The sequence below is a fragment of the Mytilus edulis genome, chromosome 2 (genome assembly GCF_963676685.1).
Source record: "Mytilus edulis chromosome 2, xbMytEdul2.2, whole genome shotgun sequence".
Taxonomy (NCBI): domain Eukaryota; kingdom Metazoa; phylum Mollusca; class Bivalvia; order Mytilida; family Mytilidae; genus Mytilus; species Mytilus edulis.
In genome coordinates this window covers 49,744,944-49,889,122 of record NC_092345.1, presented here as the reverse complement: position 1 = coordinate 49,889,122, position 144,179 = coordinate 49,744,944, and the positions used below count along the sequence as shown (strand labels likewise).

The 144,179-nt window shown below is 32.1% G+C and overlaps 5 protein-coding genes across 12 annotated transcripts; 2 read left to right on the top strand and 3 right to left on the bottom strand.

Moving 5' to 3' along the window:
* Window positions 1-1,506: 1,506 nt before the first annotated feature.
* LOC139512376 (galactosylgalactosylxylosylprotein 3-beta-glucuronosyltransferase 2-like) lies at window positions 1,507-13,645 on the bottom strand. Its single transcript, XM_071299974.1, has 5 exons — window positions 13,411-13,645; window positions 4,442-4,986; window positions 3,262-3,348; window positions 2,579-2,782; window positions 1,507-2,054 (listed from the first exon to the last, which is right to left on the bottom strand). The coding sequence occupies exons 1-5, from the start codon at window positions 13,496-13,498 to the stop codon at window positions 1,899-1,901; spliced, it is 1,080 nt and encodes a 359-aa protein (XP_071156075.1). The 5' UTR covers window positions 13,499-13,645; the 3' UTR covers window positions 1,507-1,898.
* Window positions 13,646-15,841: 2,196 nt separating this feature from the next.
* LOC139510891 (uncharacterized) lies at window positions 15,842-18,065 on the top strand. Its single transcript, XM_071297436.1, has 2 exons — window positions 15,842-15,951; window positions 17,666-18,065. The coding sequence occupies exons 1-2, from the start codon at window positions 15,842-15,844 to the stop codon at window positions 18,063-18,065; spliced, it is 510 nt and encodes a 169-aa protein (XP_071153537.1).
* Window positions 18,066-43,210: 25,145 nt separating this feature from the next.
* Window positions 43,211-72,275, bottom strand: LOC139512375 (WD repeat-containing protein 5). The gene is made up of 14 exons (XM_071299973.1): window positions 72,124-72,275; window positions 58,323-58,469; window positions 55,960-56,056; window positions 55,115-55,188; window positions 53,829-53,918; window positions 52,534-52,623; window positions 51,750-51,833; window positions 51,125-51,180; window positions 50,521-50,567; window positions 49,854-49,929; window positions 49,502-49,535; window positions 48,489-48,563; window positions 45,032-45,119; window positions 43,211-43,745 (listed from the first exon to the last, which is right to left on the bottom strand). Exons 2-14 carry the CDS (start codon window positions 58,467-58,469, stop codon window positions 43,645-43,647), a joined length of 1,059 nt encoding a protein of 352 aa, XP_071156074.1. The 5' UTR covers window positions 72,124-72,275; the 3' UTR covers window positions 43,211-43,644.
* Window positions 72,276-72,446: 171 nt separating this feature from the next.
* Window positions 72,447-110,049, top strand: LOC139512373 (bromodomain-containing protein 3-like). 8 transcript variants are annotated; one of them, XM_071299970.1, is made up of 23 exons: window positions 72,447-73,212; window positions 74,813-74,863; window positions 76,646-76,775; window positions 78,677-78,779; window positions 79,555-79,749; window positions 80,377-80,523; window positions 81,024-81,401; window positions 83,338-83,532; window positions 83,875-83,970; window positions 84,219-84,320; window positions 86,750-87,461; window positions 88,851-89,021; window positions 89,883-90,002; window positions 90,608-90,736; window positions 95,167-95,258; window positions 96,627-96,882; window positions 97,500-97,604; window positions 99,074-99,313; window positions 99,782-99,942; window positions 104,662-104,799; window positions 105,105-105,196; window positions 105,383-105,518; window positions 106,004-110,049. In XM_071299970.1, the coding sequence occupies exons 3-23, from the start codon at window positions 76,756-76,758 to the stop codon at window positions 106,067-106,069; spliced, it is 3,654 nt and encodes a 1,217-aa protein (XP_071156071.1). In that variant the 5' UTR covers window positions 72,447-73,212; window positions 74,813-74,863; window positions 76,646-76,755; the 3' UTR covers window positions 106,070-110,049. The 8 variants fall into 8 exon arrangements, with proteins under 8 accessions (XP_071156071.1, XP_071156072.1, XP_071156070.1 ...); XM_071299968.1 differs by having other exon boundaries at window positions 72,702-72,854; XM_071299963.1 differs by having other exon boundaries at window positions 72,716-72,854; window positions 83,860-83,970.
* A 2,320-nt stretch (window positions 110,050-112,369) lies between these two features.
* On the bottom strand, window positions 112,370-143,470 carry LOC139512374 (aromatic-L-amino-acid decarboxylase-like). Its single transcript, XM_071299972.1, has 14 exons — window positions 143,341-143,470; window positions 131,321-131,431; window positions 130,198-130,407; window positions 128,410-128,523; window positions 127,094-127,213; window positions 125,976-126,110; window positions 125,093-125,236; window positions 124,427-124,493; window positions 123,719-123,813; window positions 121,750-121,817; window positions 120,552-120,642; window positions 119,555-119,653; window positions 118,680-118,781; window positions 112,370-115,253 (listed from the first exon to the last, which is right to left on the bottom strand). Exons 3-14 carry the CDS (start codon window positions 130,396-130,398, stop codon window positions 115,023-115,025), a joined length of 1,467 nt encoding a protein of 488 aa, XP_071156073.1. The 5' UTR covers window positions 130,399-130,407; window positions 131,321-131,431; window positions 143,341-143,470; the 3' UTR covers window positions 112,370-115,022.
* Between the last annotated feature and the right edge of the window lie 709 nt (window positions 143,471-144,179).

Sequence of the window (144,179 nt, the reverse complement as noted above, 5' to 3'; positions counted from 1 at the left end):
TATATTGACTGAGGACGAAGTCCGAGGTCGATATACTTCTTTGGGTCGATATATCCTGTATTGACCTCATACAAAGGCTATATTTGTTATATTATTAATTTCAGACCATTATGTATATTCGTATCAAAATCGTCATTTGATTTTGTTTGAATTTTATACATCATATTGTCTCCTTGACAATAACAACATATTAGTTGTTATTTAATTATTTTGTTTGTTTGTTTGACATCTTAGGTATTTGAAGACTTTTTTCGTCAAATAATCGATCACAGATATCATTTGATTCAAAACATTTAACGATATCATGAAATTCATTACATGACGTCACAAAGTAAATCGGTTTTTAGATATTCTAAAAATAACCGTGCAATATGCTCTGTGCAATATGCTTTTTGCTATCCGCCGTTTTCTCTGTACCTTCGAAAATATAGTTTAACATGTGACTATCCCTAAACGAATCAAATTTGTTAAAATATACGAATTAATAATATAATAAAGTATAGCTTGCATCAATTATTTCGATTCTGATTAGTACGATTAAGGTAATTTCAATGTCCGAATTGTATAAGTGTATAGAGTTTGTGCAGGCTCTTCCATGCACCCCTTTTTTGTTTGTTAACAAGCAAACGACTGGCAATCTGATTTTTCAGAGCGGGGAGTTTTTAACAGCCAGCATGAACCGATTGTCGTATCTAGGTAAAATATGTCAATTTCGAATTGCAACACATTACAGTCATGATAAGTAAATTAGTAACAACATGTGCATCATTTAAGAGTTTTTAAATGCATGTCAGTTTGATAAAATTCATTATTCTGCAGTTGTCAATATACGCGCAAGTGCAAACAAATTTTATTGGATTTAGAGCATGGGTTTATTCTAGTCTCATTGTTGGCTGTAAGAACGATAACTCTGGTGCATCATCGAGACAAGTGTTTATTCACAAAGCAAAAGAAGCGCGTCATATTAGAATGATCCATCTAGACCGAACCAGACTGCTTATTAGTTCACAAAAACAGTCGTGGACAACATGCATTGGTTTTACTGCCAAATGAAAAAAAATCAGGAATGACATTTTTCTTAATCCAAATCTATCTTGTAATGGCATTGTGTATTTCAAAGTATTATAATTATTCAACCCTGATGCACTTAATAATGAATTAAATACAGTAGATTTAATGTATGTAAAGTGTTTGTTAATACATTCTTCATCTTCCGTTAAAGGGAGAGGAGGCACAAAAGCCAGCCGTTTATACCTTTGTTAGAGCTACTCATATTGTTAAATGCATACACTATTTACACGTCCCACTAATAACGTTGTTTTGCCGTCCGCCTCATTTTTTCAAGGCCTGTATCCGAATCTGATCTTGCTAATACCTTAATAGTTTAAGAATACTAACAATTGAAGTTATAAGTATTATAATAAGGAGATGATGTATGAGGTAAACATTAGCTAAGTCTTTCGAACTTTATATTAATGTAATTCGAAGAGAAAGAAGAAACCCATTTCCATGTTTTAATATTGCAACAAATGGATATTCCATTATAATTAAACATAATCAAATTAAAGATAACAATGTACAAGAATATTCAATATATAATCGTAAATACAAAGAACAGGGGAAAATATTAAAAAAAAGTAACTATACACTTCTTCTTCGTCAAAATTATCATAAGTAAAGTAGCAATCTGTAAGAAATAAATCGAAAACAAGGCCAGTTACATAGCATATTTTTCAGACTAATTTCAAATTTCATTGTACCGGAATTTTGATATATAATCATTTACAACAATGCGCGAATAATCATATGCTCTCTCTCTCTCTCTCGCTTGATCGCGCGCCATCTCCTTCCATCTTTATTTTTGAACGTGCATCAAATAATTTGACCGTCTATTATTATCAACTACGTGATTTTTTCTCAGATTTTCTTATGGAAGGCACTCTTTCGTTTTCCTTTTCCAGTTCATATTTTTGGTTGTTCGATGCCTGTATTGTAATGTTGTAACTTGAGTGTTCAATAACTGGGTCTCTGGCTTTTGTGTGCCATACAAGAACCTACATAAAAAAAAAAATAGTCAAGTATTAATATCTAGTATTAGATCGGTTTTTTTTTATTTGTCTTGTAACTTATTTCCCCCCTAAATGGCATTATAATTTGTATTTTTAAACAGTAAAATTTCATAAACCAACCAATATTTAGTTGGATCAGACTTGGAGAATACCTTACTCTTTTCGTTTCAACAGTCATTTCACGTTACGCGTTCTTAGAAAAAAAATCATTCATTTTTCTTCCTGTGAATGCGTTAGTATTGTCATCTCCTATAGATGCTAATTTTGACATTTATACACATCAGATCAAATAAGTCACAGAAAACAAAAATATTCACCATTATGTTTAAATTTTACGCAAGGAATAGCGGCCTTTTTGTTGTTGTATTCGCACACATACATAAAATATATATAAATACCAATTGCACCAAACGAGCGAGAAGACTCATATATATTGTTAATTTGCCTATAGCACAGTGTGGAATCGGATTTTTACGTTCTAGATCTAATTTTATAAATTATTTGGTTACCTTCGTGCATCCATTTCCCTTTGGTTCTAAATCACGCAGTAAGCAGCATATTTCTAAAAACATTGTCTCTTGGTAACCAACACGAAACGTTTTCCAAAAATATAACTGGGGGTTAAAATAAAACATCTTAGTATTCAATGCGAATCCTGCCATATCTATTGGAAATTTTCTGTTTTCAGTATTCCATGCATTAAATTTTACCACCTGCAATAGAAAGGTATGTCTACATCAGTGGCGGATCCAGGGGGGGTTCCGGGGGTGCGCACCCCCCCTTTATTTTTGCCGATCAATGCATTTGTATCGGGACATGTTTTGCACCCCCCCCCCCTTTGCCCTGGGTTAGCACCCCCCCTTTCGAAAATTCCTGCATCCGCCCCTGTCTACATAAACTTAAGCATCTTAGCATTTGATACCTCTGTCAAAGAAACAAGTGGCGAATCACTTTTACTCTTATTTCTATTCGATTTAACCATTTTGTTTTGCTGTCAATTAATCTAAATTAACAACCACTATACTATCATAAACCAAGCTGTACAGGCTTAAAATGAAAAAAAGTCTTAATAAGAGTTGGATTTCCGAATGACGAAATGGCAATGGTATGTCTTGGTTACTAGGTGGCGGTACAAAACATTTAACTAGCTAGCTAATCAAAATGTGTATCATATGTAGAACCGATATTTTACCTTTCCATTTTTAAGAATTGGTGTTTGGTATTGTCTTCTGGATACAAATCCCACTGGCCATACTGATACTTTCTTGGTATATCTCATCTACAAAGAAAGTATGTATGATAAAATTAGAGAAAAGTTTGAATATAGACTAGAAAAATGTAAAATTATTGTGAAAACTACCTTTAAGTATCTTTTTTAATTGTTGGTAAAACCCAATTAATCGCCTAAGATACTTATCACAAGCTTTATTTTTTTATATTTATTTTATTCTGTTTTTTTAAGTTGTTGATCGATTGAGACCGACAGCAGCAACAACAACATATTGCACAGAAGCAACAGAAAGATTACCGCTAGTAAATTAAAACAAAAGTATAGTACATGGTATACATTGTATATCAAACGTGTTTGACGTACAATGAAGAAGAAGAAGAAAAATCGAAATCCAAACTTGTAATGCGCTGACCAATATAGCTAGTTAGAAAAAAAGTTAGCAGAAATAATCAAGAAAGAACGTAAAGAAGTAATCGGAAGAATATAAGAATCGGAAACAAGCGAAGTACATGCAAACGGACAGAGTAAGTGATAATACTGTGTTATCAAATACAAATAAATAAATTTGGTGTATTTACTGTCTTCTGATTGGTTAAAATTATTAGTCTTATTTTGAATGGTGTCAATTTTTATGGCGACACGCCCACTCTGACGTTGTATATTCATACGCCAACTTGTGTATACGTTGTTATTGTTAATATAAATAATATAAAAAGTTCTTTGAGCCTTATTTTTGATAGAAATTTATTTATAATGAATGGCAATAATTTATTTTGATTTTATTGAACCATAAAACTAATTTTTGACTCTTCACATTTTACATAATCCGCTTCGCGGATTATTCAATGTGAAGAGTCAATATTAGTTTTATGGTTCAATAAATTCAAAATAATTAATAGCCATTCATTAAATGTTTTCAAGTATACTACTGATAATATTACCAGAAACACCAACAAATTGGTTGATTGATTGTTGGTGTTTTAACGTCACTTTTAAGCGCCATTTTTGTGCTTTTTCGTGGAGGTCAGTTTTTATAGGTGGAGGAAGTCGGAATGCCCCCATCAAATTAAAAGATTTTGACAAATATAAATTACAACTCATCAGGAAAGCCAATAAGCAGTGACATGTATATCAGACATACCTCTTCAAAAAGTTCCAAATCATACGTATTGTCATCATCAGCAAAATAGACAACGCCATCTTTTGACAAATCAACATTTTTACGTAACCAAAATATTGCTTTATTTCTTTGGTGGATCCCTTTTAGGCTTGTGTTTAGATTTTTATATGGTCTTGCAGACAAATAGGTAAAATCAATTCCTGATTTTGTAAGAAGTTGTTTGACTTCCGGTAGAGTTTGGTTTCCTTCTTCCACAACTATCCAATGTAAAGCCTTTACATTTTTCAAAGTGTTTGCGACTCTTGTCATTTCCGGTATCTGATTCATGCGTTTATATGTTGGAGTTATTACATGAATGATTGGTAATTCTTGAAGTTCGTCTTCTTTTTCTTCTGCTGAATTTCTTTTAACTCTACTATGTGGGATCGACTGTTCATAATTCACTGCTTCTAACTCATTCATTCTTGCATTAAATGAAGATTCTGTTTTGACTGGTTCTCTATCATTTTCTATTGAATCAAAATACCTCGTCTCATGAGTCTTTAAGCTTGAGTCTCTTAGTCTACCTAATTGAAAGAAGTAAATTTATTCATTATTTGGATATTACATATAATATTGTTCCCCTTTGACGAAAAAAATGAATGTTCGATACAACCACATGGTCGATACCGCTGGTGTAAAATATATATTGTAATTAAACCGAATAGCAACAGAGATGCTATAAGGTTCAACATTTCAAATTTTGCAGAACTAAGTGTAAACCCTCGAAAAAACGTATGCCGCTAACCTTTACCGGCTTTAACTCGACTGACAGGGGTAACAATCTGCCTAATCATACTACATTACTCGAAAAAGTACATTTTTGTAGACTGTTTTATCCTGCAACCGACCAGCTATTAAACAAATAAAGTATCTTGTTATTTCGCTTCCACATTGAGCAAAATGGTAACGTAATTATTTCTGGGTGTGTAAAAGTTTTTTTCTGAAGGGTCCTCTTCGAGGTCCGCGTTTGAACTATCATGATGACGCTCTCTTTGGAGGTTGGCTTAGAGGACTTAAAGCTCTGACAAGGGTTGAGAGAAGGGGACTAGATCGTTACCCTTGGCTAGCATAGATGGAAACTATTTGGATTTAAAAGAACTACACCTTAAAGTATTTCGGAGGTAAATAAACTCATCATAGATACCAGGATTAAATTTTGCCGATATTTACGCCAGAAGCGCGTTTCGGCTACAAAAGACTCATTAGTGACGCTTGAATCCAAAATAGTTAAAAAGGCCAAATAAAGTACGAAGTCGAAGAGCATTGAGGACCAAAATCCCGTTGTAAAGTTTTGCCAAATACAACTAAGGCAATCTATTCCTGAGGTAGAAAAAGCCTTAGTATTTAAAAAATTCAAAATTTTTGTAAACAGTTAATTTATAAATATGACTATATCAATAATAATTCATGTCATTCTGTGCTGACTTCTGGGCTGGTGATACCCTCGGGGAATTAAAACTCCACCAGCAGTGGCATCGACCCAGTGGTTGTAAATAATCTCATCATAGATACCAGGATTAAATTTTGTATTTACGCCAGAAAGTGCACATATATAAACACAATATATTTAGTAACAAATAAATTCCATTTCCAGAAAACGTAATTTACGTTTACGGGAAATGGAATTTATTTGTACCGGTACTTGCTTTTCCGGTCCTGTTTCTTAAGCTCGTACAAATAAGTCACATATGTTCCGACAATGTACATTTGTGCAATTGTTCGCGCTCCGATTTGTTTACGATTTTGTTTTTATTTTTATTTTTATATTCTTTATGAATTTACAATATTTAAACATCGATAAATTACTGTAGCCCCTTAGTAATGCCGATGCAGCAGACAGGAATAAAGTCGATGTATTTGCCATCTCTCCTGTATAGTCACACTATAATATACTTTGAAAAAATTGAACCGGATTTTAAGTTGATTATGATTTAAATTCTCAACATTTTTATATCTCTTCCCAAAATAGAATAAGTTTATCTATTTGTACCAATACGTTTTGGATTTCGAAGCGTCTGCAAGAAATTTCGCCTTCACTTTTTAGAATACCACAAGTAAAAACTACCATTCTTTTGGGTTGAAAGATGTTAAAATACTAGGAATACACATTTATTTAACATATTAAATTCACAGTATCTTCTTACATACATTTATTACATTTTAATCTATTTAGAAATAAGCTTTAAATTAAAGATTAAGTATTAGTATATGAGTTTTGTCTTATTGAACAAATCTGAAATCAAAACATAAAATAAACAAATCTGACGTCAAAGTTGGGGGTGTTCAGCTTACGTCTTTAAAATGTACTTACGAAACGTATAATAATAATTTGCTTCGCCTCAGCTGATTTCTACTGGGGTTACAATCCGGGATGTGTTTTATTGCTTTCTATTGTACATATTGAACAATTTTTCCTGACGAAGGGTGAAAAAAGAGGATTTTGACTTCTTCTAGAGAATTAGCAATAAAACACAAATTCAATTTGGGGTAGAATATATCAGACTATATCGTTGTTTCTTTTTGTTATTGTCTATGCTCCTTGTGAGCCCATGCGTTGTATTTGGCAACACTTTTAGGAATTGTTGGTCCATAATGCTCTTCAATTTCTTACTGTATTTGGCCATCTCAACATTTTTTTATTCGAGTGTCACTCAGTGATGAGTCTTTTGTAGACGAAAAGCACGTCTTGCGCAAATACTCAATTCTGGTATCTATGATGAGTTTAATTAATGAAAATAGAACATCTTATTCAATAGCAGAATAGTATGTTTAGGATGGATTATTCAAAAATTCAGATACTAGTACATCAGCTCATTTCACAGACACTACTGTTATAGTGTGCGGGTGTTTTTGCATTAATGTAATTATATAATAAGGGTAAAACAAATAAAATAACTTTGAAGAAATCTCTGTGTTTGTGCCATTTTTATATGCTTTCCTAACTTAATTTAACTTAACAAATCCGACTTAAAGCTTCGATGATTTGATTTTCAGGAATAATCTTAACTTGTACAAAATTTTGTCAATGGTTTTTGATCGAAAAAGACATAACGCTTTCTAGAAGAAAAAAAAAAGTAACCAAACGAACAAAATCATTTTTGGATATAGTAGATATACACGACTTTCAAACTCTTGTCGACCTGAAAATGCATGAAATATTTGCCACTTGTCGTTTGGAAAATAAGCAACCAACAAACTATCAAATCAAAATTCTGTTAAATAAGGGAAACGGCCATTTGTTTTTTTAGGGGAGGACAGAAGAATTTGAATATGAAATTTTCGGCCTGGTGAGAGTTGTCTTGATCATTAACACGAATGGTCAATCCGCAGGATTTTATAAGGTTGTTAAAGTGTTAAGAAGGTTGTAAAAGTATTGATCGTTCGCCCATTTCTAGAATGAAACGCTTTCGCACTTCATACAAAATGTGCTTCGTTCAACACTTTTACACCCAAAAAAAAAAAAAAAAAACAACATTCAATTATCAGTAATACTGATGTAGCAGATAGAAATTATACTATTTATCGGGGTTTGTAATAACATGAGCAACACGACGGATGCCACATGTGAAGCAGGATCTGCCTATCCTTCCGGAGCACCTGAGATCATTCTCAGTTTTTGGTGGTGTTCGTGTTGCTTTGTCTTTAGTTTTCTTTTTTGTGTCTTGTGTACTACTATTTTTTGTCTGTTTGTCTTTAAATCTTTTTAGCCATGTTAGTTTATTTTCCATCTACGAGTTTGACAGTCACTCTGATATCTTTCGACCCTCTTTTGATGTATTTGCCATCTTTGAATTTCCTGTATAATTCACTGCAATACTTTGAAACACTTTATTCGGATTAAAAGTTTATTAAGATTTAAACTTTCAACGTTTATATTTCTACCTAAAAAGTGGACGGTTGCATCACTTAATTATTGATTTTGAGTCAAGACGCCTTAACTTCTAGTTAAAGTCTAACATTCTTTTAGGTTGAAATACTAGGGATATATCTTTACTTAACGAATCAGTAAATTCACACTATCTTCTCTCTGACAATTATTACATTTTATTTTATTTAAAAACAAGCTTTAAATCAACGGTTAAGTATTAGTATGTGATTTTTGTCTTATTATAACAAATTTGAAATCAAAACAAAAAATAAACAATATCACGTCAAAGTTGGGGGTGTACTTATGATATAATTTTTGTTCGCTTCGAAGCCTCGGCTGAAAATGATTTTCATAGGGTAATAATCGTATGTGTCTGTGTTTAATTGCTCTCTATTGCACATCTCCAGAAGATCTTCTAACGGAGAGTGAACAAAAAAAATCTGCATCCTTTGAACACAAATTAAATCAGTGTGCGCGAATTTAGCAGCATTTTATATAACTGAAGTTACGATTATTTGATTAAAAATATTTGTTACGTCAGCTCATTTGAAAAACACGACTATATTATCATAGTGTGCTCTGGTTTTATCTGAAGTTACTGTAAGTGTTTAATTGTAAAAACAAAGAAAACAACTAGGAATCAATCGCTGTGTACGTAACATTTTTTCTTATGGTTTTCTATCTTAACTTAGTCAAACAAGTCTTGTTCAAAGTTCCGACCATTTAATTTTCAGGAATAATCTGGAATTGTACAAGATCATCTCCATGTTTGTCTAGTATTTGATCGAATAAGAGATTATGCTTTCTATATAAAAAAATCAAGATAACCTACCTAGATCATTTTTGTATTTAAAAGATATACAACTTTTAAACTCTTGTCGTCCTGAACATGCATAAACTATTAACGACAGGTCGTTTCAAAATAAGCAAACAACAATCAATCAATATGAAATCGTGTTTAATAAGAGGAAGAACATTTGATTTTTTTTTTTGCGAGGGCAGGAGGATTTTAAATATGAATATGCTGACCTGGTAAAAACTGAGCCACAGATTAATATGGTCAATCCGCAAAAAATAGTGCAGCCCGTCCACTCCCCATCATATCAAATGTCCGTCCGTCCCCTAATTGTTACTGTCCGGCTATTTCTATTATATAAAACCTTCCATATCTCTTTTTTCCCCACTTTTCATCAGATATTTTCATTTTTTGTTTTATTGGAATCTCCGATGGAAATTGAAAAAAAATACAGTGATGTCCTACAGTGGCATGCAGCCATAACATAAAAACGTTTTTATCACACACCTCATATATTAATTTATTTGAATTCATGGATTTCTTAAGATCGGTCGACTATGGATGTTTTTAACGACCTTTACTGGCTATACAGACCTTGCACGGTCGGAATTAAGGTCGGTTGGATGTCTTCCTTCATCTTTAATACAATGCACACATTTTGAGAGTAGTATGTAATTTATGTGAAAAACTTTTCAAATTATGTGTTTTAACATATTTACGGCTGAATTTTCTGTAAAAAAAAATGGTTTTATTTGATTCATTATTTTTACTTTGCAACATAAGGGGAGATAACTCATATATAGAAAATTTTCTAATATAATGTTGTTTAATTACCTATTTTGAAATGTAGCAAGAAAACAAGTCCTGTGAACCCATCTTTTCTTTTTCTTATCTGCAAGCATGTTATAAGAGCTATCTACTCATATTTTATCTTAAATTTTATGGTGTATAGTTTTCTTTTTATCACACAAAATTTGATTTTCTATGAATGATCAATACAAATTTGACAATTTTGCACAACCTGTAGCGTGAAAAAAGTCCGATGACCCATACTTTTCATTATAATTTGGAAAAATAACATGATCAAAACTACTTTGTTACAATTTATTAAAATATTCTATGAATTTAAATTAAGACACCTCCATCCACCTTAATTTCATGATCATTCGAAAATTACACTTTATGCACAATAGACTGCCGGTGTCCTATAACCAGTCTTCCCCCATGCCAATTTTTTTCGGCGGGGGAACTTTATCGATCAAATTCCCCCCGGAAAAATTGGCATGGTCCCCTCAGTGGGATGGGGGAAAACCAGGATCATGCCAATTTCCCCCCTTATAGGTCGAGAAGCTAATTCCCCCTCCCCCTTGAATTATAACGTCAGCGACGTCAGTTTTTAAATATTTATCAAAAAAAAAAAAGTTTAGCGGTACCAAACCTTCATCGTATCAATATCCATTTGATATATTATATACATGTAGCACATTATGCAGTGATGATCACATCCATTCTCTTTCATGAACCCTTGGTCACGGCCGACACTCGGCTAACCGAGAGATTGGTCGGTTAATCTATATTGAGTATGCGGCTATATGGGAGATTGGTCTGTTAATCGGGTTGGTTATACGTCTGTTAAGAGTAAAACGCACAATTTAATGTTAAACTCTATTAAATATAAAGATTTTTGGCATATTATAAGAACCAAATCAAAAAAAGAAAACTGTCTGACAAAATGATATCTATCATAGAACATTTTCCACTTGTAAAAACATTTCATAGTCTACGCAGTTTTCAGTAAAATCAAAAGGCGTCGCGCAAGTATGTAGTATTTATGCTTATACGCATAGCATTTTTTTTAATAAAAGTCGGAACAAACAATTTTAGATATCATTTTAAGGACACAAAATAGTACTTTGGTTCTAAAACATAAATTTACATTGGTATATATTTCATAATTGTAATAAAAAGTGAATATTACCACGTTTTAGTGAAAATTAAGGGAATAAAGTCTGTTAATGGGTTGGACAATTGAAATTATGTCAGTTAAGAGTAATTTAGCCACAGTTATTTTTGCTACCTTTATATTTTCCTATAGAAAAAGTTAAGAATGAGATGTTCCTGAGTAAAAAAAAAATGATAATACGGTGCAACAGTATCCTACGGAAGCGAATTAGTGCAACACATTTGTTTTTAAATTTTTCGTCCTATATTTGCGTTACATCGCAAACCTTTTGGGTTATTATGCAAACCTTTGCGATAAAACGCATACCTTTGCGTTGTAACGCAAACCTTTGCGTTATAACGCATACCTTTGCGAAATAACGCAAAGCTCAAATATGTTGATTTCAATTGTTCATTAAGTTTTGTAAAAAATGTCCGTCTGTCATTTCAATTATCCTCCTAAAAAATAAGCTTATTGTAGTACTATATCCGCCATGTTTGATTTTACCGGAAGTAGGGTTTTTGAAGACATCTTATCTATATCATATATCCAAAAGTAGTACAAAACAAAGGTTTGCACCAAATATTATGATAGTAGCATGTTAATAACACCTTTTCACATACTAGCCTTCGATATAGGGCTGATTTAAGTATGATGTCCGCCATTTTGAATTTTACCGGAAGTGAGGCATTTTTTTCAAATGCCTCCCTATCTGAAATGAAAGAGAAATGGTTGAGGAAGGTCTATGCCAAATTTCATGCTTGTAACAGGATTTGCACAATTTTTCACAAAGCCGCCGTACTAAATCTGTTACTGTTTCAACACCCAGGGATGTTTCTTAAACAATTATTATTTTTTTTTAGCAAAGCATCACTCTCTACTGTCCTTATTTATTATTCTATATTCTGCTACTCCATCCAGATTATCGTGTATACCATGAGGGTTCGGATTTGGGGGGGGGGGGTATTTCTGTATTCTTTTGTTATGTCACGTTTCCTTCGTGAATTTCTTCCTTTTACCTTTTATTTATCTTACTCATTATTTTTTCTCTATTCTTTATATTTTAGCATCCCAATATATTTTACTTACTGATATTTAGTTACATTACGATGTTTATCTCTGATCTGTATACTGGTTACCAATGTAGATGACAAATTGGTGTCATTCATGACAATTAAACACAATCCACATGACGTATGCGACCATTCTTAGATGAAATTAACATTACTTTAATATTACACTTTTTAAAACCGTTTACATCAATTTTCAATTTCCATTGTTTAAATTGTTCATTGTTCATGTGTTGTTTCCGTATATTTTATGTTTCATTGCTCATGTGTTGTTTCCGTATGTTTTAGCCGCTCGTCTTGAGCCTACCCATTTGATCCGATAACACCCCATATAGCAATAAAATTATACTTTTATTGCCATTCATAACTCTTAACAGACCAATTAACAGACTGGGTTTTATACATCCGACCCATTAACAGACCAGGTTTTAAATAAAGATTGATTTATGTCACCAAAATACAGATTTTCGTGAAGATTTTTCACACAATGATTTCATTATGGTGAACAAACATAATGCCTGTCTTTTCTCGATGTTCAAAATATTGCATGCACGTAAATTCAACCAACGTGTCATTTTGTGTACAGTTTGTGTGTGTAAAATGTGTATAAATGTATTGATGAGTAACCCGCCTTTTCATTTAATAGATCGTACATTGAAGATAGAAAAATAATAATTACACCACTGGATTCAGTACATTGAATTGTTTTGTTAGACATGAATATTTTTTATGATAAAAATATATTTAAAAAGTTATACAATGAAACATGCTGAGCTTTCAATGATTTTCTCGATAACACCTGATTAACAGACTTTAGCCAACCCGATTAACAGACCAACCGCCGATATAGCCGCATACTCAATATAGATTAACCGACCAATCTCTCGGTTAGCCGAGTGTCGGCCGTGTTGGTATCAGTTAACTAAACGAATACGAGTGGACATAGACATGCTGATGATCATGTCGACATTGATAAAAAATATTTGTCAGCATAAAAATCTAGCTAATTCTAACTCTGTCGGGGTTTAATTCTCAGACTGACATAAATATAGTGAAATCTATTCTATGGTGGTAAGATAGTGACCATATGTATACGTATTGTCAAATTTCCGCGGGTAAAGAATGACAATGATCCAAAATTTCCCATGGGGAAAAACTGCCGTGGGGAAGAATGGTTATATAACACCGGTAGTGATCCGATTGGTGTTATGCTATTTCCTTTTTTTTTATAGTCTTATTATTTATATTCTTAATATCTACTTTAAGTCTTACCTGAATGTTGAAGTACACTAAACAAAGAAACGTAAACAATAAGTAATACTGATGTAGCAGACAGGAATATAGTCGATTTATTTGCCATCTTGGAGTGTCCTGTATAGTTGCACTTTAATCGTTCGAAACACTTTATTCGGATTTAAAACTGATTATGATTTAAACTCTCAATTTTTAAAATGTCTTCTAAAAAAATGCGTTTATCTATTGGCAACACTAAATTATAGATTTCGAGTCTCTTGCAAGAAATTTCACCTGAACTTTGAAGAAGACTACCGATTAAAGACTAGAATTCTTTTGGCTTGAAAGTTGTTAAAATACTAGAGATACACGTTTATTTAACGTATTAAATTCACCAAATCTTCTTATTGACAATTATAACATTCTATTCTATTTAAAAACAAGCTTTTAATCAAAGGATAAGTGTTAATATCTGATTTATATCTTATTGAACAAATCTGAAATCAAAACAGAAAATAATCAAATCTGACGTCAAAGTTGGGGGTGTTTTGCCTACGTTTTAATGTACTTACAAAACGTCATATAATTGTTTTCTCTTTCGATGCGGGCCGTTCAATACATGATTTCTTTATATTTAAAGGTCATGATTTGAAATCGTGGTTCAAATTAGAAATAAAAATATTGAATTTTCAAATAAAATACTTTATAAATTCCCCCCCCCCCCCCGGAAAAATTGGCATGATCCCCTTAGTGGGATGGGGGAAAACCAGGATCATGCCAATTTCCCCCCTTATAGGTCGAGAAGCTAATTTCCCCCTCCCCCTTGAATTATAACGTCAGCGACGTCAGTTTTAAAATATTTATCAAAAACAAAACTTTAGCGGTACCAACCCTTCATCGTATCAATATCCATTTGATATATTATATACATGTAGCACATTAGGGAGCTACCATTTGATTTTTATGGGAGGGGGGGGTGCTAGGATGAAATTTGAAAAAAATAGGCAGGACAGGAGTTTTGAGTAAAAAAAAGGCAGGATGAGACTCTTTGCAACAACAAAAAAAGGCAGGATGACAATTTAGGTAAAAAAAAGTCAGGATAAACTAATAAAAAAAAGGCAGGACCGAATAGAGTGAAAAATAAAAAAGGCAGGACAGAGATTATGTGAGCCAAAATTTGTTCCTGTGAAAAAAGTTCCAGTGGAACTAATTTCACAGGAAATATGTTCTGGGAGAACTTTTTTCACAGACAATTTCTATATAATTTGTTCCATCTCTATGAAAAAAGTTCCACACTTTACTTGGTGAAATAAGTTCTGGGTTGGTGAAATTTGTTCCTTACCTAGTGAAATAAGTTCCATGTTTGTGAGATTTATTCCTTACCTGGTGAAATAAGTTCTGGATTTGTGAAATTTGTTCCTCACCTGGTGAAATAAGTTCCTTGTCTGTGAAATATGTTCCACTGGTTAAACAAGTTATCTTATATACTGAGCACTTGTCATCAGTGAGTTTAAAGTCATTATAAAAAACATGTATCATATTGATAATGTAATAAATAAAAAGTGTAAACATCCAATTGGATCATGTGGAGTAAAGCAAAATTTAATAACATGCTCAATCAATAATACTAAAAATGGCACTTACAAAATGTATGAGCCAGGAAAGAGTAGAATAAGAAATAATAATAAAAGTCAGTCCGAAAAAAAGTATTATAGTTAAAGATGAACATTTGTACTTTTTTGAAAAGGACACAGTGACTGATCAATGATATTAAAAGACATAAAGAAACCAAAGACACACTCTTTTTAAAATGTGCAATGACCATAGCTAAGTACATGTATGATTAGAACACCCATGACAGATCATTAGGGAACCAGGAGGTTGAATACCACATAAACGTTAAAACACAGATACATTATCATCGCATCATTTTCTTATCTTCATCCTACAGTCATTCCTTCAATTGCAAATGTACCCTATGCAAGCACAGAACTTATTTTCTGTGAAATAGGTTTCTAGCAGAACATTTTTCATTGATTTCTATAAAATACCTTCGTTTAAAACTAATATCACAAGAACTTATTTCACTTTTTTTTTTTAATTTTAATATTGGAACAAAACTCATGGTGCTGTGATTTTTGTTCCGGAACTTATTTCACACTTGGTTAAAAAATTAGTTCCGGAACAAATTTTATAGTGCTGGAACATATTTTCTGTGACATAAGTTCCGGTGGAACATATTTCCTATGAAATTTGTTCCGGTGGAACAAATGTCACGCCGGAACAAACTTTTTGTTACAATTACAACTAAAAAATAATGAAGGACACAATTTTTCATCCTAGCCCCCCCCCCCCCTAAAAATCAAACGGTAGCTCCCTTATGCAGTGATGATCACATCCGTTCTCTTTCATGAACCCTTGGTATCAGTTAACTAAACGAATACGAGTGGACATAGACATGCTGATGACCATGTCGACATTGATAAAAAATATTTGTCAGCATAAAAATCTAGCTAATTCTAACTCTGTTGGGTTTAATTCTCAGACTGATATAAATATAGTGAAATCTATTCTATGGGGGTAAGATTGGCATTGGTGAAAAGTGACAATATGTATACGTATTGTCAAATTTCCGCGGGTAAAGAATGACAATGATCCAAAATTTCCATGGGGAAAAACTGCTATGGGGAAGAATGGTTATATAACACCGGTAGTGATCCGATTGGTGTCATGCTATTTCCTTTTTTTTTATAGTCTTATTATGTATATTCTTAATATCTACTTTAAGTCTTACCTGAATGTTGAAGTACACTAAACAAAGAAACGTAAACAATAAGTAATACTGATGTAGCAGACAGGAATATAGTCGATTTATTTGCCATCTTTGAATGTCCTGTATAGTTGCACTTTAATCGTTCGAAACACTTTATTCGGATTTAAAACTGATTATGATTTAAACTCTCAATTTTTAAAATGTCTTCTAAAAAAATGCGTTTATCTATTGGCAACACTAAATTATAGATTTCGAGTCAGTCTCCTGCAAGAAATTTCGCCTGAACTTTGAAGAAGACTACCGATTAAAGACTAGAATTCTTTTGGCTTGAAAGTTGTTAAAATACTAGAGATACACGTTTACTTAACGTATTAAATTCACAAAATCTTCTTATTGACAATTATAACATTTTATTCTATTTAAAAACAGGCTTTTAATCAAAAGATAAGTGTTAATATCTGATTTATATCTTATTGAACAAATCTGAAATCAAAACAGAAAATAATCAAATCTGACGTCAAAGATGGGGTATTTTGCCTACGTTTTAATGTACTTATGTAACGTCATATAATTGTTTTCTCTTTCGATGCGGGCCGTTCAATACATAGTGGCAAGGTTTCTTTATATTTAAAGGTCGTGATTTGAAATCGTGGTTCAAATTAGAAATGAAAATATTGAATTTTCAAATAAAATACTTTATAAATTAAATTAAGAATAATCTGACTGTTAAACAATTACGTGATGGGCTATCCGATCCGATTTTAGGACATGCACTGTTTTTTAACTTCTAGACAAAACGTCATAGTTTAGACATACTTAATTATTATGTGTTACTGTATCTTACGATCCTTTTCGATCTGCAATCAATTCGATCTTCATGCTTTTCATTTCATGTACTGTGTTACAACTCTAAATTGTACTGACGAGGAAAGGTAACACAAGGCCACCGAAAGCTGAATTTTTATTTCACTCTAGGTGCCCGAGTGGTCTAGAGTGCTGGACACAGAGCAGCCGGTGTTGTCTCGATATCCCAATAGCATGAGTTCGAATCCCGACGAGGGGCAAAGGGCCGAAGATTAAAAATTTTCTTCCGCAAAATTGCTGATTTAAGATCATTTAACATTGTAGTGCTGATGGGTGGATCTGTCGTAGAGTTGTGACTTGTTTAGACGTTATTTTTTCTGTGACTATATCTTACGATCCTTTACGATGATATTTAGCTAATCCAAAATCATTGGTGCGACGTCAGAACGCAGTCCATATAGAGTTCAAACAAAATACAGACTTAGACTTGGAATGGCATGTTTCTTTCTCGAAATCGTAAAAGATCTATTTCGAGAATATAATCATCAAATATTCAACTTGTATTCACGTACCATAACTGCACAAACGAAAGCTTGTCAACCTTTGAACAATTTGAAAAATGATACAAACATGGGATACGAAAAAAGCTCATGCCCTTGCCGTGCATGCACATTTTTATTTTTATTGTGTTTGACTGTTTGCTTTGTTGGCACATAGTTGTTATTATCTACAGTCTGCTGTGATTATCATTCTAACTTATGCTAAGTTTTCAAAACAAGAACATATGCAGGAAAAGACAGATCGACTCAGCCATTTTGCAAGCCAAATTGGACTAGAATTAAACGCAAAAAAGACCCAAGAAATGCGACTTCACACAACATCCAACTTGAGACTAAAAGCTGAGGGCACAGAAATCCAACAAGTAGATAAATTTACTTATCTAGGAACTGTGGTTAGTACAGAAGATCCGACACAAAAAGATATTAAAAGTAGGCTAGCCAAGGCAAGATCTGCATTTCAAAGACTACGACCCATTAGGAAGTCCAAACAATACAACAGGAAAACAAAGATCAGGATATATAACAATATAACAGTAATGTTAAATCTGTCCTTCTGAATGGAAGTGAATGCTGGAGAGTAACATAAACAGATATGAGATCGCTCTCAAGTTTTCACCACAATTGTCTGAGTCGAATCTGCAAAATCTTCTGGCGATTTCAAATGAACATCGTTATGAGTTACAATTTATGACAAAAATAAGCAAAGACCCATCGAAACAACATCTGATAAACAAATTTAATAATACTTTTAGATATTTGGATGATATTTTGGCTCTCAATAATGACGACTTCAGTATGTATATTAATGAAATTTATCCTGTTGAACTTACTTTAAATAAAGCTAACACTAACAATGACCACTGTCCTTTTCTCGATCTTGATATCTATATCACTAATGGAAAGCTGAATACTAAAATTTATGATAAAAGGGATGATTTTTCATTTCCTATCGTTAATTATCCGTTTTTAGATGGTGGCGTTCCCTTGGCACCATCTTACGGTGTTTATATATCTCAACTTGTACGATTCGCTCGTGTATGTAACAATGTTTTAGATTTTAACGAGAGAAATTTATGTATTACTGAAAAATTATTACACCAGGGTTTTCGATATCTTATACGTTCAGGTATTTCACATCCAATTTTTTATGGAAATATTCTTTATAAAGCACAAAGGTGTCAGTATTCAACTCAGAAACTTACAAAACCTTTGAATAGACTTATTAAGAAGGGATATAATTACGATACTGTTGTCAAGTCATTAAAGATTGCATATTTTGTCGTGAATATTGAGTCACTGATAAGGTCTTTGCATCGGAACTAAACACATTTATTCTAAAAACAGTTGTTGGCATGACACGGGTTATGTTCTTCTCATATATGTTATGATGGTATGATACTAAACCCCTAACGGGAAGGATTGTGCCTGATGTTCATATGATGAAATCATAATCTTTCAGTCAGTTTAATTGAAGTCTGGAGCTGGCATGTCAGTTAACTGCTAGTAGTCTGTTGTTATTTATGTATTATTGTCATTTTGTTTATTTTCTTTGGTTACATCTTCTGACATCAGACTCGGACTTCTCTTGAACTGAATTTTAATGTGCGTATTGTTATGCGTTTACTTTTCTACATTGGTTAGAGGTATAGGGAGAGGGTTGAGATCTCACAAACATGTTTAACCCCGCCGCATTTTTGCGCCTGTCCCAAGTCAGGAGCCTCTGTCCTTTGTTAGTCTTGTATTATTTTAATTTTAGTTTCTTGTGTACAATTTGGAAATTAGTATGGCGTTCATTGTCACTGGACTAGTATGGCGTTCATTATCACTGGACTAGTATATATTTGTTTTGGGGCCAGCTGAAGGACGCCTCCGGGTGCGGGAATTTCTCGCTACATTGAAGACCTGTTGGTGACCCTCTGCTGTTGTTTTTTATTTGGTCGGGTTGTTGTCTCTTTGACACATTCCCCATTTCCATTCTCAATTTTATCTCCTTGAAATGACCAAATCCATGTGTATCCTGAAAGAAATTCGACAGAGGCGCTTCAGATGGCTGGGGCATGTTCTCAGGATGCCTATATCCAATATCTCCAGGACAGCTCTTAGATGGACACCCCAGAGGAAGAGACCAAGAGGAAGACCCAAAACCACCTGGCGTCGAACGATTGAAGCCGAACTTAAGGAGCTTGATATGACCTGGGGAGAAGCAGAGACAGAACTGGATGGCGAAATCTTGTGGCGACTTTATGCTCCGCCAAGAGCGAAGAGGATAGGTGGGTAGGTTATGCTATGTTTTAACATGTTCGTTTACTATGCTTTTACCTTTTATATGTCATCTATGGTATGTTACAATGCATTGTTTAAAATTGTGCTGTTTTCGCGACTTTTGCATGCATGAATTTATTTTGTTATTTGAAAAGTTCAATAGGGCTTGTGTGTATGTAGTTTATTGAATATCGACTTCAAATAAAACCTTGAATTGGATTGAACTGAATTGAATTGAAATGTGAATTGAATTGAAATGTGAATTGAATTGAATTGTGAATTGAATTGAATTGAATAGAATTTAAATTGAATATTGGATTGAATTGAATATTGAATTGTATTGAATTGAATGGAATGTGGATTGGATATTGAATTGAATTGAATTGAATTGAATTGAATTGAATTGAATTGAATTGAATTGAATTGAATTGAATTGAATTGAATTGAATTGAATTGAATTGAATTGAATGATGACAAGATTTACAAATAAGTTTTACATTGTCGAAATCTTCAGCCGAATCCTTGTGTAAGAGTTATTGTCGTTTGATGATGATTTTTATCATTTTTTTAGGTTTTTGTCTTATATCTTATAAATTGTAATAGATAGATAGAAACATTAATAAGCAAAAGTTATCAGCAAGATAAGATTCACAATACGACAATACAGAGGACATCGCCAACCTCTCTTTGGAGTTTATGTCCTTTAATGACAATTGTTATCATTATTTTGGAGTTTGGGGGGATTGCTTAACAAGATAAAAAGTATACTAGATGAATAGACACTTAAAACCACAAACATGTCAGCAAGCCAAGGCAAGATCTACCAACAAGTCACATTTCGTTCTTATAGGTAGTAGGCTGTCACTCTTTACAGTAATGATTGCCCAGTCCTCAATTAAGGATTTTTTTATTCTCTTTTGTGTTTGTAATATAAACTAAAGATTATATAGATTAGACCGTTGGTTTTCCCGTTTGAATGGTATGACACTAGTAATTTTGGGGCACTTTATAGCTTGTTGTTCGATGTGAGCCAAGGCTCCGTGTAGAAGGCCGCACGTTGACCTATAATGCTTTACTTTTATAAATTGTTATTTGGATGGAGACTCAGAGTTGTCTCATTGGCACTCATACGACATCTTCCTATATCTAGATAGAAACTAAACAGACTAAATGATGACAGTGTCCTTTGTTCGATATGCACATAGACCAAAGGTGAGCGACACAGGCTCTTTCAAGCCTTTGGTTAAAAACGTCACTTTGAACGGTTTGTCACATTGAGTTATATGGTTATAAAGCAATCCATTTATCATGTTTATATACTGATAACATTTCGGGCACTCAGCCTCGACAGGAAAAGCATTCAAAATCGTTTCCTTTTTTTTGTACAATACATTTTGGTTGAAACTATAGATATAAAAAAAAAATGATTGCCAATGAGACAACTCATCATAAGATACCGAATGACACAGAATTAACAACTATAGGTCACCGTATGGCACAGATCTGAGAGTGCTTGTTCCTGAAAGCTAGTTCAAAGCCAAAAATAACTATACTAAATAAAATATAAAAAAAACCATGCAATCCAGGTATAAAGTATGTTTTTTTTTATAGATGTGGAAACATTTGTCGAGAACACATACATTGACATACTTGCTCTCGCATGGATAGAAACAAGTGCCAGTGTCCCCCCTTTTTTAGTTGTATGTTTGACGCTGGGTATTTTGATTTAGCAGGTGCTATTTTTATGACAATATAAATTTTATATATAGCAGTGTGTAATGGTTGGGAGTATTATACTTATATTATGTCCCAGGTAGTGGTTAGACTATACATGTATAGTCAATAAAATGGTTTAAATACCTGTGATCGATTCAAATTTCTTAAGCCAAACCGGTATATTGTGTGTATATTAGTCAGAATGGAAATACGATGAAACGGTTTAGCAAAGTGGTTATTCTGATGTTTTCTCTATTTTTCGGAGGTTTATTATACAATTTCTTCCGATACTGGTTATGGGAATATGAATACAACCCATGGATTAAGGCTTTGTCTTACACAGTCCATCACAGATCACAAATTCACAAGTATTGAAGAACTTCCGGGAAAAGAAGATAAAGAAGATAAAGAAGGTAAACAATGAGAGTATGTGTATATGTTTATATTACATCAAGGATTTGAAAAACCTTACTATACAAATCCTTGATAGCATGCACACATATTTTGTTGTTGTTGTTGTTTTTATTTAGTAAAGATTCATGTTGTTTAATGTCCCTTTTAACCGATAATCGAGCCGATCATATTCTTCTACATAATCAACTGTATAGATGTAATACCAGTATAGTATTGATGTAATACCCATTACATCTATACACCATTTATAATCACGTGTTTATAAATAATAAAATGTGTAAATTCAGATGCGGATCCAGGATTTTGAAAGAGGAAAAAAACTACACAACGTTAGGAGTAAAACATGAAACATATGCATTAACTAATATACATATAGCTCTTTCCCCCTCTTAAGTCCGCCTCTGGAACTATAGCATCTTACTAGTATCGCAAATAAATCTGACCTATCAGAACAAAATCTTAGCTTTCCAGACACTGTGGCCACTATATAGTTCGGACACACTCAGGGGCGGATCCAGGGGGGGGGGGGGGGGGGGGTTCCGGGGGTAGGACCTCCCTTTTTTTGACCAATCAATGCATTTGAATGGGAGCATATAGTTGGAACCCCCCCCCCCCCTTAACTCTGGGTTGGGAACCCCCTTTTTAAAATGGCTGGATCCGCGCCTGACACTATACCACTATCACATAGACATTTACAGCGCATTTCATCAAGTGTGTAGCCAATGTTATATCTTTGGTTAGTTTACTTGTTAGCTGAACCGTGAAGTCATTGTTAGATCAGGTATACCACCCTCCTTTTGAAGTAGCATAGTCCAACAGACAGATAGATTGGTTTTCTGTCGGACTAGTCTATTCTTAAAGTGGGGGTAGTTTACCTAACCTTAACCATGACTTCACGGTTCAGCTAACAAGCAAGCTAACCAAAGATATTACCTTTGGCTACACACTCAATGAAATGCGATGTGATAAATGCTACTTAAAATTTTAAATGAACAAATTCATTGCTAAATTAAAATGATGTTGTTTGTTTAACGTCCAGTGGCAAATAGTTCATGCTTATTCAGAACGAAAATTAACTCAATAGGTAGGTCCTGTAATAGGGACCGTCTGTGATAAAGGTCAGGAAGATGATTTTCATGCGAGCTTCATTTATAAGCTCGTTTGAGGTGAATTTCACGTAAAATTTATGTGATATTCTCATGAGCAAAATTTGCATGTGTATACAAACTTTACATAATTGCTTTTTTTTAATCTGATATTTTTGTTTTGATAAAGTACGTTCTTTTCTAATTAAAATTTGTAGTTAAAATGAAAGGGTAAAGCAGTCGAACAACCTTTTTTGGTAATGTTTTAATATTTAATTGGGTGTTTTTATTTTTTTCAGGTTGACAGTAGGACTTTGCCATGCATTCAAATGTTTAGACACAGAAAGAGATAAAAATGTGTTCAGACATATTATACCTTCCTGGCAAATATATGGAATTGTAAAAACTTATAACCGAGTTTGTCATATTAACATTGACTATGTTTTACATGTACTGCCATATATTTTCTGATAAAAATAGAAAACTTACCATTTTTGTATATGTTACAGTAAATAGGTGAAATTAGGAATTACACGTAATTACTAAACATTTCAGTAAATACCTGTAATTACTAGCCAATTTAGTAATTACATGTAATTACTAGTTGTTTCAGTGAATACTGGTAATCACTGATTTTTTTGGGTAATTTTTACAGCTATTTACTAACTTGATGTTTTTGTTTTAAAACTAAAAACATAATTCAAGATACCAAATAAGAAAGTAATGGGTAGGGATTTTAAGGGAGCTTACTTCAAGATGTAGGAATATAAGGCACATCAAAAGTGCATTGAATGTTTTTATTATGATTTGATCAAAACGATTACTCGAAAATGGTTAAGATTGGACTTGTTTTTAGCATGTTTAATAACCTCCATTTACAGTTATTTCATTTATTGATTTATTTACATTTTAAATGATAAATAAACGAAAACCATATCAATTTTCTCATTCGACCATAGTCAAATATTTATTTTTTATATACAGTTAGAAAAATTTGAACAAATAGATTTAAAACTTTTGAGGCACAACTGTTGTATACTGTTATTGTATCATAATAAGTCAGATTATTGATTGTTATATGTGTAAATAATTCAAATTGGTAGATGTTTTATGACAATCAGTGAATCTTTAATAAATTTATTATTATTGTTCGTTATATACAATACAATAATTTATTATTATTGTTCGTTTTATACAATACAATACAATGCAATACAATACAATACAAATACTCACCATAAAAAATCTTTATTTGTATTACATAAACTGTTTCAAAAATTAAATCGGAGTTTCTTTTTGTCATGCGATTTTTTTTTTTAACTTATTATGATTAATTGGATAACATTATTTGGTGTATAGGCCCCTTGCCGCGTCTACATCATCATGTCTGTCAGACAGTGTTTATCTGACCTCGACCTCATTTCATGGATTAGTGATGTTGGTGTTAGGTCCGTTTTTCAAATACTTTAAGCAGGTCAGCCAGGGACGTAGCTAGAAAGAAACGATCTGCAAGCAACTACCGCCGAGCGAAGCGAGGCGAAAAAGATTTGGGACCCTTTTATGCAGAATTTTTTTTTTTCGGTTTTTGGTCATTTGACGGTTAAAAGAGGAGCTACACGTTGTGATGTACATATGACTTATAAACAATTCATGAATGCAAAACTATTTAGAAATCTTGACTTCTGAATAGAGTAAATAAAATTGAGAAAGGAAATGGTGAATATGTCAAAGCGACAACCACCCGACCATAGAGCAAACAACAGCCGAAAGAGTAAAGCATGATTAATTGAATATGTAGGCAACACATTTTTGTGATACAGAATTTACTCAAAATTGTCCAAAATCTGCTCTTCGGAAACATCTCTATTACTTTGTCAATATTCACACTAAAATCCCGATGAATATAATGCAGTAATGCTAGCGATAATAACCTAGCTGTATTTGTTCATGGTTAATCATACATATGTTTTCAACGGATGTAGTACACTGAACGATCTCTTCGCGGTAGCACTCGTGTCCGCCATCGAGCGACCTCCCGATTGAATTTGACAAATTATATGCCAGGCCAGTTTCGTATGTCTCAAACAATGCAGAGATTTGTTCGTTTGATGTATTACCGACAACACGAGGAAGCAGATAATGCGCATAGAAGCGATTTCCTGATGATATCAGACGTGACGACTCCACAGTTCCATTATCAATTCATGTGGTCTATGAACGCAAAATATAATGAGACTTTCCAATACTGTTTTAGCGTGTTTGCTGGGGGGATTGGCTCTGGTAGTCTGTCGAACACATCGCCTCGGCATACTTTCAACGATATCGAAGGGTACTGATAAATCTAATGTCAATTGGTACATCGCAGTCCAAACAATTAAACCGTACTCTGTAAAATGTGCCCCGAAACTACTAAAGTATAGCAAATTCAAATCTTGTAATAGATGCAAGTTACTGTTAGTATTTTCATCTCCAATAAAACTTTAATTTTGAAACCAAATGCCGCTATTTAATGACATTACATCATTTAAAAAAGCGATTACATATATGTGACCAGCCACGACATATCCAGGCTTATGGAGATAGAACCTCATTGTGAGAAAAACGCCGTTAACTATATGTGACTAGCCACTTCCAGGCTTCGGAGGATACATTGTCTAAAATTTGCCCTTTTGTATATTTACCTAGAACATTCCGAAACAAAACTCTCTGTCATGTTATAATGACATATTTATTGTAATAGCAATGAAACGAGTTATTTCGAATACCGGTATGAAAATGAGACTGTTCTATGACGAATTTTTTTTTATTGAAGGCACTAATTTATAAAACACAAAATTATTGTATTTTATTGGCTCTTAGTGATGTTCAATAGCGTATTTGAATAAAATTTCAAAGATTTAAATTTACTACAATACTAACAATTCTTAGCTCTATTTTAGAACATGTAATTTAAACTTGTTGAAATGAAATTAGTTTAAAATTTGTCAAAGTAAGCTTTAAGAATTCCTTTTTTTAATTTAGATTTATTATGCATGTCTCTTCTCTAAACATAGTATGCGACGCGTAACAGTTTATAAGTAGGTGTTCTCATATATGCATTTGATACGGTGCATTTATTATGGATAAATTTCAGACTTCATTTATGAAAGAAAATCTTTAGAGCAGAGCATTGTTTTTTGTAGCTCTATTTTAGAACAGTCATGTAATTTAAACTTGTTAAAATGAAGTTAGTTTAAAATTTGTCAAAGTAAGCTTGAAGAATTCCTTTTTTTAATTTAGATTTATTATGCATGTCTCTATACATAGTATGCGACGCGTAACAGTTTATAAGTAGGTGTTCTCTTATATATTGTGAGCTTTTTAATTTAGTCTTAGATACTGGTATTATTCCAGAAAGCTGGACCAAAGGAATTATAAAACCTGTTTTTAAAAACAAAGGTAACCCGTCCGACCCTGATAATTTCAGGGCAATCACACTCATCAGTTGCCTATGGAAATTATTTACGTCTGTTATAAATTCTAGATTAAATATTTTTGCTAACGAATTGAGTCTCATTTCCGAAAACCAAGCTGGTTTCAGGAGAGGATATTCAACAGTTGACAACATTTTTGTATTGCATACTCTAATTGAGTTATATTTTTCGTTTGGCAAGAAGCTTTATTGTACTTTCGTCGACTTTCGGAAGGCGTTCGACACCGTCTGGCGATCAGGGGTATGGACAAAATTACAAAATTGTGAGATTAAAGGTAAATGTTTTAAGGTTATCTTTAACATGTACCATGATATTAAATCTTGCGTTCAGTATAATGGTGACCAGTCTGAATTTTTCCCTTGTCTTACTGGTGTAAGGCAGGGGGGAAATTTATCCCCGTTTCTTTTTTCTATATTTCTAAATGATCTAGAAAGTTATTTCAGCCAGTTAGACGGTGCACCTCTTAATACTATCAAAGAGAAGCTCGAAAGTGAGTTGCACATTTTTTATAAATTATTTGTTATTGTATATGCAGATGACACTGTCATTCTGTCTGAAAGTATGGAAGGCATGCAAAGAGCTCTAGACATTTTTCAATCATATTGGGATATGTGGAAATTACAGGTTAATGTTAATAAAACTAAAGTAATGATTTTTTGTAAAAGAAAAACGAGACAGAATTTTACTTTTACTTTGCAAGATTGTAACCTTGAAATTGTTGATACATATTCATACCTAGGTGTTATATTCAAATATAATGGAACGTTTATTAACACAAGGAAAAAAACTTGTTGAGCAAGCACAAAAGGCGTTATATTGCATTTACAAATTATTTCGTAATGAATCAATACCTATAGATCTACAATTAAAAATGTTTGATTCTATGATTGAACCAATTTTATTGTACGGTTCAGAAGTGTGGGGTTTTGAAAACCTAAAAGTTATTAAACAAATCCACTTGAAATTCTGTAAGAGAATTTTGAAAGTTCGAATTTCAACTGCATCATTTATGGTTTATGGAGAACTTGGGAGGTTTCCACTCGAAATTTGGGTCAAATTGAGGATGATTTCTTTTTGGAGTAAATTAGTATTAAATGAAAATAAACTTAGCAGAACTCTATACAAGTTGATCATGCTATGTTTAAAAAGCAATCGTGGAATGAATTTCAAGTGGATAAACCACATAGAATCTATATTTAATGAGTTAGGCATGAGCTTTATTTTTTTAAACCAGTATGCTGTATACGAAAAGGTTTTAGTAAAACAAATTTTGTGTGACCAGTTCATACAAAAATGGTACAGTGATTTACACGGATTTACACACCACATCGCGTGGACAATTTTATTCACTATTCAAAAAGAGTTTTGAAATAGAAAGATATCTTATTAATTTACCAGTCATTTAGAATTTGGATTTCAAAATTAAGAACTGCAAACTTACGATTGCCTATAGAAACTGGTAGATGGTACAATATACCAAAATCAGAAAGAAAATGTAATTCATGCAAAGAAGATATTGGTGATGAATATCATGTATTATTTATTTGTAAAAATGCAGAGAAAGTAGATTTGAGAAACAGATATTTACCACAATATTATAGATCTAAATAATCCAAACTTTGTAAAAATGGAAGGTCTTTTGTCACTTTGCAATATTGAATTATATAAGAAATTGTCAATGTTTATCAGAAAACTGTCTTCTCTTCTTTAAATTTTGTCTGTAATATTAACTTGTTTATCACTTGTTCATTTCTGTCATATTTAATGTATACTAGAACACATCCGTGATATCGCGGGTCCGTGACTGAATTAAAGTATATAACTATGCGCAAGCCTTATTTTAGTATTAGTATTGTCATCTGATAAAGTCATACCGATTATAAGATACACAGTTTTCTCTGCTTTCAAATCTTTCTGTTTGAACCCGTCGAACTGGAACTTATCAATTATTGGTAATATTAATTATTTGGAAAACAAAAGGTCCTGGAATGGAGTATTTTTTAATCAACAGCATTGTCCTATATTAGTTATAAATAAAGTTGAATTCTTTGATTCACTGTTTTACGTCATGCCCGCTAACAAATTGAAAACTGTACCTATACGCCTTATTTTAGTCCAGATTTTTAGTATTCGTATTGTTATCTGAGAAAGTCTAACTGATTAAAATACTACAATAGGTAACAATTTGACAATTAAGTAGTGTCAACCCTGTGATTATGACCCGTGTAATACTATATAACATATTAATCCTGAATACACTGTTTGGTGGTGCGCCTGTCAGATGCGGAACGTACAGATAAGGTAATAGGTAACAGGTGAATATACTATTGGTATCGGTATCGGACTCGACCCGGAACTTCTTAATTATTGGCAATATTAATTACGTGGAAAACAAAAGGGTCTGGAGTGGTGTAATTTTTAATCTACACCTTTGTACTATATTAGTTATATATAAAGTTGAATTCTTGGATTCGTCGTTTTTACGTGATGACGGCTGTATAAAGTTGAATTCTTGGATTCGTCGTTTTTACGTGATGACGGCTGACAAATTGGACCTCTTAATTTTAGTATTATAGATATGTTATCAATAATGACCTCTTGTAACACATTGTAAATGTGTCCGAGTGTTTTCCTAATAAATCTTGAAATCTTGAATCTCTTATATGCATTTGATACGGTGCATGTATTATGGATATATTTCAGACTTCATTTATGAAAGGAAATCTATAGAGCAGAAATTTGATTTTTTTGGTATCAATTTAAAATGTAGATTCAAATGTTTTTCACTTCAAACGATAAAGTAAAACTTCTTCAAAACTTATATATGATGTATAGTTCGGCGTCCGCAAAAAAGAAGCCAAGGAAAGTGTTTATCTCTTCTTCACAAATACGTATTTCATTTAATCTCGATATTTATCATGTTTATTATTTTTCTAACAATGACGTTCTACCTCCATAAGCCTGCAAATGTCATGGCGGGTCACATATGTTTTTCCTTTAAACATTTAATTTATAATTTTTTATTTTGCCATTTATTTTTTTGGCATGCCAAATTGATGTGCACGCAACTGCGCGTTGGCGTAAAGGGATCTACGCGCCTGTCAGCTATACGGTATGGCATGACTGTAATGAGCGAATTTCATAATTCATTGATTAATGTTAAAAGTTTTTGAGTTTTGGTCTGTTGTTCCAAGTAAATATCAGCAACAGGTCAACGGTCCGTGTAACACTTATCAATTCAAAGTTTTAAAAAGTTTTGAAATTTTAGATTTTTGGAATTTTGATCAAAGTTTTAAAATATCAAAATTTCAAATTGTGTAAAAGTTTTGAAATTTTGAAATTTTAACCAAATAATTAAAATATTAAAATTCTAAATATCGTTTTTAAATTTGATAGTTTAGAAATTTGATCAAACTTTTAAAATACTAAACCTAACGTGCAATTTTGATTTTTTCACTTTTTGAATGTTTGGTTTTTTAAACTTTTGATTAAAATATCAAAAATAGAAAAGGGGCAAAAAGAGGGGTACCTGTAAACTGGGAAACGAAATAAAAGTGAAACGAAACGAAACAGAATGAAATGAAAACATGCTGATACATAAAAGTTAATGTATAGAATAAAACCACAGGTACGGACAGTTCTATGAGGTGAAAAATAGGATGACAAAATAAATATTTCTCAAAAGAAGAGAAATCATTTTGAACCAAGATACACGGCTCTGATAATGACCATTTTACATGATGATTTACCCAGCACCCATATTTTAGGAGTAACAGTAAAAACTGATTAACTCGCAGTAGGTCAAATAGTATGGTTAGAGTAAGACTGAGTATATATGTGTTTTCTGCTGGACTTTAAGCAATAAAATGGTTCAATACACGTTGTATTATCTTATTTGATTTCAACTTTTTCTTTTTTTCTCTACTATTTCTTACTTTCTGCAATCATGTCGGTAGATGAATAAATCTTTAATGATCATCTTTAACGTTTTAATCAGCAACAATTTCCTTTCTTTATTAATTATAAAAAAGAAGATGTGGTATGATTGCCAATGAGACAACTATCCACAAAAGGCCAACATGACACAGACATTAACAACTATAGGTCACCGTACGGCCTTCAACAATGAACAAATCCCATACCGCGTAGTCAGCTATAAATTGTTGGCCTTAGATATTCAGCTTTGAGCGTTCCTGATCCAGAAAAGCGCTTCGGTCGTACTGACTTTTAACGTTTTGTTTTCATTTTTTTATCGTTTGCATGACGATCGTATATTGCCTTGTATCAATAATTTCAGTTCTAAGTATTTGTACGGTAGGAAATCTGAATTCATGGTGTCCCAATGAACGTTGTGGTATCTGGAATGTGGGAGGTTTTCGCTATCTTATTACGCCGAAATTAAGAGTAAAATCAATTATCGGTAGCCTGGAGTCAGAAAATTTTTATAAGGTTTCTACATAAACTCTTCATAGATAGTTGCCCGGGTGTAAATGTTTTATTTGCGCCTGACGCACGTTTCTTCTACAAAAGACTAATCAAAGACACTCGAATCAAATTAAGTTTAAAAAAAGCCAATAAAACCAAATTAAATTAAAAAGGTAAAAATTTAAAAAAAAAATAAGAAACGTTAACATACAACTTATCGTTCTGGTTTTGTAAAAGCTGAACACATTCATCATATTTATCATAAACGTATACCATACACATTATTTCCAGGCTTCATCATATTAATGTTAAAGTTGCCGCTGTACATTATGCCCCCATCTATCCACTTGTAGGCGTCGGCATTTTGAAAATTAAAAAAATATTTTGAATATTTTATATTAGCGATAAATGGTAATCTTATTTGGGAATCTGATATATAAATATTGTCACTAAGGTGACACTTTTTTTTTTTATTTTATTTTACTTGGATACATTCACGAGGGGCTTCAATAATGGTACATAAAAATATTTTGAACCCCAGTTTGATAGGGGAAAAATCTGTGCAAGCAGAGGACAAAACAAATATCATCTGAATCCAGATTCCCCCCATACCTTAAAGTGTTAAATAATTTGATCAATAGCGATAAAAAAAACTTCATAAATTAAATTTTAAGAGCTTAGCGCGATTTTTTTACTTCAATAAAACAACTTTTGGAGTTAAATGAGCGCTCCCTTAGATAACGTTTGGACTGATGCTTGTAAAAAGTATATGCATTTATCATATACGTAGCTCCATTGGGGGCTCTAAATCAACCTCTGTTTATAAATAGCACATAAAAGAAAAAGAGTTTTTTTTTTTGGTATCAAGAGATATCATTTTTCCGTATTTGTTATTTATGCATTTTTAAGTTATCGAACGATAATCAACTTTAATCAAAGTAAAAGAACACAGGTACGTCCAATCAGAATGGGACGTGTAAAGAGAGTGCCACGCTGTCAGCTGCATGATGGATTTTTCCATTTTTGGCCATACACCAATGTTGCTCTCGAAAAACCAGTACATTGTAAAATGCTGAATTTCAAGTAAAGCATTCACCTACAGAACACCGAAAACTGAATATTTGAAAGTGAAGTATATATAAGAACCGAATCAATTGAAGAGGTGTTTCGCCAAAATGAAGTAAATCTGATGTACAGTGGTTGTCGTCTGTTGATGTAGTTCATACGTGTTTCTCGTTTTGATATAGATAAGACCGTTGGTTTTCCCGTTTGAATGATTAACACTAGTAATTTTTGGGGCACTTTATAGCTTGCTGTTCGGTGTGAGCCAACGCTCCGTGTTGAAGGCCTTACCTTAACCTATAATGGTTTACTTAAATAAATTGTTATTTGGATGTCGAGTGTCTCATTGGCACGCATACCACATCTTCCTTTATCTATTAAACATACCAAAATACATCTATAAGGGCTACTTTGCCCGAGCCAGCTGAATCCTGAGTTTCTTTGAAATTTGTATGTAAAGAACCTATTTTGAATTATCGATTTTTGGTTGTCAGTGACAAATATTTCATGAATGATAGCAATAAATATACCAGGGAGGATTTGTGTTTGTTATTCATTTGATGAAGACATTATCTTTCAATTAGTTTAATTGAGGTCTGGAGCTGGCTTTATATATATATGGCAGTCCTTTGTTAATTTATTAACATTGTCATTTTGATTACTTTCTTATGTTTCCTATTCTGACATAGGACTTGGATTTCTTTTAAAGTGTGTTTAATTAACTGTGTGAATGTTAGTTCATTCTACATTTTCTAGAGGTAGAGGGGGTTGTGATCTCACGAAACATGTGCATTTGTGGGCCTGCATCTGTCCCAATTCAGGAGCCTCTGGCCTTTTTGATGCCGGTTTAAATAGGTGCCGTGTGTATATGTTTCCCTCTTTTCGCCCCTTTTCTATTTTTGATATTTTAATCAAAAATTTAAAATATCAAACTTTCAAAAAGTGAAATAATCAAAATTGCACGTTAGGTTTAGTATTTTAAAAGTTTGATCAAATTTTTAAACTATCAAATTTAAAAACGATATTTAGAATTTTGATATTTTAATTATTTGGTTAAACTTTCTAAATTTCAAAACTTTTACGCAATTTGAAATTTTGATATTTTAAAACTTTGATCAAAATTCCAAAATTCTAAAATTTCAAAACGTTTTAAAACTTTGAATTGATAAGTGTTACACGGACCGTCAACTCATATTTGCTGTATAGAATAATTGCAAGGTGTGCAGGTCCGTGTAACACTTATCAATTCAAAGTTTTAAAAAGTTTTGAAATTTTAGATTTTTGAAATTTTGATTAAAGTTTTAAAATATCAAATTTCCAAATTGTGTAAAAGTTTTGAAATTTTGAAATTTTAACCAAATATTTAAAATATTAAAATTCTTAATATCGTTTTTAAATCTGATGGTTTAGAAATTTGATCAAAATTTAAAAATACTAAACCTAACGTGCAATTTTGATTATTTTACTTTTTGAAAGTTTGATTTTAAAATTTTTTGATTAAAATATCAAAAATAGAAAAGGGGCGAAAGAGGGGTACCTGTAATCTGCGAAACGAAACAAAATGAAATGAAATGAAAACATACTGATACTTAATGTAAAATAAAACCACAGACAGACAGTTGTAAGCGGTGAAAAATTGGATGACAAAATAAATATTTCTCAAAAGAAGAGAATTCATTTTAAAACAAAACGAACGGCTCTGATAATGACCATTTTACTTGCTGGTTTTTCCCAGCACCAATATTTTAGGAGTAACAGTAAAAACTGATCAACTCGCAGTAGGTCAAATAGTATGGTTAGGTTGAGTATCTTTTTATACATTTTCTACTGAACTTTAAGCAATAAAATGGTTCAATACACTTTGTATTATATCATTTGATTTCATTTTTTTCTGTTTTTCTCTACGACTTCTTACTTTCTACAATCACGTCGGCAGATGAATATATCCTTCCATGTGCATTTTGAACGATCTCATCTTTAACGTTTTTGATCAACTATTTATGTTCTATATAAATTGTTGGCCCTAAATATTCAGCTTTGAGCGTTCCTGAAGAAGGTAGATCCAGAACAGCGCTTCGGTCGTAACTTTTAACGTTTTTTTTCATTTTTTATCGATTGCATGACGATCATATATATATATATATTGTCTTGTATCAATGATTTCAGTTTTAAGTATTGGTACGGTAGGAACACTGAATTCATGGTGTTGCAATGAACGTTGTTCTAGTCTGGAATGTGGGAAGTTTTTAATATCTTTTTTACACTGAAATTAAGAGTAAGATCAAATTTTAGTAGCTTGGAGCCAGGATACTGTTATAAGGTATCCACCTAAACTAATCAACTTTCAATGTTCCCATGGGAAATTCTAATATTCCCATGGGAATTATCAAACTTCCCATGGGAAATGTACTTTTAATCAGCTGCAGTGACAACAGTGACAAGTTTGGACATATGGCATTTAAAATTTTTTCTAATAATCTATCGCTGGGCAAAATTATTTTTTGCTTTCTTGTAAACCGACAAAGTCAGATTTGCCGATATCGGAATGGCGTCCCGCACAGTGTTGATAGATAACAGGATGTAAATTTTGAATTTGCGCCAGACGCACGTCTCGTCTACAAAAGACTTATGTAATAGTTGCCGCTGTACATTAAGCGCCCATCTACCAATTTGTAGGTGTCGGCATTTTGAAAGTTATTTTAAAAGTTTTTATCTACGATAAATGGTAATCTTTTGGGGAATCTGATAAATAAATGTTGTCACTAAGGTGACACTTTTTTTTACTTGGATACTTCCACGAGGGGCTTCAATAATGGTACATAAAAATATTCTGCTCCCAATTTGAGGACAAAAAATATTCTGCGCAAGCAGAGGACAAAAAAATTATTCTGAATCCAGATTTTCCCTATGCCTTATAGTGTTAAATTTTGAACTAAATCATTAGATTAATAGCGATGAAAAACTTAATAAAATTGTTAGCGCTCAGCGCGAAATTCTTTTTTTCTCCACTGAGTATTCGACATAACAACCATATCCCAATTTTTGAAGTTAAATGGTTGCTCCTTTAGACAACGTTTGGACTGATGCTTGTAAAAATTATATTATGTATTTATCATATACGTAGCTCCATTTGGGGCCCTAAATCGACCACTGAATAGCAAATACAAGGAAAAGGGATTTTTTTTTTGTATTAAGGGATATCATTGTTCCGTAATGTTACTTGTGCATTTTTAAGTTATCGTACGGCAATCAACTTTGAGCAAAGTGAAAGAACACAGGTACTTCCAGTCAGAATGGGGCGTGTACAAAGAGTGCCACGCTGTCAGCTGCATGATGGATTTTTCCGTTTTTTGCCATACACCAATGTTGCTCTCGAGAAACCTGTACAATGTAAAACGCGTTAGTAAAGCATTCACCTTTGGAACGCTGAAAACTGGATATTTAAAACTCAAGTAAATATAAGAACCGAAACAATTGAAGAGGTGTTTGGCCAAAGTGAAGTTAAACACATCAAAATCCATCTATAAGGGCTACTTTGCCCGAGGGAGTTGAATCCTAAGTTTCTTTGTGATTTGTATGTAAACAACCTATTTCAAATTATCGGTTTTTGGTTGCCAGTGACAAATATTTCATGAATGTTCAGGAACAAATTAGCATTAAATACAACAGGGAGGGATTGTGCTTGTTATTCATATAATGAAAACGTAATCTTTCAATTAGTTTAATTGAGGTATGGAACTGGCATATGTCAGTCACTACTAGCTTTATATGGTCCGGAATTCCCAAAAATGCACGAATTTGTCATCTCTGTGGAAATGGAATAGGAGATGAATTTCATTATCTTTTTAAATGTCAAAAACAAGAAATAAAACTGCTTAGAAATAAATATATACCACAATATTATACTGCAAATCCAACGGAGTACAAATTGAAACAGCTTTTAACATTTTGTCATGTAGAACTTTACAAAAACTTAGCAATATTTTTAAAAATTCTTACACGATACTTGTGATTTATGTTAGTCTGTTTTGAGTTGAATGTTATGGCAGTTTGTAAATTGACATTTTGCTATATTTTACCATGTATGTAGCATTATTATGTTTAGTGTGAATGTATAAACATGTGTATACTTGTATATATGATGTCCTCTTGTACACCTATGTGTCTGAGGTTTATTAATAAAGTATTGTCTATTGTCTATATAAAGTGGTCCTTTGTTGATTTATTATTATTGTCATTTTGATTAGTTTCTTCTGTTTCCTATTCTGACATAGGACTTGGATTTCTTTTAAAGTGCGTATTGCTGTGTGTTTGTTTATTCTACATTTGCTAAAGGTAGAGGGGTAGGGTTGTGATATAAACAAACATGTTTAGCCCCGACGCATTTGTGCGCCTGTCCCAATTCAGGAGCCTCTGGCCTTTTTTTGTCTTGTATGATTTTAATTTTAGATTATTGTTATATTTCGGAGTTTAGTAGGACGTCTATAGACGTATTTACACTTGTATGCAAATTTGTCCGCCATTACATAACATCACACAGGTTCCCGTAAACTTTGACTTCATAATTCAAAATATTTGACGTCACAACTAAAAAGTGATTGTTGCTTGACGTCAAAAGGTTATTCGGAGGTGATATAAGGTCATTCGGAGGCAAAATACAGCTAAATACCAATAGTGTAAATACGTTTATTATCACTGAACCAGTACACTTATTTGTCTAGGGACGAGCTGAAGCACGCATAGCACAACGTTCATTGCGACACAATAAATTTAGTCTTCCTTCCGTATCATTGCTTGGAACTGAAATCAATCATAAAAGGCAATGCAACTGATAAAAAACAAAACAAAACGTTTAAAGTTGCATGCGACCGAAACGCATTTTCTGGATCTACGGGAATACGATACAGTAGCAGGGGCAGATAATAATGTTTTCAAAACTTTTCGTGTTGTTTTCGCGACGTTGGTAACCAGAACGTTGTAATTTCGCGGTGTTTCTAATAAGAACGTCAACATTTCGCGACGTCGCTTTAAATGAAGTCATATTTTCGCGGAATATTCACTGACGTCATAATCAGGTTGCTCGAATTTCAAAAAAAAGTACCTGCTAAAAAAGCGGCTTTGTCGTTTTTAAAAGACGGCGAAATCCGCCGAAGAGCAGCGAGAACAAAGGAAATACTGGAGATGAACAAAAATAAACAAAATACAACTTTGCATGACGAATTGAAGAAAAGGTAAAAGACACAGAACCTTGACCTATAATGGTTTACTTTTATAAATTGTTACCTGGATTGAGAGTTGTCTCGTTGCCACTCATACCACATCTTCCTATATCTATTAATAGCTGCTTGACGTTCAGCGGCAAATATTAAATTGAACATTTATGATATTAACATGTCATTTTTATGAAACTAAAAGAAATGAGAAAACGTATGAACCCGTGATTAATAAGAACATTTTAACAAAATGTATGGCGCGTAGAGTGGCCGAATCGGGTCTAGTGTTGGAAGATTTGAAATCCATACACAAAAGTCATTACTACGACGTGGGGTACAGCTGTGCAAAATTTTTCATGACGAGAACATTTATTTTCATTCATTGATAATGAAGTCAATAATACTATCTTGAATTGAAAGATAATCAGAATCAAAATAGTTTGTGTCTTTATTTTTTCTTCTTCTTGTATAGCATTGGACAGACTGCAAATTGAAGGGTGAATTGTTATTGTACGGTCTAAATTAACAATCAATAAAATAACAAAACCGACTGCATATGCGAGACCCTCATGGGTGGACAAGGTCGTACAACACCCCTATTCGTAAATAAAATTGTAAATAAAGAAGTCTCTCATCCTGTTCTGGACTTGCCTTGGTACATAAAAAAAAATTGCAGAGTTTAATTGATTTTTTAAAATTATATGATATTATATATGTACATGTGTATGTAGAAAAGGTGTCAATAAAAGTCCGTTAAAAAGATTTAAAAAAAATACATTGGTGTCGTTTTTGTTTTGAATTTAAGCAAAATATTGCCAATAGATGAAGAATTGTCACACGTTAGTTTGTTTAATTGGTTTATTTTTTTGTATATCAATCTGGATGTTATAGACCAAAACAAGAATTCAATGGTGTCGTTTGTTATTGTATATCATATTTGTATTTCGTTCATTGTTTTGTACTTAACTCAGGCCGTAAGTTTCGTGTTTGAGTTGTTTTGCATTTGTTATGTAGGGTCTTTTCATAACTGACTATGCGGTGTGGGTCTTAATCATTGTTAATTGAAGGCCGTCCGATGTTTTATAGTCGTTTATGTCTTTGTCATTTGGTCTCTGGTTGAGATTCGCCTCATTGGTAATCATACCACGTCTTCTTATGTGTATAAGCATCTCCCTTTTGTACTTCAATGTATTGAGAGATATAATTTGAAGTATCGACAAATGTACACTAATTGCAGACAGACAGACAGATCAGAAAGTGTACACACGTTAAAACTCGTCGCTGTCAAGCTGATGAGCAAATATGAAGTCATGCAGTAGCGTTGTTTCTGATAAAAGTAACACAATTATAGTTAGACGATCGGACAGAAGAACAAATAAAGTGTTTTCAATATAGCTCTAATTCTAGACAAACAAGTACGCCAATATTCATACAGTTACGCCGTATGAAAGGTAATGCAACTTATCTATTGATAAGACATCCTTGAATATTATTCTCTAATACTAGCTGCTGTACTTCCTATGAAATGTTATACTACAACTTCATTTTCAGTCGACTGAGGCAATTAGGACATGAAATTGCACAAAGCAGCTCAAACTATAGAACAAGAAGTACTCTTTATAATCTAAATTTGAAAGATGATCTTTTGAATGTAAAAAGAAACAAATCCAAGTACGTCGGGGCCTTTTAAAGCTGACAGGTTTTGTCATTGTTGAAGGTTTTACGGTTGTTAATTAATTGTATCACCTCACTTAATTTATAGTTGGTTCACATTTTGCCATGTTAGGGTCTTTGCAATAATGTTGGCTATCCTCTTTTGGTACATGAAGCAATTTAAAACTAATGTCGGACGGAGCTGCACCTTTATACTTCTATAAGATTTTTCTGTTTTGGCGTACATCTAATCTGCTGGGATCCTTTTTTATATCCTTTTTTTATTATGAAAAGGTTCCTGTCCAAATTACGTTTCGTAAATGTTTAGCCTCAAATGTTTAGCGATTTTACGAATAACCATCTTATGAATTTTTATAATAAGTATCAACGCTTTGGAAAACACCTTCATATACTTGACAGCATAGTCGTGTACGGCGGGAATGATTACACGACGTTGGTGCGATTAAAACTTTATATAACGTAATTTAGCGCCATACTGGCAGACGTCGTAAAAAATGAAGGTATATGGCTTTTATTGAAAAAACAAGCACATGGACCCATATTTTTTTCTTTTGCAATCAATCAAGTACTGTTTCAAGAACACTCCGCCAAATTTTCAAGAAAAAATCAACGATCAATTTTTTTCTGCACTTCCGAAAAGACGCAAAAATATGGTCAATTTCTTTATTTCGCATATATCAATCTAAATCCGGAAAATAATAATTTGGTTTAACCTTAAATTTGTTTCAGCATGTAGATGCCATGGATCAAGGGAACGTTTTACAAAAAACCCGGTTAAGTTATGACTTTTTGTTCAAAAGTATTGTTACTTTCTTTAAAAGTCATTATTTATGAATTTTCGGGAATTTTCTTGGCCTTCTGCGAGTTGGTCAGTTTTCACTGTACTTCTAAATGATTGGCACTGGGGACACCAAATAGCTCTGAATTATTCATCTCAAACTCTTACCTTATATTAGAGATTTAAATCAACTTTTTTGATGCCGGTTTAGATATTTTTTTAATAGATGCACAACCTTAATATTTTTGGACACTGTTATGCCATGTGATGTCTAATATGTTTTATAAAAAACGCCATCTTCTTTTAATTATTTATTTTGTAATTAAAAATGATTTCATGCTATTTATTCCCAACTAAGATTGATTATAATCAGAGCCGTGTTTACAGGTACCCCTGTTTTCGCCCCTTTTCTATTTTTGATATTTTAATCAAAAATTTAAAAAATCAAACTTTCAAAAAGCAAAATAATCAAAATTGCACGGGTTTAATATGTTTAAAGTTTGATCAAATTTTTAAACTATCAAATTTAAAAACGATATTTAGAATTTTAATATTTTAATTATTTGTTTAAAATTTCAAAATTTCAAAACTTTTACACAATTTTAGAATTTTGATATTTTAAAACTTTGATCAAATTTCCAAAAATCTAAAATTTGAAAACTTTTTAAAACTTTAAATTGATAAGTGTTACATGTCCGTCTTGCAGTCAATGTTAAGTTTTTGTGTTTCGGTCTAATAAGTACTACAAGCAGGAATATATATTTATATTCGATATATTTGGTGTATGTAATGGGTACTTGGAATTGTCAGCCGAGTCTGACAGGTCTCAACTGACAGTGACCTCATTTTTACGGTTCATGGTCAATGTTAAATTTTTGTTTTGAGTCTGTTTTTCCAAGTTTTTTAAGCAATAGGTCAACTACTGTTTTTGGTGTATAAAAATAATTGCAAGGTGTATGTGTCTGTCTGACAGAATTTATCTGACCTGGGTTTTGTGATTTTTTTATTTAAACCTTTATCTACAAGACTTTCAAGATAAAATCAATGGTCAGTAAAGCAGGCAGGACATTTCACTGTGAGCACTCTTGTTGAGATATATGGCAAAAAGTGGTTTAGCCCAATGTTCCATTTCACTTGCATCAGCCATGTTTGTTAATGGATAAATTACCCCAGATGCAATTTTTAAATTGGAATTTGAAAGAATATTTAGGTAAAGTTTGGTAACATCTGGTCCAGTAGTTTCTGAGAAAACTTTTATGAGTTCCAACACTATGAGAATCAAGTGATGATTTAAATCATGTTGACTTATTGGAGATCTTGTTCTCACCTTTTTTTAGTTCTATATTAAAATCAATGGTAAGGGAACTACCATTTGATTTTAATGGGGGGGCTAGGATGAAAAATTTTGTCCTGCATTTTTTTTTAGCTGTAATCTCTGTCCTGCCTTTTTATTTTTTACTCTGTTCGGTCCTGCCTTTTTTTTTTTAGTTTATCCTGACTTTTTCTTACCTAAATTGTCTTCCTGACTTTTTTTTTTTGCAAGTGTCTCATCCTGACTTTTTTTTTTACTCAAAACTCCTGTCCTGCCTATTTTTTTCAAATTTCATCCTAGCCCCCCCCCCCCCCCATAAAAATCAAATGGTAGCTCCCTAACTGGGAAGTAGAAGTCTAAAATATCTGTAAAGAGTTTACACTGTGAAGTGCTGAGGATGTGAATAACAAAATGTTCAATCATCAAAAATGCTTTTAATTTGATGGTTAAAATATTATAATTCTGAAAAATCAGAAAATTTAAAGGAAAGGGAGCATAATTTCATCAAACATTCGTTTAAAATAAATGAAAAAAAACCAAGCATATTTCAGTTGTGTTAACACATGTGATAGTAAAGATCCAGAACTCTGGAGTGCAAATCATATCCCCACCCCCCCATATAAACAAGTATCTTACTAACTCATCCGAACAACTACCAGTAAACTGATGTGAGTTTAATTTAATTAAGGTGCAACATGTAAAAATTTAAGTTAAGTTTGAAGGTAAAGAACATTAACTCTGGTAATGAAAAACTAAGAAATTTATAATATTAAATGTCAACATATCAATCCATAAATGGTGGAGTTGTTGCCAAATATGTGAAAGTTTCCCTTAATTCTGGATACTCTAAAATTGCAACAGAGTTTCATCAAATTTGCTCAACCATTCCTTTGCTCTTGCATAATGCACAGTTTATAAAATATATACTACAGACATATCATATGGCAGGAGAAATATTCAAATTCAGGTATCTGTACACACCATATGGATTATCTTGCTCTCTAGATTCTATAACGTATAAAGCTATTTACTAAAAGTTAGCAGCTGCACCACTACTGGATACACATCTATTGTCTTACATTCTGTGATATTTGTCAGAGACAGGCGAAAATATAAAACAAGTCTTCTGCTTGGAATAGATGATAATGACAGATGTAACTTAATAACTAACAAGAAAGTGTCCAAAGTACACAGATGCCCCACTCGCACTATCATTTTCTATGTTTAGTGGAGTGTGAAATTGGGGTCAAAACTCAAATTTGGGATTAAAATTAGAAAGATCATATTATAGGGAACATATTTACAAAGTTTCAAGTTGATTGGACTTTAACCTCGTCATAAACTACCTTGATCAAAAACTTAAACCTGAAGCAGGACAGAGACGAATGGATGCAAAGACCAAAAACATGTACCTAGGTAGTGCATAAAAAGGTCTCTCACAGAATGGATCATGTTCACAAATGGTTTATAATTGTCCTGAATATTCAAACAGAAAATACTAACATATTCCAGAATAATACAAACATGATTTATTTCAATACAGTTTGAATGTATGACATTGTTTGAATTATGAGGTCCAAATAAAAAGTTGTATTTCATATTTCATATATTGGGTAATGTTTTAAAAAGAACTTCGTTTTCTATTCAAACCAATACAACTTTTGTGATAATGTTTATGCTGCTTTTCTACATATTTTGATCAACTTGACAAGTATACAATTGCAAGGTGTTTCTCAAAAGGATTGCATATAAACGACTTTTCGTTAAAATCTTGAAAATAATAATTGAAGAGATAAGACAACTGTGAGACATACTTGAATTTTCGATGCAAGACAATTGCCTTCATGAATCTACTACAATGGTAGTCCTATGTGAAGGGATAGGATGAAATGATACCTACTGTTGAAACCACTGCCCCTTTCAAAATAATACTCCTCAGGCGCGGATCCAGCCATTTTAAAAAGGGGGGTTTCCAACCCAGAGTAAAGGGGGGTTCCAACAGGCCCGTAGCCAGGATTTTCCAAAGGGGGGTTCGTTTGACTCACAAACTCAACTTTAACAGTCACAATTCGAACAGAACATCGACTTTAACAGTGCTTATTAGTTTTCAAGGGGGGGTTCGTCCGAACCCCTCGAACCCCCCCTGGCTACGGGTATGTCCAACTATATGCTCCCATTCAAATGCATTGATCGGCTAAATAAAAGGGGGGGGGTTCCAACCCCCGGAACCCCCCCCTTTGGATCCGCCACTGCTCCTGTATACAAATATCACTTAATCATAAGTCAACTTCTATAATGAGCATTTATTACACCATTTACATTTCTTACACATGTCTACGAATATTTCTGTCTGTTTTAACCTGAGAAACATACTGTTACAAGTTAAAGATACTCTAGTGTATAAAATCTATGTTACTAACATTTTATTGTTAACAGGTACAACAATATTACCACGAGGAAATTTAGCTGCGTTTCAGTTGAAATACAAAATCAATGTTTACATCAGACATTATCCTATTGAGTGTTCCTAGAATGGCAGGCCAAGTGTAGAATTGAGTTAATTCTCGTCCTTCAATTAATTCATCATATACAACCGACATTCAATCAAAGAACAAACAACATTATGACTACCGGTAAAGATCTCATGATTGCATTTCGTGTATAAAAACATTGCCTTGACAAAGACATATAAAATAATAAATAATAATCTGCCAGATCTTTGCTACACATCACTTTTCCACAGTTTAATTGTTTTGTCATTTTCTAAAGCTGCTGATGCAATAATATTCTCTGTGGGATGACAGGCACAACACAATACCACATCTGAAAGTACAAGACAGTAGATTAACATTCAAAATGAAACTACTTATTCAAAATTTATAAACAAATTCAAAAACAAGAAACAAATATTCTAAAAATGAATAGTGCAATTTTAACTTTTACGGCTTGTTATTTTGTAGCAGGGTTGACAAAGTATAACCCTGGCCCAGGTTTTAACAGGCCAGGCAATACTCCTAGAAACAGTTATAAAGAGCAATACTGGGTTATTTGATTTTTCAAGCTTATTTTTACACAAAATAGTAAAAACTTGTTGTAGTTTAATAGTTTTATAGCTAAATAAATACATTTATAGAGATAACCAATGAGTCATTCATGAAGATTGAGAATTCAATTTCTTCCCCATCTCCACTAATTCTATGTAGGCAGAATACTTTTACAACATTTCAGAACCACATTATACCAATTGTTCCAGTGATGATCACTGAGGATATTTTCCCTGACAGTGAATACAAACTTTACTTTATAATGTATGGTAAATAAAACTTTGAATATTGTTAAAATGGAAAGAACTGATGATGACAGAGCCAGAGATGCAAACAGTTTTTTTTTCCCTGTCAGACAATGGGAATGGGGCCTACAGGGTACCAAGTTTTGCCAGACCCATATTTTCACTCAAAAATCAAATGAAATTATGCTATTGAACAAACGTTAATTTTGATTTTGTTGATATTATTATTATTTTAAAATAACCTGTGATTCATAACAATTGTAGGTTATTGAATAATACATTACATAATATTGATCTGATTAAAAGTCTTTTACCGGGTTTCGACCCACTTACAAATTTTATCGGCCATGACATATTTCCTGAACTTATCAACTATGCTTAATAGACCTCCTTCCTAGAGAGCGAATTTCTAAAACAAAAAACATGACGGAAATACGGAGAATTGTTCGGGGCGAGATGGACAAGGTACGAAAGACTATTACTGGGCGGAAATACTGGTTCCCGGAGTTAGAAAATGCGGGGGAACAGGACGTTTACTTTTATTAAAGATGATCGCAATTTTATAAACAAAATACTCTGCCGGGGCCGACGGGGATTTCAGTTTTGGCGGACCCAAGCGGACTTAAATATTGCCGGCCATCAGGTCCTGCACAGCTACGAGTTTTGCCGGATCTGCATAAATTCAGCCCCTTAGGTCCGACGGGTCCGATGATTAGTTGCATCTCTGCAGAGCTTGAAATACAATACAGTTATCTGATAATTATACTGTGCATTCTAAGAGTTGCAATCAAATCAGCTGTCATAATCTTAAAAATAGTACCTGTGTGACCCTGTAATTTCTGTACAATTTCTTTCGTCTGTAAATTCCATATAAATACTGTATTGTCTTCTGAACCAGATACTATCCACTAAAATAGTTTTTAAAAAAAACATGAGAATAAAAAAAGAAGGATTTTCCCTCAGGTTTAAACATATAAGCCTTAAACTTCCTTTTTATATGCAACATGAGTTTAAAACATGCTCTGTTATTTATACCTCATTGTTAAAAATATTAACATAACTCAATAAAAGTATGAGTCATTAAATCCATTGAAAATAAAGCAAATATTAATTAATATTGTATTAAAGGGAGTCAACTCTTGAAATTTCAGACATCTAAGGTTACTCTGGTGTAGTTAGTATTTGTGTCATAGGCTTGCTGTCTCATTAACATATACCAGATCATATTTTTTACTTATATTTAGCAAGATAAAATCTGCTTTAAAGTTCCTTGATAAAGCATAAAATAATATTGACAATATCAGAAATGTTTTTAGTGATATTTTGCTATTTCCTTTAACTCAAAAATCATGTCTGACAGTCTTATTTTCAAAAGAATAGGGTCTTGATAGTTTTTGTATGAAAATATCTTGTTTTGTACATTTTGAAGTTTCTGCATATGTGTTCTTGTTAATTTAACAATATATTTCTTTAAAAAAATATAGGACTGAGAATGATATTAGATATCAAATCAAATATATGCAGTTGCCACTCAATCCAGATAATCTCTGATTTAAGACCGTCTGGGTAGAGGAGATTTGCTTATATTAAGTTACTAAAATATTACAGACGTTGGTCAAATGTTGCTAAATTAGAGAGGGCTGTTTCAAAAATAAACATATGTGGGGAAGGAGGCACTTTTTATTTGACCCCAACATGCATACATTTTATATTGGATAATTAAATGTTCAAGCAATCTTTCTTATATAACCACCACCTATCAAATTTTAATAAAAGTGCCATCCTCTCTCCCCCTTCATACAATTAATTCTGGAAAAGCGCTGATGTTAAGGGAAAGTGATTAAATTCAAAATTTACAGAGTAAGAGTATACAAGACACTAATTGTGGGTTCTATTTATAAAATGACAGTTGAAGAACACACCAGGTATGTTCACAGTAGAAAGGAGTAGGTCCAGTAAGGACCGATTTTGGCCTCAAATTTCAGGTTTATCTGACGAAAGATGTTGACCACTTTTTAATCACTTAAGTGTCTATTTAATTTGATTCAATTAATTTATGTGAAAGATTTTAACTAATTTAGTCATTAAAATCGCTCCCATTCAAGCTCAAATATGAAAAATCTACCAAATATGCTGAAAAATGTCACTTTTAAGATTGTTTTTGTCAAAAATGAGAGTGGCCGCATCCATGTCCATCCTCAACCTTTATATTATGTTATGTATTATCATCAAATACAACTTACATTTAAATATTTTGGATGAACACGAATGCGGCCACTTTCGTTTTACACGGAAATTAGACGGAAACCGTCTAAAAATTAACCAAAATGCTAAAATTTTGAAGATTTCAGTAATTTATCATGACTTAATGATGCTAGAACGCGATTTTTGTGCATTGCATGTGGAAAAAACAGCTCATATTTATGTAGCAGAAGCATTTTACTTTCCAAAATATAGCTTAAAGATTACATTTTCACAATTTTCTAAAACTGCTATATTTTGGGGCCAAAAAGGGGTCTTACTGAACCTACTCCTTTACAGGTCTCAGGAAATAAAGTATGAAATATGGTTTGGCAATGAACAGTTAAACAGTGTTACTTCAAACTGGGGACATACAATTTTGTAGCTAGTCTTTGGTCAATTAAAAGGATGAAAACAAACAAATTTTAATATATTTGACCTGAATGTTTTTAATTTCATCCGATGTAAATAGAGCTTTTTTTGGCAGTTAATGAGCAATACTTTTTTAATTGATCATGTAATAAAACTTTACTTCTAGATTATGATAATTAAGTACGAGTAGAGTAACATCTATTACGCTTTAAAAAGGGTTATTTATTCTTAAAACAAGAGTGCACACGCTGAAATGTCTCGCCTTCTATACTAATCATTGATATTATGTTGATAGTCCTAAGTATAAAGCTAAGCTTTAATACAACTGTCACATAAACTTAACATTAACCAAGATAACTAAACAAAGACCAATGAACCTTGAAAATGAGGTCAAGGTCAGATGAACCATTCCAGGCAGACATGTACAGCTAACAATGCTTCTATACAACATATATAGTTGACCTATTACTTATAGTTTAAGAAGAATAGACCAAAACACAAAAACTTAACACTGTGCAATGAACCGTGAAAATGAGGTCACGGTCAAATAAAACCTGTGCGACTGACATAAAGATCATAAAATATTTCCATACACCAAAACCGACCGTGCGAGGGCTGTATAGCCAGTCAAGGTCGTTAAACACCACCATATATATATATATATATACACCAAATATAGATGACCTATGGCATATAGTATTAGATAAAAAGACCAAAACTCAAAAACTTATCTTTGACCACTGAACCATGAAAATGAGGTCAAGGTCACATGACATCTGCCTGCTAGATAGGTACACCTTACAATCATTTCATACAACAAATATAGTAGACCTATTGCATATAGTATGAGAAAAACAGACCAAAACACAAAAATTTAACTATAACCACTGAACCATGAAAATGAGGTCAAGGTCAGATGACACCTGCCAGTTGGACATGTACACCTTACAGTCCTTCCATACACCGAATATACTAGCCCTATTGCTTGTAGTATCTGAGATATGGACTTGACCACCAAAACTTAACCTTGTTCACTGATCCATGAAATGATGTCGAGGTCAAGTGAAAACTGTCTGACAGACATGAGGACCTTTCAAGGTACGCACATATCAAATATAGTTATCCTATTACTTATAATAAGAGAGAATTCAACATTACAAAAAATCTGAATTTTTTTTTCAAGTGGTCACTGAACCATGAAAATGAGGTCAAGGACATTGGACATGTGACTGACGGAAACTTCGTAACATGAGGCATCTATATACAAAGTATGAAGCATCCAGGGTTTCCACCTTCTAAAATATAAAGCTTTTAAGAAGTTAGCTAACACCGCCGCCGGATCACTATCCCTATGTCGAGCTTTCTGCAACAAAAGTTGCAGGCTCGACAAAAACTATAAACTTTTTAAAGAAATTAATCTTTAGATACAGTTGATTTGTGAATAATAATCAAGAATTTAGTGCTACATGATGGGGCTCTTGAATCTTAATTATAATAAGTATGACTCATTAGAAAAGAGGATATATATCCTTTTATGCCTTCAAAGCTATGCTAACAACACACAAATAATTTGATAGGTGAGTGTGACACATCTTACATAAAAAAAACTTGGTTACATGATATATAATGGGGTATTTTATAAGCTGAAACCAGAAAAAACATACCTTTCCTCCTGTTACAGAAAAGTTTGCAAATATACAGTATTTCTCATTTTTATGACCGCTATATGTTTTCAAACACTGAAAAGAGATAACAAATACATTTGAATAACATACACTCAGTAAATCACTTTTGTATAACAGTCTCTAATATTCTAACAAATACATTGTTTTATGAGGTTTAATTAATCCATCATAAGCTATACATAAATGTTCACGACTTTTAGGTGTTTTTACTAGAAAGTTTTTTATGAAAAGAAGGCAGCCTCTTTTTTTTTATTTTCTCAATGTGAAATATGAAGAACGATTCAGCCAATTGTTGTGAAACTTGGTTGGATATTTACTCAACGTCTACATTTTACAGAAATTATCCCTTTTTTTCTTATACTTTTATATGGCCAAATAAAAATATATGTGTGGTTTCAGTAATCCTACTGTTCCTACTTTTTCGCCTTAAAAATAGCCTACCCTAAAGATTTATTGTCATTTTTCATTAAGCACTGTTAAAGTCAGAATGTTGCTCCCATAGACTCAATGTAAAAAAACATAAAATAAAAAAATAAATCCCTTCCTACCTACCCTAACTTTTTTTCAGATGTAACTGGAACCACACATACTTTTTTATTTGGCCTCAGTAATACTGTTTTGAATTTTCTACACCTCCTCAATTTCTGAACTTGTGAGAACATTGAAAATGCAAACTTACAAAAAGGTGAATTCATTGTTTTTTCAGATTATTAAAATGTTAATTTCACTGTTTACCAAACATTTTTATTTTATCAAAATAATCAAACTATGCAAAATTTTCCAGTAGTGAACCATCACTTGGGGTTGTAGCCAAATGATCCTCATGAAAATGAGGTGTACAAATGGCTTATCACACTTTAAGCCGATTTCTCAAATCTTGTTTCAGCAATTTCATCCACAAAGGTCAGTCTTCAAACAAAAATGTGTTCCCTTAATAAACTTTAAAATAATGTGGTCTCAATTTTCATCTAAAAGCTAATGAAACAACTTACCTTTCCTTTGCTGTAGTCCCATAATTTTAATGTGCTGAAAAAATAATAAGTTATATCAGTGAACAATGTTATCTTCATGAAAACTTTAAATTGGCATATGAAAAGCTCTAGAAATCATAAAAATCAAAAAACAAAGAGACCATATCAACATATACTGTATTCAAATAAATATATCTGCAACTGTGTACACTTTATTTAATTTAAAATAACTATTATACACATTTTATTTGATAAAAAATTAACAATCATGTTAATGACCTTCCCTTAATATTTTCATACAATAAAAAAATAACAAAATTTTACTTATATGTTAGGAAAGTTGTGAGTGATTTCTATAATTTGTTTTACTTACTTGTCTAATGTTGCTGCTAAAATGTACTTTCCATTGGGTGAAAATTTGACAAATGATACAGGTGGATTATCATCATCTTGCAATGAAAAACAATGCGAACATAAATACCTCAAATTTGAGGATCACAACTTTTCCTGTCAGTAGAAAATAAGCCAAAAAATCATGTTTCAATTGAGAAACATCATCAAAGGTGAAATCAGTGTTTACTTACTGAATACATTATATTGAAAATGAGAGGCATTACAAATATCTTGAATGTTAAACTTTATCCTATTATTGAATTTTGAAAACCAGATGTCTATACAGTCAATATAAGAAATTATTTTAATATGAATTTCCAAAGCTTGTAGATAAAATCTAAATCTGAGATGTCCTGTTGTGAATTTGCTTTTACATCATAGTCTTTTAATTGAAGAAGATTCTTTAATGTTTCAACTGGTCTTGGTCTCCTTGAATAAAACAATCTATCCCTAATTTTGGACTATTGAATATTTTACACAAGATAAAAGGAATAATCATCAGAATAAGATCTTACAGAAAAACAACATCACCAGAGTATTAGTTTGAGTATAAAATTAGTTTTAACTTATCACCTAAAATTTATAATTTTCATTGTCAACCAAGCATTTTTTTTTTTTTAATTATGCAACAATAAAATCTAACTTACCTATCAATGTTTTTAAACACTGGCCTGATGCTGTGTCCCATATTCGACTGAAAATAGTTTTTAATATCATATTTTAACAATACATAATCATCAATGATCTAAAGGTCATTTAAACTATGTGTAAACAATATAGATTATTTAAAATCAAAACAAAAAACAGCACATTTATTTTTATCTATCATATATAAAAATACCTCTACAAATATTCTATTTTTCAAATGTTTACAAGGATATCTGTTACTTTGTGTTTGCCTCCCATAATATAAATATATAGTGTTGCATTCTTTAGTGTCACTGCACTCAATTCATATGAAAATAAAACATATTGCAGAAAAACATTATCCTTCCTCGACACTGAAACAACATTTTTCTGTACAAGGATTTATACAATTACTAGTTTTTGTCATTTCATATTTTTTACTAACTGTAAATTATTTGTTTAGTAGATAGTAGTCTATAATTCACTGCATTCAGAAGCCTCAAATGGAAGAAACAAATTTAATTGCACACTTTGAAACTTTCCCTAACATGATTACTGGACAACTTGAAATCTCCTTCACTTTGATCAAGAGTATGGTAGAATATTTATAAATGCAAAACTTACCACAAACCATCATAACTACTTGAAACTATTAATGAACCATCTCTATTAAAATGTACCTACAAGTATATAAACTAAGTTAAGATACAACTATATAGACAAGTGCTATATATAGATACAGGGATCTATGTTGGACAAGTGCTATATATATAGATACAGGAATCTAGGTCGGACAAGTGCTATATATAGATACAGGAATCTAGGTCGCACAAGTGTTATATATAGATACAGGGATCTAGGTCATAAAATTTTACTCAGTGATCACAGATTTTGTATATCTTAAATTTATGGTAGATTGGTTGAAGTTTTTAAAAAACTCAAAATGTTAAAATCAAATACTCATGATCACAAGAGACAGGACAAATGTTTTAGTAAAATATATCTGTTAAGACTACCATTGATTGTTTTACTATAAATTCTACTTCTTTATTAGTGTTCCTTTCAATAACAAAATTTAAAATGATCAATTTTGTCCTTATTTCATCAAGAAAATGTACAATTGATACAATTGATCAAATTTAAGAGTTAAACATTTCATGCTCTTTCCAAAGAAAACAAAAGGTGTCGAAATTAAATTCTTTTTAATTCCATCTTAATTTCTATTGGCTATGTAATCTAATCAACTTACAGCAGTAACAGGATCTGAGTGAGCCGGCAGTGTCTTCAAGCATTTTCCAGTTTTTACATCCCATATCCTTACACTTTCATCAAACTGTGAAAAACAATTAACAAATTGATTATGTACAGATCTCAAATTGTAATTATTGTAATAATTGTAAGTTTTCAAAAATACATGAATTTGAAAGTGCAACTAGCATTCTAAAACACAAATTTTTATGAACAATCTAACAATTAAAATCAACATATCTTTCAGAACACAACATTGTATTTCTGTTTCCAATTTTGTTATGATATAATTCAAATTTCTTTATTATCTAATCATAGAAAAAACTCCTGAAAATTTGTTTTCTGGACGCCCCCTGTCAATACTTCAAGCATATACAAGATGGACAAGCAAACATTTTTTCATTGTAGCAAGTTCTACAAGCACAGTGACAAGTGGTTTAAAATGGTATTGCTAAAAAAGAATGTTTTTTTTGTTTTTGAGTCAGAAATTTTGCCTTAAATCAAGACATGGCAATTATACAATGATTATAAGGACAATTGTCTGAGTCGTCCAAATGATGTGTTTTAAAGAGAGGTAATTCAAAGTAGCCAGTTTTGGTCAATAAGCTAAATCAGTAATGACTTACGAAACTAACAAAAAGGTAGAAGTGGTGAAATATGTTAAAATCGGAGAATGCAAAATTAATTTTCCATATTTTTAAACAATCTAAGGAAAGGGAATTTCTGTAACTCCAACTAAAATCTATAGAATAAATAACAATAAATTACAAATCATCTTTACTTACTGAACCAGATACAATAAGATTTGACTGTGGATTGAAATTGCAACAAAATACGTAATTACTGTGCCCTTTCAGTGTCTTCATACATTTCCCCTACAATATACAATAAAATTATAAATTAATTCATTAAATAATTGATATATCTACATCAAGCAAGTACAATATTGGGACAAGTTATAAATCATGGACATTTGCCTGAAGGCAAAAAATTATCAAATTATTATAATTTGTTTTTAGTTTGTGCAGTAAATTCAATTCAAAGTATGTTACAGATAAAATAATTTATAATGATAATAGTTTCTCCCTTTAACACAGACTTCACAATAAACGAATCCACAAGCTTGAATCTCAATTTTTTGAATTTTTTTGTTGGACTCTGTTGGCTTGTAGAGAAGAATTTTACTAGCTGTAAAACAATTACATTATGCATTGGCTGTAGGAATGTGTTGAGCATGAAGACTGTTAACACTTACAATGTATGTCCCCCACAATGGTTAAGTGAACAGTAGTAGTCTATTTACAGTGTTCAGTAAGCCGCATTGTAATAAAGATTGCATTCTTCGTCATACTGGTGCCTTGTATTTCAATCTTCAGAATGTCATTGATCAAGTTACTTTTAACAAAAGAGATTCAGAAGAGAATTTGGAAAAATCATTATTCTAATAAAACCATAACATTTCAATGATATTCTAATAAAACCATAACATTTCAATGATATTCTAATAAAACCATAACATTTCAATGATATTCTAATAAAACCATAACATTTTAATGATATGTTTATGTTATCATTTTCACAATAAAATTTTGTTTCGACTAGCATTTTACTCTGGATTTACATTGCAACAAAGTACATCATTATGGTACTGCTTCAGTGTCTTCATAAAGTAAGGCCAAATAAAATAGTATGTGTGGTTCCAGTTACATCTGAAAAAAAGTTAGGGTAGGTAGGTAGGGATTTTTTTTTATTTTATGTTTTTTCTTTACATTGAGTCTATGGAAGCATCATTCTGACTTTAACAGTGCTTAATGAAAAATGACAATAAAATCTTTAGGGTAGGCTAACTTCAAGACGAAAAAGTAGGGAAGGTAGGGTCACTGGAACCACACATATATTTTTATTTGGCCTAAGTAAGGAAAATGCAGTTTGAAGAATTATGTTGTGAAAACAGCCCAGTTGTTTTTTTTCAAATACATTAAAACAAATTTAATAGAAATAGTCTGTAAATTGGACTTGAAAGAGTTTGTAAATACACTCAAGCAGACACTACTCTATAACTAATATTTATTTAACTTACAGTAGCAAAATCCCAAATTTTTAATGTTTTATCGTCAGATGCACTAACAAGTATTCTGCTATCATTCGACCAAGCAACATCTGAAATACCCTACAAATAAAATAAATAATTAGGCAGAATAAAATTGCATTAAACTTAAACATGAGTAAATTCAATACCCCCTCCCTCCCCAAGCATACATAATTCAGAATGCAAAACTTTAAATCTGTATTTAATCAGTGTTTAGTATTGAAATTATCGACTTATGTGGTTTGGCTTAAAAAAATATACTGCACTGTCCAATCGTCAGCAAGAAATGTAGGGTTTGGGGAAAATATTTAGATTTTTACCTTTATGCATTACACACTAACAAAAACAATGCATCAACTGATGTCTATTGTTTTATATGATGATATTCTGATATATATATTTGATTCTGTACCAAGGGAGACGATCTGGACCATGTGTTTTGTTTTATATGATGATATTCTGATATATATATTTGATTCTTTACGAGGGAGACGATCTGGACCATGTGTTTTGTTTTATATGATGATATTCTGATATATATATATTTGATTCTGTACCGAGGGAGACGATCTGGACCATGTGTTTTGTTTTATATGATGATATTCTGATATATATATTTGATTCTGTACCAAGGGAGACGATCTGGACCATGTGTTTTGTTTTATATGATGATATTCTGATATATATATTTGATTCTGTACCAAGGGAGACGATCTGGACCATGTGTTTTGTTTTATATGATGATATTCTGATATATATATTTGATTCTGTACCGAGGGAGACGATCTGGACCATGTGTTTTGTTTTATATGATGATATTCTGATAAATATATTTGATTCTGTACTGAGGGAGACGATCTGGACCATGTGTTTTGTTTTATATGATGATATTCTGATATATATATTTGATTCTGTACCGAGGGAGAGGATCTGGACCATGTGTTTTGCATGTTGTCTATTTTCTTAGAGAAGTTGGTGTTGGCAGTCTGATGTAGAAATATTTGGGGTAATTCCTGTTCCATGTATTACTTATGTTAAAAAAATAATATAATCAAAGACAAATAAGTTCAAAAGGGGCACAACTCTAGAACTGTATATGACTCACAACACAATTTCAAACTCTGTCTGTGTTTTATGATTCATAGCATTGTGGAAGTTTTATCAAATTTGATGAGACAAACTTCAGTAAGACTGTGTTATATTTTTTTTAAAGGGCATTTTCAAACAATTCTTTGTTTTTGTTTTCTGTTGAAAAAATATTTCATATAAATACTTACTAATTTATGGCCACTTATAGTCTTTTCAAATTTCCCGTCATAAGCTCCCCATATCTTTATAAGTTTGTCAGCAGCTAAGGTAATAGCAAATATCTTTCAATTAATTCATTAGCTAAGAATAGAAAAATGCTTTAAATATATGTTTAAACAATTTTGCCTTTCTTACAGAACTTTCAAAATTGAGTCACTATATTCATACAGATATTTGATCATCAGCTTTGAAAGATAATTAATATCGAAATGTTTGCTTAAATAAAAATTAAAATATTCACATAAATTTTAATTATGACAAGTCGATGTGAAAGCTTTGCTAGTTGATTCTCTGTGAAAGTATTCGTAAAACTTAAGGTTGAGGCGGTATGGACAAGTAAACATATCACACAGTATAACACGATTACCGTACATGAAGCTGAATAACTAATTACATGAATCTTAAATCAATAGTTTTTTTTAGGGAAAACGTGACACAAATTTAATATACATTTGTACAGCCATTGTCTAGGAATATATAAGTATTCAGTAGACAGAAAGTTGATTGGCAATGAATGTGATAACGCATCACACAGTTTCATATGGCCACATGGAGCTAAATTTTAAATTTCAAAAAGATTGAGGATTCTGTCAGAGGAAAATAATACAAAATTTAATGGGACTGGAGAATGAAAAGACTGAGAGGTAAACCACTATTTCTACTACTACTGAATAGGGGTATAATTACATCGGTAATTCATGATTAATAGAGACCATGCATGCATGTTTTAAAAAATTCTTTCATTGAAAAGTGATCTTAATTTCTACAATGATGACAAAGATTCACAAAATGCAACAATAAAGACAATACTTACAGGAACTGGCTAGCCATTCTCCACTTGGACTGAATTTTACTGATGAAACTGCTTTTGTATGGCCTGCCATGGTGAATTTTAATGTGTAATTAGGTTTCTGTAAATACAAAAATATAAATTACTGATTAAAATTTTATTCTGGGAAAACATGGTTCATTAAATAGTTGCAATTTGATTTTAAACTTTGTCAGTAATCATGATTTTTTTTTAAAATAAAGATAGGTACTCTTCGTCTTTCTGCTGAAACTTGTTTTTGTGCTTAGTTGCAATCTAAAGAGTCACGAAACCATTCTTTGTGTTATAAAACCACTGTCCTAAGTAAGAAGACTGTTGAAGGCTTGCATATACATGTATGTGCCGTTCCAAACAAGATTTCTAAAATCCCATAGTTGTCACTGGTTTCTGTTTCCATAATTGAGTTCCTTCATTTTTATAGCAAAAATAATGTTGGTTTTCATTTTGAACTGGTTCTTTTAAATAATCAAAAAGTCTAAAAGGTTTATATGGTAGAGAAAACAGTCTATTTAAGAATACACATACGTTGAGTGTAAATATCAACAACAATAAGTACATATTGAAACTAAATAAATGTGCCATATTCATTTAAACTACACATATTTGACCATAAATTTTGTATTTTAGATGTAACTAGTAACTGACTTCAATATCCAGGGTTCTCATTAAGATGATTTCTAATAATAACTTTTAAAATTCAATATGCTCCATGAATAGAGGGGGGGCGAGACCATTTTCGGGACGCCGGGATTGGCCGATTTTAGCAACGGGAAATTGGGATTGCCTTGTTTAAAGATCAGGAATTCGGGATAGAAAAACATCGGGATACGGGAAACCCACGATTTTAGCCATGGGAAATCGGGATTTTTATGTTGAAATTTAACGGGATTGACAAAAAAGGTACCTTGGACAGATAAAAGTGACATTTTCATTATACTTCTATCGGAATCGCATCTAGAAACAGAGTAGGTCCAGATCTTATTGTTATTTTCTGCTCGTTTTTTTTTTTTTAAAGTAAACGTAGCCAGTGCCATATTTAATATCCACTGTACGCGAATGAAATGCTAACCAAAATTCATGATAAATGTCTAAGCTCCTTGGTATTAGTGTCGCTCTGATTTAGAGGATCAGTATACCCAAAGAGGGTGGTAAAGGTTTTTTTTTTCGTGCAACATGTTTTGCCATTTTTAATTTCAACCTTCCGTGAACTTGAAAAGTTCGTGCTTCACTGTGAAATTGGTAAAAACGGCAACGTGCAAGCAAATTTTAATTTTTCGTTCATCGTGAAATTGGAATTTTATTTCGCGTTTGTCGGTGAAAAATTACATAACGCCTCTTTACAACCCTTCCCAAAAGTTAGACTTGATTTGAATATTTTCAATAAGAGTAAGATTATGTAAGACCTAAAAGAAAACACAAGTGTTTCCGATACCCCTATATATATCTACCCTAATTTTAAGTACCTATAATCTAACTCTACTCTTTAAAGATTTTTGGATGTTATGTGGACAAGCACTTATAAAGTCAGAATTTTTCTCCCGCATGTGAACCAGTCAAAAACGTTTGAAAAAAAAAAACTATTTTGCTTTCCTACCGATCCTATTTTTTTAGGGGATGTTACCTGAAACACATGTATTTTTTCTTGGCCTTACTACACAGATAATTTCACAGACACAGTCTTCTCTATAATCGAATATCATATAAAAATATTTATGACATTCTGCAATTTTGAAGAAAACAAATACCCCAACTTGACGTGTTTAAAATGTACGTACTGAATATATTGGTCAAAATGCACAAATTAAAAGCAAATAATTAAGACCAACATTACTCAGAGGGTTTAATTTTCAAAGTTTACCATGACGGCCTCCTTTAAAAGTTGTGTCAGACGTGTCTATTCGTTACCTAAAATAGTGGAGGACCTCTTTAATAAATAAATGGTGATTTCTTGTTTATAGGGATCGGGATTTTTAACAAAATATGTCCGGGATTTCGGGATTTTCTGATATTAACACCGGGAAATTGGGATGAGACCCCATCTAGCCCCCCCCTGAATACACATGAAAATGTGAATCTTTTTTTTTTACAATTAATACCTTCAGCTATATATCATGTATATAATCATTTAAATCTTCTGTGTCAGTATCCTTATCTTCAAGACAAGCAACTGGTGTTTTGGCAGTGTCATGGAGTTGGTGACAAAATGTGAATTTTCTTTTTAATTGCCTTTGTTGGTCTGTTGATTTTTTTTTATTTTCAACATCAAAAGAATTCATACATACAACCTTTAAACAAGCAGAAAAGAGTCAGACAGCATACATTTTTTCTTTCATGACCTATCAACCTACCAATGACTGTGATGATGGTGTTTTGGGTGTTGTGACTGAGGATGATGTCAATGTACTTGATGGAGTAGAGGATACAGGATTTGTTGTGGTACATGGTGGTTTTACATCTCCTGGTGTCTGGGGAGTCTTATTTTCTTCTGTAGACATCTGAAATCAATACAAAGGAATATTTTAATACTGATGCTGCCAGAGATGTAGATTTTATAACAAATGTACACCTGAGGGTTAAACATTTTCTGCCAAACCAAAGACTAGTATGCTATACTAATATGAGGCAGGCATTACCTGTGAAAGGGGATGAATTTAGTATGAATTAAAAATTCAAATATATTCTAACTTCAAAATCTGTTTAAAAAAAAAATGGAAATACCGCAACTGTTCCATTTTGGTTCTGTTGTTAGGGATTTTAGTTATGATGTTATTTAAGTTATGAAGTCATATTCAATGTAAACAAATAAATGCCATCATCAGGTAAAGTTTTTTCATATCAAAGAATTATCAAAAATGAAATTGGTATCATGTTCCTTCTTATATTCTTCTAGTTTGATGAATATATATTTACTCAAAGTCTCATGACAAAGAGACTGGAAAACAGTGATGTCACTAAGTTTTGAAGAAGCAGGCTGAATTTCTAAAATAGGCGGCAAGTACATGCGGACGGCGAAGCCGTTCGCGTCGACGAGCAAGCTCGTCGCTACTACGGCGGGGGGTCTGGGGCCCGCTCAAGGGCCCCAGGATTTTTTTTTAAAATGGTGCAAAATCCTGCATTCTGGGGGTGTCCTAGACCCTTATTCAGACCTCTGAAAACATCATTTTTTACTGAAGATAATGTAAATGATTAACTAAAATTAGCAACATGATGGGTAAATTTTCTGTAAATGTGATCATATCATCGATCATCTTGATGGACCAATATACATTTTTGTGCATTTTCCTGCAGGTTGACTGCTAGTAAATATTTTTGAACTGAAAGAATCCAAAAATCTTAGTTTGAATAGAAACATATTGTCTCTGGTTTGAATTATCACTTGAATAATTTAGTTTTAAATGAAAATTGTAATTGTGACATTGAGAACATTATGTTTTAATTTTATATTAAAAAAGTGTTGGTTTTGTTTTTACAAAATTAAAAACAATATAATATTCACTGACTAGTAGTCAGCTGGAGCTTCGATTTCAAAGTTAAAACTGTTACAGAGGTGCTATATTTTATAAAATCGTATGCTATCCCAAGGACGTATAACTAACATAATATACGTCCTTGGCTATCCCCAAAAAGATTTGAAAATTTAGACTAAAATTCCTGCATTCTGAGCATACCTGAGAGTGATTTAGATGCTTGGGAAAATGTTAATTTTGTCTTATTTTTGTTGTTGACTTCAATCACATTGATTTTTTTTTTAAATGAGAATCCGTAGTCCTGGCAAGGCTAATCTATATTATATTTTTTTCTGGGAAGGTGTCTTTTGTAAGACAACTAAGGAAGTCTGTTCTTGAATATATGTAAATAATACACAGGCAAGTGCCTGTGAAATTATAGGTGAAATATTATAATTTTATTTAAAAAATAATCGAATTTATTAAATATCTTGATCGATTTGCGTACGTACTTAGTGACAAATGACCCCCTTTTTTCTCATATAAGACTTGTACACGTATTTCAAACATGTTGTCAAGCTATGTCGTTTTATTTTCTCTTATTTGTTAATATAACTGTTCAGTAAATCAGTAAACTAAAATCCTTTTGAACTATAAAAGATATTTTTAAAAATTATTTGTGGTCGACAATATTCTACTTTCGTTATTGACCTTCATTCTCTGGACACCACGTGGTCGTGGGCTTTGAAATGTGAACTACAAAAGGTGCTGTTTTCCAGATTCTTGACAACATTATATATATTATACTTTCTTTTATTTGACTGATATATTAATTTCCATAACATGCTATTGTCATCTTTGGCTTATTCCTTCTCTTGAAGCAAAAACCAAACAGGGTCATAATGTCCATCGGAACGTCTCTCTTTTTATCCTTGCAAACATTACAATACTTACCGACTTTAAATAGACGACCAATCAGCGGACTGCATTTACGTGAACTATATTTAGTCAAAGGTAGTCTTGAGGATTTTAACCGTGAGTGATATTACACCGATTCTAGGATTGGTGGTTCTCCTGACATAGGAGGGAGTTGCAGTACAGGTAAACAGGTAAACGGGTAAACACTGATTTACATCCTTGTTTATCGCGACTTTAATCGTGGAAGCTGATGCATTGAACAATTATTTTTTAATATTAACCTGATTATCTTTTTTATCTTATTAATTTTTTTTACTCATGCAAAAATAGCCGGCGGGAAAAGGACAATAACCGGCGAAAATCGCCGGCTGCCGGCTTCTAACGACATCACTGGAAAAAGGAAGTAGATTTTTGCATAAATGCAGGAAAATAAAGTCTGAAAAAAAAAGTTAAAGATTTTGAGTTCATTAGTAGAATTATTTTTATTTTTTTACGGGAAATTTTATGAACGGGTGGATTTATAAAAACAAATGTTATTTTTTTAAGGGAAATTTTATAAATGGATGAAACTATAAAACCAAATGTTAGCGATAATGTCTTGTAAAAATTGTTGCAGATTCTAAAAAGAAAATATGTCTTCTTTTTCAGCTTTTATTTGCCTCAGGGTAAATCGAATACTAATGTTTATGAAAGACACACTAGTTGGATGTGTGTGACAGATGGTAAGTACAAAATCCTGAAATGGGAAAAGTATCAATTCAAGAGAGGGTCATATTAAATGGCAGTACCTTCTTGTAAATAACGGTAAAGATTCTTGCCAAATGACATTAAGGTTTATCATAACCTTTTTGCTAATATGGCCATATGTACACCACAAATTTTATTCGGAGTACAGACAAACCTTTGCACCTGGTGAAGTTTTAAGGCATGGCAGGACCTAGATAATGAAATTTGAAATGTATTTATGTTTCAGAAAATTATAAACTTTTCAGGGTTTTGCTATTAATTTTTGTTCATTCCTGCAGAAGGTGCAAAAATAAACTAACTTGGGGAACATTTTGAGAAGCTACCCTCATATAATCAATGTTGTGAGTAGTATTGATTTCAACAGACAATAGACATCTCAACACAAATTATAGGTGATTAAAATTGTGTAACTGAGTGGACTGTGATGTATCAAATGAAACTTGTGTGTTTGCTATCTTCTGCAGACTTGAAAAAAATGCACATCAAAATCTGTGCAAGTTCTTAATTTTCCGAAACATAGACTACATATAAATTTAATATAACTAGGTCCTGCTATGCCTTAAATAGTTCCTTGATGCATCAGTTTGTCTGTACTCATAGTAGATTTTATGCAATTACGGTATCATTTTTAAGTTATAAAATACATCGATAATATATATTATTATTTAAGGTTTATGTACCCTTCTGTAGCCATTTTTGTACTAATTTTTTAAACATCAATTGTATCAAAACTACAGATATAGTGAATAAAAGAGACAGGCCATTTTGAACATATACTAGGGGGAAACTTGATGCAAAGCATTATTATTAGGTCTTTCCACCTTTCCGTGGAAAGACCTATTGGATTTCTTCTGATTATTATTATTAGGTCTTTCCACTTTTCCGTGGAAAGACCTATAGGTTTTGTTCTGATTATTATTATTTTTCTTCTTCCGCCTAAATTTTTTTCTTGCGTAGTTTTGTTGTTTCAAAAGATGTCGCTTAGATATTTGGAATATGATATCGTATTGTTTATACGCTTTTAAAAATGACAACCGCGTAACAAAATACTTAACCTTGTAAGAGTTATCTCCCCAAACACTGTTTTTCTTGTGGCCACTACTCCTTTGCAAACGTAAAAGATTACGACAAATTTATTTTACCAAATTGCTCGTTACATCTTAAGGATTAGGATATTCATTTGGATCGAGCTTTATGGAGACTCCATATGAGAGTTATTCCCCATTTTCATTTGAATTAAGTGATATGCATTTCTAAATGGTAAACCATAAGTGATAGAGACCAAGGGTCTTTGTATTTGAGGTCCTTGGTCCAAAAAAATGAAAATGAGGTCAAGGTCAAAGGTCAAGGTCATATTCTAAATTTTGATTTTGGCTAATTTTCCCTTATTTTCAAAAACCTTAAAAGATATCGACAAATTATTTCTACTAAATTGTTAGTTGCGACATGTTGTAACTTATAAATTTTGGTTGGAAGGTTGCGTGAACAATAAATGAGAGTTTTCGCCCATCTTATATCTAAAATCATGCCTAAAGTGATATAACTCATTAACCATACATATTACAGACCTAGGGTCTTTTTATTAGAGGTCCTTGGTTGGTGACCTTGAAATTGAGGTCAAGGTCAAAAGTTAATAGGATGTTCTAGATTTTGACCTTTGCTTTAAATTCATATCTATACATTATAAAGTCATAGGAACTGACATTTTAGATTGATTTTTAATATTTTGATAATAAAATAGATCTTTACTTGTGGAAAGACCTTCAATTGTTCTTTGAACAATTGGTTTTTAATTATTATTTTTTTTTTTATTCTTCCGCCTAATTCTTTTCTTGCGTAGTATTGATATTTCAAAAGATGTCGCTTAGATATTTGGAATATGATATCGTAAAGCGTATGCACTTTTAAAACTGACCACTGCGTAACCAAATACTTTACGTTGTAAGAGTTATCTCCCCAAACACTGTTTTTCTTGTGGCCACTACTCCTTCGCAACCATAAAAGATTACGACAAATTTATTTTACCAAATTGCTCGTTACATCCTCAGGATGTTCTGTTTTATTTTGACCGAAGCCGTATAGAGACTCCATATGAGAGTTAGTTCCCCTTTTGTATTTGAAATTTTGAAATGTATTTCAAACTGGAAAACCATAAGTGATAGAGACCTAGGGTCTTTTGTTTTGAGATCATTGGTCCAAAAAAATGAAAATTAGGTAAAGGTCAAGGTCATATTCTAAATTTTGATTTTGGCCTATTTTCACTAATTTTCATTAACCTTATAAGATACCGACAAATTATTTTTACTAAATTGTTAGTTGCGACATGTCGTAACTTATATATTTTGGTTAAAGGGAAACTTCGCAAAAAAATCAAAAATTGATATTATGTTCATTCTGTATAAAAATGCTCAAATTCATAGATATTAAAGTTTTATTCCGCTAGATAAGCGATCACCATCGATTTTAAATTTAGAGTATCAATTCTCTGCGATCCGCCATTTTGTCTTCTTTCCCGATTAATAAAAACGATATGTCTATAAACCACAAAGAAACAAAACTACAGTAACCGATGTAGTCGTAATTGCGTGTCGATATCTTGTCAATCGTACGGTTGTTTTATCCGACTAACTAACTTGATACGAAAAATATTCTTACTTTTTTTAAATTACCATGGTCTGTTGTTTTTAAACTGTTGATATTGGAATTAGGTGAAAAGTCAAAGTTGAAATCATAAATAAGTGTTCCGTGAAAATTGTTTTCGAAAATCTAATTTGTTCATAATTCTTTAAAGTAATAAACAAATATATTTTGATCTTTCCTCATCTGATCACCAGCATGGCTAAAGGTATTACTTCCAAAGGTATTGTGAGGGGTGTGAGGGGACACGTCCAGGTATTCAAGCGATTTCCTGTCGGGCTTGCAAGTTCATGCATCGTTTCACTTCTGCAGGTATTGATCAGTGTACACGGCTGATAACTTATAACTTATAACTTTCCATTTTGAACTATCAGATGAATAATATACAACTCTGTCTTACTTGTCATTACTAAACTCATACGCTTGTTTATAAATAACATTTCTGATGTAAAGAATATAATTCATAAACATATAAATAATGGCCGAAACGTCTGAACAATTGGTTTATTTATACAATTATATAAATAATACCCAAAAAATAAGATTTGATGAAATTAAAATCTATTTAAATATTTTTTCCAAGGGTGAATTTGGGAAAATGTAATATATAGTCATTGTCAATAGTGAAGGACAGATTGGAACAGACCAGAAATATTGATTTAAAACTAGAGGCTCTAAAGAGCCTGTGTCGCTCACCTTGGTCTATGTGCATATTAAACAAAGGACACAAATGGATTCATGACAAAATTGTATTTTGGTGATGGTGATGTGTTTGAAGTTCTTACTTTACTGAACGATTTTGCTTCTTACAATTATATCTATAATGAACTTTGCCCATTAGTAACAGAAGACTATATTTGGTAAAAATTTACATAAATTTACCAAATTAATGAAAATTGTTAAAAATTGACTATAAAGGGCAATAACTCCTTAAGGGGTCAATTGACCATTTAGGTCATGTTGACTTATTTGTAGATCTTACTTTGCTGAACATTATTGCTGTTTACAGTTTATCGCTATCTATAATAGTATTCAAGATAACCAAAAACGGCAAAACTTCTTTAAAAATTTCCAATTGGAGGGCAGCAACCCAACAACCAGTTGTCCAATTCATCTGAAAAATTCAGGGCAGATAGATATTGACTTGATTAACAATTTAACTTCTTGTCAGATTTGCTCTAGATGCTTTGGTTTCATAGTTATAAGCCAAAAACTGCATTTTACCCCTATGTTCTATTTTTAGCCGTGGCGGCCATCTTGGTTGAATGGCCAGGTCATCGGACACATTTTTCAAACTAGATACCCCAAAGATGATTGTGGCCTAGTAGTTTCAGTGGAGATTTTGTAAAAGATTACTTAGATTTATGAAAAATGGTTAAAGATTGACTATAAAGGGCAATAACTCCTAAAGGGGTCAACTGACCATTTTGGTCATGTTGACTTATTTGTAGATCTTACTTTGCTGAACATTATTGCTGTTTACAATTTATCTCTATCTATAATAATATTCAAGATAATAACCAAAAACAGCAAAATTTCCTCAAAATTACCAATTCAGGGGCAGCAACCCAACAACCGATTGACCGATTCATCTGAAAATTTCAGGGCAGATAGATCTTGACCTGATAAACATTTTTATCCCTTGTCAGATTTCCTCAAAATGCTTTGGTTTTTGAGTTATAAGCCAAAAACTGCATTTTACCCCTATGTTCTATTTTTAGCGGTGGCGGCCATCTTGGTTGGTTGACCAGGTCACGCCACACATTTTTTAAACTAGATACCCCAAAGATGATTGTGGCCAAGTTTGAATTAATTTGGCCCAGTAGTTTCAGAGGAGAAGATTTTTGTAAAAGATTACTTTAATTTACGAAAAATGGTTAAAAATTGACTATAAAGGGCAATAACTCCTAAACAGGTCAACTGACCATTTTGGTCATGTTGACTTATTTGTAAATCTTACTTTGCTGAACATTATTGCTGTTTACAGTTTATCTCTATCTATAATAATATTCAAGATAATAACCAAAAACAGCAAAATTTCCTCAAAATTACCAATTCAGGGGCAGCAACCCAACAACCGATTGACCGATTCATCTGAAAATTTCAGGGCAGATAGATCTTGACCTGATAAACATTTTTACCCCATGTCAGATTTGCTCTAAATGCTTTGGTTTCTGAGTTATAAGCCAAAAACTGCATTTTACCCCTATGTTCTATTTTTAGCCGTGGCGGCCATCTTGGTTGGTTGACCGGGTCACCCCACACATTTTTTAAACTAGATACCCCAATGATGATTGTGGCCAAGTTTGGTTTGATTTGGCCCAGTAGTTTCAGAGGAGAAGATTTTTGTAAAAGTTAACGACGAACGACGACGCCGGACGCCGGACGCAAAGTGATGGGAATAGCTCACTTGGCCCTTCGGGCCAGGTGAGCTAAAAATGTACGCACTTGCCGACGATTCGTTTATACGACTGGATAGAAAGTTACGGAACTATAGCGCAATTTAAAATATATACATGTATACATTGAACATAAGAAAAAAACATATATTTTGAATAAATAGGGGTAAAAGTGTTGTAAATAGACTAGTCCACGTATGCCAACAGTATGTCATCATCGAATGTCGATAGACTATTGTATACCAGAAGAAGAAGAGAACCAATTTGATTTAAATACAGGTCGATGTATAACTTTTGCTTTGGTTCATTGAAGCTGTGGACCTAGTAAAATCACAGATTTATATTTCAATAAGATTGTTATCGAACAAAGGAAGTAATTCGTCATCACAATTGTTATATATGCCACTGGACGAACACTAATTATCCCCAGGGAATGTGAATATTTTGCTGGGAAACTTTTGAGTATCAAAGTTTCAAATTAATTTCGGGATTTATTTTCTTTCTTGGTATTCAATAACAGAAAAAAGAATAAATTACTTGTTCGCTAAATAGGGGTATTCTTGTCAGATAAAAGACTTTTAGTTATATTTAAAAAATAGGGAAATATGACATTAAATTGGTTCTGTCTTTTTTTTTAAACATCGTTAAAAAGATGTGTGTCTAAGGTGAACGCCACAAGAACCCTGTAATACTAGTACGAAAGTATAGCATGTAAACATTCCTTCTCAATAATATGGTTGTATTGGAAATCTTTTCATACAGATTGACAACTCATTGTCCGATATGCATGTAATATTTGCCACATGACGCCCATAGTTCTTTCTACCATCATCATCTTATTCTGTGATATTGCTGTAAACATCGATGGTTCACACCCAAACAAAATGGGAGTAATGGACCTTCAGAGCTTCTCCGTGTTATACACTTGTGAAATATATAGACGAAATTACTGTATTGAAATGAATCTACATCTCACAAACAGGATTTTTAAATAAGGATTGTGAGTAATCACCTTACAAACCAATATAAACGTATGGCAAGATATAACCATGAAGGAATTTAGTTTTTGTCAGACGCAAGAACTCATCACTATATATATCATAAACGTATACGTATATATATGCATACAGTTTCAAATATTAAGAACAAGCGGTCGATGTCGATAGTCTGTTTTCTAACTGTTCAGAGTTAGACATGTCACTTGTTCATTCTTGGAAGCCTTCATATTCCCCGTCTAACGATGGGAACTCTTTCTGATTGTGTTGACTATAAATGCTTGTATGGTAATTATGTCGTTTATCTGTACAAGTGGTTGCATTTCCTCTCCTTTCCCAACAAACAAACTAACGAAACACTACTAGTCTGCTTTCTCTGGAGCTCATCCTCAATGGCGCTTATACGTCAGGAAACTTACATGTATACTAATAATGCCGATTGTTTCAAGAACAACGATGTATGGATGAACTATTATAAATTCGTCAATATCAGTTATGCATGACTAAAATATAACTTTTATTACAACTACTGTATTACTTATTTGGATTAATGACGGCTATCATGTTCAACATTGCACAAATATTATCATAGAATTTAAAATAAAATCCTCAAAATTCCTCAAAAGAAATAATGCCTTAGCTTAGATAATTGATATTATTTTCACAAAAAGTTTGTGTAAATGATTGTCAAATGAATTTAATTATGTAAGAATAAAATGTTAAAAAGAAACTAAAAAAAAAATCATGCATGTTGTATGTTGTATTTTTTTGTCAATTAAAAACTTTAAAATTGCGATAGTTTTATTAGCATTTAAACACAGCCAGATTTGAATACAAGTTAAGAAATTCCGGTAAAGTCAATGATATCAAACAGATGTACAATGGTATATCAAATTGGGTAATATTGCATTTAGTTTTTATAAAAGATTAAAACTACTATTTTTTGCTTCATATTTGAATCTTTACGCCAATTGCCGCTAAGAAAGTAATCAAAAATTGTTTCCTTTTATTTTTATACACTTTCGGAATTACGAATCTGAATTTTATTTTCAATTAATTTACACAATTTAATTATTGTATCTTTATTCTCATCGTGTATTAAATCTTAGTGTATTAACATCGTGACAGCATACTCTTTCTAATCCTTTCTGTTTATCCTTTCCAAATAACAACATTTATACCTGTGTACGCTTGAACTCACACCTGCGGCTAAATAGCTACAAGGTAAACGAATTGACCTCAAGGCGAGAAATATACAGTGACCTTTACAAAATAATATACACACTCTGCTCACACATTAGTTGCATTGAAATGCTTATCAAAACAATAACGGTAAATAGAACTGAAATATTTTCAGTTCAATATCAGTAAAAATGTTTTATGAAAAAAATCTCAACAATAATTAATGAAATTTATTCGAAAACATTTACTAGAAATAATTCTATAGGAGTTTAATTCAATCAATACAAAACGGTATATGCATATTCATTTTCGTTCATTCTTATATTGTGGTTAATAACTTCGACCATTCGTCAGCTGTGCGCTTTTACTTACGTATATTGTCGATAAGCTATAAGAGTTAAACAGATTTTATTTTTTCCCAGAATTCAATAAATCGGGCTAATACGTCACGACCCACTCGAGAATTCAACCAAAAAAGTTACAAATACTTGATTTTCTCCGTTATTAGAAGGAATATAAATTTAAAACTTTGCAAATGTGTTTTTTTTTATGTTAAGATGAACATAATTAGATGATAAGTAAAAAATCGCGGAATTTCCCTTTAAAAGGGTGTGTAGACATAAAATGGGAGTTTTTGCCCCTCCTATATTAAGAATTAAACGTAAAGTGATATAACTCATTAACTATACATATTACAGACCTAGGGTCTTTTTATTTGGGGTCCCTGGTTTATGACCTTGAAATATAGGTCAAGGTCATCAGTAAACGTTCTAGATTTTGACCATTGCTCAAAATTCATATTTTTACATCATTAAGCCATAGGAACTGACATTTTCAACTGAATTTTAATATTTTCATCTCAAAATAGATCCTTATTGGTGGAAAGACCTTCATTTGTTCTCTGAACAATTGGTTTTTAATTTACTGTTGCTTTGCATTTAATAGAAAAGGAGTACTTTGTGGCAAATAAACCAAGTTTTTTATAGAAAATCCACAGCCTTTAATACAGAGATTTTTGTTATAAAATTTGAAACATATATTACTCACTTGCTTTTCTATGATGTGCTAGTGTTTGTTTTTTACAAAAAGTTCTAACCAACCTGTAAATTCCAAAATACCTCGTGCAGAGTAACTAAATTCGAGCGCACCCTAAAAGGTGTACTTGATTTGGTCCATATTTTTACTTGTTCTAACCAATAACTACATTAATAAACTTGTTTTAAGGAAATCAATGCTAGCACTGCATGTAATATTCCTATATCTATCGGTCATCAAATTGCCAAATATGATAGAACAAGGATAATGGCTGTGGATTTTCTATAATATTTCCATATGTTTAGCATACACCTTATCGCTATTTATTCCATTCCGGATAAGTTCTAAAATTACACAACTTTTTCATCCAGTTGAAGCTAGCTGGGACCCTGTTTAAACAATTCACCATGCATGATACTTTTTAATGAGACCTGTTTAAACTACCGTAAATACTTCAAACAAAATATTTTTTTACTTCAATTTTTATTTCGAAAAAGGTGGATCATACAATATCAAAGTTTCTTGATGATCACTTTCTAAAGTTTTTTCTTCCTCAGCTCACTACTGATGACCTCCATTTTTCGGCCGTTGACCTCAAACAGGAAGTTGTATAAATAAAATTGAGAAAGGAAATGGTGAATATGTCAAAGCGACAACCACCCGACCATAGAGCAAACAACAGCCGAAATCAACCAATGGGTCTTCAATGTAGCGAGAATTCCCGCACCCGTAGGTGTCCTTCAGCTGGCCCCTAAAATATGCATAATAGTACAGTGATAATGGACGTCATACTAAACTCCGAATTATACACAAGAAACTAAAAATTAAAATCATACAAGACTAACAAAGGCCAGAGGCTCCTGACTTGGGACAGGCGCAAAATTGCGGCGGGGTTAAACATGTTTATGAGATCTCAACCCTCCCCCTATACCTCTAGCCAATGTAGAAAAGTAAAAGAATAACAATACGCACATTAAAATTCAGTTCAAGAGAAGTCCGAGTCTGATGTCAAAAGATGTAACAAAAGAAAATAAATAAAATGACAATAATACATAAATAACAACAGACTACTAGCAGTTAACTGACATGCCAGCTCCAGACCTCAATTAAACTGATTGAAAGATTATGTCTTCATCATATGAATATCAGGTACAATCCCTCCCGTTAGGGGTTTAGTATCATACTATCATAAAATATATGAGAAGAACATAACCCGTGTCATGCCAACAACTGTTTTTTTAGAAATAAATGTGTTTAGTTCCGATGCAAAGACCCTATCAGTGAATCAATGTTAAAGCCAAAATATGCAATCTTTAATGACCTGACAACAGTATCGTAACTATATCCCCTTTTAATAAGTCTATTTAAAGGTTTTGTTAGTTTCTGAGGAGAATACTGACATTTTTGTGCTTTATAAAGAATATTTCCATAAAATTTTGGATGTGAAATACCTGAACGTATAAGATGTCTGCATGTTGAGTTATATTTACGAATTATTTCCTTATACCGGTGATAAAATTTAGTAAATGTTTTGACCAGTTTGTGATATCGAAAACCCTGGTGTAATAATTTTTCAGTAATACATAAATTTCTCTCGCTAAAATCTAATACATTGTTACATACACGAGCGAATCGTACAAGTTGAGATATATAAACACCATAAGATGGTGACAAGGGAACGTCACCATCTAAAAATGGATAATTAACAATAGGAAATGAAAAATCATCTCTTTTATCATAAATTTTTGTATTAAGCTTCCCGTTTATGATATAGATATCAAGATCGAGGAAAGGGCAGTGGTCATTGTTATCATTTGCTTTATTTAAAGTAAGTTCTACAGGATAAATTTCTTTAGTATACATACTGAAGTCGTCATTATTTAGAGCCAATATATCATCCAAATATCTAAAAGTATTGTTAAATTTTTGTATCAAATGTTGTTTTGATGGGTCTTTGCTAATTTTAGTCATAAATTGTAACTCATAACAATACAAAAATAGGTCCGCAATAAGTGGTGCACAGTTAGTCCCCATTGGAATTCCAATAACTTGACGATATACGGAATCTCCAAAGCGAACAAAAATGTTATCAAGTAAAAATTCAAGTGCATAAATAGTATCAAAGCATGTCCAATTGACATAGTTCTTTTGTTAATGACTGTTTTTCCCGGAATGGACTAAATAGCGATAAGGTGTATTGAAGCAACACAAGGGTACATAATCCTTAATGATCAATGTTTAAAAGTCACAAATATGTGCTAATATTAAAATTTCAAGTGTTATTCGGTCATTACAAGTGTTATTCGGATAACAACAGTGTTATTCGGTCATTCGTGTTACCCGCTAATACACCTTATCGCTAATCCCGGCTGACGCAGCCGCTTGAACTTTTGACGTCAACAACAATCCCTTTTCCATTGTGGCGTCAGATATTTTGTTTTATGACAACAAAATTTTACGGGAACCTGTGCGATTTCCAGTAATGGCGGACAAATAGCGATAAGGTGTATGATAGGGGAGTTAATTTCCAGTACTATACAGATACAGAGAAAGTAACCATTTGACGCCTGATGGTAAAGGGCATTACTATCCTCATAATAGCTATAAATGAAAGGGAACTTGACATGTCGTATGTTCTGTAATAGACACATCTGTATGAATATATGACTTATTTTTGGCTGTTTGACTTTTGGTTTCGTTGTGGCTTGTGCTTATGTTTACAAACTTTGCATAAATTTGGTAAAATAAGGTATTTTTTAAGCTGTGAGCAATCAGTAAGGAAGATCTTACGTTTACGTTTAGCTCTTTGTTTGTGCTGTTCTGGTTTTATTGGAATTGATCTATTGAAACTTCTACTATTCTGTCCCTTTCATCTTCCCGCTGTACAATGTTATGACCATCAGCACATGGGTACTGTAATACGCATGCCCAGTAGCAGAATCTCGTTTGTTTGCGTAGTCGATTTTCATAAACTTTTTATTTTATATAAGTGAAAAAATTAATATCTTAGATTTCAGTCAGCATTGCTAAAATGTGAAAAATCTTTATTCGTTTTATTTATTGTCTTTCATGCTTTGCAATGTTGACATTTTTTTCTTTGACACGTGACATGTATGGCCAATCATTTCACTTCGGTCGATACGTGAAGACGTACTGATCATTTGTGTTCGAAAGATCAGTCGAGTTTGATGCATTCTACCTCCGTACAGAAATTTCTTTTAAAACATATTGTTTCATAACATAGCGGAGAAAGAGTTAATGATATTTTGGACATTATTTTAAAACAAATTTAACTGGATTTTCACTAATTTTAAAAGTTGTTCATGTCAGGTGACAGCTTTTATCCAATCAAAACCTCTGTTTTTTGTCTGGTCGTATAAATACCATTTCTAACCGGGATGGTCGTTTATGTTGATGACTGATACGCTGTGGGTCCTGTTGAATCATGTGGATTGAATGGACATGACGAGCCATCCGACACTACAAAGGTTTCAGCAGAACACCCCAGTAACCAGTGCAGGGTACTTTTATTAAATTTTTTGTTTTAAACAATTTTAAAAGTGCAAAAAACTTAAAAAATGTCAGTCAACATCACAAACGACGCATAAACCGCCATCTTTTCATGGCTGTGTTCACATCGTCTAAAGAAAAATAGCGTTATATTTCATCTATCTGGACACATTTTGAGATTTTTTTGCATCTTTTTTGGAGTTTGTTAGTCGAGATCAAACAATTTTGATCTTCAACTTCTTCATAATGTAGAACTTGCGAAATATACACGGTAGTGAATGCATTGATGAATTTTCCGCTGATTATGCACTTATCAAAGACATATGTACCAAAAGGAAACAAACATACGCGACAGAACGCGAAAATTATGTAAATAGATGTTGTATTTATTTAATATGATAGTTTGTGTTTAATTATTATTGAAGTAATAGCCCTTGCATGGTCTTCTTTCGTTTTGTGAACGAGTATTTTTCCACGTGAAAATGGCGTCTTCTCACAAGAAAATGACTCATTCATTGTTCTAGTTGGTAGTAGGAAGTCCTTTGTTAATATATATATGTCGTTTAAGGGATACTTTTTGATCCCATCATATACATACCCTATTATACAATTTGATAAACAACGTTTCATTGTTGACATGATCATAATTTGTATGATTTGCAAGTGCTTCTCAATCTCGCCTCAAATGACCACTACTATAGCCATATGGATTATAATTTGGAATAAAACCAAATGAGATTTATATTAACTATCCATTACGGGACTTCATCAGATATGTATTTATTTTTATTGATCAAATATAGACAATTTTCAATGTTTTCAGAAGCTAAGTTACTTCATTATTTGCTATATAATATTTATACACCTTATCACTATTTATCCACCAATACTGGACATCACAAAGGTTCTCGTAAAATTTTCACGTCATATATTATATATCTGTTGCCACAATGTAGAAAACAGATTGTTGTATGACGTCAAAAGTTCAAATGGAGCAAATAACTACAAAGCTATATTTGTATGGCAATTTAAATGAATTACTTTTAAGTTATTTATATGAACAAGAAATGCTTGTTGACTCGAGGTCATTGACACTTGTAATGGTTCAGAAAATTAACTTTTGCATTGTAGTGTGACATTTTCTTATGTAACATCTTAATTTTTGGGGTAAATGTCTGATCAGTCTTAACTCAGTCATAAATAATTGATGTAAGAAGATGTGGTACTAGTGCCAATGAGACCATCCAAAGTACGGTGTTCAACACAGGGCCTTGGCTCACACAGAACAGCAAGCTTAGCTATGAAGGACCCCAAAAATGGCTAGTGTAAAACCATTCAAACGGGAAAACCAATGGTCTCAGCTATATGAAAAATAAGACGCACTTTAATATGAACCACATCAGTAAATGGCAAGTACTGATCATGAACATCAGATTCCTGACTAAAGTCAGGTGCAAACAAACGCAACGTGGTTCAAATGTTTTAAAATATTAGGCCTATGCTATTTTGTAATCATTTCTTAAATTTGAATTTCAATGAAATATTATTGCTCAGCTGTCGTAAATTAAATTTTTTAAATTCAATACATAAACATCGCATGACATTGTCTTATAATTTCTCTGTCTAATAATTTCCAAAAAGAGGGGCCGTGTCTACGGATAATAGATGAAATTAAATCGTCATTTTACAAACAAGATAAAACAAATCGGCATAGCTCTTTATCAATTTCACGAAACTTGGTTTATACTGATCTTCAAGCACGAAAACTGATTGGAAACACTTCGTTCGGAAATAAGTTTCAACATTCGTGTCAAAAACGTAATAGACTCGTACACTGGAAAAACGGAACAATGAAAAATACGAGAAACAAACTTATTCTGTAATTGTTTTCAAGCACAGGTTTCATTTTGCAAAAATATTTGTGCAAACAACATTTCAAGGTCAGTTATGATTGATTTGTCTATTTTAGATACATACACATCCAGATTATTTTTTCACAACACAAGGTGTTATCAATTCTGTAAGTGTTTAAATCATTTCATTTTAAAAAAAAATATTTTATTCATTTTTCAAGGATAATATATTTGTAAGGGTCGGCAGGAATAAAAAGCATTAAATTTCGATTTTATTTTTACTCTTTTAATCTGAAAAATAAAGTCGGCGGATCTGTAAACCAACAAATTAAAAAACCCTGGCCTTATGTCAAATTCAGCTTTCAACTGATCTGAAGTTGCATGTTTCTTATGTAGCTTTCTTAATTTTAAATAACCTTTCAAATACATGTATCAAATACGATTATATTTTGAAAGATATGTTGATGTTTGGCATAAATGAAAACGAAAGAAAACTTACTAGTTTGGGGTGAAATCCATAGCACCCCATTAAAGTAAATGGTCTGTACTGAAATGTTTTGACTGCATAAAAAAAATTGACAGCATAGCTCCTAAGAACATGTTTTAATTCAATTCACACAGGCCACAAAGTTTGGGTATATTTAATATTGTAAGAAAGAGAATAATTGCAAATGGCCCCCTTATCCTAAAGGAGCATACTCATTGCAATCGAAGAGAGACTTAATATAGAGAGAGTATATTTATTTTTCAAGCTAACCATTCATTTTCTCTACATGATCATCTTTGTTAAGTTTGGGTTGCTTCTAATTGATTTGGCATGGTCTCTATCCATTTACATTTCAAATGAGCTCTTTCTGGAATTTCTCCGTACAGGCATGTTTACAGGTATCCATAAATTCACAGAGGAGTGGTTTCATATTTGTCTACTTTACAACGATTTATAGAAAATATGACCTACTTCAAACTGCTGTCAAATTGTTTAACCACTGAAATTGGTTCGATAAAGTCTTGCTCAAAAGATTCTGTACCCGATTTGTTTGAGACAAAAAGTTGAAAAAGATGAGTTATCATGTCAGTTGTGAATATCCGCTGCATCATCCTCGATGAAATCATTAAAGACATCATTCCATGTGCCTGAATTTGTATAAACAGTTTACTATTGAACTTTTTGTTTGTAATTTGTCTTAAAATTGACAGAAGTCGACATCGTAAAGTACTCCTTCATAACTTCATGGATACCTGTAAACAATTTCCATGTGCTTTATCAGAAAACGGTCATATGAACGCTTGACGGGAAAGAAAGAAAAACTTAACTTAAATGTGTAATTGACCTAGACTTAAATCAATTCTGGAAAGGACATGAATTTCCAGATCTCATTAATAGAAGTATTAAAAATAAGATCTTCACATTTAAAGCAACAAAATTATCACAGTTGGGGGGGGGGGGGGGGGGAGGTTTCAAAGTCAGTCGGTAAACTGCAAACATACCATATTTTGATTTAAGCCTTATCAAAACCTATCGATCAATAAAATGTGAAAAACAACTGCCATATTCCTAACATGGTTCAAGCATTTTCATTAGAAACTGGTGGGTTAAATCTGGATTATATGTAGCCAGGTGAACCTACCACTTTTATGACAGTTTATAGTTTCTTATTATTGACAATTTGGTAAGCAACACAAACAGACATTAAGTTTAATTTTGAGATACCTATAATTTCAATCCAGCAGTCAAAACTGGTTACATATATCACAGACTGCAAGACAACACAAACAAGTTAAGTCAGTGGAGAGTGAATTTTATTTTTGCTGATCAATTTCAATGAACAAATATATATATTATTATACATAAACAGATATAAAACTGTTGTCTATTGAAAATTACTGGTTCTTAATTTATGAAATCAGATGATGATTTGGATTAGCATGTTTTTACTTTATATTTACAGATACATGAAGATGTCCATTTAAATGTGTTGTGGACATGTACTGGGGATATAAACACCCTGTAGGACATACTTGTTCTTTTGTAAAAGCCTTATGATTTAAGGGATATAAAATGATGGCAGATATGACGAGGTATGAAAACATCCAAGTTAAAAAAAAAAATTATATGACTAAAATTTTGTGTCACAAACCAGCAAAGGAGTAGTAAGACCCCTTTTTGGCCCCAAAATATAACAGTTTTACAAAATTGTTAAAATGTAAACCTTTAGTTATTTATTGGACTGCAGAATGCTTCTGCTACATAAATATGGGCTGTTTTTGACAATACAATGCTCATATATCCGGTACTAGCACCATTAAGTCATGCTAAATTACTGAAATCCTCATAATTCTAGCATTTTAGTTAAATTTTAGACGGTTTTCGTGTAAAACGAAAGTGGCCGCATTCGTGTTCATCCTTAATATGGAAATGTTAGTTGTATTTTATGATAATACATAACATATATAAAAGTTGAGGATGAACACGGATGCGGCCACTTTCATTTTTACCAAAAACCATCTGAAAAGTGACATTTTCCGGCATATTAGGTAGATTTTTAATATTTGAGCTTGAATCGGATCGCTTTTAATGACTAAATCTGTTAAAATCTTTCACATAAACTAATTAATTCAAATAAAATGCACACTTAAGTGTTTAAAAAGTGGTCAAAATCTTTCGTCAGATGAACCTGAAATTTGAGGCCAAAATCGGTCCTTACTGGACCTACTCCTTTCATAACTTGTTCCAAGAAATAAATACTTAGAGGTTACAACAGCTTTGCTTGATTGAGACCATATAACAATAAAAATAACTTTGCTGTTCAGATATACACAATAAAACCACTTATTAATTACCTTTTGAAGATTTTTTTGTTATCCAAACATCTGTTTTATGCTATAGAAATTACTAAAAGGCTAGTCATAATTCTGTTGACTGTTTTTGGTGAACCAATATGTCTTTACTTTTTTTTCTTCTTTTTATACAACTGCAAAAATTAAAAAAATTTTGGTCGTATATTGGTATCACGTTGGCGTAGTCTGAAGACATTTGGTTTTTGCACTCTAACTTAAGTAAAAGTAAATAGAAATCTATGAAATTTAAACACAAGGTTTATGACCATAAAAGGAAGGTTGGGACTAATTTTGGTCCCAACAGTTCAGGAATTGTGGGCCATAAAGGGCCCAAATAAACTTTTTTTTCTTGTTTTTTGCACAATTACTTGAGTGTAAGTTAACAGAAATCTATGAAATTTTAACATAAGGTTTTTGACCTCAAAAGGATGGTTGAGATTGATTTTGGGAGTTTTAGTCCCAACAGTTTAGGAAGTAGGAGCCAAAAATAGGTCCAAGATGAGCATTTTTCTTGGTTTTTGCACAATAACTTTAGTATGAGTTAATAGAAATCTATGAAACTTTAACACAAGGTTCATGACCACAAAAGGAAGGTTTAGATTGATTTTGGGAGTTTGGTCCCAACGAATTGGGGGCCAAAAGGGTTCAAAATTAAACTTTGTTTGATTTCATCAAAAAATGAATTATTGGGGTTCTTTGATATGCCAAATCTTACCGTGTATTCAGATTCTTAATTTTTGGTCCTGTTTTCAAATTGGTCTTCATGAAGGTTCAAAGGGTCCAAAATTAAACTTAGCTTGATTTTAACAAAAATTGAATTCTTGGGGTTCTATGATATGCTAAATCTAACCATGTATTTAGATTTTGTATATTGGACCATAATAGGTAAATGTCCAATTTAAAATGTTTTAAGTTTAAACTATTTAATCACAATATAAATTCAGAGTTGTATCAAGCTTAAATGTTGTGTCCATACTTGCCCCAACTGTTCAGGGTTCGACCTCTGCGGTTGTATAAAGCTGAGCCCTGCGGAGCATCTGTTTTTTTGTCTTGGCAATGTTAGAATAACAATAAAATAGCTAACTTGTGCATAGTACATGGTAGAACTGTAAAAAATCCAGAAATATTTTGTTGTATTTCAGGATTGGTGGCGACTCCTCTCTAAGCCCATTGAGACACAACTCTGCCAGTGAATATAACTTCACAAGTGATTCTGAGAAGTCTGATGTCAAAGTAGAGAATGCTGTAAGTATTCCAGCTATCTGACCAAATAATCTTGCTAAATGACTACGGTATTTATCATTCATCATTCATTTATTTTCATTACTTTCTTTTTTGATTCAAACTTCTGTTATCCCCTTTACAAAATTTGAAAATGATTTTAACTAAGGAAAATATCTCCCTTGATCGAAGTTCTGTTTCCTTGCCTGCTTTGGCTACACTTTTTGTCTTATCAGAAATCAGAAGACGGTGCGAACCAATTTTTTTGATTTGTCTTTTTGTTTTTTCAGCTCTTTGATATTTGTATTAGTTTTAGAATTTCAAATATTTTGGTTTTGAGTACACTTTGATAAGGGCTATTCCAGAAAAAAATCTATGGGGGGTTGGAAGGCAGTTTTTGTCAGCACCCGCCACCCAGACAATTGTAATTGAGAATTATAGTGCATTATAGAGTAAAAATTTGCTCTGATACCCATCCCCCATGTATTATTAATATTATGTGCCTTCCAACCCCCCCATACATTTTTTCCTGGAATAGCCCTAAGAGACATCAATTTTCAAATGCCCATCTGGTGCAGTAAGCGGTACCTTTTATGTTGTAACAATTGGCAATTAGTAAATAATAAGTAACACTGGAAATGATGAGACATAATTATATTCTAACTGTTGCATGGAAAGAGACAAGTTTGATACATGAATTTGCTCACACCATTTTTGCTGTGTGTTTACAATTCATATAGCTAGACATTTGATCAACTCCTGAAAAAAAATGTTGAAAATGTATTTATCTTATTTGTAGAATGACTCTGATTTCAATGATCCAGCATCACCCCTGTCTTCTACTCAAGATCATGTTTCATCAACAGAGAAAAAGAAGGGTCGAAACACAAACCAGCTACAGTATCTTTTAAAGAATGTGATGAAGATGGTGTGGAAACATCAGTATTCATGGCCTTTCCAAAAGCCTGTTGATCCATCTCTATTAAACCTTCCTGTAAGTTTTTTTATGCATCTACATAAAATGTTGTCAAATGTTCTTTAGTACATCACAATAGAGTTCAGACAATGTTGAATATTCTTTACTTATTTAGTGCTCTATAATCACCTGAAGCGTAATTGTTTACATTCTTGTTTTTTGTTGGATAATTGTGTCGTACCACATTATTTGATATATTTAATGGAATTTATACTTAGAAATTCATTTTTGCTTATATTGTTTCAAGACAGCTGTCATAGACTCCATTGCGAAATTTTGAACTTAAAACTGCTTTAATTGACTAGGCATTAAAATGTATGTGGGAGAATAGGAAGGGACTTTCAAAATATCCCTACAACTAAGAACCTTATTTTAGATAATTTTTCATTTATACATATATAGATAATGGTAATAGATGCATACTGAAAAAGACCCATGACCCACATTCAATAATTAAACTTCCCTTCCAACCCTCCCACATACATTTTAATGGAATAGCCCTTAATATTCATCTGCCGTATTTTGACAGTAACAAATTAAATAAAATCATATAGTAGTAAAAACCTATCCAAAACATTTCTTGAACTTCAGTTCAGTAGCAAAATTGTATTATATTTATTAATTGTAATAACTTTTTATCAACAGGATTACTTCAAAATAATCAAACATCCAATGGATCTAGGATCTATCAAGAAAAAACTAGAAACACACAAGTATTTCTCAGCTTCAGAATGTATTCAGGACTTCAATCAGATGTTTACCAATTGCTACATTTACAATAAACCAGGAGAGGTAATAAATTATATTAAATGGCATTGAATGTTATATTTTACTATATCTAACTCTGTTATTTGTCTATTTTCACACAAGCACAATCAAATGGACATGCATAAAGCTTTTCAAAAAAAGGAGAGCTGCTCACATAAAATTAAGAATTTATGTATTTTAAACAACAGGAACTAATCATAGGATATCAATTAACAGTGTTCTCTGCTGACTTGCATTTATTCTAATAGTAATAGTTTGTTGTTGAAAAGAAACATTTCTGGGGATCACTAGTTTTGCTGGTGTTAAGTTGACAATAATTTGATCAACAGATATTGGTATAGTTTTCAATAACAAGGAAGACTTGCTGATAAAAAAAAATAACAAAAGATACCTTAATTTTAAAGATTTGAGACAAAAAAAATGGAACAGCTTTTGATGTGCACAGTTATATTCTTTGAAACTTTTGCTAATGTGCTCTGCTTTATAATTATACATATTTGAAATATATCATGCTTGTTTTTCAGGATATTGTGCTGATGGCCCAGGTGCTGGAAAAACTTTTTCTTCAAAAGGTAGCTCAAATGCCTGCTGAAGAACAGGAGGTGGCTGCCTCAAGCAAAAAGACTCCTAAAAACAAATTTAGAACTTTATCTTCAACACCCAAGAATTCTATAATAAAACCATTAGCTACTCCCACCCCTGTTAATTCTCAACCTTCCGCCCAGTCATCACAGCTATCAACTACTTCATTAGCACCAGCATCTACAACTGTTGTTACAGTAGCACCACCTAGTCAGACAATGCCTTCAGCGCCTGTTACAACAGCGGCAGAAACAACAGGGACTTACACTAATCATAGTATATCAGAGTCTGCTGTCATTCCTCCTCAAGCACCAACTAAGGTAAGTGATTGTATAAAATAGTTATCAAAAGAACCGATAATAAGGTGAGGTGTATTTCAGTGACAATAATAGCAAACATAAAAACAATAACAAAATAATTGATATCATCAAAAATTATACAAGATAAGTTTGAAAGTTGGGGGAAAAACATGGAAAATTTGCAGAAGTTCATCTAAAAATATGAATTTACATTTGTTGCATTATTCAAAGTACACAAAAAAATCAAAACATGCAAGTAGAAAACCAATCTACCTTCACACCTGGGCAAAGGTTGCTTTTAATTAAGTTAATCTTAATCTGTGAAGGTGACACAAAAATCCATGTTTTAGTTACAATCTTATCCTAATTGATTTGATTGTTTCATGACATGGAAACACAAACTATAATAGGCAAATTATATTTCATTGATGCTAGATTTAAAAAAATATGATAATATTAGTAAGGGCTATTCCAGAAAAAAATGTATGGGGGGGTTGGAAGGCAGTTTTTGTCAGCACCCACCACCCAGACAATTGTATTTGAGAATTATAGTGCATTAAAGTGTGAAAAGTTGCTCTGATACCCATCACCCATGTATTATTAATATAATGTGCCTTCCAACCCCCCCCCATACATTTTTTTCTGGAATAGCCCTAACCCAAAGTAGAGTTTGAAAATGTCAGGTATGTATCATCGAATAAAATACCCAATATACTAATACAAACCATAACCAAAAATAAGAGGACAACATCAAAAATTATTATGGAAGATGATTTTGAAAGGTAGGGGAAAACCCAGAAAAATATGCTAAAGTTTATTTTGAAATATAAATTTCATGCATCATTCAAAGTACACAAAAAAATCAAAACATGCAAGTAGAAAACCAATCTACCTTCACACCTGGGCAAAGGTTGCTTTTAATTAAGTTAATCTTAATCTGTGAAGGTGACACAAAAATCCATGTTTTAGTTTCAATCTTATCCTAATTGATTTGATTGTTTCATGACATGGAAACAAACTATAATAGACACATTATATTTCATTGCTGCAATATTTTACAAATTGTGATAGAAAATAGTAACTCAAAACAAGAATTTGAAAATGTGAGGTATGTATCGCTGAATAAAATACAAAACATACAAATTATTACCAAAAAATAAAGGACGTCACATTAAATATTATTATACAAGATGAGTTTGAAAGGTAGGGAAAAACACAGAAAAATATGCTGAAGTTAATCTTGGGATATGAATATAAATTTTGTTTCAACATTGACCTTCAAAGTACATAAAAAAAAAATCAAAACATGCCAGTTGAAAACCAATCTACCTTCACACCTGGGCAAAGGTTGCTTTTAATTAAGTTAATCTTAATCTGTGAAGGTGACACAAAAATCCATGTTTTAGTTACAATCTTATCCTAATTGATTTGATTGTTTCATGACATGGAAACACAAACTATAATAGGAAAATTATATTTCATGAATGATAGATTAATATGAAGTTGGCCTGTTTATTAGGAAAACCAAGAAATATGTATTGGGTATTGAAACTAATATGGCATTAAAACATTTATTTGTAAGGCACTTGCACAAGTTAAGCCATACAATTATAAGATATACTTAACTTCTTTGTAAGGTCAGTCATTTCCTAATTTTTATCACCAGACGCCTGAACATAAAAAGTATTTTACAATTTTTTACCTTCACTCCTGGGCAAAGTTTGCTTGAAATTAAGTAATTCTTAATCAGTGAAGGTGATATAAAATTCCATGTTTAATTTCAGGATATCTTCATAGATATGACTGTTTCATGCCATGGAAACACTAAAACATGTCAATAGTGTAATCTTTTTGACATACTTTAACTAAATTTAGTAAGGAAAAAATTATTAGCTTTGGTTCTGTTACCTGTGTAAAATTAAATTGGTGTTATACTTTTTTTTTTTTTTTTTTTTAGACAAAAAGAGGTGTAAAAAGAAAAGCTGATACCACCACACCCATTGTTGCAACCATGCCTAAGGATCCATCAATTGAACCAACTCCTGTAAAAGTAGAAAAGGCTCCAGCTAAAATTCCTCCCACTCGAAGAGAAAGCAATCGTCCGATCAAAAAGCCAAAGAGAGATTTACTAGAAGAAGATTCTCCCGATCCAGTAAGTACTAATCAAATGGGTTTAAACACTTCTATGATAGTAAGGGGGCATTCTAGTTTTTTGGCCTGCACATCAGTCAATTATTCAGACTTAAGCTGTCCAGTATTGTTTAAAGATTTTTGTTAAGGTTGTGTAACCATGTTCTTGTTACATCAACTGGAAATTTGTGCACATGTTCATTATTATTTTATACTTCTAGTCAAAAGAAGGTTCACTGAAAATGGGATTGAGTTGATGTGAAACTGGTCATTTTATGGTTAAGGTCACTTTCCATGAAGTAATTTTTTTTACTGATTAGATTATCCATTAAAAACTTAAAATATTTAGTCATTTTTTTTGCAGGAAAAAACTGTGTCTAAAGCGAAAAAAGGAAAACTGTCTGAACAGCTCAAATTTTGCAATAATATGGTGAAAGAATTGATTGCCAAAAAGCATGCTGTAAGTAGATATTTAAATAAAGCAAACATTTCATTCACAAAGTGATTTATATTGTAAATAATCCACATTCAGTAATGTGTTTACTTTTTCTTCTATCTTTAAATTTTCATGAGTTAATTCACTTTCTAGCTGTTCTATGAAATTGATCAGTTGTAAAAAAGATTTGGTATTGAAATTTCTAGTCAACTTTGCTTGCCCTTATTTGGTTTGTTCCAGAAATAGATCTTAACACTAACATATATTTTCAGGAGTATGCTTGGCCATTTTACAAACCAGTAGATGCAGAAATGCTTGGTCTTCATGATTATTATGAAATAATTAAGAAGCCAATGGACCTTGGAAGTATAAAAGTAAGTTATAAACCCCGAATTATTAGTAAAGCATGAAAATTTTGTAAGGGAACATAGCTTTTGAACTTCATAAATAATGAATAGTTGTACTCACTCTTTAAGTGTTGAGACTATTGTAATCACCCTGACTCATCATCCTTTTCAAATAATCTTTCGGTCACAGTTTTTCCAGAAAATGCTTGTCGATGATTATTTGTAATGTGAAAGCTATTTTCATAACTATGATTCTGTATGACTTTTTTGATACTTTTGATTTCCATTATTCTTTGCACTGAGACATGTCAATTCTTTGTATTTTTTCAATCCCTGTTTACACAAGATGCATTACAATATACTTTCGTCTTGAAGCATGACATGTAGGTATGCTGTAAAAAATCTAAAACCATTTTTATGCTGGTGATCCATGATTGGTAGGAAGACAAACTCTTTGAATTATACAATTTCAAATGTATTTTTGCAAAGAAAGTGGCACCATTATTGAAAATAATACTGTTGGGGGGTCATGACATGTTTTCTTATGTTAAATTTATTGGACCTTGTCATGATTTTACATGTTTGTAAATGCATTTTGCAAGTTATTTCAATATTTGTGAAGGTAATTTTGGAATTTCATGTCTTGTTGGTTCTTATTCCATTTTAATTTATGGAATTATATAGTCCAATAACCAGTAAAAGCTACTTCCCCTTTAATTTTTGAAATTTTCAGAATAGTGGATCTGAAATAATAAGAGAATAAGGGAATGTCTTTTCATGCACTCACAATTCAGCATTTTATGAATGCATATTTTCATTAATACTACAATAGTACTTTTTATACGACCCCAAAAAAAATAATGGTATGATGTCGTCTTCTGCATCGTTGTCCGAAGACACTTTGGTTTCTGGATTATAACTTTAGTTTAAGTGAATAGATCTTAATGAAATTTTTCAGAAGGTTCAATACCACAAAAGGAAGGTTGGGATTTATTTTGGGGATGATGGTCTGAACCGTTTAGGAATTAGGGGCCCAAAAGGGGCCAAAACAAGCATTTTTCTAGTTTCAGGATAATAACTTGTTTACCAGTATTTCAATTGCTCTGAAAGTATACTGCAATGTTTAAAATCACTAGTAGAAGGTTTGGATTCATTTAAGGGGTTATGGGGCCAAAAAGGGACCAAAACAAGCATTTTTCTAGTTTCCAGACAATATCTTGTGTGTAATTGCTTGGATCTCTCTGAAATTGTACCAGATAACAAAGGGGAGGCTGGTATTAAGTTTTGGGTTAATTGCCCAAAATATGTAGGAATTAAGGGCCAAAAAGAAGCATGTTTCTAGTTTCCAATAAGGTTCAATATAACAAAGGAAAGCATGGGATTGAGTTTAAGGGTTATTGCTCCAAGGGAAGGGGGTTTCAATAAATTGGGGGGGGGGGGGGGGGGGTCTCAGTTTATCATTTTTTTAAGGGATTTTTTTTTTTCAACATTTTTCAAATTTCAAATTTTGAAAAGTTTCAATAAGAAATATTCAATTGCACAGTATTGTGCAATAGATGTGTTAGATCTTGAACCACATTAATTTTGTGGCAAAAACCTATATTATGTCAAAAATTTGATCACAATCAAAATTCATACAATATCAAGCTTGAATATTGTGACCAAATTTGCCCCAACTGTTCAGGGTTCGACCACTGGGGTCGTATAAAGCTGCGCCCTGCGGAGCACCTGGTTTCAAGTTTGTAGGAAATGCAAATAGACATTGATATAATATAGTAGCACTATAAATTATAAGCCAAGCAGGTATGCTTTGAAAACTATGCAAATTTTAAGGAAACATCTCCATTCATATTCAACTAAGACCATTCAAACTTTACTAAATGTTTATACATACGTGTATGGAAGCACCTAATCTATTGTGAGAATTTTGTCAGATTTTCCATATTTTGAAGCAGATCATTTTCATGTTGCTGATACTTTTTGACAAGTGCATGACTGACAGACCATAATGGTGAACTGACTTGTCAATCGGTTTTAGCATGTCTTGCTTTAAGTCAAATATACTTGTAGGGAATCTGTACCAAAATGTATTTCAATAAAAAAAAAGTAATTTATTTCATTTTGCTTTAAACTAGGACTTTTAATATATTTTATTTTGCACTTAGAGACAATACACAGTTGTAAATTGAAGAAAATGTTCCTATTTCTCTGTAGTATATTCTTGTTTCAAATATTTATTTTAATGTTCATTTCGAATGTGTGGAGAAAAATTTAATTAATTTCCTTAGGTAGCTTCATGTTTTGAAATTGGTGAAAGAAAATTCTGTTAGAATATACATCAGTGGTATTGTGGTATTTATTAAATTTAAATTACAACAAAATAACTGGCTTTGAAAGAAAAAAGCTTACAGGGATGATGAGAATTGTGTTCTATATTTGATTTTATTACATTTCAGAAAAAAATGGACAATAGAGAATACAAGTCTCCTTCAGAGTTTGCTGATGATACACGGTTAATATTTACAAATTGTTATAGATACAATCCTTCTGATAGTGACGTTGTTATGATGGCTAAAAAACTGCAGGATGTATTTGAAATGAAATATGCAAAATTGCCAGATGAGCCACATACTGCCAATGGTGACAAGGCAGATAGTGGTAGTGATACTTCTGAAAGTGAATCGGAGTCTGACAATGAAAGTGAGGAAGAAAGGGAACAAAAAATTAAAAGTCTTCAGGAAGAACTGAAAAAAATTCAAGATGATTTAGGTAAATTGACAGAAGAACATATGCAAAAATTAAAACAGAAAAAGGAAAAGAGTGAGATAAAGAAGAAAAAAAAGAAGGTAAAAATTGAGAAAGTTAAGGTGATAGAGACACCTGCTTTGGTGGCATCAAGTACAAATGCTACTATTGTACCACCATCTGTGAACGATGTTAAAACACCGAAAGTGAAAGCTACGAAAAAATTGCCATTAGAACCAAAAAGTACAAAGAAAAAGACTCCAGCAACTCGTACACCTAGTGCTAAGAAAAATAAGATAGTGTCTTCAGGGACTGGTGGGCCTCCTCCACCTGTGGCATTTGATAGTGATGATGAAGACAATGCTAAACCAATGACTTATGATGAAAAACGACAGCTCAGTTTGGATATTAATAAACTTCCAGGTAATGCTAAATTGAAAGTGTTGTGATAAGTTTAGTTACATGTACATGCTTGAGATTGGAATTCAGTAGTGAATATTCAGCTCGAATTGAAGTTCTTGTTCAAATTTTTGCACAAAAGTAGTTACAAGGGGCTCTTAAAAATGAAATACTATATATCACTGCTATATATTGGATTGAAACCTTGTTTAGATGTATGATAAATGGTCACTTGTAAGGAGATATTTTATGGTCACTTTGACCAAGGTAAAGGTCGAAGAGACTTAGATTAGATGGAATTTGGTTTCATGATGCCTAGTTAATTTAAGGTTTAAGTCCTACATATGCGATAGCAACCTTTTATATTGGGTAAATACCATTCCCAAAACACCAAAATAAATTAATTTTTCTTAAAGTTATTATTAGGTTGCTAAAAACTGCTCAAACTCGGGATATTAAATGCAGCCCTGAACTTGCTGTGATGTTTTACCATGTGTATGCAGAGGATCATCAACAAGAACTCTTTTATATTAACTTTGTTTATGTTTCCTTTTTAAATGTTGATCATGAAAAATAAACAATGTTTAGTTTTTGGGTTTTAGTAGTCTGATTTGTCATGTAAAGGTGAAGGGAACTCTGATTTTCAGTGGAATCAATGTCTTCAGCGCCTTTAAATTCTAGAGTTCCATAGTTAAGTCAGACTAGATTTATAACTCAATATGACTCCATTTATTAAATTTTTTAAATTACACTTACAATGTACATGTTAGTGGAAATTTGACTGTTGACAGAAATAAAATGACATCTTTCAAACATAAAAAGCTTTTCAAAAGTATACACACATATAACAAAATAATGTTCATTGTAATTGAATTTTGTAGGTTTTCCCATTAATTCAAACCAACAACATGTTATTAATTTGTATCTCCTACACCTCATAGATGTAGTGTCTGACTTGTGTGAACATACGATTGATTTTGTACATTCTTCTTTGTAAATATTCTGTCACCACTTGGTTTTACATGTCATTCATTTAGTTGATCATATAAGTTCTAATTTTAATTACATTATGCCATGATTATGGATGATATATATTATGTTTGAGGTGTGCACTTGTTTACTCCAATTTGCCTGGTAAATGTTAACAACAAAACTGCACTAGTAATTTAAAGATGTGCAACAAATTTTAACTATATGGAAGGAAATGTTTTGAAATCTTTAAACCATATGGTTGTGAATCAATAATAATAACACTATCTCCTGAGCAATCAATTATTTGATGTTTGAGAAGATGTGTGCATTTGTAGTCGTATTGGCACAACCCTTTTGTAATATTGTGTGTCCATATATGGAATTGATGCTTGAAGTTTTTACTTACTGGAATGGCAGTTAATGAAATTTTTTGCTTCACAGGTGATAAATTAGGAAGAGTTGTGTTCATTATACAGTCTAGAGAACCGTCCTTGCGAGACTCTAATCCAGATGAAATAGAAATAGACTTTGAAACTCTCAAACCTTCCACGTTGCGAGAATTAGAAGCATATGTGATGTCTTGTCTGAAAAAGAAAGCAAGAAAGCCATATAGTGAGTTTTTCGAGATTGTAATTTACCATAGATATATTTATGAATTGCATTTTCTTGGAAAAAACATATGTCTGTAAAAGAAACATTGCTTTAGGCCATCTTTGCAGTGATGCTCTAACCTGAGTCCTGAATATCAATTTAAGTGTCATTTATGACTCTTCCCATTCTCAATTAAAAATTTTATGTTTAAAAAAATATCTAGGTGATCCCCCTTATGCAATTAGGTGACAGGAACATAAAGTATTGGCTCATTTTCATGATTTGTAATGCTAAGAGACTGTAGGTACTTGTGAATATAAATGAAGATTATTGGAAAAAGATAGTGTTTGGGTTCGTTTGACCATTTGTTGCTGTAATTATAGATAATCATTGATATCTCAACCAGATTGATTCTCACACTTGAGCCTGTACAGTGAAAGCGAGAAAAGCAATCAAGTTGAGATGACCAATGATAATCTGTTTATAGCTATTTTTCTAATGACAACTTTTCCAATTTCTTTAGAAATGCCATATGCTTTCTTATAAGGTTCTAACGATAATTTTCAATATTAAGCGAGTAGCACGATATGAAAAATTATCACAAAAAGAGATCAAAGGAAAAAAACAAAAAATAGAGTTAATCAAGATTATTAAAGGGCTAGTGCTTATAGAAAGAAAATTTAACTGATCTGGAATTTATCACACATTGCCTGCAGTAGTGTATGCTGATGCCATATTAAACACATCTAGTTAAATATGAAACTTCTAAACTTTGTAATCTGGCATTTCTTTCCTGATTAGTTCTTTATTTACCCTACATAAAGATATAGTTGAGCTCTAACAATTATGAATATCATACATATGTTAACTTTTCATTTTTAGCCAAAAAAGCCTCTGGAAAGTCGAGAGAAGAAGCTCAGAAAGAGAAAAAGATGGAGTTAGAACAAAAATTAATTGAGGTTCATGAAAAGCTGGGAAGTAGTGCAAAGAAAGCCAAGAAAGGTCAGTAAATAGTGTTTTTATACACAATTCTAGGTTTACAGATGTTCCTACATTTTAAACTACTTTTAGACTGAGTTACATATATTGTTTGAGCTTAGTTATTTTTTAAAAATAATTTTTAAAAATGCACACCAAACCTCTAATTCTATAACTTTCCATTTAAATTGTTGTCTCGTCTAATAATACATTTAAGTTGAATTTGAGACATTAAGTCACTGAAAATCTCCATAAAAAAAATTGTGCATGTAGGCTCGCCCTAGATCACATTTGTAAACAAAGTTGCCAACAATATGATCTTGAAAAAAGGGTTGTTTCTTTGACTTTGAAAAAAGAAAGATGGAAACAGCATGGCACATCCTGTGGATGCACATGAATTAAAACCTTTGATAAGATACAACACTTTAATTTATATCTTGAAACTTTTGTAATGACTAACCAGGCTTAAGGGGTCAATAAATCTCTGATAAACATTCATGTTTATAAAGTACTGACTAAAGTTATTACTATGAATGACCTGTTTCAACATTCATGCTTATAAAGTACTGTGATTGAGTGCTTCAGATGGGTTAGAAGTGTTTAGCTGTAATGAGTGATTTTATTTGTAGAAGAAGGAGGTGTTGTGAATGTTGATGGTGCCAGTAGATTGTCAGATGGTAGCAGTAGCTCATCTGGGACAGATTCCAGCAGTGACAGCAGTTCATCAAGTTCTTCAGAATCTAGTGATTCTGAATCAGGTTAGGGAAAAGGCCAACAAACTTTCACACAATGATCTGAGCATTTGTCATAATCCTTCATAAGTCTGTGTGATCATATTTCATAATAAGCCATCTGCCATTATCATTGATGAATGTACTGATTTTGCATTGGTTGTGTAAGAAATTTTTAATAGGGTGTGCAGCAGGGCTGTATAAATGAATTTTATATTAATCGTCAATCATTTTATGTGTTTGTTTACTAGAGCTTATTGAAATCCAATATTTGATTTAAATATTAAGAACAAACAATCGCCAAGAGTGCAGAATGTGTTAAGATGTTGAGGTCAGCATGTTTTTTGCTGGCATATGTTGTTAAGCTTTTTCAAACATTGATATGAGCCATGAGAATATGCCCTTTGTTTAAAAGTATTTCTATTCAGGTGTAGCCATGAACTTAATTTTGAAATTATTTTTATGAGTATCTTAGTTTTTCTTTTGGCTGAGAAACTTGGAATAACAAAAACTAAAAAAAAATCAAAAATTTAATTTTTGACACTTAAAATTAAAAAAAAATTCATACAAAGAGTGTAGAAACATGGCCTCATCATCACACATTACAGCACTCCATGGCTGATATCATTGTCCATTCCTTGTTGTCAAATACATCATGTTATTAATGTACTTCAAATTACGCACGTTTTCAACAAGCATTGTGAAAGACGAAAAAAAAACATTTAATGCTTAATTTTACATTTATTGTGCTGTGTCGAAATACATTTTTTGTTCTTTTTATTTTCTACAAGAAAGAATTGTAAATATTCATATAGCTAAAATTTATTGCTTTATATTAAATAGATATACAAATTTTTTGTATTGTATCATTTTATAGTGTAGAGTTTCATTTGGTGTACATACACTGACCCCATTGTCATATTATTGTAGATCTCATGTCAAATAAAATTAAAAACAGATCTTTCGTATTTTATTGTTAATATGAAACACATTCTGCACTCTAGGTTTAAAATGTTTAGTTTTTATCAAATACTTGAGATACATCTATGCTTTAAAACCTGTTTCACACTACTTTGTCTTGACAAATATATATTTAAAAAAATGGAGAAAATGTTAGTTTTACCATTTTCAAATATTTGTTTACAGCAAAATGCATTGAGTGTGCAGGTAAAGGTAATGTCTTTGACTAGCTTGCTTGCTAGCTGAATTGTGAAGTCATTATTAGGTAAAGTATACTTCCCTCCTTTCGGAGTAGTCTAGTCCTTCAGACAGATAGATGGGTTATCTGTCGGACTAGTTTACTCTGAAAGGAGGGTTGTATACCTAACCTAAAGATGACTTCAAGGTTCAGCTAGCAAGCAAACTAGTCGAAGATATTACCCTTACCTACACATTCAATGCATTTTGCTGTAACTATTACAAACATTTAAGAGTAAAATAATCGTTAGAAAAAGTCAGAAGACTGGGGTTGAAACAGGTTTTACTTTTGTTTCAGAATTTACAATTGTAGATAGTCAACACAGCCTAATAATTGCTAATACTCAGATCATGAGTATTTAGCAAGAAAAAATAAGGAAAACAGAAAATGCCAAAATTTTGATATTTTGGACTAGTCTGCAAGAGTACTTTTCATCTGGATAAATTAACTATGATTTGGTAAATTCAGATGGACTACTGGACCAGTTTTTCACAGCCTTCAGCCTCATTTACATTCTATACATACCAAAAAAAATATGATTACTTGAATGATTAATTCGAAACCAACTGAACTCACCATTGGCAGTACCAAAAAAACATGATATAACCATATTTTTATTTACAATATTTTTGTGAACTTGACTTACTGAAGGTAAATCCACTGCCATAAACAATAATTTATAGTAAAACACACAAAACTTTCCTAAAATTGTCAAGAACAAAGTCAATCACATAGTAAATGTTTGTGCTATAAAATGGGACAGACAATTCCTGATTGGGAATGATGCAAGTAAAGAGGAAATCTAATATCCCAGTCCTACTTTAGGAATTGTTCACTTTGTAGTCTTGTTTCTGTATATACATATACAAAATAAAAACCATAGACATTGGAAGATTACTAAATTGGATAGTAGGAAGATAACAATGTAAAAAAATCAATTTTGAAATACAGGACAGCCAATTTTAAAATGATGCTGACAATTCACAACACACATTAATGACATACAAAGGTTTTGAGCAACACTCCACACTGAAAAATACGTATAGCAAGTGCAGCACTATGCGGGAAATAAAAGAATTGATTGTGTATCTCCTTGGATTTGCATTGTAAAGTTCTGTGTAGACTAATTTAATTTTACAATTGATTGTAATTACAAATCAAACCTAGTTATATTGAAACTGGCAGTGGTGCATAGCAACATATCACCAAATTCATATAGAAAATTTTTTCTGGTCAAATTACATACAAGTAAGGTATGTCCTTGTCAACAGACATTGCCTGATAGCAGATTACAAGTTCAAGGTAGATGTATAAATGACAAAAAAGAACTCTTATTTCTAGTGTATATGTAACTTGCTGGGTAAAGTCATGATTTATTTTATCCTGCCAAAGAATGCAGTGCAAATCTCACAAATTTGCTATCACTTTGTTGTCAATTGCCAGTCAAACCTTTTTATTATGGAATAACTAGTAATTTTAGAATTAAATTCTTCAACGGTCCTTGTCGGTTAAGTTTAAAAGCATTCGTGTAATTAATAATTTTGTTCAATATTTTTGTCTTATGATTAACAGACTTTGTCATTTTACTTAATAAAAGTACATTGTAATAAAATGGAAAAAAAATGACAAAGGAGCATGTAAAGATGATTCTAGATATAGAAAATCGACCAAACAAATGTAATTGCTGTTAATTGATCATTCAATGTTGTCCACAAAGACATCCAACAAGTCTTCCATCAGAAGGTACTAAAACTTTCAAGTAAAAAGTCTGGTTTTCCACCAAATATGATTCTTAAAAAAATTAAAACATTCATGGGTGCCTTTTGATCACTAAAACCATTTTTGCTAAAAATTAGAGTGTTTTAACAGTTTCAAAAAAGCTTGGTACAGAATTAGAATAAAATGTTCTTAAAAGTCATGTATAGCTCCAATTGTAATCAAACTGGTGAACATCTCAGTAATTGGACTTTATTTATTGACACATTTAATGTACAAAACTACTGCCACTAAAATTAATTTTGAATTATCAAAAGTTCAATCAAACATTCTGCTAGACCCTTCAATTTCCAAATGATAGGAAAAATAGTTTCCACATCTCTTTAAAATCTGAAATTATTAGTTTAAATGCCTACTAAAATAGGTTACATGGCTATTCAGGGACTAAAATTTTGGCTTTAGGATGAAATCTATTCCACCAGCTAATGTCAAATCTGAATAAACAGCAGAGCTAGAACACCTGATCCTGTATTTTAATAAGATTGCCATATGCCCAATCTTAAAACTGAATGTGTTTCCTGTATCAAAATAGATCTTTACCAAAATTGGTGGATTAATATTTTTTCCTTATTAAAGAAGATTTTTATTTGTGTGTGTGAATTTCCCACTTTGCTTACTATATTGCATCATTGCAACGTCTGCTTGCCTTTTGGACAGGTATCACCTGACCTAGACTTCATATCATGGATAATTGATCAAGGTTAAATTTGTTCGGCGAAGTTGTCATCTCTGAAACTATAAGCTGTAGATCAACTCCTTAGTTTTTGGAATGATTGTATAATATACATGTCTGTTTAAAGTCATTGTTCATCTGACCTTTACCTCAATTTCATGGTTCATTGGTTTATGCTAAGCCTGTTCTATTAAATACTAAATTATTTTATTTATTTGGTGTATCGAAAGATTGCAAGGTGTGCAAGTCAGGCAGAGTACTTGTTTGTTTCACAGCTATTTAGTCAATGTTGAGGTCTGTTTCTTAGGTACTTTAAGCAATCAAGTAATAACCATATTAGCAATCCGAACAGCTTTAGCTCTCTTCATATACACAGCGTAGTCAAACATTTCTTTGACAGCCTACATTTTGAACGGGTTTTTGTCATAGTATTAACTTAATTCTCTGAGACTTGAGAGCAAATTTGATAATTCATGTAGAGCAGGATTTTGGTTAGCTTGCTTGCTTGGTATGTATATTGTACAATTAAAATTGGGATTTGCCTATATATATTGTCTGAAGATGTCAATCTTAATTACAAAGCTTGATTAAACGTTTATACAAACAAAGCAAGCAAGTCCACCAAAGTTTTACAGTACAAGCATAAGGAAATTAGCTCTTCCATTTATTTAGGTATTCAGATGAATACTGCATACATAGTAGATGTAATCATGATTACAAAAGAGTGAAGAATGAAAAGACGACAAAAACTGAAATGTTTCTGCCATTATAAAATGTGAAAGTTTTGTTAGCAAAAGATATTTATTCTAGGATCTCCAATGAAGAAGAAAAAAACACGTTCAAGACATGGTAGTTCTGAAGGTGCTGGGATGATTAATCAGGGCAAAGGAAAGAGCCAACAGGTAAAAAGATGATTAAATCAATATAGCTGACCATAAAATATTGAACACAAAATTAAATTCCCTAATCCTTGACACATTTAAAAGTTCTAATGAGGAGATAAGTTGTGGGAAATGTTTGTTTTCATTTCTTTCCTGGTAGTGTCTCAGGGGTGGATCAAGCCACTTGAAGGGGTAGGGGTTTCTCAAAGCAGGACAAAGGGGGGGGGGGGTTCCAACTACTATATGTCTCCATTCAAATGCATTGATCGTCCAAAAAAAAATGGGGGGTTCCAACCCCCCGAACCCTCTCCCTGGATCCGCCAATGTGTCTACACATGCATTATATAACTGTATGTGATAAAAATAGAGTGAATTAAAATTAAGCTGGGCCTCTAAATTTTAAAATGAAGTGTGTTGTAGTTGTTTTTATTGATCCCTTACAGGCCAAGTTATCATTCTATTCTGGTTAAGGAAATTATCGTTTATATTTTCTATCTCATATTTCCTTACAATGAGGCCTTTAATGTTTAACACAAGTTTAAACTTATTGTCAATGGTTCCTTGTAGTCAAATGCAGCTGTTTCTTTCTTAACAAATGTAAGTTTATAAAAATCAATTGGACACTATTACTTAAATAAAAATTTAGATAGATTTAAAGGTTCATGAAATGAGTGGTTCTTTTGAATCTCCTTATTTAAAGATTTTTGTTCAAAATTCATGAAATGATTCTGATTCACTTTTCAAATAAAAGAACCCTTTATGAAAACCTAAATTTAGAAATTTGTCTGATGACTCGTATTCCTTGTACATAATTCTTTGTATGAAATTTTAATTTTTTTTCAAAAAAGCAACAAAACCATGTATTATTTGGTAAGTCCTGAAAATGTATTGTTTTGAAATTGATTAGTTGTTTGTTGGTTGCTTTATGTCCAGTGTCAAATAGTTCATGCTTATTCAGAATGATATTAATTAACGCCATACCCGTAGCCAGGGGGGGTTCGGGGGGTTCGGACGAACCCCCCCTTGAAAACTATTAAGCACTGTTAAAGTCGATGTTCTGTTCGAATTGTGACTGTTAAAGTCGAGTTTGTGAGTCAAACGAACCCCCCTTTGGAAATTCCTGGCTACGGGCCTGAACGCTTAGTCCAATACTGTAGCTATAAGATTGACCTTGAGAGATAATTAAGCGGCATAATCACATGATCAAAAGATTGATGTAGTAAACAGCTTTGTCTTAATTGTAAAGTTTGAATTGTTTATGTCTGCACATATTTATCAATTATTTTCATCATTTGGTAGAAGACGAGTCATTTAATATTTCCAAATTCACCCAGCTGATTATTCCCCTTGTTATATGGTTGAAATATAAATTTTCACAACATACTTCAGGTTGGTAGCCGAAGAAGAAGCAGTAATGCTCTGTCATCTCCCCCAGTCAAAATTACTATCGGTGGAAACGACATGGTCATGTTGTCACCAACATCAAGAAGAAGATCATCACCTCAGAAAACTATGAATTCTATACCACCACCATCAATACAAGCAATGACAAATTCCTTACCACCTGTCCCACCACCATCTCAGCCAATCACTAGTCACCAAACACCTGTTATACAGCAAAAACCTCCATCTCCAGTAATCACAGGTTAGTATCAATGAAGTCATTGTAGTAAATGTAGTCGTCTTTAAAAATTGTCCAGAATTGTTGATGAATCAATTAAAACAAATGCTCTATACAATGCAATATTTGATTTTACTTCTCCAGTGATAAACTGAGGCAATCTTTACCCTTCAGTGCTGACAAGCACTTTGATTTTCATTGTTCATTAAAAATTCATAATTTCACATCCTCTGATGTCATAAGATAAAGACAGTTGCATCATTAATGTCTGTAAATCAATAAATCATTAGTTGTATTTTAATTGATGATAAACAAAGTCAAGATTGGTATCATTAAAACATTATTTACAGATTTTGCTACATTGTTAAATTGATAACCAAAAATTTACAATAAGTTGATGCAAAGTATCAAGACCATCAAGATTATATCTAATATTTAATTTCCAATTATAAATACAACATATTGTTATATTGAGGAATTATTACGCATTTGCCAACAGATGCTTTTTCTGCGGTACATGTAAAATTGATTCATTGATACAATCTGTTGTTCTTAAACCATTCAGGTTGAAAAAAGCAAGATGATGGGCAGAAAATAACCTTAAAACATGTATTTAAAATAGAGTTGTTTTTCTATTGTAGCACCTGCACCTGCACCTCCAGTTAAACCAGTAACTCACTCACTTCCTCAACAGCCCAGTCGTCCTTCGGGGCTGGCTACAGCAAAGCCACAGACAAAATTAATTGGTAAGTCATTATGCTATAGGTAAGTGGTAGTTTCTGGTGATCAATGTTAAAGTGTCTAACAATATAAATAAATAGAAACATCAGGTACATGTCAAAAGCTTGTTCAACAACTGTTATGTCAGATTGCTTGCAAATTTAATTTTGAAATTAGTCTTCACATTACATTAAGAAAGACATTTTAAGACAAAGATATGTATGTTTTGACCTATTTTGTCTGGATATTGCAAATGCTAACATTTGATGGCTCAAAATTTATTATCAGTGTGCTAACTTGAAATGTAAATCATGATAAAATTTTTCTTATATTTGGGCGAACTATACATATTTTTGATGGAAGACCTAATACAAAAATGAGAAAATTTTAAATGACTAACCTTTTTAAAATGGCTGGATCCGCCCCTGTAGTTCATTTTTAACCGGATTTTTGTGACAAAAATGTCGGTTATTGATTTGGGGATGTACGGCGGGCGGCCGGGCGGCCGGGCGGTCGGGCGGCCGGGCGGTCGGGCGGGCGGGCGGGCGGCAATCAAATGTTGTCCGTGCATTAACTCATGAACCGTTCAACCAAAGCTTTTAAAATTTTAATATGTTATTACTGACAACTATACGAAGGTCAAGTTCAATAATGGCGATTTTGACTTTTACCGTTCAGGAGTTGTGGTTCTTGAAAGGCGGCAATCAAATGTTGTCCGTGCATTTACTCATGAACTGTTCAACCAAAGCTTTTAAAATTTTAATATGTTATTACTGACAACTATACGGAGGTCAAGTTCAATAATGGCGATTTTGACTTTTACCGTTCAGGAGTTATGGTTCTTGAAAGATTGAAAAATGGAGTTTTCAGTCGTGTCCGTGCATTTACTCATGAACTGTTCTACCAAAGCTTCCCAAATTTTAATATGTTGTTACTAATGACAGAATGGAGGTCAAGTTCAATAATGACGATTTTGACTTTTACCGTTCAGGAGTTATGGTTCTTGAAAGATTGAAAAATGGTGTTTTCCGTCGTGTCCGTGCATTTTCTCATGAACCATTCAACCAAAGCTTTTGAAATTTTAATATGTTGTTACTGATGACAAAATAGAGGTCAAGTTCCATAATGACGATTTTGAATTTTACTGTTCAGGAGTTATGGTTCTTGAAAGATCGTAAAATGGCGTTTCAATTCACGTTGTTGCATTTACTCATGAACCATTCAATCTAAGCTTTTCAAATATTATTATTTCAAAATGATGATACTGATGACAAAATGGAGGTCAAATTTGATATTGATGATTTTCACTTTCACCATTCATCAGTAATGGTTCTTGTGATATTGCCAGGACACAAATAAATGTAAATAAATCCGGTTTGCTGTCGTTGTGACAGCCTCTTGTATATTTGTGTTGTTGTAAAGGTATGTTTGAAGTTATATGTAATAATTGGATACTACAGTTGACAGGCTTTATTAAGAGTATATTTTATTTTAGTTCCAACAGTACCAGTACCTACTGGCAACACTATGAATATCTCTCCTCCCAGTTTATCACCTCCACCATTGCTTGTGGAGAAGAGAGTTCCAGATTTTCATCCATTGTCACCAACCAAGTCCCATGAAGATTCAGCTGACAATTTACTGGATTTTTACCTTGGAGAAGATAATAATAGCAGTAGTCCTAAACCTAGTCCACCTAAAACAGCACCTCCTGCTCCACCTGGTGCTACTATATGTATGTATATTTGATACTGTAAATTCAGAAAAAATTGCATTCATTTTGTAATTTAAGACTAGAATGTGATTTTAATTTTTGAGATATTGGAAAAAATACAATTTAATTTATATAAAAAAAAAATCAAAATGCAAGTTTTTACTATTGCAATTATTACCCTGTTGCATTTTTCGCAATAATAAAAACATCGTAGAAATTACAAGTCATTGTATGCTGAGAACATTTTCTAAGACAAAAAGCAAACAAGCTAATAATTGTGGTTCTGTGAACATTATTAGGATTTTAGAAAATTTATGTAAAGAGCTGAAAAAGAACCTAAAATGAGTAAAATGTACGTTATTTTTTCACAGTTTGTTTATATTTTCTGAATGAATACCAAATATAACTCTGTAAAACCAGCAAGTACTAGTTTATTATTTTTTCACCAAGTTAACAACCCTAGTTTCTACTGTTTGTTATGTATTTTAGCTGCTAGTGGAGTAGGAGTAAGATTTGGATCAAGTTCCAGTAATCCTAATTTATCGACCATGGCTCCTGGGTTATCTACCCCTGGCAGTGGAGGAGGAGGAGGAACAAACTCTATACGACCAATACAGGCAGATAAAACGCCTGTTCCTCAGGTTAAAAAGGTATGACATGTTCTTATTCCTCACTCATTAAAACATACTTAATTCACACAAATATATATAGATAGAATAATAACTAAACATGGTTTTAAACAATGTTGTTGTTGTACAAGACTAAAGAAGGGGCAGAATGTGTAAATTTGAAGTGAAGGACCATAAAAAAATCTGTAACCCTGCATAATGTTGAAGATAAAATTCTATTGAAACACATCAAATTTACCACACTAAGGATTTTATCAGTGACTGTATAAGACCAATATTTTTACTATCAAAGTATTTTTACTGCCCAAAATAGTAGTTGTAGTATAGATGCATATACGTCCTTTTTTTCTGCCATAGAATAATGTTATAGTATAGAAACAAATTTCGTATTTAGTTTTGCTTTGGGAATTATCTCTTTAAGATGATGTCTCCTTTTTAGCTCACCTGGCCCAAAGGGCCAAGTGAGCTTTTCCCATCACTTGGCGTCCGTCGTCCGTCGTCTGTCGTCCGTCGTCCGTCGTCTGTCGTCCGTCGTCGTCTGGCGTCGTTAACTTTTACAAACATCTTCTCCTCTGAAACTACTGGGCCAAATTACACCAAACTTGTCCATAACCATCATTGGGGTATCTAGTTTAAAAAATGTGTTCGGTGACCCGGCCAACCATCCAAGATGGCCACCATGGCTAAAAATAGAACATAGGGGTAAAATGCAGTTTTTGGCTTATAACTCAAAAATCAAAGCATTTAGAGCAAATATGACAAGGGGTTAAATTGTTAAACAGGTCAAAATCTATCTGCCCTGAAATTTTCAGATAAATCGGATATCCTGTTGTTGGGTTGCTGCCCCTGAATTAGTAATTTTAAGGAAATTTTGCTGTTTTTGGTTATTATCTTGAATATTATTATAGATAGAGATAAACTGTAAACAGCAATAATGTTCAGCAAAGTAAGATTTACAAATAAGTCAACATGACCGAAATGGTCAGTTGACGCCTTTAGGAGTTATTGCCCTTTATAGTCAATTTTTAACCATTTTTCGTAAATCTTAGTTATCTTTTACAAAAATCTTCTCCTCTGAAACTACTTGGCCAAATCAATCCAAACTTGGCCAAAACCATCTTTGGGGTATGTAGTTTCAAAAATGTGTCCGGTGACCCGGCCATCCAATCAATATGGCTGCCATGGCTAAAAATAGAATCTGGGGTAAAATGCAGTTTTTGGCTTATAACTCAAAAACCAAAGCATTTATAGTAAATCTGACAGGGGTAAAATTGTTTATCAGGTAAAGATCTACCTGCCCTGAAATTTTCTGATGAATCTGACAACCCAGTTTTGGGATGCCGCCCCAGAGTTAGTAATTTTAAGGAAATTTTGCTGTTTTTGGTTATTATCTTGAATATTATTATAGATAGAGATAAACTGTACACAGCAATAATGTTCAGCAAAATAAGATTTACAAATAAGTCAAAATGACCACAATGGTCAGTTGACCCGTTTAGGAGTTATTGCCCTTTATAGTCAATTTTTAACCATTTTTCGTAAATCTTAGTTATCTTTTACAAAAATCTTCTCCTCTGAAACTACTTGGCCAAATCAATCCAAACTTGGCCAAAACCATCTTTGGGGTATGTAGTTTCAAAAATGTGTGCGGTGACCCGGCCATCCAACCAAAATGAAAAAAAAAAAATCTGGAGTAAAGGTGTTTATCAGGTCAAGATTTATCTGCTCTGAAATTTTCGGATGAATCAGACAACCTGTTGTTGGGTTGCTGATCCTGAATTGTTAGTTTTAAGGAAATTTTGCTGTATTTGGTTATTATCTTGAATACTATTATAGATAGAGATAAACTGTAAACAGCAATAATGTTCAGCAAAGTAAGATTTACAAATAAGTCAACGTGACTGAAATGGTCAATTGACCCCCTATGGAGTTATTGTCCTTTATAGTCAATTTTTAACAATTTTCATAAAATTTGTAAATTTTTTCTAACATTTTTCACTGAAACTATTGGGCCAAGTTCATTATAGATAGAGATAATTTTCAGCAGCAAGAATTATCAGTAAAGTAAGATGTACAAACACATCACCATCACCAAAACACAATTTTGTCATGAATCCATCCTCTTCCTTTCAGGGTTCGTACGGGTCCTTGAATCCTGGAAAAGTCATGGATTTTTATTTTGTGGGGAGAAGGCCTTTAAAAGTCCTGGAAAGCTATATTTTAGTGATAAGTCCTTGAAAAGTCCTGGAAAGCTATTATTGCTTGAACTGTAAACTTTATTAGGTGTCTATAAACATTTTACGTAGTTTTTGTCGAAACTGTTTCCTAAATAGAGCTACATACAAGGTCCCAGTTTGATAACCAGTCTTGGTAAATGTAAAATGAGGATTTCAAAATTCGTTTCTTCATAATTTTTGGTGAAAATATATGACCGACCTGGTTCCCTGTAATCCCATAATTGTTGCAGTTTGCTTCATTCAATCACATTATTAGTTTAAGATACCAGTTATCGGTATATTTAAAAAAAAGGCTTGTCATTGATCAGTTGATACAAGAGAAAAATACCAGGTAACTGCCATTTTCAGTACAAAAAATGGCTGGTGAGGGGAGTAGCGATGTGAAGACAAAAGGCAGCCTTTGTCTGAAAGACATTTGAAACATGGGAGAATCTGCATCAAAATATTTACTTGAATAAATACTTTCACACTGATGTGTAGGTCAAAGAATCACTTATTTTACCCTTTGGTTTCCTGTTTTTTTGGGTATGGAAATTTCATAAAACATCCTTGAAAAGTCATGGAAAAGTCCTTGAAAAATGGAACAAAAAAGGTGTATGAACCCTGTCCTTTGTTTAATATTCATAAAGACCAAGGTGAGCGACACAGGCTCTTTAGAGCCTCTAGTTTTTCAAGACCACATGTTTTGTTCAATAAAGTTATATTTTTATGCTGGTTTTGAATTGAATATAAACTTCCTACAGATGTTTTGCTTTTGCAGTATTTTTATACGACCGCAAATTTTGAAAAAATTTTCGTCGTATATTGCTATCACGTTGGCGTCTGCGTCGTCGTCGTCGTCGTCGTCGTCGTCGTCGTCGTCCGGCGTCCGAATACTTTTAGTTTTCGCACTCTAACTTTAGTAAAAGTGAATGGAAATCTATGAAATTTTAACACAAGGTTTATGACCACAAAAGGAAGGTTGGTATTGATTTTGGGAGTTTTGGTCCCAACAGTTTAGGAATTAGGGGCCAAAAAGGGACCCAAATAAGCATTTTTCTTGGTTTTCGCACCATAACGTTAGTATAAGTAAATAGAAATCTATGAAATTTAAACACAAGGTTTATGACCATAAAAGAAAGGTTGGGTTTGATTTTGGGAGTTTTGGTCCCAACATAATAAGGGGCCCAAAGGGTCCAAAATTAAACTTTTGTTTGATTTCATCAAAATTGAATAATTTGGTTTCTTTGATATGCTGAATCTAACTGTCATGACTGTGTATGTAGATTCTTAACTTTTGGTCCCGTTTTCAAATTGGTCTACATTAAGGTCCAAAGGGTCCAAAATTAAACTTAGTTTGATTTTGACAAAAAATGAATCAGTTAGGTTCTTTGATATGCTGAATCTAAAAATGTACTTAGATTCTTGATTATTGGCCCAGTTTTCAAGTTGGTCCAAATCGGGGTCCAAAATTAAACTTTGTTTGATTTCATCAAAAATTGAATAAATGGGGTTCTTTGATATTCCAAATCTAACTGTGTATGTAGATTCTTCATTTTTGGTCCTGTTTTCAAATTGGTCTACACTAAAGTCCATAGGGTCCAAAATTAAACTTAGTCTGATTTTAACAAAAATTGAAATCTTGAAGTTCTTTGATATGCTGAATCCAAAAATGTACTTAGATTTTTTATTATGGGCCCAGTTTTCAAGTTGGTCCAAATCAGGATCTAAAATTATTATATTAAGTATTGTGTAATAGCAAGTCTTTTCAATTGCACAGTATTGCGCAATGGCAAGAAATATCTAATTGCACAATATTGTGAAATATCAAATTTTTTTTTAATTAGAGTTATCTTTCTTTGTCCAGAATAGTAAGCAAGAAATATCTAATTGCAAAATATTGTGCAATAGCAAGATTTTTTTTTAATTGGAGTTATCTTTCTTTGTCCAGAATCAACTTAAATCTTTGTTATATACAATATACAATGTATATTCACTTTTTACTACCAACTGATAAATTAAAATAATCTTTACCATTCAGTGATAACAAGCAGTTTTTTTACATCTTAATATTTTATGATGTATTTAAATGAGTAGTTATTGTTGCAAACTCCATTAGAAATTTTAATTGAGATTAGTTTTGGAATAAGGGAAAGGGGGATGTGATTAAAAAAATTGGGTTCAATTTTTCTCATTTGAAATTTCATAAATAAAAAAGAAAATTTCTTCAAACATTTTTTTGAGAGGATTAATATTCAACAGCATAGTGAATTGCTCTAAGAGAAACAAAAATTTTAAGTTCATTAGAACACATTCATTCTGTGTCAGAAACCTATGCTGTGTCAACTATTTAATCACAATCCAAATTTAGAGCTGAATCCAGCTTGAATGTTGTGTCCATACTTGCCCTAACCGTTCAGGGTTCAACCTCTGCGGTCGTATAAAGCTACGCCCTGCGGAGCATCTGGTTCAGTAATGCTATCAAGGCATACATTACTTATTAGGATGCTATTTTCAATTTTAGGATACTTTTAAGGTAAAGAACGCTGGTTCTTGGTCAAGCTTAGCAAACATGTCAACTCCTTCATCTCAAAAGAAGGGACCCAGTGCAATGCAAAGCTTTGAACAGTTTAAAAAAGCAGCCAAACAGAAGGAAGAGAGGGTAAGAAAAATTTCTTTAAAAGATTTTTAAATGGATGATTAAACTACTCTGAAAAATGTTAATGCATCTTGGATTGGGGTGTGTGTCACATATCAAAAGTCAGTTCACTCTGAATTAACACCAAATATATTTACATGCTCTTTCTAAGGCCAAAAACATGATCAAATAGAATGTAAGAATTACAACATTTATTGTGTAACATTGTTTTGTCTAAGTATTTAAGTTTTGAGATAACTTAGCAAGAATATTAATTACATTATTTTTTGTAAACTTCAACTTCAAATTGTTTTTCTCTCGTATTCCAGGACAAAATGATGAAAGAACAAGAAGAAAAGAGGAAATTTAATAAAGAAATGGAGGAAAGAAATAGACAGAGATCAGAAATGGAGAAACTTAGGTTTGTTAATTGAGATCAAAATTGAAATTCAAGATAATATAAGATGAAGTCGTATTTATAGACTTAATGGTCCTGAAAAAGATATGGCTTTCGATATTAGTTTTACAAACACTGAAGTATTGTTTTAAAAAAAACATAAATAGGAAAATGAGTCAATAAGAGTATTTATTGTATTTCTTTTTGCAGAGAACGTGAAGAAGAGGAAGCATTAGATGCTGCAAGAAAATCAAGTAATGATGACGCTGCTCGCCAAAGAGAGGCTGACAGAAAAGCAAAAGAAATAGAACGTAGAAAGGAACAGGAGAGAAGACGACGTGAAGCTGTTAGTCTAATTTCTATGTTTATTTCAATTTAAAATGTCTGTGAAAGAATAAGGATAAAAGCTATCTACTTCTATTTTAGACTCTTATATAATGCACGTTTGTTTATTACACATAATTACACATACTGTTAAAATTATGCTTTATCGATTTTAAAAGCAAACAAAGTTAGATGAATCTTGTAAATTTTCTCACCACAACATGACCAACATAACCAATTTAAACTGCTATCAGTCAATCAATTGACATTTAAATTTAAATCATTTATTAGATGAAGTTGTTTAAGTATATTTACATGGTTTGGTCAAACAGATATTTTATAGTTGCTTAAATTATTTCATTTGGACTGTGATGGATAGATGTCTCATTGGTGATACATCTCCATATTTTTGTTCTGCCTGCAACTAAAGAAACAAAATGCAAGACATCAGGAATACAACCTTGCTTTCAGAGAGCTTTTTTAAAATCATTTATTTCTATCTTTCAGATGGCAAACAGAATAGATATGAATGCTCAGAGTGATTTAATGGCCTCATTTGAAGAAATGATGTGAATTATTCTGTGTTATATACAAGATTCATCAAAGACAGACAAGCCAGAACACAGGTCACATAAACATTCCTCAATGGCTATGATTTGTCCATTCCATATAATTATTTATGAAGTGTAAAGATTTTTGAAAGTGCATAACTATATATCAACGTGGAATGTTCATCAGAGGTTCAAATGCTTACTGATTCATGTTACTGGTTAAAATTGCTATTGCAACAAGAAACAGCAGTATGAAATGTCATGAAATGATGTGATGTTAATTGAGTGGATAAGTGATTGTGTTCTGTACTAGAATCATTTAAAGACTGAAAAAGAATTTAAAATTTTGGTTTCTTTTGAAGGGATGATCCTGTAGTTTTATATAACATCAATAACTTTACAAATCTAATAAGCAGTCCTGATCTAAAATGTTAGTTGTGTATGACATGAATATTGGTCTTAAGTAATCTGGTGTGCCCTTTTTTTATACAACTTATTCAAAGTGGTCAGTGGTAGCTGAAAAAACAAACAAACATATAAATGTGCAAATTCACAAACAATGCAGGATAAAGACTTGTTTTTGCAACAATTTGCCTCTTTTGCAAGTTTTTGTTCTTAAAAAATTAAGCTAAAATATTAAATTGAAAATTTAATTTAGAGTTCTTCTTTTGCAAGTTTTTTTTCCAGTACTCAAATTAAGGAAGGATAATGATAACAAGAAGAAATCAGAAATATTTAAATATTTCCCATGAAATAATTTATAAAAATAAGATTTGTCTCGTTATATGGAGGAATATCTTCCTACTGTGCTGAAAATTTGAAACTGTCAATATTTTTGTAAACAGCAACTCAAAATATTGAGAACTTTTTTAAGTGCTCTTTCTAAGAACGCTGATCTCTGAAAAGATGTTGTTTATTCTTGAGTGTTTAGTTGTTATGTTTATAAATATATATCTCTGTTGTTCAAAGTATATGTGAAGAATGTAATTATGTTTTCTATTTTCAGTAGAAATATTTAAGATGTAAAAGAAATTGTAGTGACGTAGAAACCATTTAGTAATTAATATATGCATGTAAAAAGTTCAAATGGGAGATAATTCTCTACTAACATAATTTGAAGGTGTTGACTATGAACCAGAAATTAAGAACAAGTAAATACTTTTCATAAGATCAACAACAGAAAATGGGACTTTCTAGGCTGTTAAAAGCATTTGTATTATTATTTAGATAAATGGTTGTACTTAAAAATTACGATTCCATTATCTCTCGGATTCAAACTTTTTTTTTTTTTTACTTTTTTACTTTGTATGTAACATAATGAATAGTTTTTCATATAGAATTCATTTTGGTATGCAAGATGATATTTGTAAACAGTAGTGGATAGAATAAACCATGCAGATAGAGATGATGCTTTACCTCTTAAGAATCGGTAATGTTGGTGTGAAATTGTACATAGAGAATTCCATCATTGGAATAGGTATATGTTATTAAAACACTAATTTATTACAATATTGAATGTAGATAGTTGTGCATAATATTTTGTTGGGACAAGTGTTTTGTTGATGGCAGGAAAATTCTGTGCATATGATAATGTTGTCTTGAAATGAATTGCTATAAGTTATTGTGTGTAAATATGTATATTACATTTAATCTACATGTATGAATTTAGTATAAATAATGTTTGTCTTGAATGTGTTTGTGAACTCTGAAAAAAGGCATAAAATATATATCAAAAAACTGAAAACAGACATTATTTTATCAGTGTTTTCTTGGAAGAATAATAACTTCTTGAGTTTGTAATTATTTTGCATGTTGAGTTTGAAATCATAGATGTTTTTTCCAGTAATCAGTGTTTTAATTTTAGTGTTGTGAGGAATGACAAATCTTGTACAGACATATATACATGGTGCAATTTTGCTATTTAAAAAGCAATTTGAATGAGAATTTTGGGCAAATTTTTCTGCCTGTTTTAACAGTACTGTAATGGGAAATGATGTTAGCTATATATTTCACCTATAACCATTTCCCCATATCTTGAATAGCGCCATATCTTGAATGAAGATTATTTTGAAAGTTCTGAATTGGGAAAAGAAGTCCCATAAAAAATTGATTAAAAAAAGAAAATATGACTTAATTATTGTACAATCGAATTTATTTATGATTCAATGAGTAAAGGCTTAAGTAAGCCAGACATATTCCAGATCTTTAATCAACATTTATTCTTTAAGATCAGGGTATCCCAAAATAATTTGAACCAGATAGTCATTTTACCTAAGTTTTAGTCTCCTTAGACTTTGAAACTAGGGGCATCCAATCCTTCAAGAGCAATGAATTTGAAATAAATGATAATTTTTTACTTCCCACATGTGAAACACCTGTCCACTATGATAAAGAAACTCTTATTTTGTTTAAAGGCACATACTTTCTAATACTGTACATTGACTTGATGGTGACTAAGCTATTTCAAATACAGGAAGATTTTTGAACAACCTTTGGACATTACAGTTTACATCATCAATAAAGCTCACTGCCATAGAACTAAATGTACAAATAGTGTAAAGGATCAACACACTATTTAAAATAGTCTTTGTTCAGGATATTGGTTTTAGACATATTTCATTGTAAATACAATTGATGCAACAGGGTGCTAAGATTAGAGGTGGATGAATGAATGCATGTTCATGGTTCAAAACATTCATTTTAACACAAACACCAAAGCTGTATAAATTACATGTTCATTTTTATATTGTTTTGTTTATTATTGTCCTCATTTATTTTGTGTTTGTTAAGTACAGATATAGTAATAAAGATTTGTAACAGTTGTTTGAAAGTAGATCATTTGTCAGGTATACTGTGTATGCCAATATAATAGAAAAACAAAGGATGGTTGATAATAGCATTTGTTTAATTTGACAGTGTAATCAGATAAATTTTTAAGGCACAATTACAGCCATTACTATAGAAAAAAAAAGATTTTTTGTGTTAACTAGTTTTCTCAAGTGTTTGTTCAGTTCAGTTTGGTAAAGGAGCTATTTTATAAGTGGGATTGGGTTGAGGATGAACAACACTTATTTTTGAACAGCATACCCCCACCATCAACAATTTTTATTTTCATTTGTAATAAAGTTGTATTTACATCCACTCATATAATCCACAGAAAAAATATGTGGTTTTCAACCTATCCATACCTTTTCCTAGAAAAGCCCTAATATTTGTAGAGTCAAATTTATTTTGCTTCAGAGTAGTTCATGTAAAACAAGTGAAAATCTAAAACTAAATATGTAAACACTTCAAATAATACTAAAGAAAATACTATTAAAAAAGAAAAACTAAATTTAGAAAAAAACAAACAAGCAGTTATTTTGTACTGATTGGTTGTATGTATGGAGTAATTGTAGTTGTATTTATTCATGAACCATTAAGTCTAAACTCATATTTTCATTGTAAACATCCTATTGTACATTGTATTTACCATTATACAGCTAGCTGTATCATTAAACACATTAACATTTTTGTGTGAAGAAATCTGAAATTTTTACTTGCTGCATTTTCTGAATTGTGAGACATGAAATTCATTGATTAGTATGATAAAACTTTTAGATAATTATATTGTATACAATAATGAACAAAATCTAATGATGAATTTAAATCACGTTGAAATAGATAAATCTCCCAAGAAAGGAAATAAAATATCATATAATTATATATGAACAAGTACTCTTAAAACGTACCAGTTTTTTTTCAAAAACAAAATTTTTTATGATTTTATTATTTTATTAATTAGATTGAGTTAAGTTGAAAACATCTATTGTATTTAATTCCTATTAAAATTTAATTTTGACTAGATATTAGCATGTGTAAAGAGTATTATCATGTCTTCTAAGCTAGAAAATACAGCATAAAATATGTGTCATATCATTCATAATTTCTCTTCCACAAAGCATGAAGTTGATATTTTTGTTACGTAATTATGTACAGCCGAATAAAGATGGCAATACTGAATTTGACTTATTTGTTTTTACCCGGGAAGATGTAACCAATTTAAGTAAACCTACGTCAGTTAAATAGGATTTCCTCAGGGTTACATTTGTTGTCTGTTGTCACATTGATTAACTTAACATTTATCACTGTTTGGCCAACAAAGTGGATCACTTTCTTCATCTCTGTCACTCTATATATTAACTTGCAACATTTCTTTTTGAAAATTAACAGAATTAAACCAAAACATTCACAAATTCTTATACAGAACATGAACTGCAAGGCTTCCAAAAAATATTTGAGCCAGCCGGACATTTCATATCTGATCCCGATTTTAATCCCTTAAGACTTAGTCACAAAAGGCAATTATGGTAATCAGATGGCCATTCCAATGATTGACATTACATTAAAAAAAAAAAACGATTTTAAACTTCACTGATATGATATGAATTTGATGTTCGGATGTAACTGTTAAATTGGCAGTGCATCATTCAAAGTGTGCACATCAGTGTGCTCCTATCTGCCTTAGACTTTTTATTTGTGCAAAATGACATTGCCAAAAACTTTACTTTCGTTTTCAACCGGATGTTGACTTGACAATGGTAAAACATGGACCATAAACGGATACGCAATATCCGTGTACGTTACAAAGCTGAGAGAAGAAGCTCTTTCCACGTTATTTCTTCAACAAAATACTTGAATTGAACGTTAGATACAGGTATCAATGATAATTTTAGCATTTTTAAAGAAATGTAGGATGCATTATTTAATTTCTCACCTGTGCACATGCGCACACGTGTTCTAGTTCATACGACGTAGTTCTGACGATTTTTTATTTAAAACCTTTTTATAAAAATTTTCATCAAATCATGTTGATAAACTAATTTCTAATAATTTTAATCTTTTGGACTAAATCAATTAGATACAAACCGCTGAAATGTAAGAAAATAATTGTGAATCAATTTATACGATGTCCGGTACTGAACATAGTTCACCTGTCACCTGAACAGGTAGATTTCAGTTGTTCAACTACTAATTAGCCTTGATTAAAATTAGAAAGTATTGAAGTAGGTGTTGTTTTGATAGTAATTAATCATCATGTCACATTTATGACCGGAAATGTGTTGATGTTAAAAGGCAAAAGGTTGGGTCAAAAAGATAGTGAATTATGTAAAAATGACCGAAAAAGCATTGAAACTAAAAAGTGTATGACCGTTTCATGCTTTTCCCAGCCGGACTTTTACCGGACATTATACAAATGACCGGAATATATGACCGTTTTGGAAGCCTTGACATGAAGTAGTATACCTGTCATTTGATTATTGGAATTTCCTTACCAAGTCGTGAACTGAGAAATTCTTTTATATTAGTTTGTTTAAAATCTGCAATACTTTGAAAATAACTTTAAATAGCAGAATTAAGATACATTTCCACATATTTTCTAAAGACATGAAGTTGTCATGTAATTTTTGTTGAGCCTTCGACTTTTATCAAAAAAGCGAGACATAGTGATCATGCATTCCATCGGCGTTGGCTTCCACAAATATTGACTGGTTAAAATTTTAATAACTTTCTAAAACTATCCTGGATTTCTACCAAATTTGAACAGAAGCTTGTTTAAAATCAAAAGCTAGTATCTAGATGGTATTTTGTTAAATTTTTGTACCTGTTTATCCATATTTTACTTATAAATGGACTTAGTTTTTCTGCCAGTCAACATTGCATACAGTCTGCAGTTAAAGTTTTTAAAACATTTATTAGATTCATAAACTATCCTGGATATTTACCAAACTTGGACAGAAGCTTCTTACAATCAAACGATATTGTCGAGAGGAATAAATTTATTATTTTTTTCACTCCTTTGTTGAGCCTGCGATTAACAGCAAAAGAAGCCAAGACACTTGGTTTTCTCAGTAGTTGCACAATTTTTTTTAGTAAAAGATCACATTTTTTTTTAAAGTATTAAAAATGGACTAAAAGGCAATTATTTCTTATGGGGTCAATTGACAATTTTGTTCATGGTGAATTATTTGTAGATCTTACTTTGCTGAATATTACTGCTGTTTACAGCTTATCTCTTTCAATAATAATATGTAACAAAAAATTTCCTTAAAATTACTTATTCAGGATGCAGCAACCCAACAACATGTCATATTTGCCTGAAAATTTGTGTGCAGTTAGATCTCCATGATTTTACCTGTATGTTCTATTTTTAGCCATGGCAGTTATGTCTGTTGGCAGGCCGGGTCATCACACACATATTTAAAACTAGATACCCCAAAGAATATAATTGTATGGATAAAAAAAAATTAACTAGGAAGTATTTCTAGCAAACAAACAATACTTTCCGCTTATAATATACTTTATTTGAGACATACATGTAAATCGTCCATAATTCAAAGAAAAAAACAACTGTAAATTACATAAAATATATAGTATAAAAATAAACCAAATATAAATGCTGTTGACATTGACATGTATTGTATCTTGATTAATCACAAAAAAATATAAATTCACAACCTAAAGCCAACATGTAAAAATAAAAATAGTAATACTGTAATTGACACTATAAACATGCATTGAGGACATTACATGATTTCCTTAAATTATTATTACCATGCATTGAGAACATATGACTTTCTCAAAATACCACAGAGAGCTCTGATTATAACCGATTATATTACACATTTAAAAATTTACTCAGCATATAATAAACAGGTATAATTTTGATTAATAACTCAAGAGAACCTGTTAGTTCCTAATCACAGCTACTTTTCTTCCCAATGGGGAAAGGAAACATAAAAAAAAAATAACTTTGACTTACATTCCCTCAAAATTGATTATATAAAAACACAATGACAACAAATGAGACAATAAATTGATTTCAAATAAAACAATATTCATTATAGAAATGAATTGAGAACTTGTGAATTGTTTATAAAAAAATAACAAATATAGGAACAGAAAATCAATATATTTTCTTTTTACAAAAACCTGCTTAAAAATAAAATCAGGATGGAATGTTCTGTGAAAAATACGTTTAAAACTCAAATTCTCATAGTGACATACAATGTAGTTCAAATGTACAATATAATTTTGAGAAGAAGAAGCTACATGTATCAAACCTTGTTTAAACAAAAAATTGTGAGCAATGAGGTGGCAAAACTATTCCTTAAATTTGACTTGTGCATTTAAAACTAAACAAAGCACTGTATTAAGTTATTTCCTTTATATAAATAAGTACAATATTAGAATGAATCAATAAATAAGATTTCTTTAAACCTAATATATATCAAGATTTGTATAAGACTAAATTTTGTCTATTTCAAGACGGGTAGGTACTATGCAACCAACAAAAGTTGTAAAAGTCCCTTCTTACACTATTGTACCTTTTAAAATTTTCTGATAAATAAATTGGACCTAGCTTATGAGTAAAGAAAATCTGAATCCAACAGATTTGCAGAGATGACCAGAAATGAATGGAAATATTTAGTGAACACAAAGAATTGTGTAATTTTTGGTGATGCACCCAATTTCTTCTCAAAAGTATTTCTTCAATCTAATTTGGCCCATCAATTAATACAGGCACAATCCACCATTAACATACAAACTTTTCAATAACATCATTATATATCTATAAATTAAATCTCATAAAAACAATACAAATATTAGACGTAACTTAAATTATTATCAAGGACTTAGACTACACTTACTAGTATATGTTCAATTATTAACAAAAACTAAATAAGGACCAACCTAAGACTTTATAAAAAATAATCACAACCAGACTAGACTTTGACTTAAAAATCACAACCAGACTAGTCTTTGACTTAAAAAATCATATAAAGTTTAACATAAAACATATTCAGTCAGATCAGACTAACATAATACAAATGATTTTGGTGGGAAATTCAATTAAGCTATGAATAACATTTTTAATAAATACTCTTCCAGTAAAATGACTTCAGTGTGTAGATTCAAACAGAATCTTTGCTTGTCAGCTGAGCGGTGAAGTCATTGTGTGTGGTATACTACCCTCCTTTAATAGTAGACTACTCCAACATATAACAAATCTATCTGTCTTTCATACTAGACTTACTATGAATGGAGGGTAGTGTATCTAACTTAATAATGATTTCAGTTTAGCAAGGTAAACAAAATTGACAATTGAACACCTACACAAAATCATTTGGCTGTAGCTATTAAATATTTTTACAGGTGGCTTTTAAAAAAACAAAAATACATATTTACATTGCAAAAAAAAAACAGACTTTAAAATGCTAAATTTTAAAGATTTTATCTTTGAAAACGTATAGCAAACATTTGAGGGAATGGTCAGGTATTGTTATCCTGAGAATCATCATCACTCTTGTCCCCCATGAACCCCTTACCCCAAAAAAACAACTAGAACTGTCTACTAATCTGAACTTATACTCCTGCATCTTGCAAATAAAGGAGAAGATGCAAAAACAAGGTCATTTCTGTCAAAATTTCTAAGTTCAAGGGGTCATAACTCTTGTAACAAAAAAAAAACTTAAATGGAATATTCATACTACAAAAAAAAAAATGTCTTTACATGGCATATTTTGCCAATATTTAAAAAAAAATCATTTCATTGTTTATATTTTGTGAAAAAGAGTGTTAAAAACACAATTAAACAACTTGTGGGAAGTGTGTACAGATATTAAATCATATTACATGTACATCAGTTCTCAATTACTGTTTTCTTTTATTAAATATTTGAGAGGTAAATCTTTAGACAAAACCCATGATTATCTTTTGTAAGTTTGTTTTAATACTGTATAGGGTTCTTTAAACATCAGTGTAAAATCTTTGAAAAAATAGTCTTTGGAAATAAGTTATCTACAGTATTCCATATATCTACCTTTTGGAAAATATAAGTATCTAGAGCATTTCATAATTGTACAGGATTCACTACAAATTTTCTATATCTTGCACTTTAATCAATATACTTATACATTTTCCTTATTTGGACTTTACTCTAATGAAGTTTTGTTTTGAATGTTCCCATTACTACTATCAGATAGATACTTTCTTGACAATTCTTGTATAACTTTCCAAGCAAACTTAACATCATCTGATGTAGTTCTAGAAGCACAAACAGCAAATCGTAGAAAATAAATATCTCTAAACTTTGAAGGAACTAAATGTATTCTTCCATCTTCATTGATCGCCTTCAGCAGCATTTCATTCCTATCATTTTGGCCCTGTAATACAAAACAGAAAATTATGTTAAAATTTCTTTGACAAGTGACAAGTACTGGCAGATTTGGCTTATTTGACACTTGTGTTCATAGTTCATTTCTATTACTGTAAATTCAGAAATTATTGGGAGGTTTTTATAAATATAAATAGTGCAACTTGGTTAGTATCTCAATAATTTTAATTCACATTCTGATATCTGATATATATTCATCTGTAATTGGACCAAGGTGACCAAAATTGTTCAAGATCATAAACAATTTAGATCTGAACCTTATAACAAAAATCAAACTAGGAGATGGATGGATTATCAGATTGCTGTATACCCACATAAATTCCATTGTGAAAAGGAAGGATCGACTGTTTAGGCAAGAATTCATTCAATACCAATAAGTTGTTTAGGGTTCTAGTGACACTTAATGAAAGCAATGGCAATAAAATGCTTCGCTGAGCCTGATACAACCGCAGAGGTTGAACCCTGAACAGTTGGGGCTATTTGGACAAAATAATCATGCTTGTCACTGTCTGAATTTGGATTGTGATCAAATTTTGAGACATAATATAGGTTTCTAACACAAAAAAAATAAAAAATTCCAAGATTTTACAAATCTATTACACAATACTGAGCAATTAAAGATTTCTTCTTGAAACTTTTCAACAATTTCCCCCCTTTTTTAGCTCACCAGGGCCAAGTGAGCTTTTCCCATCACTTGGCTTCCGGCATCGTTAACTTTTACAAAACCCTTCTCCTCTGAAACTACTGGGCCAAATTTAACCAAACTTAGCCACAATCATCATTGAGGTATCTAGTTTAAAAAATTTGTGGCGTGACCCGCTAACCATCCAAGATGGCTGCCATGGCTAAAAATAGAACATAGGGGTAAAGTGCAGTTTTTGGCTTATAACTCAAAAACCAAAGCATTTAGAGCAAATATGACACAGGGTAAAATTGTTTATCAAGTGAAAATCTATCTGCCCTGAAACTTTCAAATGAATAAGACAACAGGTTGTTGGGTTGCTGCCCCGAAATAAGTAATTTGAAGGAAATTTTGCAGATTTTGGTTATTATCTTGAATATTATTATAGAAAGAGATAAAATGTAATCAGCAATAATGTTCAGCAAAGTAAGATCTACAAATAAGTTAATATGACTAAAATGGTCAGTTGACCCCTTAACCCTTACCATGCTGAATTGTTTTCAGAAAATGTCTACTTTTCGTTTATTTGCAAAAATATGCAACTTATATGCAAATGAGCTTAGCCCTGTTGCTGTAGCATATTGATTCCTTTAAATCTAATATAGGTGATCACGGGGTGGGGTGGTCGGAGTGAGGAGGCGGGAGTGAGGAGGCGGGGGTGGGTGGGCGGTTGCAAAAAGCGTCAATTTTGCCGATTTTTCGTCCTTTCTCTTGACCCACAAGACCCAGGAATGCTGGTAAAGGTATCCAGCTGTAGCCTGCATGTAGAGTGGACCCTAGTTAAGGAATTGACCCCAACAGTTGTTAGGTCGGAGTGAATCTGATCTTGGTTCAGCAGTCTACAGAAGGTCATTTGGACCAAAAATACTGAATTTCCCGAATTTTGCCGATTTTTGACTTCAAATGGACCCAAAACCGGAAGTAGTTGTTTCCTATGAGTATTTCAATAATAATAACGATCAGTAGTTATATGGCCATGGGTTTGCACTATTTTTGCAAGTTTTATGCCTCTGAACTTCCTGTGTAAGATACAGATGTGAAGCCCACCCCTCCAGAAAACCGAGTTTTAGACAATTTCAATTTTCCAAGTCCGTATTTGTGCTCAAAATGCTACTTATACATGAGAAACGGGAATATGGATAGCCTCAGGTTGACTGAACATCCACAACTTTTAAAATAAGTATCATAAAGTAGACTTCTAAAAGTAAGGAACGCCATTGGAGCCAAATAACGGTTAATTGGGTACGCCCGTCATATGACGGTCACCGCATGGTAAGGGTTAAGGAGTTATTGCCCTTTATAGTCAATTTTGACCAATTTTTCGTAAATTTTTGTAATCTTTTACAAAAATCTTCTCCTCTGAAACTACTGGGCCAAATTAAACCAAACTTGGCCACAATCATGATCGGGGTATATTGTTAAAAAAATGTGTGGAGTGACCCGACCAACCAACCAAGATGGCTGCCATGGCTAAAAATAGAACATAGGGGTAAAATGCAGTTTTTGGCTTATAACTCAAAAACCAAAGCATTTAGAGCAAATCTGACATGGATAAAATTAATTATCAGGTCAAGATCTATCTGCCCTGAAATTTTCAGACAAATCGGACAACCTGTTGTTGGGGTGCTGCCCCCGAATTAGTAATTTTAAGGAAATTTTGCAGATTTTGGTTATTATCTTGAATATTATTATAGATAGAGATAAACTTTAAACAGCAATAATGTTCAGCAAAATAAGATCTACAAATAAGTCAACAAGACCAAAATTGTCAATTGACCCCTTAAGGAGTTATTGCTCTTTATAGTCAATTGTTAACAATTTTCATAAATTTTTGTAAATTTTTAGGAAATATTTTCCACTGTAATTACTGGGCCAAGTTCATTATAGATAGAGATAATTGTAGCAACAAGAATATTCAGTAAAGAAAGATCTACAAACACATCACCATCACCAAAACTCAATTTTGTCATGAATTTATCTGTGTTTATTGTTAATATGCACATAGACCAAGGTGAGCGACACAGGCTCTTGAGAGCCTCTAGTTTTTTTAATCTCCCATTAGAGTAATCACCCCCAAACTCAATCACAGCCTTCCTTTTGTGATTTGGAACTTTGTGGAGATCCATTCAGGTAAACTAAAGTTATTGTTCAGACACCAAATGTGTCTTCAACATCATACCATTATACGATCACAAATGAATGCTTATTTTTAGGGGTAAATTTCTATCAACCAAGTCCCAATGTCTAGAAAGTTTCCTATACTTTGAACACTTAGATTAAAGCATATTTAGTTTCCACATATATCAATCAAATCATTGTTAATAAAAAAAATTGCCAATGTCTGCAAACTTTTGGAATCACTCGAGTCGCTTTATTTGTAATCTCTTAAACTCAAGTGAAACTAAAAATGAATTGCGGTCTTGAGCATTAATGCAACAGAAAATTTCCATACTTTTGAGTCTCAATTTTGAGAAAATAAAAGTTTTCTCAGAGTCAGGTCTTATTGAATTTAGAGGATAAAGAGAATTATAGTGAACATGTGTTTAGCATATACCCATATTTTTTAGAAGAACATTTAGTATGCTATTATCCTAATAGAACAGAATTACTTGTCTATATTCCACACGGTTAGAATAAAAAAGACGTGGAATGATTGCCAACGAGACAACGATACACAAGAGCTTGGAAGACACTTAAAAGATATTTGTCCTGATATTCTTATATGAATATTACCTTTAATCTGAAGCAAGCAAGACCCATTTTAACCTCTCCTATAATTTCAAAATTATGGTCGGTCTTCACCAGGTCCTCAAACTCGTGAGCCAATCTTACATCCTAAAACATTAATATACATGTCAATATTTACAAATTTAGTTGGAAAATAATATGTAGTCAAAGGAAACATTGATTTTGATGAAATAATAATCTTTGACTGTAATAATGTGTTGTTTTAGCACTCAGTCAGTTACTGTGTGGTCAAGGAAATTGGGATTTGGCATTTACAGGACCAATTAGATAATTCTTCAAATTTTTCTTGAAAGTGTATTACAAAATTAACAAAAATTGACAGGACTGTAGTCTATACAGGTTTATCTGTTTGCATTTAAAATTCACCCCTGTTTTTAGAAAAATTAATATTAACTGTGGATTCATCTGTTTTTGTGGTTTTCTAATTTTCATTGATTGAGGAAAATTCTAGATTTGTGCAAAATTAATGTTTTGGTAGGTAAAACTAAAGTCTGCATCCAAACCAATACAAAATGTGTTCTTCATTTAATATTTAAATTAGTGGTTTAACTAAAATTAGCAAAGACATCCACAGAATTGGTATCAAAAGAATAATCAGCATATGAAAGGGCCTTGAAAAATTAAGAAAATAAAATTCCTTGTCTTTCATTGGCAGATCCAAGGGGGTGTTCTGGGGGTTGGAACCCCCCATTTTTTTGGCCGATCAATGCATTTGAATGGGAGCATACAGTTGGAACCCCCACCCCCCTTTACTCTGGGTTGGGAACCCCCTTTTTCAAATGGCTGGATCCACCCCTGTCTTTTATTTGTTTGTCCATCTTTTTAAATCATTTGATTACCATAGTAAGAGATTAAAATACCTTTCTAATGTTTTCCTGAAGCCCTTCCTGACCAAACAATCTCAAGACAAACCATAGCTTTAAAGATCTAAATCTTCTTCCTAATGGTATGTGCCAATGCTGAAATAATCAATTTAATGATATAAAGAAGCAATAAATTGATAATCTGTTGCTAAATACCAAGGTACAAAATTTCATCAAAATTTAAGATAATACTGTGGACTCATGGTTATCAGTTTTCATGGATTGAGATAAACTTACATTTTCGTGCATTTGATTTTGTTGATTTGCGAAAGTCTACAGACAACATTATAGAAGAAGCGTAGTTCATTGAAACATTTAAATTCCTGATTTACTTGTACAAAGGAAATCCATGAAAAAATTGGTAATTGACAAATTATAAGGAATCAACAGTATTGAGTTAATGTAAAACAAAAATAGACTCTACTTGTAAGAGATTGAGTAGTGGGATTGTTATGCCCAACCTAAAATAGTAGGGGGGGGATTAGTTTTTTTCTGGTCTGTGCATCCGTTCGCTTGTTCATTCTTCCATCAATCAAATTTCACGGTCCACTGAACATAGAAAATGATAGTGCGAGAGGGCATCCCTGTGCTATTGACACATTCTTGTTTTTACTTGTGCTATCTACCAAAATAACATTCTGCATGAAGACATGCTAACCTACCCAATTTTAGTTTTGAGGTAACCAATCTTTGTTCTCTCGTCTAACAGCAGCTTGCATTGCAGAAAATAAAAGATGAAAAAAGATAGACTGAAGAACAAGGTGAAGGCAATATAATATAGCCTCCACTCCAAGAGAGAGATATGATTTTTTTTTTTTTTTACAAATGTTTACTATCATTAAATATTACATGTTCAATTACCAGTAAGTGTGATACTGTATTATTCACATTGTAATATGGGCATGATCAGACATTCATGTACAAGGAAGTGCAGAATGTGCAGATTCGAGTGGATGATGAACAATTAGAAAAAAGACAAATGTATGACACTTACCCTGTAATCAGGAATTTTTCCTTGGTGATCATGTTTTAAATATAGTGGATCTACATTAAATGCATCACTCACTAACTGGCTGTCTTTTACCCTACAATATAAACAATGCTGTGGAATATATGTGTTTTTGATACATTTTGCATTTTAAACAAAACATCAAAAATAATAATTTGACTACTTTTCTACTCATAAAGAAAGTTTTGCATGATTTTAGGTGTAGTCATACTTTGATAAGTGTTTGGTTGTACAAACATTCAAGCTTTCAGATTTGATGTATACAAATTTTACCTCTTAACAAGAATGTGTCCACAGTACACGGATGCCCCACTCGCACTATCATCTTCTATGTTTAGTGGACCGTGAAATTGGAATAAATTCTCTAATTTGGCATTACAATTAGAAAGATCATATCATAGGGCACATGTATACTAAGTTTCAAGTTGATTGGACTTCAACTTCATCAAAAACTACCTTGACCAAAAACTTTAACCTGAAGCGGGACAGACGAACGAACGGACGGACGGACGAACGGACAGACGGACGCACAGACCAGAAAACAGAATGCCCCTCTACTATCGTAGGTGGGGCATAAAAATAACTTTCACATACACCCCATTATCAAAGGAGATAATAAGTATACATAATACACCATCGAGAAAGTGAAAACCTGTTGAAACTAATCCTGCTTGAACTGGAAACCTGTCTAAAGGGGGAAATTTGCAGGTCACAACACTATGACTTTTATAGTCCATGTTTAATCTAAATCTCCACTTTAAAACCATTATTAATAAAAAAAATTAATTTTCAGGTCAGGAGGGGGTGTCCAAATGCCTCAGCAATAGGTGTCACAGGAAAAGGCTCAAACCACAACCAAAGTGTTGACTGTAAATAAATAAGTCACGATTTATTAAATCTATTGTCAACCAAAATCCCTTGAAAGCTTAAAACCAGTCTGTTTAATGAAATACAAAAACCAATACTTGCTTTGTTATATATCATTCATTTTAATTATAGAGTCATACTGAATTATAATATAAAAATAAATTCCATTTTAAACCATAGTAAAGTAAACCATGGAAAAATGTTGATGACGTCAGAGTCTCACGACAAAATTATGTCTATGAGCTGATAAACAAAACAATGTCAGCCAATCAGAAGATGTGTTACATCCAAAATTAAATTATAGAATAATACTTACCACATAGCTGAACAATCAAAATTGACCATTAACCATTTATGTGGGTTGAAGTTAAATGACATGGCATACTGAAACAGAATCACAAAAATGAAAATAAAAATTGTGCTGTTGATAAAAAAGTGTCTGCTATGCTCCTCAAAGCAGGTAACTAACATCACAAAATGGAAATAAGTACTATATATACCATGGTTTTTACGAGTTAACATATTTAAACAAACAAATCCAAAGGATGAGTTTGTTTAAATATGTTAATGAGTAAAACACATGGTATATAAAATTTGTAATATAAATAAAATGATTGACAGCTTCAAAACCTTCAACTAATATTGGAAATTGATCACGTTACAGTTTTATCCAATGAAATGGAAGCTCGCGCAAGTCACTTTTGCGCTTCGTGTATGATCGTCTGTGTACTTTATGTAATAGAACCCCTGAATTTGCAGAAAGTAAAGAAAAAGTCGGATTTTCCCTGATTTGTTTTTAGTTTTGCGCCCCGTGTATGATTGTAGGCGCAGGTGATTTCATAATGTCATCAGACTGAGGTAAACAAAAATGTCGGATTCCAGCGACAAGGATTAAATAATTATTCTAATGACGGTAAGAATTGTTTTTTTGTTTGTTTTCAATGTATCATACAAATTAATCATATTTTACAGAATTTTCATCTAATTGAAAAATGCTTCTCTTCCGTTATTTTATAAGATTATTTATTAAAACACAATTTTAATGATAAAATAATATTTTAACAGTGGCGGATCCAGGGGCCTAGATAGTGTACGTCCCCTAATCATGTTTTTTCACAGATATTTGTAGCCGATATTTATTCCTTTTTGTATAGGTACCCCCCTTTTTAAATCGAATTTAAATTGAATTTTCGCAAAGGAAATGATAGTGTTACATTTTATTTTTTTCAAAACTGAAAAAAGAAACATTTAGTAATTGTTTCCTAAATTAAGGGAATTCGTAACAATTCTGTGTAGTTTGAAAAGGGTTTCTTGAAATGTGGTACACATAATTTATTTCTTTTTCTTATAAAATGAAAACAAATGAAGATCTTGACCTTTTAGTACGTTTTACAGTTTCCTAAATATTTTAGAGGCGGATACATTTAAAAAAAAAAAGTGGAGCTTCAGCCATGGAATAACATGAAAATGAATATGTTATACCATGGCTGAAGCGCTTTTTTTCCTTTGGATTCTAGTCGAGTTGCATATTTAATTAGCAAAGTATGGTACAACATAAATTTGCATATAATATACCATGGTTTTCCCTCACCACACTTTTTAAGCAAATTATTTCATAAAAACATCAAAGGAAAAAATCCAATTTATGTTACAAGAATTTGTTATTTCTTACAGACATCAGGGTCACATTTTTGTGTAGTTTATAGAATATTGCAATAAAATTAAGCCGTTGTGAGCAGATTATAAACAAGAATGCATGTATTGTCCTGCTAAGAGTACCCAGTATGGAATTAAGAATTTCAGAAAACTAAGTAGTTGTCTGACAGATAGGAAAAAGCTTCAGTGTCAAACTGATTATCAAATAAAAAGTAATTCCCTGAGAAAAGTGAGATTAAAATATTTGTGATATTTCAGTATTGGCAAACCGGCAGTAGGTTTCTCTAGACATGCTAGAGCCAAAAATTGATGAAATGAAAATTTTCCATCATAAGTAATAACAAATAATAAAAATATTTTCTTTTCACATCTATATTTCCACCTGTCTCTGTAAGAATTTTACCTCACAAAAATCATTTGATCCATACAAAATCTTTAAATGCATCACTGCACATATTATGATAGCAAAGCTTATGTTTTGCCTTTAATAAAAGAAACTACAAAAAAAACAATGAGATAAAAAAAGAAAAGGAAATGCACTCATGTACTATTAAAACTGTATGTAATTTTCTCTCTCAAATGATTAGGAAGAGATAACTATAAACAGGATAACTAAATTAACTACTGACCTCTATACCGTTTAACATTGGCCTGAATTCTGGACAAATAAACGAACTCCCTGCATATGCAGCATCTATATGCATCCAAATATCCTCTTCTTTACCTTAAATTTAATATATAATTCATTTAAAACAAAGAAAAGATGCATAATTTGAAGTGGTGAATATCATCAAGAAATGAGCTTTCAAGTTGATAGCAAACATGGATTTTCTTTATCTATAATTGAATTCACATTTCTTTGTTTGATTCCTTTCTATTCATTGGTTCCCTAAAAGAAGACATTTGTATGTATTTCCCTTACAGTCCTATGTTAAACTAAGTCCTCCGCTGGTGGCCATCTTAGATGATGGCTAGGCTTTAAAGTTACAACACTTGGCCAGCACTTTATAAGAAACATTTAAGCTATGTTTGATTCCATTCTATTCATTGGTTCTCTAAAAGAAGACATTTGTATGTAATTCCCATAGGGTCCTATGTTAGGCTAAGCCCCCCCCCCTCTGGCAGCCATCTTGGATGATGGATCTGCTTCAAAGTAACAACACTTGGTCAGCACTTTATAAGAAACATTCATGCCATGTTTGGTTTCATTCCATTCAGTGGTTCTCTAGAAGAAGTTCAAAATGTGAAAAATTAAAGACGAATATGGACACCAAGTGATGAGAATAACTCACTTGGCCCTTGGGGACAGGTGAACTAAACATTAATATGATACTTACATAAAGGACCTACTTCTAAGATATTATCAAAGGCACATGATGGTGTAGTTCCTAAAGTAGCACAAACCTGCAGAAAATGAAAAAAATATTGTAAATATTTTCAAATGAAGTTTAAGGTCTCCTTCACCAAGAATTTTATAAATATCGAGAAGAAAAGGATTTTTGAGTAATTCAAACAGCTTCTGTGGTTTCAGTTTAATGCAGTCATTAATTGTATCCATTATAATATTCTGTTTTGTTTTTACAAGTGCTCAGACACATACTAGTTTCAAACTAGTACATCCAAGATCATTTTGAAGGAGCTGAGCACTTATCAAATGTACTTCTCATCATTAACACTCAGTATGTACATGCAAAATAAACCACTTCTATCTGTTTCTAAGAATAATTTGGCAGATAACAATAAATTAAGTTTAAAGCATTAATTAATTCATATTGCACATCATCAGATTTACTTAGTGCAAGTGTATCTTGTGCATAAATGTGTTTAATAGTCAATGTGCAAACAGATTTAACAAATGCTATGACATTATTATATAATATTGAGGCTAAACTGAACAAAGATTGAAGTAGCTAAAGTTTTACGTTATCAACTGAACTACTACAATTTCTCCCTTTGTTTAAGTATTTAAACACATTGTTCATCTTTTCAATTGGTAAACTTACAAAGAAAGGAACAAGCCCTTTGGATTTATCTTTTTCAATGGCTAGTTTTAGGTTGCTGCCTCTCATTGCACCACTGTCGTCTGCTGGGATTTCTCTCATCTTTACACAACCAATCAAACCAGCTCTTTCAACAGATGAATGACTCTACAACAAAATTTAAATACAATAATTTGACTATATTCTTAATGATAATTCAGACAGTCAGTCAGAGAGCTTTTTTAACTCTCAAATAAATTTTCATACTGATTACATTTCAAATTTATCTGCCATACAAGAATCACAAAACTTTCTCCTTTTTTCACACCCCAACAGTAAATGTTTGACTTAAAAATCATAAAACTCTTGATCTGCAAGTTCAATTCAGTCAACTTTTTTCAACCAAACCTTAAAGACTATTGAAGAATTGAATGCTTCTTTTTGTAACTTCATTTGGGTGTAAAAGCTTTCACCGAAGTACATTTTGTATGAAGCGCGGAAGCACATTATTCTAAAAATGTGTGCACGCTAAAAACTTTTACAACCCTATGAAGTTACAAAAAGAACCATTCAATACTTATAAATACATTTTTTAGCTAGGATCATGAAAACACAATTTTTATCAAGTTTTTATTCATTTACCTGTGCACTTTATTGTGGGACCTCGTGTTATCATGAATGATATCTTATTGTGTTATGCAATTGCTTAAGGAATAACGCGAGATTGAAGTGTAGCCAATCAGAATAACGTATTATAATGAAACATACATCTAATGTAATTATTCAAACTTGAAACATGATTTAAGGTTTTTAATCATTCAAGTTTTGGAAGAGTAATTTCCCATGTCAAAGTCAACTCCATCCCGTATACATTAGCAGTAGGCATCACCTTATTGCTATGACATACCTGATCAGAGCAGTAAGCTATGAGTTTTGGCATAATTTGTCCCTGATCTTTGTAATCTCCAGTCTCTAATAATTTCCTGATCACCTTAGTTCTCGCTGACAACAGAGCCACTAATGTTGCTTCACTTGCTGTGCCCTGAAAATATGGAAAAGATGAGTTCTCAAACTTAAATCTCAAAATTTGACTTTATCAAGAAAATATTTAAAAAGAGAAAAAAAACAATAATATACTTTAAAATAGTCTTACATAAAATTAAATAACGTCTACATTCATACATGATAATTTTGTTACATGAGAAATCATGTTCATCATGCAAGCTTTCAAAATAAATTCACTGATGGTAAACTTTAATGGCAATGCACATTTTACATTAAATAGAATGAAATTCAAAACAGTGTGGCTGTGGCCATTGATTGACACATTAAATTCATCCATTGACTGGGACAATTTAGGTGAAGGTGTGTCTGTAACGACCACTGTTCACGACATACCTACGATAGACATTTAAACTGTGGGGTCACCAAAGGTTTCTTAACGCCTTTAATTATAAAATAATTCAAAAAATTAATCAGGAATAACCTTTATGTTTTGATTTATATAATTGATATAAATCAAAACATCGTGTTATTTCTGATTAGTTTTTCAAATTACTTTATTAAGGTGTTGAGAACCTTTGGTGACCCCATAGTTTAAGTGTCTTTAAAAAGTACATAGTGAGCAGTGGTCGTTACATACAAACCTTCACCTAAATTGTCCCAGTCAATGGATGAATTTAATGTGTCAATCAATGGCCACAGCCACACTGTTTTGAATTTCATTCTATCAATGAATAAAAGATATAGCTGATTCAATGCCTTTCCTATTTTATATTCCCTCAAAAGAGATATATTAAATAAATGGTTAAACCAGGGGATATATAATAAAATCATTCCTTTAAAATCCATTAAGAATAGTAAAATTTCATAAATAGCCATAAAGAGGCATCATCATGAGAGCATAATCTCTTTTCTCCCAGCATTGTCTAGATTATAAAATTACTAGAACTAAACCAAGGTCATAAATTGACAAATCATTCAGTGTCCTCTCCCAATACAACACAATAAGAAAATCAATCCAACCTGAATTACTCCCCCTCCTTTTCCTCCAGAACAGAAGAGGAAATCTTGTGGTAGATCTAACATCTTGCCTAGCCAATCCATCACAACCATCTCTAGTTCTGTACAGGCAGGACTTGAGGCCTAAAATGGCAAAACAGTAGGTAACTGTTACATTTACCATGTTAAGGTGGTACCCAACACCTTGACTAAAATTAATTTGGCTCGTTTAATTTTCATAAAATTTTGACAAAATATTTACTTTGACCCTTTGACAAAAATCAAAATTTTCAAAAAAATTGAACAACACTTTCTCAGAAAAATTTCATTGGATACATGGCCTCAGACCACAGTTAATTCCCTTTGTTCGTGGTCTAAGAATATATAGTTCCCAATTATTATATGGGGTATTTTTTCCTAAGTATTCTGACTACTGTTTCCTGAGAAAGGTTTACTATTTAAATGGTCCTATAAGTTGCATATACATGTATATTAAAATAAGTAAAACACGTGGAAATTTATTGTTGAAAGTGAAAGTAGTGATTTGGCCAAAATGAAAGAAGGGTAGAAATTAGCATTCACCATTTATTGAAGATTCAAATCCTACCATTGGCATGTTAAAAGAAAGAGCACTGATGGATTGTCCTGGGACAAGCATATTTTATTCACATAATAATGGTCTATACACAGTTTTTAAATTTATATAATGTTTGACACGGTGCAAATTTTTTAATTCAATTTTACTTTTACAAAAAAATGCATTGCAACCAATTGAGTGGAATAATTTTGTTCTGAGGCCATATAGCAGATTGACAAACACAAATTTTGATCATTGAGAAGCTTAATATTTCCTTAATAATACAACATGATTAAAATGTTTAGATGATTTTACAGAGTTATCTCCCTGTAGTGTAAGGTTCCATCTTAATCAAGCCATAAATTGTCTATTGTTATTAAACTATATAAGGGCTTAAACATTTGGTAAATTATATTTTTTCCTAATTTTACTAGCAAATGATCTTGAAAATAACCATGGAATCATTTATCAGTTAAATCTAATTTTTTAAACAAATGATTTTAATAAATTAAATTTTTCCTCTACTTGACTGAGTAATTCTAAATGATCTTGAAAATAAGCATGGAATGATTTATCAAATTCATCTGATGCTTGAAATGAATATAAAAATACTTCTTTGCTAAAATATTAAATATTGATCGTAATGCTGGATTCAATCCATTCATAAAATCAAACTTTATATTTAGAATCATAAAATCATGTCTGAAACTATCAAAACATTGTTTATTGATATATTCTCAGTCCTTTGTATAACTTGACTTACCCATGAAAATCCAATACAACCAATAGCATCTGATAATATGTCTGCTACAATGGCTGGGTAAGAGTTTCCAGTTGAAAAATAGGCATGAAATTGTGGAGAATGCCAATGGGTTACCTGAAATCCAAAGAAGTTGAATAATAAATATCATTCTCCCTGATCTATACAGCCCCTCCCTACACCCCTTAATTTTTCAGATACTGTTATGTACATGATACATGTAATGCTGCATTCTGCATTTCTGTCTGATTCCTTATTACATGTATTACCTAAAATGATTTTATGCATATCAGAAAGGGATTTGATATTTTTCAAAAAAAATACGTCTACAAGAACATATGCTGGAACTTCTTAAATCCACTAACTTTTTCCAAAGTTTCAAGCTATTTATTGCATTAGAAAACATACATAGGTGTTTAAAAATGACAGACCAGGAGCCTGTTTAACAAAATGCTATGGCTTGATCTGGGCAGTCTCTGATTTGCGTCACAAAGATGTCCATACACTATGGCATAAAGAGGGGCCTGATGGGTTATGTTCGTTCTTCGTGATCGGCACATTATCGCTATCGTGATCCGTTTTTCTACAGATTTTTTTTCCGTTTTACATTTACTTGATCCGTGATCATAGATATTTATTTTCTGTGAATCGTGATTGACAAAAAAATCAACTTGTGAATCGTGATGAGACACCCCCATCAGGCCCCTCCATAAAGGCAATTGCTTTAATAAAATCGAGAAGGCATTCCAATCCCCATTTCCTCATTAACTATTTAGTAATAATTAGCCCACTGTGTATTAATTAGGTAACCAGTTTTTTATATACATTTATGCTAAGGATCATGGACAAAGAAAATTGACAAGTACCCTGGCCCTCATCAGCTCTCTATCCATCTAATTTCTAGCTGTACACTTCAAGACCAAATTTAGCAAGTATTTAAATACAATGACTATATTTCAATATTAATGCTTAGGTGAAACACAATGTTAAACTAACTTTAAAATTGATGAAATAATGTTTGCAATTGCCAATAAAATTCAATATCTTGAAGCTGTTTATTCATATGCAATGTTACAAGTGTGTCAGATTTCAGAAATTACAGTAACAATTTTCACAGATCTTTAGATCCATTATGGGTCTAAAATATCAAAATTAATTGCTTTCCCAATGAATGAATTAATTGTTTTTCTCATATCATGATTATTGATATCCACAGAGGGTTGTTACAAAACCATCAATATCACATGAATGAGACATATTAAAACCATGATATTTGATGTTAGGGTATCAAAATCCTCAATTATTATAGAAAATTTCTATGTAATATCTGTTGCTGTACTTTACTAAAAAAATAGATGGATAGATGAATGTTTTTAAACCGTGGCGTCACAACCAGTGGCCAAAAAAATGCTTGTTTAGAAAGAGAACATGAGTCTTAAATAAATGAATAAAAAGATCCTGCCTTGTACTTTACCACCACACTGAACCTATTTTTAGTTTGTCTTAGACAGAAACAAACAATTTTCTGAAATCATTCATCATTTGAAATACATCTTTTATATTATCCAATAAGGAATACTGTAGATTCAATTATTTTCGTTGGTACCTTGTTTTGTGGTTTGAGGAAAAATTGCATATTCGTGGATATTTAATTTCGTGGTTTTGGTAAAGTCGACATACAACCCCTTAGAAAATTTGTTATTTGTTGAACATTTAAATTTGTGATTCTCCTGTACCAATGAAAATTGGTATCCAGCGAATATTAATGAATCCACAGGAAGTTAAACTGACCCCAGGCATGATAACTCTTTCTATATCTGAGAAAACATCGTCCCATTTATCTGGTTTGTTTGGGGCATGGTCTGGTAATAACTCCTTGATATATCCTGGTTCAACTTCAGGATATGGTCTACGATCCCGAATATTCTCCAGATAGTCTGCTACATAATCTATCATTTGTTTCCCTCTCTTTCTGAACTCCTCTGGATCCATCTTTAAAGCCTGTTAAGAATATGACAATAATGAATTTAACCAAAAACACATATATGTCATTGAAACTGACCTATAAATGTAAACTAAGCAAAAGTTTTAAGGTCAATAGATAATGACTGAGGAAGTGATGCCAAATAACCTCCATGGAAATGAGATGAGAGAATACAACCACATACCAAATATCATCTAACTTCCACTTGTGGTTCCCTAAAAACTGACCTAACAAAAAGAAGCTGGAAATAGCATACCTAGATGTTATATTTTATATTTCATCAAAGAGATACAAATATGAAAAGTTTTTATCTACTAATGACCTAGCAGGCTGCAGTCCTCCCTTAAAATTTATAACCCTCAAGATAAACTGGGAATTTCAAGCAGAATTTTTTCCAAAATAAATATTGCAAAAATCATTATAGAATGCATTATATTCAAGAAATATAGCATCACACCATATGTTCAAGTACTGAAATTAGGAATCTGATCAAAAGTTGTCTTTACTTATATCTATCTGGTTTAATTTCATTTTGGGACTTAAATTGATCTAGACAGCAAATTTTTGGTAAGTCTAAAAAAATTATTTTATAGTCTCATTGTCAATTAATAGCTGTATCATTGATGTATGCAACACATCTATCATTTATAGCTGCAAAGAATTTTAACAATTTCCTTTGTTAGAAAAGTTGTGCAATGTCTTAAATACTGTGTAATACTAATAAAAAAATACTCTAATAAGAAAGGAAAAACTTTAATAGCCATGGCATTGTCAGTTCATTTCCACTTTGAAGGTTCCTTTTGGTTTCTTTCGCCTCTCTTTTATTACTTCCATTTTCAGTTTTGACAGCTTTAAAAAAAAAATGAATTTTTATCCCATTAAAAAATCCTTATGATTAAATATTTAAGTAAAGACCATAAATATATTTACCTGTAATTCTCAGCAATTACACTTCAGTTAAAATGTCAGCTAGGGATGGTTTTCCTATAGTATGCATTAAACCAAATCAATATACCACTTATCCAATCAAACATACCCTCCCTACAAAACAAAACCATCATAGAACATATTAGCACTTAAAGTTGTTTTAGCAATCAAGATACTAAACCAATGTAGCCTTGCATAAAATCAGACATAAAATTCACAATCAATGACAGGGCTTTATTTTGGTTTGTAAAATGTATCCAAAAATCAATGGCACAAAATGATTGGCACTATTCGTCAATTGATCAGTCATGTCAATAAAAAAGTTAACGATCTAACCAATTAACAAGATTGTAAAAACTGTTTTTATAGGTATTTATTTATTTGTATGCATTTTACACGATTTGATATTAACACCTTTAAAGGCTTAAAAAAAACACGGTTTAAACGAACATTAGCTACCAGAAAAAAAACAACTATTAAAAGTAATCAGAATAGGATTTTTTTTAAACTTGAATTACTAATGAAAGTGAAAAAAGTGAAATAATAATTCACTATCTCAGTCAGTTTGGTTAAATTTTGTCAAAACGAGCTAGGAAGCATCACTGGTGAATAATTTGGCCTCATAGAATCTGTATTCATTGGAACTAATTCTATTTTAACCCTTACTTTAAGATAGGATACACATGAACTTGGCATGTTCGTCTATTAAAAGGAATAGAATGTCAATATTGAAAGTGAAAAAAGTGAAATAATAATTCACCATCTCAGCCAGTTTGGTTAAATTTTGTCAAAATGAGCTAAGCAGCATCACTGGTGAATTATAAACTTGAAAGTGAATAATTTGGTCTCATAGACTCTGTGTTCATTGAAACTAATTCTATTTTAACCCTTACTTTAAGATGGGATACACATGAACTTGGCATGTTCATCTATTAAAAGGAATAGAATGTCAAAATTCTCATTCTTACACAGATAAAAATGTTTCATTATCCATAGTCATGCCAACTGGATAATTTGACCTCAAGTAAACATGTATACACATATAAAAAAAACTCCCACTTTATAATTACGGTATATAATAAATATCACCTTTCAATGAAACTAATTCATCAGCTGTATTTTTACAATAATGAAAATTTATAAATCAAGAATGACAATTGATTTCTTTTTTGAGTGTGGAGATTGTTTTAATAATTGTAAGCACAACATTCAGCTGGTAAATCAAATGAGCTCAATTTGTAATTAATTTCAGATGATTTCCTTCCAAAGTAGCTAAATCAATATGTTCAATGAATAGAAATTAGCTACACTCTGAAAAACTGTCACATAAATACATAGCAATGTAAGGATACTGTATAAAGAGTTTTTGTCCTTATAAAGCATTTCGAATAAAAGTTCCAGAGCAAAGGATTTTTAAGAGTCCAACTTCCAATCACACATTAAATTTTGATTATTTTTAATATCTTTAAGTTCTGATTTCAAAAGTTATTTGAGATAAAAAAAAAGATATGACCAGGATATGCTATACAATATGGTCTTATCAATAATAATTCTAATCAAAATAGTTCTTAAGGTTATAAGAAAGTAGACGTAATTCCATTTTAGATCTTTATATGAGTCACCTTTTCCCAATTACTGTTTGAGAAACACCAAAGTGAGGTCAACAGTTTAATATATATTTATTACTGATGATAAGGCCTTTAAATATTAAAGTTTGTTCTTCATTCTAATTTATATTCTTGGCATTTGTAGATTTTTCATTCAAATCTTGTGCTGAATTTTTTTACTTATTCTATTTCACTATAATATGATAATTATGTTATTTTTTACAACATTTCATGTTAATTATCATTCCTTTTTATTTTACCTCAGTATGTTTTTTCTTTATACATTTGTAAATGTGTAGAAGAATAAATTTGTTATTATTCTGAAACTGACTGAAAAAGACTATGTTTCATATATGACATATATATGGTTGAAGTACCTTTTTTGAGTGATGATGACTACATAGCTATGGTAGATGTAGATGTAGGTGTAGAGATATTAGCTTAATATATGGTAAAGGTTCTTTCATTGTTGAAGGCCAAATTGTTGCTCAGTTTTCATGCTTTACCACAAGTCCTACATCATTGGCTTGTAAAATTATGCTTTCAGGCTTGTAAAATTCTTCTTTACAAGCCAACAGAATCCAACTAAATTTTTTTTAAAAACTGAGCTTTAGGCTTATGGACTCCTAAGTTTATTGTGAAGGCTGGTTGTTCTTATTCGCTGCTATATAAAATAAAAGAACAGAGATTCCAATGTCCCACATATTGCTCATATTTTATATTTCCAAGGGGCATAACTTTTTTTTAAAACTTGATCATCTACCATTATAAATAAATGTCCAAGATATTGCTGATATTAACCTATAGTAAAAGTTTAATGGCATGAATTGTACCTGTGAGACTATTAAGGCCATTTTCAATACATTAAATATTTCCAAGGATTTAACTCTATTTAAAAAAGTCAATAGTCCACCATTATAATAAGTACTATACTACTTATAACCTACAGATTGAAATAAACAATTAATTTCCCCCATAGCGACAATGATAGCCTTTTTTGAGATACAGACTTTAGAAAGTTGATCTTTTTAATGAAACCTTGCTTAAATTACAGAAAAGTTATTCTGACAGTATTTTTATTCCAAAAAATATAGGTTCGCGTTGCTTTTCTTAACATATTTGTACTTATCTCCCATGCCTATCAATTTTGCACTTAAAAATTACGTGTCTCTTCCTAGGGTTGAAAAGACATCTCATTTCCGTTAGGGCTAAGGAAAATAATCTGTTTGGCCTTTGATATAATGCAGAGTCTCTTATAATAAAAAATAACGGGCACAAATATCAACCAATCAGGATAAGCCATACTCTTAATTCTGAATACCATGTTATGCTCATAAAATGGAAGCACCCATACAATCTAATGGTGTATTGTAACCTACAGCTTAAGTTTTATGAAAATCTGGCAAGAATTGTACAAGTGAAAGGGCTAACAAGGTCATTTTCCATATATTGAATATTTACAAGGTGTCTATAGCTTAATCTTTTAAAACTAGAGGCTCTAAAGAGCCGGTGTCGCTCACTTTGGTCTCTGTACGTGCATATTAAACTAAGGACACATATGGTTTTTTGACAAAATTGTGTTTTGGTAATGGTGATGTGTTTGTAGATCTTACTTTACTGAACATGTTTGCTGCTGACAATTATCTCTATCTATAATGAACTTGGCCCAGTAGTTACAGTGGAAAATATTTTGTGTAAAAATTTACAAAATTTATGACAATTGTTAAAAATTGACTATAAAGGGCAATAACTCCTTTAGTGATCAATTGACCATTTTGTCCATGTTGACTTATTTTTAGATCTTATTTTGCAGTACATTATTGATGTTTACAGTTTATCTCTATCTATAATAATATTCAAGATAATAACCCAAAGCTGCAAAATTTTCTTAAAATTACAAATTCAGGGGCAGCAACCCAACAATAGGTTGCCTGAATGGTCTAAAAATGTAGAGCAGATGGATCTGATCTTAACCTTATGAACAGATTTGCTCTAACTGCTTTGGTTTCACAGATATGAGCCAAAAACTGCATTTTACCCTATGTACTATTTTTAGCCATTGCAGCCATCTTGGTTCGCGGGCGGGGTCATTGGACACATTTTTTAAACTAGATACCCTAATGATGATTGTGTACAAGTTTGGTTAAAGGAATAAGTCCAGTAAGACCCCTTTTTGGCCCCAAAATATAGTAGTTTTACAAAATTGTTAAATGTAAACTTTTAGTTATTAATTGGATAGTAGAATGCTTCTGCTACATAAATATGGGCTGTTTTTGACAATACAATGCACATATATCGGGTACTAGCACCATTAAGTCATGCTAAATTACTAAAATCTTCACAATTCGAGCATTTAAGTTATATTTTAGACGGTTTCCGTGTAAAACGAAAGTGGCCGCATTCGTGTTCATCCTTAATATTGAAATGTAAGTTGTATTTGATGATAATTCATACCATATATAAAGGTTGAGGATGAACACGGATGCGGCCACTTTCATTTTTGATAAAAACCATCTAAAAAGTGACATTTTGCGGATATATTTGACATATTTGGTTGATTTTTCATATTTGAGCTTGAATCGGATCGTTTTCAATGACTAAACAAGTGAAACTGCGAGCTACTGCTCACTGATGATACCCCTGCCGCAAGTGGATAATATTAATAGTGTAAAAATATGCAAGTGTTCGGTAAACAGGAAGTTGTCGAGTGATGAATCTGAAAACGCATCACACAGTAAAGCTGACTTATATAAATCCTGAAACCAAATTTCAGAAATCCTTGTATTGTAGTTCCTGAGAAAAATGTGACAAAAATTTTCAACTTGGCTATCATGTGTAAAATCATACAAGTGTTCGGTAAACAGGAAGTTGTCGAGTGATGAATCTGAAAACGCATCACACGGTAAAGCTGACTTATATAAATCCTGAAACCAAATTTCAGAAATCCTTGTATTGTAGTTCCTGAGAAAAATGTGACGAAAATTTTCAATTTGGCTATCATGTGTAAAATCATACAAGTGTTCGGTAAACAGGAAGTTGTCAAGTGATGAATCTGAAAACGCATCACACGGTATGGCTGACATATATAAATGTTGATACCAAATTACAGAAAGGGTGGATGTGTAGTTCCTGAGAAAAATGTGACGAAAGTTTTGTGGGACGGACTGACTGACGGACGGACGGACGGACAGACAGAGGTAAAACAGTATACCCCCCCTTTTTTAAAGCGGGGGTATAATTAGTTTAAATCTTTCACATAAACTAATTGAATCAAATGAAATAGACACTTAAGTGTTTAAAAAGTGGTCAAAATCTTTCGTCAGATGAACCTGAAATTTGAGGCCAAAATCGGTCCTTACCGGACCTACTCCTTTGTTTTAGTTGTTTCAGAGGAGAAGATTTTTGTAAAAGATAACAAAAATTTACGAAAAAAATGTTAAAAATTGATTATAAAGGGCAATAACTCCTTAAAGGGTCAACTGACCATTAGGTCATGTTGACTTATTTGTAGATCTTTATTTGCTGAACATTATTGCTGTTTACAGATTATCTCTATCTATAATAATATTCAAGATAATAACCAACCAGTTATGGCATGATATTGGTTGCAAAAATTTGATATTTTTCATTAAAATGCAATATTTCTTATTCAAATGGTACAATTTTTCATTCAAATGGTATAATTTTCCATTCAAATGGTATAATTTTCCATTCAAATGGTATAATTTTCATTTATATGGTATAATTTTTCATTTAAATGGTATAATTTTCATTCAAATGCAATATTTTCTATTCAATTGGTATAAAAATCATTTGAATGCAATATTTTTTATTCAATTGGTATAATAGTTTTTTTTATTTATATGCAATAATTGCATTATGGGAAATTCTTTGACGTCTTAAGGTCAAATTTGCAACAATGTTTGTGATTGGTTGATAATTGTTTGGATTTCTCCCCCTTTCTTTCTTAACATGGGTGACCAATAATTACAAAAACACATCAGAATATCGCCCCGCTATCTAAATCTGGCGTTCGTGTGAGTCCTGCACTGGCTGTTTTATTAAAATCTTGTGGTCCTAACTAGTATTTCTATTGTGAAATTTCGATGGTCAAAACGTTCGGTCCACTTTTCATAAACTTCCATTGTATATGGATTTATATGCACGTATATCGTTTTTTTTTTTTTTTAAATAGATTAGACTTTAAATGGTTTACACTATAAAATAAAATTGAGAAAGGAAATGGTGAATATGTCAAAGCGACAACCACCCGACCATAGAGCAAACAACAGCCGAAGGTAACCAATGGGTCTTCAATGTAGCGAGAATTCCCGCACCCGTAGGTGTCCTTCAGCTGGCCCCTAAAATATGCATAATAGTACAGTGATAATGGACGTCATACTAAACTCCGAATTATACACAAGAAACTAAAAATTAAAATCATACAAGACTAACAAAGGCCAGAGGCTCCTGACTTGGGACAGGCGCAAAATTGCGGCGGGGTTAAACATGTTTATGAGATCTCAACCCTCCCCCTATACCTCTAGCCAATGTAGAAAAGTAAAAGAATAACAATACGCACATTAAAATTCAGTTCAAGAGAAGTCCGAGTCTGATGTCAAAAGATGTAACAAAAGAAAATAAATAAAATGACAATAATACATAAATAACAACAGACTACTAGCAGTTAACTGACATGCCAGCTCCAGACCTCAATTAAACTGATTGAAAGATTATGTCTTCATCATATGAATATCAGGTACAATCCCTCCCGTTAGGGGTTTAGTCATTTTTTGGGGCCCTTTATAGCTTGCTGTTCGGTTTGAGCCAAGGCTCCGTTTTGAAGACCGTACTTTGACCTATGTGATGGTTTACATTTACAAATTATGACTTGGATGAAGAGTTGTCTCATCGGCACTCAAACCACATCTTCTTATATCTATATACAACGTACATGTAAACCAGACGTTTCTCAGACTGTTTTCTTATTTTTTTAATCCTTTGCCGCACGTTGTGTACTAATTGATAACCCAATCTGGAAGAACAAGATTTAAATCAGTTCTAGTTGTTATATTAGCTTGCAGCAAATTTTCATTAATTGCATATACTCTTATGTCGGTGCTTTGTATCTATTGTCTTAAAATTATTGTTTTTTGTGTGTGTCTCATTCCGATCTTTTAAGTTAATCTTATTGCAACTGATTGTGCAGGTTGCTATTTGACTGTACTGTTACATCACTGTCCTAGCTTCTGGATGGATTGAGTGCTCACAAACATGTTGTTTTACTGTTACACGGCTGTCCCAGATTAGGGGGAGGATTTGGGATCCTGCTAACATGTTTAACCCCGCCACATTCTGTATGTATGTGGTTGCCGTGTGTTGCTTTGTTGTACATGTACATATTTGTGTTCGTTAATTTTTTTGTACATATATTCGGCTGTTAAGTTTTCTCGATTGATTTGTTTTATATTTTTGTGATTTCAGGGCCTTTTATAGCTGACTATGCGAAATAGGCTTAGCTTATTGTTGAAGGCCGTACAGTGACTTATAGCTGTTGATTTCTGTTTCATTTGGTCTCTTGTGGAGAGTTGTCTCATTTGCAATCATACCACATCTTCGTTTCTATATCAACCCTGCCACATTCTTTATTTACCTGTCCCAGATCAGGAGCCTGTAGTTTAGTGGTTGTCATTGGTTCATGTCTCGACTCATATTTGATATTTTGTAAATTGTTTTGTTATGTATAATTAGGCTGTTAGTTTTTCGTTTGAATTGTTTACACTTTTCATGTCGGGCCTTTTATAGACGACCTTACAGTATCAGGTTTTTGTCATTGTTGAAGGCCTTACGATTGTCTATAATTGCTTACATCCACTTCATGTTTGAACTCCGGTGGATAGTTGCCTTATTAGCAATCACATTCCATCTCTTTGTTTTTATACTATATACCTGAACTCTAAACTTGTGTTTTCATGAACAAGCATGAAATATTTGTCACTGGGTGTTAAAATTAGCAACATACAATCAATCAATTTACACTTATGTTAAATAAGAGCCATTTTAAATTTATGTATTTGTTGGGGTGGGGGACAGAAGGATTTCATATATGAATATGGTTGCCTGGTAAGAGCTGAAAAATAGGCATGATTAGCGACAGATTGAAATGAATAATAATGCCCTCTCTTCCCTTCCCCACCACGGATAGCCCAATAGTGTTTAAAGTAGCTTTAAACACCAATCAATCAAATCCCTTCCCTAGAATATCAAATAATTGTCCCTTAACAGTTATTGTCCGTGTAGTTCTTATATTTATCCAGCTTATCGTCATACTGTCATACCATAAAAACGTTTATAAAACATCTCACATTCCAATATATCTGCATTCATAAATTTATTAATTTCATTTAGACTAAATGACGCCATGTTTGGTATGTGCCTCTGCCGTCTAAATAACCTATAAAAAAAGAAGAAGTGGAAGAGAGCCAGAAGATCTTCCCAATGCAAAAAAAAAAAGAAATAGACTTCTTCTAGCTAACTTCCGAAGACCAAAAAAACGCGACCCATTAATATGTTTTTAAAAACGCCTTTCTCCTGCCTTTTTTCCAAAAAAAATGGCATTATCAAATATATAAACATATATATAATTATCAAAATTAAAATGCTATAGTATTTTTATAAGACCTACTTTATTACATGACCTGAGATTAATGACATCTATCTATAAGTCCTAGAATACATTAATTATTATAATATGTATATGTTTCTTGTTGTAATAACCACATATGATGCTATGTATGAGTTAGGAGATAACTGTATTGTATTTTAAGCTCCGACGGCATCAATTGGGGATTTGATGGTCGCAAATTAAGTTTACTGGCGACGCGTTAGCGGAGACAGTAAACGGGTATTTGCGACCATCAAATCCCAAATTGATGCTGTCGGAGCTTAAAATACAATATTGTTATCTCCATTCTAATGAAACTGACAGAAAACAACGTTAAAACATGTATTTAAAATCTGTCATATGCCGTCTGCGCTTGCGCGTACGTCCCATAGCATCAATTGTCAATTGATGCCATGTAAGAAAGTGAAGTTATCCAATCAAAATGAACGTTACAAACGTTGTTGCATTAGAATCATCATTTATCAGAACAGGAATTGGGTTTACATAGAGAGAATAATGTGCAAAACATAGATAAGGGGCTGGACCAAACCTATAGATAACATAATAAAGTTATCAAAGGTACCAGGATTATAATTTAGTACCCCGACGCGTATTTTGTCTACATAAGACTCATCAGTGACGCTTATATCAAAATATTTATAAAGCCAAACAAGTACAAAGTTGAAGAGCATTGTGAATCCAAAATTCCAAAAAGTTGTGCCAAATACTGCTAAGGTAATCTATGCCTGTGATAAGAAAATCCTTAGTTTTTCAAAAATTCAAAATTTGGTAAACAGGAAATTTATAAAAATGACCACATTATTGATATTCATGTCAACACCGGAGTGCTGACTACTAAAAGAAATGATGAAATATACAGAATAAGTTGATTGATTTTTGGTTGCCTTATGTCCAGTGGCAAATATTTCACGCATGTTTAGGACAAATATAATAGATAGAGATCAAAGGATAAAGAATAGAATGAAATAGTAACCAGATGCTCCGTAGGGCGCAGCTTTATATGACCGCAGAGGTTGAACCCTGAACGGTTTGGGCAAGTATGGACACAAAATTCAAGCTGGATTCAGCTCTGAATTTGGATTGTGATTAAATAGTTGACACAGTATAGGTTTCTGACACAGAATGAATGTGGTCTAAAGAACTTAAAAATTTTTTTTGGCCTTTGAGCAATTCACTATGCTGTTGATTGATAATCCACTCAAAAAAATGTATGAAGAAATTTTCTTTTATTTCTGAAATCTGAAATGAGAAAAATTGACCCCCCCCCCCCCCCCCCCCCATTTTTTTCACATCCCCCTCCCTTAATTGAAAACTAATCTCAATTCAAATTTCTAATGGAGTTTGCAACAATAACTACTCATTTAAATACATCATAAAATATTAAAATGTAAAAAAAGTGCTTGTAATCACTGAATGGTAAAGATTGTTTTAATTTATTAGTTGGTAGTAAAAGCAAATATACATTGTATATTGTATAAAGCAATGATTTAAGTTGATTCAACTACTATTCTGGACAAAGAAAGATAACTCCAATTTTCAAAGAATATTTCATAAAGCATTGGTTTAAGGTGATTCAACAACCATTCTGGACAAAGAAAAATAACTCCAATTTTTTGTCGTCCCTCTTTTAATATGCTAAATCTAAACATGTACTTAATGTTTTTGATTATGGGCCTAGTTTTCAAGTTGGTCCAAATCGGGGTCCAAAATTAAACTTTGTTTGATTTCAACAAAAATATATATATGGGGTTGTTCAATATGCTGAATCTAACCATGTATTTAGATTTATAATATTTGGGCCCGTTAATTATCAAGGTCTAAAGGGTCCAAAATTGAACTTTATTTGATTTCATCAAAAATTGAATTCTTGGGGTTCTATATGCTGAATCTAACCATGTATTTAGATTTTGGATATAGGAATACCACAAAGGGATGGTAAGAAGTGTCTTTGGGAGTTATGGCTCAAACCGTTAAGGAATAAGGTGCAAAAAAAGGGGGGGAAGGGTTTCCAGGTTAATGGACAATTACTTAACGGTTTGAGCCATGATACGCCCGTTGCTCTTTTAACTTGTCTTTTATGCTTTAAATGAATTTATATGATCAACTAGAAATATATATACAAATCAAAAGGGATGTTACATTAATATAATCACCAAAGTTTCATAAAATCCCCCTTTTTTAAGTATAAAAATTCATTACTTAACGTAAAATCTAAAATTTATAAAAATGGAAAGGGAGCTTATGTCAATAGATATAAACAATTAATCAGAGTTGCATAAAATTTTGTGAAAGTGTTAGTTATTGTCCCAAAATTGGAAAATCCCCCCTTTTTTAAGCATAAAAATTCATAACACGGAAATGTAAAATCTGAAATTTATAATAGTTTCATGGACATTGGTGAAAGCCTTTTTGAGTTATTGTCCGAAGTGTTGAAAATCCCCCTTTCTTTTATGAATAAAGCCCCATAAATCCAAAACTTAAAATCTGAAATTTATAAAATTTGAAAGGGAGCTTACATCAATAGATATAAACAATTCACCAAAGTTTCATGGACATTGGTGAAAGCCTTTTTGAGTTATTGTCCGAAGTCGGAAGTGTTGAAAATCCCCCTTTTTTTTATGAATAAAGCCGCATAAATCCAAAACTTAAAATCTGAAATTTATAAAAATTGAAAGGGAGCTTATATCACTAGATATAAACAATTCACCAAAGTTTCATGGACATTGGTGAAAGCCTTTTTGAGTTTTTGAGTTATTGTCCGAAGTGTTGAAAATCCCCCCTTTTTTATGAATAAAGCCCCATAAATCCAAAACTTAAAATCTGAAATTAAAAAAAAACCAAAGGGAGCTTACGTCAATAGATATAAACAATTCACTTAAGTTTCATGGAAATTGGTGAAAGTGTTTTTGAGTTATTGTCCGAAGTGTGGACGACGGACGGACGGACAGACAGACGGACGGACAGACAAACGAACAAACAGATGAAGGCACAGACTAGAAAACAATATGCCCATCTACTATCATAGGTGGGGCATAAAAATATATGTGAATTTTTTAGTTGGCCATGATTGTCATGATTATGATGATCAGTTCTGAAATGATTATTTCTATGTCTCCCTTGTTTCACTTTTCAATATTCTTTTATATTTTGACATACTTTTCTTTTTAATGAATGAACAAGCTGACCACCACAGGCTTAATACATTGTACCTGGCAAAAAGGTCAAACTATAGGTTGCATGTTAATAAATTCAATTATTGACTTGCAAGTCAGTAATACATCAATGATGTTTTAGCTTACTTTGACAAAACTGAACCAAACCAAGGATTTGTAAAGTACTTTAAGACTAACTATACAAATAATGCTTCTTCTGCTTCTGCCAGGTAATGGCCACAATCAACGGACTGATTATTCTGCCATGGTTTGGTGCGCATATATAGTGAGGGGTGGACAGAGGGGTCGTTACAAAAGGTGCTGACCCCCCTCTCAAATATTGACCAAACTTTCTAATCATAAACTGTGCTTTGTTTTGTAATTCAGTTGAGTGTATAGCTCAAATTTTGGGCATCATGATTGGTATAAATGAAATCATATTATCTTTTCTAGACAATATTATTTTCATTTTGCTTTTATATAAATGTTAGCAACAACAAAAATCATTACCGTACAGATAATTTTTGGATTTTAAATATAACACCTAAACTTTAGAAATAAATTGTAATTTTCACATACCAAGTCTCTCCACCATGTAATTTGTTTATGTCGAATTTTTTTAACTGCAACCTATAAATCAGTTATAAACGTGTAGCAGTTTCATGAAGACAAATGTTTTATTGTTTACTGCAGGAGTGAGAATAATCACAGAGGCATTCCGAATGTAGTGGTAGCGATATGGATCAAACCCGAGAATATTGGGAATATATTCACTTCCTGTTTATTGTCAAGAGAGATTTCCGAAAAAAATAATTCTCATTCACCAGTCTTTACACACGCAATACCTAGTCCTGTATGCGAAATAACAATTGTAGGATAAAGATAAAATACCTGGTCAAAATTTCGCCATTATTTATACCCACGCAGTCAGATAGAATGTGTACAAAAACAGCTGTTTCTCAACGTCACGTTATAAGTGTTTCAACATGCTGAACCTATATTTCTTGTCACAATAAGAATATTCAAGGTTATCTTTGCTCTTAGACCTCACAAAAAGTATACATTAATATGGCAGGGACGGTTGATAGAGGAACATCAATGGACCACAGTCATCTGTTGGAAAAGGAAAGTGATGCTAGGATTAAATTCGAGAGGGCGTGTCAACAAATAGCCCTGTTAGATCAGAAAATAAGAGACTTGGAAGTTCGTTACAAAAGAGCTGTTAAATTCAAAAAGAATTCCTTTCGATATAATTTAAGACTTCGTCTTTCTGTCGTAACAGGTGTTAAAATGATGTATCATCATTATGCTAGCACAAAAGCCGAAGAACTTACAAAGATCAGAAGGCAAATTAACGATGCTAATGTTGTGCCATCAAGCAGTGCTAGTGCTGTTTTTACACCAAGGGAAAGCAGCAG

Excerpts from the sequence above, each read along its gene's own strand:
- LOC139510891 (XM_071297436.1), top strand. The coding sequence starts at position 15,842 with ATGTCGACATTGATAAAAAATATTTGTCAGCATAAAAATCTAGCTAAT. Across the intron at positions 15,952-17,665 it reads GTGAAATCTATTCTATGGGG|TTGTTATTATCTACAGTCTG; the intron begins GTAAGATTGGCA and ends GTTGGCACATAG.
- LOC139512376 (XM_071299974.1), bottom strand. The coding sequence starts at position 13,498 with ATGGCAAATAAATCGACTATATTCCTGTCTGCTACATCAGTATTACTT. Across the intron at positions 2,783-3,261 it reads CAATTCTTAAAAATGGAAAG|GTGGTAAAATTTAATGCATG; the intron begins GTAAAATATCGG and ends TTTCTATTGCAG. Across the intron at positions 2,055-2,578 it reads AGGGAAATGGATGCACGAAG|GTTCTTGTATGGCACACAAA; the intron begins GTAACCAAATAA and ends TTTTTTATGTAG.
- LOC139512375 (XM_071299973.1), bottom strand. The coding sequence starts at position 58,469 with ATGTCTACAGAAGAAAATAAGACTCCCCAGACACCAGGAGATGTAAAA. Across the intron at positions 52,624-53,828 it reads AAATTTGGGATTTTGCTACT|GGGAAATGTATGAAGACACT; the intron begins GTAAGTTAAATA and ends TGTATATTGTAG. Across the intron at positions 49,536-49,853 it reads TTAGCAGCAACATTAGACAA|CACATTAAAATTATGGGACT; the intron begins GTAAGTAAAACA and ends TTATTTTTTCAG.
- LOC139512374 (XM_071299972.1), bottom strand. The coding sequence starts at position 130,398 with ATGGATCCAGAGGAGTTCAGAAAGAGAGGGAAACAAATGATAGATTAT. Across the intron at positions 125,237-125,975 it reads TAGCTTACTGCTCTGATCAG|AGTCATTCATCTGTTGAAAG; the intron begins GTATGTCATAGC and ends ATTTTGTTGTAG. Across the intron at positions 123,814-124,426 it reads CTTAGAAGTAGGTCCTTTAT|GTAAAGAAGAGGATATTTGG; the intron begins GTAAGTATCATA and ends ATTAAATTTAAG.
- LOC139512373 (XM_071299965.1), top strand. The coding sequence starts at position 76,756 with ATGATGGCAGATATGACGAG. Across the intron at positions 79,750-80,376 it reads CATCTCTATTAAACCTTCCT|GATTACTTCAAAATAATCAA; the intron begins GTAAGTTTTTTT and ends TTTTATCAACAG. Across the intron at positions 95,259-96,626 it reads GCAAAGGAAAGAGCCAACAG|GTTGGTAGCCGAAGAAGAAG; the intron begins GTAAAAAGATGA and ends AACATACTTCAG.